The 141689-nt window shown below is 44.0% G+C and overlaps 14 protein-coding genes and 1 pseudogene across 19 annotated transcripts in view; 8 read left to right on the plus strand and 7 right to left on the minus strand.

The window, feature by feature from the left end:
- Positions 1 to 2306: 2306 nt before the first annotated feature.
- LOC133883968 (uncharacterized) lies at positions 2307 to 3860 on the minus strand. Its single transcript, XM_062323379.1, has one exon. The coding sequence runs from the start codon at positions 3560 to 3562 to the stop codon at positions 2672 to 2674; it is 891 nt and encodes a 296-aa protein (XP_062179363.1). The 5' UTR covers positions 3563 to 3860; the 3' UTR covers positions 2307 to 2671.
- Positions 3861 to 5830: 1970 nt separating this feature from the next.
- On the minus strand, positions 5831 to 11065 carry LOC133885128 (protein REDUCED WALL ACETYLATION 3-like). 2 transcript variants are annotated; one of them, XM_062324779.1, is made up of 16 exons: positions 10742 to 11065; positions 9957 to 10042; positions 9718 to 9846; positions 9574 to 9630; positions 9409 to 9481; positions 8920 to 9078; positions 8321 to 8470; positions 7961 to 8216; positions 7742 to 7863; positions 7484 to 7570; positions 7274 to 7362; positions 7117 to 7179; positions 6972 to 7028; positions 6604 to 6700; positions 6368 to 6526; positions 5831 to 6254 (listed from the first exon to the last, which is right to left on the minus strand). In XM_062324779.1, the coding sequence occupies exons 1-15, from the start codon at positions 10772 to 10774 to the stop codon at positions 6368 to 6370; spliced, it is 1617 nt and encodes a 538-aa protein (XP_062180763.1). In that variant the 5' UTR covers positions 10775 to 11065; the 3' UTR covers positions 5831 to 6254. The 2 variants fall into 2 exon arrangements, with proteins under 2 accessions (XP_062180763.1, XP_062180762.1); XM_062324778.1 differs by having other exon boundaries at positions 9951 to 10042.
- Positions 11066 to 19485: 8420 nt separating this feature from the next.
- Positions 19486 to 30226, plus strand: LOC133884192 (mitogen-activated protein kinase 10-like). Its single transcript, XM_062323538.1, has 16 exons — positions 19486 to 20279; positions 20386 to 20522; positions 21859 to 21986; positions 22074 to 22177; positions 22569 to 22696; positions 22780 to 23326; positions 25224 to 25576; positions 26252 to 26660; positions 26874 to 27001; positions 27077 to 27136; positions 27760 to 27909; positions 28005 to 28160; positions 28306 to 28517; positions 28633 to 28731; positions 29369 to 29532; positions 29620 to 30226. Exons 1-16 carry the CDS (start codon positions 20123 to 20125, stop codon positions 29997 to 29999), a joined length of 3312 nt encoding a protein of 1103 aa, XP_062179522.1. The 5' UTR covers positions 19486 to 20122; the 3' UTR covers positions 30000 to 30226.
- A 3482-nt stretch (positions 30227 to 33708) lies between these two features.
- Positions 33709 to 36121, plus strand: LOC133884939 (uncharacterized). Of its 2 annotated transcripts, none has more exons than XM_062324551.1 (2): positions 33709 to 33871; positions 34987 to 36121. In XM_062324551.1, exons 1-2 carry the CDS (start codon positions 33846 to 33848, stop codon positions 35873 to 35875), a joined length of 915 nt encoding a protein of 304 aa, XP_062180535.1. In that variant the 5' UTR covers positions 33709 to 33845; the 3' UTR covers positions 35876 to 36121. The 2 variants fall into 2 exon arrangements, with proteins under 2 accessions (XP_062180535.1, XP_062180536.1); XM_062324552.1 differs by having other exon boundaries at positions 33712 to 33871; positions 35079 to 36121.
- Positions 36122 to 37442: 1321 nt separating this feature from the next.
- LOC133884941 (uncharacterized) lies at positions 37443 to 44725 on the minus strand (annotated as a pseudogene).
- Positions 38663 to 40127, plus strand: LOC133884940 (serine carboxypeptidase-like 50). The gene has a single exon (XM_062324553.1). The coding sequence runs from the start codon at positions 38663 to 38665 to the stop codon at positions 39998 to 40000; it is 1338 nt and encodes a 445-aa protein (XP_062180537.1). The 3' UTR covers positions 40001 to 40127.
- A 100-nt stretch (positions 44726 to 44825) lies between the features above and the next one.
- LOC133884942 (WRKY transcription factor 23-like) lies at positions 44826 to 47081 on the minus strand. Its single transcript, XM_062324554.1, has 3 exons — positions 46380 to 47081; positions 45744 to 45890; positions 44826 to 45538 (listed from the first exon to the last, which is right to left on the minus strand). Exons 1-3 carry the CDS (start codon positions 46847 to 46849, stop codon positions 45190 to 45192), a joined length of 966 nt encoding a protein of 321 aa, XP_062180538.1. The 5' UTR covers positions 46850 to 47081; the 3' UTR covers positions 44826 to 45189.
- Positions 47082 to 51005: 3924 nt separating this feature from the next.
- LOC133884943 (uncharacterized) lies at positions 51006 to 58784 on the plus strand. Of its 4 annotated transcripts, none has more exons than XM_062324555.1 (15): positions 51006 to 51274; positions 51881 to 52286; positions 52382 to 52559; positions 52796 to 52935; positions 53006 to 54236; positions 54318 to 54418; positions 54540 to 54684; positions 55979 to 56047; positions 56129 to 56174; positions 56266 to 56633; positions 56795 to 56874; positions 56981 to 57116; positions 57307 to 57466; positions 57629 to 57711; positions 58240 to 58784. In XM_062324555.1, exons 1-15 carry the CDS (start codon positions 51157 to 51159, stop codon positions 58366 to 58368), a joined length of 3390 nt encoding a protein of 1129 aa, XP_062180539.1. In that variant the 5' UTR covers positions 51006 to 51156; the 3' UTR covers positions 58369 to 58784. The 4 variants fall into 4 exon arrangements, with proteins under 4 accessions (XP_062180539.1, XP_062180540.1, XP_062180541.1 ...); XM_062324556.1 differs by having other exon boundaries at positions 56275 to 56633; XM_062324557.1 differs by lacking the exon at positions 58240 to 58784 and adding an exon at positions 57785 to 58233.
- Positions 58785 to 61617: 2833 nt separating this feature from the next.
- Positions 61618 to 62753, plus strand: LOC133885578 (transcription repressor OFP8-like). The gene has a single exon (XM_062325307.1). The coding sequence runs from the start codon at positions 61643 to 61645 to the stop codon at positions 62582 to 62584; it is 942 nt and encodes a 313-aa protein (XP_062181291.1). The 5' UTR covers positions 61618 to 61642; the 3' UTR covers positions 62585 to 62753.
- A 3920-nt stretch (positions 62754 to 66673) lies between these two features.
- On the plus strand, positions 66674 to 68158 carry LOC133885424 (WRKY transcription factor 22-like). The gene is made up of 3 exons (XM_062325138.1): positions 66674 to 67187; positions 67279 to 67401; positions 67517 to 68158. Exons 1-3 carry the CDS (start codon positions 66688 to 66690, stop codon positions 67929 to 67931), a joined length of 1038 nt encoding a protein of 345 aa, XP_062181122.1. The 5' UTR covers positions 66674 to 66687; the 3' UTR covers positions 67932 to 68158.
- A 501-nt stretch (positions 68159 to 68659) lies between these two features.
- LOC133885425 (late embryogenesis abundant protein Lea14-A-like) lies at positions 68660 to 69678 on the minus strand. The gene is made up of 2 exons (XM_062325139.1): positions 69254 to 69678; positions 68660 to 69113 (listed from the first exon to the last, which is right to left on the minus strand). The coding sequence occupies exons 1-2, from the start codon at positions 69472 to 69474 to the stop codon at positions 68864 to 68866; spliced, it is 471 nt and encodes a 156-aa protein (XP_062181123.1). The 5' UTR covers positions 69475 to 69678; the 3' UTR covers positions 68660 to 68863.
- Positions 69679 to 73832: 4154 nt separating this feature from the next.
- Positions 73833 to 74882, plus strand: LOC133883897 (uncharacterized). Its single transcript, XM_062323293.1, has one exon. It carries the CDS (start codon positions 73892 to 73894, stop codon positions 74606 to 74608), a length of 717 nt encoding a protein of 238 aa, XP_062179277.1. The 5' UTR covers positions 73833 to 73891; the 3' UTR covers positions 74609 to 74882.
- A 6925-nt stretch (positions 74883 to 81807) lies between these two features.
- Positions 81808 to 83400, minus strand: LOC133885360 (membrane-associated kinase regulator 5-like). The gene is made up of 2 exons (XM_062325065.1): positions 82427 to 83400; positions 81808 to 82303 (listed from the first exon to the last, which is right to left on the minus strand). Exons 1-2 carry the CDS (start codon positions 83187 to 83189, stop codon positions 82233 to 82235), a joined length of 834 nt encoding a protein of 277 aa, XP_062181049.1. The 5' UTR covers positions 83190 to 83400; the 3' UTR covers positions 81808 to 82232.
- A 4651-nt stretch (positions 83401 to 88051) lies between these two features.
- LOC133885169 (peroxisomal ATPase PEX6-like) lies at positions 88052 to 93462 on the minus strand. Its single transcript, XM_062324835.1, has 16 exons — positions 93073 to 93462; positions 92484 to 92605; positions 92307 to 92395; positions 92184 to 92219; positions 91816 to 91909; positions 91561 to 91603; positions 91376 to 91473; positions 91006 to 91064; positions 90434 to 90930; positions 90231 to 90312; positions 90067 to 90153; positions 89344 to 89909; positions 89125 to 89263; positions 88955 to 89023; positions 88620 to 88823; positions 88052 to 88535 (listed from the first exon to the last, which is right to left on the minus strand). The coding sequence occupies exons 1-16, from the start codon at positions 93288 to 93290 to the stop codon at positions 88422 to 88424; spliced, it is 2517 nt and encodes an 838-aa protein (XP_062180819.1). The 5' UTR covers positions 93291 to 93462; the 3' UTR covers positions 88052 to 88421.
- Positions 93463 to 140335: 46873 nt separating this feature from the next.
- The window catches only part of LOC133885620 (S-type anion channel SLAH2-like), a 2378-nt gene continuing 1024 nt past the window's right edge, over positions 140336 to 141689 (plus strand). The window contains exon 1 of the mRNA XM_062325351.1: positions 140336 to 141689. This exon is cut by the window's right edge and continues 216 nt beyond it. Within this exon, the coding sequence (XP_062181335.1) occupies positions 140421 to 141689 (1269 nt within the window). The 5' untranslated portion in view covers positions 140336 to 140420.

Consider the following 141689-nt stretch of genomic DNA (forward strand, 5'->3'; position numbering starts at 1 on the left):
ATTCTTGACAAAAAAAACTCTATGGCTATCATCTCCAAAGTTTGGCACACCATGATTATATTTTTCCTATCACTTTCCAGCTTTATTAACCTCCAAAATCTCAATCATTAAGTATCTCTGAAAAATGTTTTGCATAAAAGAAGTTACTCTTTTCTTATAAAAAACAATATTATTACGGCGTAGTCAAATTATTCGAAAAAGAGCAACCACTCCAACCAATATTATTTTCTTTTTAGTGGCTCCTAAGTCACTACCCAAACACCCATAATATATTGGTAGCCGATAACGCAATAATGCCAATATATTAGTAGTCCTAAAAAATGCCAATATATGAGTAATTCTGTTGTCGGCCAAGAGAAAAGGCATGCCCATAAGCAAAGACTGGACCTGAACAGCACCAGCAAGGTAGTTGAGGAAGCGGTTGTTGGTTCTGGACAAGACTGCCGAGTTGGCCGCCGCACACGAGACGACAGCAATTGGAGTTAATCAGCAGCCCGAGGACTCAGCAATTCCTGCAGCGACACACCATGCTTGGGTTGGGACCCTGCTAGGCTGCTCTACATGTCATGTTGTGAGAGATTCGTTGCTTCCTCGGAGCTATGATTGTTCGTTGAAGATTCCTGAGCCACGAATTTTCTCGTGGCTGCCAGTCGTCCAGAGCAAGACGAGACGGGGAAATTGCACGGTGGTTTTTACAGGGTTCAGAGCAACTAGGAAGCAGCATTCAGAGATTTCACGTCTGGGGCTTAAAAAATCGACGGTCTTGAGATCCCGGCGCATCTCAGCATTATTGCATAGAAAGAAAAAAGGGGCATACGTGATGTCGAGCGAACGGTAAGCTCAGAACCACGGAGCACGTATGGTCATTTTTTAACAGATGGAGCAGAATCCATAACTAGTCATTCATGTTTGCTACTCATGCATGGAGTTGTAATAATTAATTGTTGGTTGTATGCATCATAGGATGAAAAAGCCGAATGTTTTATCCATTTTCTAAAAAATGTATGACTGCAATTTTACAGGGGGGGTGAACAGGGTTCCTTTTTTGGGAGCCACACTATCATCTACTCCCTAGTTTCTTGTGCATCTCTTTCTTGCTTGTGTTTAGTGCTTTGATTACCAATAATGCTGTTATTACTTACAGTGGTTTGCTTCAATGACAGTGTCCTTTTGTATTATTGATTGATGTTTTTTTAGGTATATTATTGATTGATGTTGTTTTTATAGGGTTCACAGCCGCTTTTGGAAGCAGTTTTCAGAGATTTCACGTAGAGAATTCCACATGTTACGTTCAGAAACATGGTCTTCCCAGTTTCTTGCACACCTCTTCCTTGTTTCAGTTTAAGCAATAAATTGGCTCTTATTTTCTCTTCCCACAAATAGTCAGTATTTGCTTTGATGTCGATGATGTCCTATTGTTGTTGTTTATGTTGTATCCAGATGGCGCATGACATGGAGCGATTGACCACGTTTATTGGAATGGTGTGAGCTGAAGCCTGAAGATACCAGAAGGGCAAGTTGCTGCATAAGAACTGAGAAAAAGGAGAACGAGCGAGCAAGAAGAACCCCTATGCATGTTTTTGAGCAAACTGCAGACTGCATGCTCCACACACAGACACCATTCTCAGATTCTCTTCCAAAAAAAAAAAAAAAAAAAAAACAAAGCAAAAGGAGGCATGTTTCACTGCTTGCTTTAGCCAGGGCCGTTGCATTAACGAAACAGTTGCTTGAGAATTGAACGCGATTATCTCGCAACAGTGAACATTATCTTCTGTGTTGTGATCCATCACGGTGTGGTTCAGCTTAACACACTTGCCGCAGCTTAATGAGGCTCAGAGCATCAGAGCGTGGTGACAAAAAGCAAACAGGGCCGTTGGCAAGCGACGGGAGATCAATGGCATTGTCCCCTACTTCTGGTGGCATATATGAAAGGAACACAATAGAAGAATTTTTTAAAACGAAGCAACAACGGCACTACACGTGGCAACGATGACGAGAGAAGAATTGCATAGAGGGAGCAGAGTGACGAATTAGAAAATTGGAAGCTTCCCGCCACCAAACCAGGATACTGCCGTAGGATTGCACTACATGTCGTCTGCATGGGCCATGCCATGAACGAGACAGAAGAAGCACTCAACTGACATCAACCGACTCCATTTCTCTTCTCTGCCGCTGCATTGCGACGGAAAGTATCATTTCGATCTTCACCCATAACCACGAGCCATTCATTAAGATATACGGGTTCTTTTGTAATAAATTATATCGTTATTTAATAATACTGTTTGATCATTTATGAAATCACTATATGTATAAAATTGATCATGATATATATGTAGAATACATCTGATTTCTCTTTTTAAAACTGAGTGTGACAACCAACAGTTACATTTTGTTTGGTCGTGAATCACAGAAAGGAGGACCTATAACCTTCCCTTCCCTAGATCATTACCAACCACCACATTCAACAAGAAAAAATCTACCATATAATCATAGCATCATTACAAACAAACCACAAGGCTTAAGCCATAATCTCGTATGAAATTACTCCTCCTGACAGCGACCGATCACTCACCTCCCACCACGATTAGGGCCACGGCTCTGTCCCACCCCTAATGGCGGATCAATATACAGGGGACGTGGGCGCACATGGACGTGTCCTTGCTTCCCGGCCTCACATTGCCACCATGGACCCACGGGCGGCGTCCGACGTGGACTCAGCCAGCGTGGCGGCGGGGTGGCCGTGGCCGGTCAGCGCTGTCGCAGCGTGGTAGGACGCGCAGGCGTGCCGGGCCGGCGCGCCGAGCGCGGCGTCCACGGCGGCGTCGCTCCACCGGTCCCTCATTGCGCGGTTCAGACGCGCAACGAACCCCTCGCGGCGCTGCTCGAGGTGCCTCAGGAACCGTGCCGACATGCACTGCTGCCCTTCCTCCTGCTCCGGCTGCGAAGTCATCGCCGCGTCGCCGGCCACGGAGAAGGCTAGGTACTCCACCATGGAGTCGGTCACGCGGGCCGGGGCGCCGCCGCGGCCGTCCCACAGCCACATGCGCGCGACGGCGCGGCGCACCGCGGCGTCGACGGCGTCAGCGGCCTTGTCGCTGCTGGACACGAGGCTGGGGGTCAGGGCAATGACGTACTCCCCGGGAGCTGCGGCGTCCAACGTGGCGTCCGCGGTGAGGTTGTGTCCGGCCATCTTGACGGTGACGCGGGTGACCCGCTTCCGGGGGAACGACGCGTCCGGGAAGAGCGCCCGCTCTACGCCGCGGTTGGCGTAGTGGAGGATGCGCTCGGCGCGGCCGTCGGACACGAAGAAGAGGTCGAAGCGCCGGCCGGCGACGGTGTCCCGGGGAGCATCGTTGACGACGTCGATGTGGAAGCCCTTGGAAGCCTCGTGCTGCGCGAACAGGGACGCACAAGCGACGACAAGTACGGCCACAACACGAAAGACGATGCTTTGGGTGGAAGGAGAGGACGCCGCAGGGGAGGCAGCTTCGACGGTGTCATCGATGTCGATGGACGATGAGGCGGCAGCGGTGCTAACGGGGAGGAGAAGAGGAGCCTCCATTGGTGGAGCACAGCACAGATAAACGATGTGAGCCTTGCCGGAGCTTGTGAGCCTTTCCGGAGCTTGTGAGCAAGGCGCCAACTGCCGAAGGTAGCTTGGAACTGGCTGCCACAATAATGCGAGCGGCAAGCGCTATTTATTGGCGATTTTTTGACGTCGAAATGGCCTAATCATGTTTAGTGTTAGGTGTGTTGCATGTCCTGTCAGCTTGACAGATTTTTTTTGGAGTGCGTCCAACAGACCATGCTAGAACCAGGCCAAAGCAGACAGCCAGGGAAAATGGTCATGCTGTATCTGCATTCAGGTTATTGCTGGCTTGATGTTCTAGAATGTTTCACTTTGAGATACACTACTGGAGAGTGGAGGCTGTGTGTAACTTGGTTTTGTCGTACTAGGCTTGAACCGTGTAGCTCAAGATCGCAGCGGAAGGTCATAGGGAAAGATACAGTCCGCAAACCGTGCAAATAATGGAGCGTGACCTTATAACCAAAACAAAAGTTAAACGATTGGAACAACAAAGAAAAATAAGAATAAGTGCCTGCAAAGCAAAATCTACATGAAAATAGAGCAACGAGACGATATAGTACCCAACGGATGAAAATATTGCTATGGTAGGCCTAGGTTCGAATTATGTCAATCAGGAGAGAGCACAATAGTGGCAGAAAGAAAAGGGGTGGTAAGTTAAAGCATAATTGATGATAAAGGCAGGATTATATAATGGTACATGCATAACTGGATTCTTCATACTAGCCGCGCAATTGCCCGGGCCACCTCGCTAATTATTAATATATACTCAATATATATGTGCTTATCGAATGTTGAGTATCCTGTAAAAGAAAAGCTTAGGTGTCCATACTTATTATATACGCCCACATATTGGTCGCCTATGATTCAAACTGCAGACCCTAAACGAAGATATTTACAATCACACGCTCAACCGAGTCTCCAATTCGTAAAGTGGTTTCCCACCTCTGTCAGATCTTGGCGGAGTTGCTACCCGCTGCAAAATATGTCAGGACTTGTTTGGGTGCTAATGCGGAAATACCATGTGTAATTAAATCACGATAGGGATTTTTTTCTGTGCAAATGAATTTCCCCTCAACCCCAAGGGACTTTCCCTGCTATCATTTGGGAGACGCGGGGGTGGGGAGGTGTTAATCTAGTTAATTCATGAAGAAGCAAAGAATTCAGAAAGTTAGAGAAAATTCAGAGACTTCACAGTAAGGAAAGGAAAATAAGAAGTACTTGTAACAATCACAAATTGTTTGAAGAAACTACTCTAATCTGCACTGATTCATGGGAACCACATTCATATACAAGCATCCAAGACATTTAACAATCTATAGCTCAACTACATGCTTCCGATCCGATTAATCTGTATAAATAATCATCCATTCACATCGTTAGCTAATTAACTCCTGCAAGCATCTTAATCCTCAAGTATAGAGAACGATTGAACTGTGAATCAAGCAACATCATGTCTGCATTATACAAGAATTGATATATCACTCACAAACTCTTCTGGATCTACAACAAATTGATAGATTTGGATAAGTCGCATGAACTCCTCCTCATCTTGTTCCTCGAAACATAGTGAATACTAGCAATAGAACCCTAGAGAAAGAGAGGAGAGGAGAGGGGAGGACGAAGAAGAGTTCGTACCATTACAGGAAGCCCTGACGTCGAGATGCCATGCTCAAGTGGTGATGACTCACCAGAGCTGAGATGCGTTGCCGAAGAGAGACGAGGTTGAGAGACCACTAGTGGCGAGGGAGAGCACGAGCAGGCAAACACCATCGGTGGTGACTCGCTCGCACGTGGCTGTGGAGGAGCTGCAAATAGCATCAGTCGGCGACGAGGATGATGAATCACGAGATCAAGTAGACCGAGCGAGAGAGCAACGGGAAAGAAAATCACGAGTTGAGCGGCGTTTATTTTTTTCCCGTGGAAGGACAGGTTTTGGGGCAGAAAGGCCCAGGAAACTTTTGGCCCGCGTGGTATTCAAATTGTGACCCGGGATTGAATGGGAGTCAAACCACGGGCCAGATTGTCTCCATAGAAATGGGCCGGAATCCCGACGGGGTTTGGATCAACCAAACAAACCCTCAAAGAGTTTCTTTCCACCTGGCCAATGCGAGACATATAGCAAAATCAACCGTATACATTATAGCCATAGTCGGTAGAACTTTCAACAAGCCCCTGATTTCTGAGCATTTTATCTGATTTAAATATCTGAGGCCACAATATATGAAACAACGACAGATCATAGAACCGAGAAAAGAGTGGGCTTGTCTTTATATTTTCTTTTACAGGAGGACAACCATTCTCGTTTTTGTGTCAATCTCTATGGTACAACAGGGTACAGTGCTCGGGGAGAGTTCTTACACGGTTGTATCAACTTGAGCCAGCTGCTACAACTTCCAATGAATGCACGGCTACGACTTTACCTAATTGTGTACAGTGTTTTTAAGAAGAAAAAAAATGAAAGGAAAAAGAAAAACAAAATTGGCCTTCTGTGTCTGCACCCTCTGGTAATTCAATATCCAACATGTACATATAAGCAGCTCCTTCAGGCAGTCCAACTATCTCCAACTGTAAAAGGGAGTTGAGGCCAGACCGGTACATCTTATTGAGCATAAATTTTGCAGAAGCAACCTTCTGTCGAGATCACTTACTTGGAATTTCTTCATCCCTGGAAATGCAATATGCTACCTGAGTTACATGAAACAAATAACTTGCGACAAAGAAAACAAGACATAGTAGGCATTGTAGCAACTTCAGCTATAAAAGGTTACATATGTTTACCTATACAATAGGAATTTTCAGAAGAATGAGTGAGCAGCAATAGACACAGACTGAGATGGCGATCCCAGCAATAAAATTTTGATATAGACGATTACTATCCCTACTGGGAATAAAAGCTCCCTTCAGTACGTTTGTGAGCTCAAACACCCGGTATGACAGCTGCAGTATAGATCACGAAATGAATATCTTTTTTATGATTCTGTTGAATGAAATGAGTTTGAAGTTGGTAAACTTACAAGAAGATAGATCGCTGTAGTAAGCATGAAGTTAAGCATAGGATAATCTGGTATGAAAGAAAGAAGCCATTTTGGCTGTCCATTTGGCATACTAGACCTGTAAAAGAAGCTCGGTCACAGTGTGAAAGAAAAATAGAAACTCACAAAAAGTATTTGAACAACTTTTTTGAATTCAGTCAAATACGCTACTGCTACATAAAGAAAAAAAGATCAATCGGATCACTTTTGATACCATTCTTAAGTCCCACCCTTATATCCAACATGCTACAGGATACTTGTTACAGGCTTACAGCACTGGTAAACTGGAAGTACCCTCAGTAATAAGGAAAAGAACAACATATGTAGGAACAACTTAGAGTCATTCATACCTGAGCCAAATGTGGATCTGAGAAATATAAGTCTCCAGTGTAATCTTGCCAAGCCATCTGTCAAAAATATAAATCAAATACTTAGAGATGGAGTAAGCGAAGCAAACACCTGAAGAATCTAGGTGCTACAAATTGAAATGCTTACGCGAAAAGAGCCAAAGAAGCACTCCTCAACTGCTGGGTGCAATTGCGTAGGCAGATATAAACACTGTAAGAAACACGGTTCTATGTCAACTGCAATGAAACAAATTGCCACATGCCATGTTGATTATGAATACATGTTAACATTTTCTTATACGTACGTTATAGGGATCCATGACGTGTAGGGATGGTACTTGTTGTATGTAATTTTATCTAGCTTGTAGATATATTCATACCACAGATAGCCAGCCTAGAAGAAGGAACAGACCACCTAGTTAGTACAGCATTTTCAAGTTAACACAGCAGTATTGACTTAAAATAAATTCAACCTAGTTGGCACAAAAACCAAGGTAACAGATGGTGGAACTTACCATCAACGAAATAGTCACAATGGTTCCCTTGATTGATAATCTAACCTTAGTCTCAGATTCTTCCAGCTTCTCCATCCATCTTTCAACCTGTTTAAGATTTTTTTGTTAGACTAACATGAGGTAGACAAAAGAAACGAATGCTTAAGGTATTGAGAAATTGCAGAAGAAACATATCAACGTAACCTGAATATCTACTGCTTATGGATGCAGTTTGAGAGGGAGAGAAGGGTAATATCGGTCCATATCTGAAATACTTACAGTAGGGTGGAAGTAAGCATAAATCATTCCAACAATCCATATGTATCGATCAAGGCCAGATCGAAAATGCCACTCATGTAACAGGGGTAAGTTTGCCTTAGAAGGCTCTGGATCTTTATAGCCTGAATAAAAAAAAAATTATGGTTGGTCCTGAACTCTCTGACCCATTACTGAAAAGGACAAAGGACAACACCATACAGAAATATAAGAATAACTTACCTAGCAGAAATGTAAAGGGGGCCCACAATATTTCAAATACCCCAGGAATTTCCCATATCAAAATTACAGACAAGAAGCAGCAAGCAATTTTGATAGCCATGATCGATGGTATCTCGTTGTATTTGTTAAACAGACCAAGTGATCCGTACACCATAAGAGTAAATAGGGTGTGCATTGGGCAGATATAATACAGCATGAGATCATTGTCAAGGACAATGCAACAGAACGCAACAAAGAAATTTAACCTCCACATCATCTGCACAAAAAGATAGTTATTGGTCCAGTGTTTGAAAGGTGGTAACAACAAATCACGGGGACATTCGAACATGGCAGAAGCCAAGATTGAGGTAGCTTAGGCACCTGAGCAAATCTTGCAATACTAAAATCTTTCTTGATATAGTAATATGAGAAATTCCCAAATCCAGTCATCCACACATAGCAAGCAATGAACACACGAATTGCATTGTATATTTCTGAGGCAGCAAAATAGTGGTACATCAGAAATAAGACCTGGAAATGCAGAATGAATAATCAGAACACTCTTGTCGCCAGAATAAACTAATACAGAACCCGTGTAAGAAAATAATGCAAAAATGCTACTGCAGTAATTGTACATTTCTGTGGCATTTATTTGTTGTAACATAAAAGAGAAGAAAACTACCGCTGTAGTTCTCACATCAAAATTTTTCCATCGATATAAAGTTATAAACTTGAAAGTGCAGTCTGGTCGTCTGGATACAGAAAACCAGATCGTGACTGACAAAGGATAGAAGGAAATGCGCAAGATGTAGATCCACTAAAGGAAAACCAGAAGACAAAGCATACATATAGTAGAAAGGATCAATGTCTAACGAGTGCATTTTAAATGTCATCTTACTCTGAATCTCTCAAATTTTCTAATGATAGAGATACCTAAAATTCACATCAAGAAACTAAAGAAGTGAAGTAATATCACTAACCTGCATCCACCCTTTCCATTCCTCAGTTTGGTGGCGATTAAGATAGAGTATGGACTTTCCTGAAAATGCTGATTTTTCATGGTGCTTCTTAAGGGAAGTAAGTGCTGATGCTATAATGAGAAGAATATACAGAAACAGAAACAGATCGCGGTTGTAGCTCTGTCAAAGACAAACAATGATTACCATGCAGGTATAAGAAATGAAGAACATGTAAGAAACAGGTTACAGTAGATCACAAAACTAGAAGTAACAAGGCAATCTTCAGCAATCAGAACCATTCATAATCACAATTTAGCTTTTTTTTGGGAACACGCTATACATTAGCATGCCATTCATTATAGGAGAAAAAGAATTGTCACATTACAATGACACAAATCACTGTCGCAGCTAGGAAACAAAGAGTAGCTAATCAACACCTGCTGCAGTTTGCATGTACCGCATGCTACAGTGCTGAGTGTCAAGAGCAACTAACCGGAGCACCAGTATTACCTTCTTGTTTTCTGAAAATATGTTTGTCCGGTCACAAATGTAATAATAAACCAGAACAATGCCAACTTCAGCCCTGCAAAATGGTTCAAGGACAGATTAGTACCAAAAGACGAGCATACAGCCAGAAGACCGAGAGGGGATGCCATTAATTCTAAATGATCTTACATGGCTCTCAATACAGCACGGTTTTCAAGCAGAAAAGACTCGTCCATTGTTATAAACCTACAGATCACAACCACAGAGACATCAATATTTCACAAGTGTATGTGTTGTAATCCCAATGCCTTGTGTTAGTCCATTAAACGGTACCGTATTAAGTTTGCTTTGGTAGACATGTTCCGGAACTTTGTAGATGGTGATTTTGACTGGCCTCCTTCAAGTAATACCACCTTGTCATCTTCCTTGATGGTTTCGTTATCCAAATTAGCATCCGAATGACTGCAGATGATAAAATAATGAAAGAACGGGGGACATCAGAACATTGATTCAGATCTGTGATCCTAAAGGTAATTAAAACCAGAGTTTCTGCAAAGAAATCTTACACTTTCCTGTGAGATAAAGATTTTTTGTACTCCAGGATTTCAGAATAGATCCATACAATGAGGACAGGGAATAGACCAAGCAAAAAAGACACCTGCGGGAAAGCAAAACATTGAGTGCCATAATTCCATGCCACCATCATGAATGAGCGTGAGCCTAGCTACCAGTTAGTTCATCAAAAGCATGAAACTAGGAAAACCAATAACATTTATTTTTCGTGTGTGTTGAGGTTGTAGTCACACTCACATCCAACTCCCCAAAAAAAATTTCTATATTTGATTGCTTTGGCTAGGGAAATGGATATGTAACGATGGTGCGCTTGTTCTAATGGTTTTCAGCAGACAACAAACTTCTTCTTTTTTCATATCGCAGCTTAACTCCACATACATTGATTGAAAACTTTATCCAACTATCTTCGGTGATCAATGCCAACCACGGTGATGAACAGTAACAAAATCTAGATTGCAATTTCCAATAGAAGACCACAACGGCACAGCAAGAAATTATGCTTCTCGTAAGTCATAAGAGAGTAAACAACTTGAATCCTACGAAACCTCCCAGGGAGCAGAAGCCCTCCCACCAAACTCCACCCTGGAGCTTCCTTAAACCATAGCAATAAAATCGCAACCATGTGGATCATGATACCCAGCACAGCTGCTTCATGCGACTGCTTGGCAAATTCGCTCGGCTGGAATTGAAATTGCACTCGCACAGCTACTGCCCAGAACATACCAAGGAACGAACCGGCCTAGATCTGACTCAGGTTAACGGACAGAATTTTGAGCGCGCGCACCTGTCCGGGCGTGACGGGGCCGAAGACCTCCATTCCGCCCGGCCGAGATCCCGACACCCCCAACACGGAGCAGCCTCACCGAAGCCACCGCCTGGAATCAGATCATAGCGTAACAGAGGCGGGCGCGGAGACGAGGCGAGGCGCGGGAGCGATGGTGATAGGGTTTATATATGCGTGCAATGGCGCGGGTTAGAGTATCTTGTCGGGCGGAGCTGGCGCTGGCGGTGGCTTCGGGTGGAAGAGGAGATCTGAAGCAAGCGCGGGAGGGAGAAATGATGGGGGGAAAGGAAAGGCTGTTGAATGTTGATTGACGGGCTGCCGGTGGTTGCGTTTGGTAACTAACAACCTTCCTTTTATAAATTTATTTTCAGAGATTAGACCCGTCGTCGTCGCAGAATGGCATCGAAGGGGATTGATTGATTGGTTTTTCGGCTGTTGGTACAGAAACTTTGGATGATTTGTGTCGGTATATTAAGAACCGGGGTTCCTGAATCTCGAGGCCAGATTAGTCATCCGCTACACGGCGTCATCCCGCGAGGTCCCTCCTGTGAGATGACAAAAGTTCAAGTCCCGGGAGAATGTGCTCGGGCCCACAGTCATTGGTCTCCGAGCACCCCAGTTCCCCGATGATCCATAGAGTCTAAGTACCGGGAAGAAAGTGCTCGGAAAGGTGCCCGGTCACCCCCGAGCGCCCTAGTCCCCCGACGATCAGAAGAGACAAGTTCCGGGAGAGAGTGCTCGGGACTGCGTGTGGCAGCTCCCGAGTGCTCGGTTTCCCGAGGATCCGCGTAAGAGTGCTCGGGAGAGAGTGCTTGGGGCTGCACGTGGCAGCCCCCGAGCACTCAGTTCCCCAAAAAATCGAGCAAGAGTGCTCGGGAGAGAGTGTTCGGGGTTGCACGTGGCAGCCCCCGAGCACTCAGTTCCCCGAAGGTTCGTGCAAGAGTACTCGGGGAGGTGAACAATACCCCCGAGCACCCGGTACCCCGAGGGCAAAGATAGGCATTCTCGGGAGAAAGTGCTCAGGGAGGTGAACAGTACCCTCGAGCACTCGGTGCCCCGACGACCCAGAAAGGCCCCCAAGGGACCCGCCGATGAGATGTCAATCAGTCAGAGGTCTGAGGCCGCATTTAATGAGCGTGCGTGGCCTGACATCCCCAACTGCTCCCGCCGCAGTGTCAGTTCCTGCCATATTTTGGCAGAGAGGCGTGAGGCTATTAACTGCACGGGTCCCGTCCCGTATCATCCGGCGTGTCTCGGGATAACATCGCAAGGATAAAGGCGTTCCGTCTGCCGCCCTGCTGTGGCAGAGAAACAAGACAGGGCGGGCACGCCGGGTTGCTCTGCGGCTGCCTGGTGGGTCCTCTCCATGGCGCCCATTGCCAGGGCGTTTATGGTGACAGGTGACCGAGCGTGCGGCGTTTTTTCCACCCCCGGTCACTTTACCCAGAAGAAATGATGACGCATTTCTCAGTCATGGCGTCTTGGAACTTGTGCCTCCCTCCTTCCCGTTCGGGGCATGTCGCAGCCGGCGAGTACTTAAAAGGACCGGCAACACAGAAGAGGAAAAGGAGGGCAACAATCCAAGGATCGAAGAGACAAGCACCTAAGCATCAAGAACCGAACCATAGACCAACACAAGGGACAGTTCCTGCCGAAGAACAAGGAGCCTCAAGCTCCTAGTTAGACAAATATTCTTGTAACCAGCAATATCCTTGAGGGACTTCTTCAGGACAGTTATTACATCCATACAGGAGTAGGGTATTACGCCCCCGTGCGACCCGAACCTGTCTAAATTCCGGTGCATTTACTTCTTTCTGCACTAGATCACCACCCCCACCACCGGCCGTTGCATTTACTCTCATTCATTTCTCCGACGAACTTATTCAGGATCATCCCCCGGCCGAATCTCTAAAAAGGGGTCTCTCGAGATCCCTGCGACAGGAGTTAATCCTCCGACAATTTGTTTTACAGGTTTTCTAAATTTTGCTATCTTCGTTTTTTACTTGTCGTTTAAAACATCGACACAATATTTAATAAATACATTTGATTATTATTTTTTGACAATTATCTCTTGATAAAAATTAGATGATGTTAAAGTATTTTTTATAACAAATTTATTACTATCATTTTAATGTGCCAAATCCTAATAATTTTATGTATATTAGTGGTTAAAAATTTTAAAGTTTGACTACATGTTCTAGGATAATATCTATTTCAGAACGGATGTAGTGTATATTTAAAATTTAGAAACAACGATCAGTTGATGGCGGCCGCCATGTACCCCATGACCGGTGAGGTTTAGGGTTCACAGAGCGGATTTTTAGGATCCCGAGCTAAGAGGGATGCCCGGGGAAGCAACCAGCTCGATGGAGGAGACGGACGTGGGGAGACAAGGATGTGGCTCGGCGAAGTCGAGTTTGCATGGCGGTGGGAGAATCGCCAAAAACGGTCAGAACAGGAGAGCGCTGCAAGAGCCGTTGCATGAGTTGGGGAAAGAAGATAGACGAGCGCACGTCCAATCGTGAATCGATGGTCGCCTGAGGAGCGTTTGATTTTCAGTTGCCTGATAAATAGCAACCACCTTTGTTTTATTATTGAGGATGATGGTGTTTGGTGAAGTAGTGATGCACTAGGAGGGTACATTGTTTTATTGCTTGCTTCATGGAAAGGGAAGAGGATAGCGCAGTGCTGGTTGGTTCTTGGGAGTTTAGATCATCTCTAACCATATTTTCTTCATTTTGTGTTCTTTTATGGTTACCTTTTTCGTTCTCATTCTCTTTATTTTGTTTCATCTTCAACAGTTTCACTTCTAGGAGAATTGCGAAGGGAAATGAGAAAGAATCCTGTCCTGAAGGGAATGACCTTGAGAATCCTTTCATGACGGTAACCGTGAAGGGAAACCGTTGGAGCACTGAAGAAAAATAAAAATCCCTTCACAATGAGATTTTCGTCCCCGAAAAAAAACCATTAGGAGTAGTCTTAGAATGAATCTTCCATGAGTAGTAATGTGATAGATGGAGAGAAAGTGACCTGATTTGCCTCCGATATTTTCGGAGCTAAGCAGGTAACTGGCGTTTGCTTGCAACATAGGTGCGTTCTATACCAAATGTTGTCGTGACTGAAAAGACATTTTTACTGGAAAATAAACTGAATAGACATACATAGTAGTAGCTCGATTGCTTTCAACGTGTCATGTGCCGTGGTCGTGTTGCTGTCCACGATGTTGTTGTGTTTGACGACCATTTTTTTTTAAAGAAGATATCCCTAATTCCCTACTGAGGGACGGATCTACAAATAATGGAGCCAGGCTCCATTGTTTGTCCAACATGTTGTTTGTGCTAGGCCCATGAAACAATGGAGGCAGCCAATGCAGTCGGAGCATGTCATGGCGGGCCCTGGAGTTGAATGTGCTTCTCGGAGAAGTAAATTTTATAAAATCCTGTTCAAAAAGTGATGTAATTTTCCTCGAATATTTTTGGAGCTAGCAGGTAACCGGCGTTTGCTCGCAACATAGGCGCATCCTATACCAAATGTTGCCATAACTGAAAAGACATTTCTTCTAGAAACTAATCTGAAGAGACATACATAGTAGTAGCTCGATTGCTTTCAATGTGTCATGTGTTGTGGTCGTGTTGCTGTCCACGGTGTTCTTGTGTTTGACGACAATTTGTTTAAGAAGATATCATAATTCCCTACTGATGGGCGGGTTTGTTGTCCACGATGTTGTTTGTGCTAGGCCCGTGAAACAATGGAAGCAGCCAATGCAGTCGGAGCCCGTCAAGGTAGGTCCTGTGCTGAACGTGCTTTCCATAGATCCATATCTTATTAGGTAAGTAAATTCTATAAGACACTATTTAAAAAAATTATCGTGAGATTTTATTTATATCATACTAGCGTATCAGTGCAGGTTAGAAAGTTAGCTTACGGCTGAATTGTAGATATTTGTATTATAATATTTGTATACTAAGATACATCAACTATTTATATTTAAATATTAGAATGTAAAATATAAATATAATTTTTGTTTATAATATTGGAATCATGTTTATTATTCGTGAATACATCTAATTTATAATTTTCATTTTATGTGTTATGCAAATTGATTTTTATTTGTTTCTTGATTTTTTGAAATTATTATTATTTTTAATGTCATCACCGTATCTCATATTATTTTTTTAAATACATTATAAATTCTTTGATATTATTTTTGTGTGATAATCCGTAATATGTTTGCGTTCTGTTGTTTTAATTTGTAATGTTTGATTATAATTGATTTGGAAAAGTGTGTTGATTGCTAACGTAACTGTCGGAGAGTGAACTCCTGTCGCAGGGATCCCGAGAGACCCCTTTTTAGAGATTCGGCCGGGGGGATGATCCTGGAAAAGCTTGTGTGGGAAATAAGCGGGAACGGAAATAAATGCGATGGCTAGTGGGAGACGATCACCTGTATGAGCGGGGGGTACGCCGGGTTTTAGACAGGTTCGGGCCGCACGGAGGCGTAACACCCTACTCCTGTATGAGCGCTATATTTATCCTTGAAGGGGATTCTTCAAGGAGGTATCTGGTTCTAAGGGGAGAACTGTTTACAAAGAGCTTGAGGCTCTTATGTTCTAGCTTAACTTGAGCTGGTTCGAGTGTCTGTCGATCTATCTTTGGCCTGGTTCGCCGGAGATTGTTGGTTGTCTGGTCTCTTGGTCGTCTTGTGGTCGGGGGCTGTTGCTCTCCTTTTTTTTAGTGTTCTCCATCCTTTCCTTTTATAGGCGCGTCGACCTCAACATATCCTGAATGGGAAAGGGGGGACGCGAATGCCAAGGTGCCACGGAGAAAAAGGCGTAATCATTTCATCTTGGCGAAGTGACAGGGGCGGTGGAGAAATGCGGCGCGCATTCGACCACCAGCCGCTGCGGAAGCCTCTGGGCGCCATAAAAGGGGCCCACCGGGCAGCCTCAGAGGTGCCCGGTGCGCCCACCCCGTCTTGTCCTTCTGACAGGGCGGGGTGGCTGACGGAGCGCTTTGATCCTGGCAACGTTATCCCGAGGCACCCGGATGAAACGGGACGGGACCCGTGCATTTAATGGACCCACGCCTCCCCCCCTGCCAGTACATGGCAGGGTCTGACACTGGGGCGTGGGCAGCTGAGAATGTCAGGATGTCAGGATGTCAGGCCGCGCGTGCCTATTAAATGCGGCATTGGGCCTTTGACTGGGTGACACCCTGACGACGGGACCCTTCGGGTCGTCGAATGATCTTGCGCGAACCTTCGGGGCACCGAGTCCTCGGGGGCCGCCACGTGCAGCCCCGAGCACTCTCTCCCGAGCACTTCGGTGGGACCTTCGGGGCACCGAGTCCTCGGGGGCCGCCACGTGCAGCCCCGAGCACTCTCTCCCGAGCACTTCGGTGGGACCTTCGGGGAACCGAGTCCTCGGGGGCTGGCACGTGCAGCCCCGAGCACTCTCTCCCGAGCACTTCGGTGGGACCTTCGGGGAACCGAGTCCTCGGGGGCTGGCGCGTGCAGCCCCGAGCACTCTCTCCCGAGCATCTGCGGATCATCGGGGAACTAGGGTGCTCGGGAACCAGAGGCGGCGGTCCCAAACACCTTCTCCCGGGACTTAGCGTCTTCCTACCTTGCAGGGTGGTGACATGTGGCGGATGGCCGGCCGGGTCTCGGGACTTAGGGACCCCTGGTTCTGAATACACCGACAGTAACTAAGTCGTAGTTTGCTAATGTAATCTTATTGGATAAATGATATCTACAATAAAAAAGAAAGGAAAGGTAAGGCAAGAAATAGTCTTGGGGCTGGACTCTATGATTTATTTTTTAATCTTTTATGTTGTTTTATCTAGTTGTTAATCTATGGTTACAGTTAATCAATCAATTAATTCGACGGTTGGATGTTTTGCTTTTTTATAAGAATTTCTAGGATTTTCTTAGAATTAACGTGGAGGTATCAAAAGGAGCCTCCAATTAGTAAATATAAGATATCTTGTAATCTAATATATAGGTTGAAGAGATGGAAGAGAAAATAAGCATATATCATTATAGAGAAAAGAGTATTTTATATAATATAATTTTATAGAATTTGCTTTCTCTTATTAACGGTCTGGGCGTCTCACGGCTGTTGAGGTGCTATGGCGTGGTCCTCAGACCTCAGTGATTTTGACTTGTGGGCACTCGATCGTATTGGGTCCTGATCACCCCTCGCGTGTCCTATATGTTGCTGCATTACCCACCTGGGCCTGCCGGCGACCTATAGCCTCGTATCCGTCGGTACCATCGCCACCACCACCCGATCCCGCGCTGCACCGACGGCCGTCTCTCTCGGCGAGTCCGGGCCGGCAGAATCACGCAAAAGCAGCCTCAGAGCCATCGATCTATACGCGCGCCACTGGTTTGGCTCTCGGCGGAAGATCCCGTATGTGTAGCAAGGTAGTAATGGGTGAGTTGCTCCTTTGCTTGGAGTTGGATCCACGTAATTCCTCGGATCTTGATGCAGATCCCGTTCTGAGCACCATGCAATCCTTGGCAGTGGCACTAGCTCTGAAAAATCTCATCTTGGGAGACCGACACATCGAGTCTGAGGCACGCACTGCAGCACGGTATCGGTATGTAGAATCCACTCAATTAGCCCATCAGGTCAGGGGAAATGGCCCCTTCTGCAGTTTGCACCCACTGAAACCGTCTGCATTTGCACTAAACCGATTCCAACAAGATTTTTCGTACTGCATGCAAAAAAATACTAGAAGCAATATGGGTGCACCACTACTGCTGCTCAGCGGCAGTGCACCACCACGACGACGACGATTCCATTTCCAGGCCGGTCAATTGGTAGTTCAGGCGAGGATCTGGTGGCATATGTCCGTCATCATCCTTTGCCCACGTCGGTCCTTTTCCCAGCACACGTTCAATTCGTTCGATCACGAGATCCCTCGGTCTGTTTTTCTTCCTTAGCTTGTGAGACCAGGGAACTGAACCCCATGATTTTGCAGCCGTTTGAGCTTGACGTTTCTGATTGTTCCACGGCTGTGAGACCACTTGTTTGTTTGCTCCAGCCGGCCACGACGTGGTTAAACCTGGTACATTAACGTGTGTCCCATATGTTCGTCTAGATATATTAAGGCACAAATGAAGCCGAACATCAGGCTACGTTGCATGAAACTTTGTTTCACTCTTGCAAGTTCTGACCACTATTAGAGAAAATATTTATACAGACCGTTCAAAAATTCTTTACAAAACATTTTTTCGAACTACTTATAAAAAAATCTGTACAAATTAGATTTATACATACGGATTTTAAACTATATGTATAAAAAATTTGTATATACAGCTCATAACTAGAGTCATCTGTACTAGTGGATATCACAGATGGCTCAAAGTTACGAGCCATCTATGTACTAGAAAGAGTACAAACGGCTTGTAGTTTAGAACCGTCTGTACTAACTAAAAAATACTAAAAAAATAAAATCAGCGCGCCGCCGTGACTGCTTGCTACACCGATGGGTGCTCATCAGCTTGGCTCTGCTCAGGTTGCTAATAAGTTGCCATATTACAAGCAGAACCACTACAATATTACAAGCAACCATTACACCTAATCCTTAGTAAAATTCACAGATCTAAAAGAGTATTATACATTTTTTATTGACACATCTGTATACAATATTACAAGCAATCATCATAATACTTAGTAGGCTGCCAAGGCACACCACGACATAGACACACGTGCACGATACGAAGGTCGACGCCACAAAACATGAGATCTCAATAGATCTGGTCTAGATCCGCTAAGATCTACACTTTAGATCGACGGAACTAGCAAGATCCGCCGGCCTTCTCTTCACATGCGGAGGGCCGCGCGAGACCTCTACAACCTTCTCCTTCGCCTCCGGCTACCAGAAGGCCAGGGAGACACAATGAGCTCAGCGACGGACTTCCCTGACCTGATCTAGGGCCCCGCCACTGAACTTCACGCTGCTCGACTCCGTGCCGTGGACCTCCAGTGGCGTAGGTGTTTGCTTATGTGGCGACATGGCATGGACCTCCAGCGGCGTAGTAGCCATTCCACGAGGGCGTGCCGCGGACCCCTTGCGACCCAGTAGTCGGTCCTTGCGACAGCGCGGCGCGGACCACAAGTGCTATCTCCACATGCTCAAGAGAAGGTTTTTGTTTGATTATTGTGTACTCTGTGAGGGATAGAGTTTGCTTTTACTGTATGGACTACTCGAAGTGATGGGTCAGTGTGCTTTGCTCTTGAGTACGTACCCTCGAGCATGTGCTCTCGATGTAGTTCCCGAATGGATGGATGGATTAGCTTTTGAGACCTGAATGGATGGACGGAATCGGTTTTTGAGTAACCACACATCTGAGTGCTCGATGCTGATTGGTTCAGACCTAGAGGTAGGGGTTGAAAATGTGGCACAACGAGCGCAGCGTCAATATATCCAGTTAATACAGACGGGTAGAAATACGTAGGACTTTGCGTATCATGAAGTTTGAGTGTAAAGTGGGACACTCAGTTGGTATAGATGATTCTTTTTAAGTCATATGTGATATTTATTTTTATTATAGATCACTCTAAATATGAGCCATCTGTATTCATAATACAGACAGTTCTAAATGTAAATCGTCTATACTAAAAAAGTTCTACCATTTTTGAGCGCATCTTGACATCATTACATACGGTTATTTTTTAAACCGTTTATGATTATCTTTACACAGACAGCTCCACAAAATTATCTAAATAAAAATATCCTACTAAATATTTCTATAGTAATGAACAATACGTTAAACTTGTATGGTTCACAAACATCCATCTTCTAGGTCTATCCGTGATCATGGGGTTGAGTGCGTCATCTCTCTATTTGACATAATTTATCGAGTCCAGACACTGGGAGTTAGCAACCTATAGCAAGTTTGGCGAGCTGCACTAAGAACAAGACAAAGAAAGTAGACTAACAAAAAGCAGTCAGAGTCATGCAATTACAGTGTTTTTAAGGGACCGCAGTGCAAAATGTGGCAACACAGTTCTCACTACTCGTCCAAACCAATTGAGCTCACACGCTGCTTTGCTCCCAGCTCACACAAGCTCCTCAATTCTATGGCCCTCGTGGCTACACAAATCCCCCTTTCTCCTCCGCACGCTCCATATTTAAATCCTCCGCACCGCAGCCTCCGTCCCTCCATCCGGAGCTTCCAACTCCACCTACCAAGGAGAGAGAGAGAAAAAAAATTCTCACCCACCAAATTGATTCGCACACGAAACCAATCACAATCAAATATCATCTGAGGTCTCGGCTCTTGGGGGGTTCAAAGATTTTGGCATCCGTGGTTCGTGGGAGCTCCAACTCCAAGTGGTTTAGCTTGATTTCTTGGTCTCTTTGTGCAACATGTTGTCTCTGAGCTGCCCATGGGTGTCCATGAGCAAGAAGGCGTTCGATTTGGGGCAGCTGGCCTCCTGCCGGTGCCGCTGGGCCGGCACGCGGGCGGCGCCGAGACGGCGACGCGCGCCATGTGTTTGCTTCGTTGCCTCACCCACCCAGCCAGGTTTGTGTCTCATGTCTCCACTGGTTCACTTATTGTATCCAAGTGCTTTAGCTTGATTTCAGTACAAGTGGTGGAGTGAGGCCGAGTAACTTACGTGTTTGCGCAGGCCTTGCTGCAATCGATGTGACCGGAGAAACGATTTCTAGTGCGACGACAGCAAGCGTCCCTGAACGCATTTCTGTTTCTTCACTACTGGAGGTTGTCTCGGACGACTTACTCAAGCTCAACAACAATCTGAAATCGGTGAGCTTATTCTAAAGAAAGGCACATCTTTAAGAGTCTTTTTCTTCCAAAAAGGGCATTTTTAGGTTATACATACATGGTTGAGTAGTTTCTCTTTTTGTGAGTGCAATTGAGAACCTTATGAGGAAGGCTAGTAATGCATATTCACATTCTACATGTTCACATCCAATGGTAGCACATATTTCATTCAGTTTTGTATAGAAAGTGCTCCCAAAAATATATCGGTATATAATTTGCTGGTGCTGGCTATATCATCCGAAATTGCCTGTCTACTTTCAAAAAAAGGAAATTGCCTCTGTCTCTGACATGTTCCCCAAGGTTGCGGGTAGCAAAAGCAAAATCGCTCAGCATATATTTGACTAGTGTGTGTGGGGGGGGGGGGGGGGAATCCGCCCTAAGCTCATGGAATTTCGTTAAGGCGAATATGCAATGAAGCTCTGAAGGAAAATAAGTAGCCATCATATGCTACCCGCAAGTGTGCATTGCTGCTCCTGTTGTTTGAAAGCGGCCTGCAAAATGACAGGAATATAGAGATGATTGAAGACTCCAACAGTTGCTGCATCCCTTTCAAAGTGTCATGTATTTCTTCATTTACTGGCCCCATATTTTGGTGACTTGGAGCTTAGCACACCATGAACGGGTCGATGAATTTTGCAGTTTTTCTGGCTCTTAATTGTCATTTTTGCGGCTTCCATAACTTCTTCCACTGCCTTGTTTGTCCTTTTCTGCAAACTTTAGTTCATTTCTAGAATTTTGACATGACTTCCAAATCACAATCTCGTGGTAGCCAAATGTTACGATATTGACTTGAAGTGGGCCACAATTGTTATTCATTATTATTCCTAAAATTGTGATGGTCAAGTCTCTTTGGCTTTGCCTTAAGAGAGGGGAGTACTAAACCTTTTAGGGAGGTACTCACATGACTGGCAAGCGCCCGGGTTCAAGCCCAGGTGGATGGCCTCTCAAGTGGAGGCTCTACCAACCGAGCTTTTGCTCGGTTCTCTTCGTAACATATTAAGTTTCATGCACAAAGTAGGTCTCCCAAAAGCTTAAGTTTTGGGGGAAAAGTGAGTAATATACGCATACTAACATTTTTGGTTATCCACAATACAATATATCTTACTTAAAAGAACCACAGCATGACAGCTTTACAGTCCTTCATCCATAGATCATATAATTAAGGCATAAAATTTTAGAGCATTAAAATAAAATATGCATGCCTTCACTAATTTGCAATATGTGGAAATTATACGTGGTTGTTGAAGATTTTTCTTTCGTAGTTCATGTTTAGTGAGCTTTTATCTGCCTCAGTAACTAACTGATGTAACTTCAATAGCTTGTTGGTGCAGAAAATCCAGTTTTGGTTTCTGCAGCAGAACAAATTTTTGGTGCTGGTGGAAAGAGATTAAGACCCGCATTAGTTTTTCTGGTGTCCAGAGCAACTGCTGAATTAGCTAGTTTGTCGTAAGTTTCTTTTGCTGGTGCAGCTTAACCATTTTCTCATGGGATTTTTGAAATCATGCACTCAGATGTTTTGGTTTTGCAATCCAGGGAGCTAACAACAGAACATCAACGCTTGGCAGAGATCATAGAGATGATTCATACTGCAAGTTTAATACATGATGATGTCATAGATGATAGTGGGATGAGAAGAGGTAGCATAATGTTTTTATGAACAAGTCAGCCATATTGTCAACAAAACCATTATTATCCCTGCCATTCCTTGTATTTTTAGTTTATAGCCTCTTGGAAACATTTTTTTTCATGTGGCATGGCAGTGCATGATATGCCCATCCTTTTTTTTTTTAGAACATGCCATCTTGTTTTTTTTTTCTTAGACACTTCTACTTTGGAGACATAGATTACTTTGGAAATCAAGATTTCTTTTTACGTCTCTCTTTGCTAATTTTCCTTGTCGCATTCTTGATATGGGAAGCTTCATGTTTGTTTCATTTACACTCAGTGTTATTCATCGTAATGTAATGGTTTGGTGAAGGGATGAGCAAGTTGAGCAATTTATTCTAAATTAGATCTGATTGTTTGTAGGAAAAGAAACGATCCATCAGGTCTATGGAACACGGGTGGCTGTGCTTGCTGGTGATTTTATGTTTGCCCAATCTTCTTGGTTTCTTGCAAACCTAGAAAACATTGAAGTTATTAAGCTCATCAGCCAGGTACCACATGACTTGAGCAGTTCTTTATCTCTTCTTTAAAATCATACATGCTCTTTTGTATTAAAAAATTGGTGTGCTAACAGGTAATCAAGGATTTTGCCACTGGTGAGATAAAACAAGCATCTACTCTTTTTGACTGCGACGTCACCCTTGATGATTATCTGCTCAAGAGCTATTATAAAACCGCTTCTCTTGTCGCAGCAAGCACAAGGTCTGCTGCCATATTCAGTGGTGTCGGTACCACTATATGTGAACAAATGTACGAATATGGCAGGAATCTTGGGCTCTCTTTCCAGGTAGTAGATGATATTCTTGATTTCACCCAATCAGCCGAGCAACTTGGCAAACCAGCAGGCAGCGACCTGGCAAAGGGAAACCTGACAGCTCCAGTCATTTTCGCCTTGCAAGATGAGCCCCAGCTAAGGGAGATAATCGATTCGGAGTTCAGTGAACCTGGTTCCTTGGCTACTGCAATAGAGTTAGTTCATCGAAGCGATGGAATAAGAAGGGCTCAGGAGCTTGCAAAGGAGAAAGGCGACTTGGCTATACAGAACCTGCAGTGCCTCCCGAGGAGCGAGCTCAGAAGCACCCTTGAGAAGGTGGTGAAGTATAATCTCCAGAGGATTGACTAGATAGCCTCACTCGGTTTCTCTACAAGATCCGGTACAGCCGTACAGGCCTCCATGTGGATTTAGAGTAGCTCCCTGCAGGATACATCTTTTTTAGTAGTACGATGTTGGTTCCGGGAGATAATTGATGCTGCAGCATCACACGCAACCGACATTGCCGCGTACCCACCAACCTCGTAGGAGCATTTGTCTTAGTATTTTATTTTATTTTGCAGCTCATGTAACCTCAAGGTAAATAAGTTAAAGAAGCATACTGTATAGTTAAAATTCCATTTCTTTTGATACCTGTAGCAGCAGTTTCTTTGGGGGCAGTGATGAAATTATTCTGGACGATGTACTACGCAATTTATGCGTTAATATGCACAAAGGCAACACATTCTGGATTGCTGAGATATGCATGAGTACGTTGATCAGTTCATGATTCTGTGGTGCCCATTGTCTCCTTAGTCTATTACCCTCCTGTGGTGCTGTGCAAACTAGCAGGCACCACTGAACTTGTGGTGGCGTTTCTTTTTTCGTGATCGGTGGCGGGCAAGCGATTGTTTTCTTTGTGAACTTGTGAAAGCCATTTTGACGCGACATCCAACAGATTCTGTGATGGTCAGTCACGGCCGTCCTCTCTTTGCATACGCCAGAATTACGAGCTGCTAGTAAATCTTTGCGAGTCCCCGGTGTCGATTATTAATCGCTAATAAGAGCAGAGATGGTACTGCTACGACTTGTGATGGGATAAAATACGAATCGACTGTGAAATCTAAATGCCAAATAATCAATGACGAGATGGACACTGATCAGGACATATCCTGCTGCGAGAACGCGTTTCTACCTGCTAGCTATGGCAGGTGCTGCACAGCGCTCGCAGTAAGATGCATGCCATGCCCATTCGTAGCTGTTGCATTCTGCGTACGCAGAGACATGTTCGCACGAAGCAGCTAGGTTTTGGCAGGTTTTTCCTCTTGCAGCGTTTGGGTTTTCCTTGTGCGTTACAAGAGATTGATGGCCAAAGTGTGATTGATTTGAAGGCAAGGTTATTAGTTGGCATTTCAATTCCATCACGGGTGCCCGCCACCTAAACCACGGTACTCGTGTTGAAGAGCCTTACGAGAACAACCCCAACCAACATCGATCGCAGCAGATGCAAATGCCATGAGCCGACGCTAACGCACTAGAGCCAATCAACCCGAGCTAACTGCTACCAGCCTACCATGACCAAAGAGAACAGAAAAGTTACGACAATAGCTCAACTTTGTGGTTGCTATGTTGTGCTGTGGCGTACCGTATTTTTCGACGTGATTTACAGTAGTTAGTTTGGTGAACAACCTCTAATTTCATAAGGATTTTGTTGCTACGCCTCCATTTAATACTATATCCCTACTATAAAATACGAGTTGGTTTTAATATCGTATCTTTTCACTACTCTCCTCTCATCTAATAATAACTCTAAAATTCGAATAATTTACACATTTTTACAGTTTTACCATCTATCCTCATCCTCCAGCCTCTATATCTCGTTACCGACTACAGATACAAGACTCATTTTACTAATAAAAAAAATTAATATATAATCTTCTCTTTTTCAGATCCTATCTGAAATCAAACTATAACATCGCTATCGACGTATTCGTTCGTCAGTACTCTCATATCACATCCACTTCTTCGTATTTTGAGTTTTTACTTATCTAGTATTTATGTTTTCCTTGCAACGCAGACACACTTAGTATTTTTTAGCTGACTGTTAAATCTAGAATGAAAAACGGACAATGTGCTTTCGAATGCCACTTGGCCGTGGTAAACTAAGGGGTTAGATGGATGAGCGGGTGGATGACACAAAGATGCAGATCGGACGGTGGACAGACACCCACTAAGTGCACCCACTGCCTCCATATAACGGCAACAAGCCACCAACACAAGAAAGAAATCTCCTTCCCTTTCCTTTCCTTCCCTTCCCCCCTCCGATTCGCTTCTCCTCTTCTCGAGCGCTGCACGCGGTGACGCGGCGAGATCGGGAGGAGGCCGCCGAGGTCGCAGCCCTAGACCTCGCCGTGCGCCGGTGCTTCTCCGCTGTTGTTGCGGTCGCTCGCCGCCAGCCTCCGCGGCGCGGCCCGCGACGTCCCCGATCCCGCGGCCTTTTGTGGGGAGCAGCGAGTGCCGTGTGCCTGCGCATAGGCTCTGCTGGAGGCGGAGGCGTGGTGTTTGGCAGCGGTTTGGTGGGAGATCCGCGGGCGGGATGCAGCAGGAGCAGCGGAAGAAGGTGGGTTTCGGTTCCAGCGATCTCCGCTCCTCCTCGCGCGCTCTCTCTCTGTGGCTATGGGCGTCGTTGTCTCGTTGATGGGTGGTTATTGATAGTATTGTTTTGGTGGTTTTACGGTGTTGCTGCTTGCTGTTGATTTCAGTTCTTAAACCGCAAATAAATTTGAATAGTCGATTTCTACTTTTCAAACAAAGTTTGAAAATTTTCTGTCTGTTATACAAGTTTTAGTGAGAATGTTTCGTGTTTATATCCTTCGTAGAGTCTAAATTTGATCTGGCTATTGCTGTCAAATAAAGGGTCAAATGCCGTGTGCACCTAATGGTGAGTTACAAACAGCTCATGCTCCACATGCAAAAGTTTGACCATTTTCGAGATGCCATCTGTCCCAAATTAAACAAAATGGCAAGCTGTTGCTTTGTCCTGTCGGTGCGCAAAGTTGTTCCCTTTGCTTGTTGTGTTCTTTGGACATGCCCACGAGGAAACGATTTCGTTAGTAAAACTGTTGATTTTTTTAGTCTACGGTAACTGCTGAATGACGGGTTCTGTTGCATTGTGTCCATTCCGAACCTATGCCTATATGCAATGGTTTGCAGCCCCAAATTGACCATGAAGTTCTCTGTAATGGAGATTTGTTCAAATAGTTCGTTGATTCAGGGTGTGCAATTCGTTTTGCAGAGTTCTGCAGAGGCCGAGTTTTTCACAGAGTATGGGGATGCAAACCGGTACAAGATCCAAGAAGTCATTGGTAAGGGAAGCTATGGGGTTGTGTGTTCTGCCATTGATTTGCACACTCGACAGAGAGTGGCGATCAAGAAGATACACAATATCTTTGAGCACGTCTCTGATGCCGCAAGGATCCTCCGTGAGATCAAGCTTCTGAGGCTCCTAAGGCATCCTGACATTGTTGAGATCAAGCATATTATGTTACCTCTTTCAAGAAAAGACTTCAAAGATATTTATGTTGTTTTCGAGCTTATGGAGTCCGATCTCCACCAAGTTATAAAGGCCAATGATGACTTGACAAAAGAGCATTACCAGTTCTTTCTCTATCAATTACTCCGGGCCCTCAAATACATTCATACTGGTACAAAACCATTCCCTTTATATATTTGCTTGCAAACTGTTCCCTGAATCCCCCAACTGGGGGTAGTCATTATATACCGGATATGTATGATTGGTCACATTACTTTTCATCTCCTTTTACATTGCAACTAACGGTGAACATTTAATTGCATACTGTACTTTTACATTTGTGTAACCATCATTTATGCTGATACTAGTACTTATATAACTGCAGCTAGTGTTTATCACCGAGACCTGAAGCCCAAGAATATTTTAGCAAATTCTAACTGCAAATTGAAAATATGTGACTTTGGACTAGCACGAGTTGCATTCAACGATACCCCAACAACAGTCTTCTGGACGGTATGTAAGAAACAAAAAATCAGTTATTTTTCGATTGGATTGAAGTATCATGGATATCATACGTATGCCCTGCAGGATTATGTTGCAACAAGATGGTACAGAGCTCCAGAGCTCTGTGGATCCTTCTTCTTGAAGGTGAGCTTTTATAATTGATTCATATCATTTATACTGACAGAAATATGATTCAATTTGAGCTGTGAGTTCTGACAAGCCATGGTCGATGATCCCCATAGTATGTGTAACCAATTTTGATTATATGAGCATATAATTAACTTCCAATTTCTTTGACAATATGTTCTATGGTATCATACTATCTCCCACTCATGGAGAGATGCTTTTGTTTGCATTTCCTTATGAATAAATTTTGCTATGGTTCTGTCCAAATAATTTGGACATGAAAATAAAATTTGTGCTAAGATTTCTCAAAGTTATTTCACATGTGAGAGATATGTTTTAATAAACTATTTGTCCTTTTTAGGTAGAGACCTAAGTTTCTATTCCTTGTTTCATATGCCATTTTTATTACATGATTCATTTTCATGCATGGATCAATTTGATTTCCTTTTCTGTTCACTCTGTACTATACATGAATTAGAACCAATGACATGTTGAATAACAACTTCTACAATAATCAGATGAGTTTTTCTTACTATTCTGAATGATGAAAGCATTTTACTATTATGTAAATCGTTGCCAGGATTTTTGTTTTACTTATTAAATTAATGTGTACTATATTATTCGTCCCCTAAAAAATGCAGTATACACCAGCTATTGACATTTGGAGCATCGGATGCATCTTTGCTGAGGTACTGACAGGGAAACCTTTATTTCCTGGAAAAAATGTTGTCCATCAGTTAGACTTGATGACTGATCTTCTAGGCACACCATCAATGGATACAATTTCTCGGGTATGGTACTATAACCATGGAAGACTTTTTTTTATATGTCTTGAACAACTTCAGTGACTCAAAAATTAAAATTTATTGTTTGTCTTCCTTCCCAGGTCCGGAACGAGAAAGCCAGAAGGTACTTGACCAGCATGAGAAAGAAAGAGCCGGTTCCATTTTCTCAAAAGTTTCCCAGTGCAGATCCTTTGGCACTAAAACTCTTGGAAAAGCTTTTAGCATTTGATCCAAAGGACCGTCCGACTGCAGAAGAGGTGTCTTTCATGCTCTTTTTCCTTAATCAGTATGGTGTCTCAGTTCATTTTCCTCTGTTGAACTAGGCCTGTGATGTTGCCTGCAAACCTAACTTGTTCATCTTGAGTAAGTTATGACCTTTTTTCAATACTTATGTTTTGTTAGGCACTGAGGGATCCATACTTTAAAGGCCTTGCCAGGGCTGAAAGAGAACCATCCTGTCAACCAATCAGAAAAGTGGAATTTGACTTTGACCACAGAAGAATGTCAAAGGAAGAGATAAGGGAGCTGATATTCCGGGAGATATTGGAATATCATCCACAATTGCTAAATAGCTACATAAACGGCAAAGAGAAGACAACCTTTCTCTACCCAAGGTTTTAGCTTTTCTGTGTTTGCACATGTATGGTGCTTTGCGCATGCATGTATTCAATCATGTTTTCCTTTGTTTTAACTCTTTGACGGCAATATTTTCTGGCTGTGTTTATCCAGTGCTGTCGATCAATTTAAGAAGCAGTTTTCTCATCTTGAAGAAAGCGGTTGTAATGGCACATCAGTTCCAATGGAGAGAAAACACGCATCCCTTCCCAGGTAATATGGCATCATATTCTAGTAATGGGTTCATTTTCTCCTTCCATATTAGCTTCACAGGTATAAACTGATCTAGGTGCACTTTCAAGTACATCTCAGTTATTCTCCATATTAAGGTACTCCCCCCCTGTGGCCTGGGGGTTGAATGATGGAAGAATCTTGTTCTGGGTTGGGTAAGAGTTCATCCCCAGGATGGTGAAGTGAGCTATATAAAATTGAGAGTGAAGTGGCTGAGGCTAGATGGTCATGGGAGTTCAAGATACAATCGTTGTAGTCCTAGAGATTTTTTTAAGTTGTACTGTACATGGTATTGGACGCAGGATAATACCAAATGTGTTTCTAGGAATATGCGGTTGTGCCAATGCTGTAGAGTTGGGTTGCACATAATTGATCGTCAACTTGCTATAGGATAATACCGGAGGTTCTCGAATTCTCTGGTCAACTTGTTGTCCAATGTTTCAGTCACCAATTGCTAGTCAGGGCTCTATTCTGAAATCAAATTAAGAGTTGATTAGTATGCATTTGGAATATTCAATACACAGTCGCTCCATATTTATGTTCTCCTGGCCTTTTGTCAATATGACTTAATTCAGGGAAAGCATGTGTCTTTTGCTAATCTGCAACTTCATTTGTGCAGGACTACTGTTGTCCACTCAGATCCAATTCCTGCCAAGGAACCTCTTGTTGCCTCATCAAGGGCTAGACCAGTCACCGATGATTCATGTAAAAATACTTGGGAGAAAGAAAGACTTCCTGGAAATGTTCCCAGGGCTTCTCAGGCCCCACAAGGGCTGCCATCAGGTGAATTTATGTTCACGTATTGCGCATGATTTGCTGATTCTTTTAACTTATGGTGACCCATTTCTGAGATTATTTCCTATTTGCCAGTGGGATCGGGAAGAACTGATGGTTCAGTGATGAATCCAGGGTATCCTCCTCATCAACAAATCCCACAAGCATATGGTTATCGTCAAATGCCTGCACGTGTGGGCACACAGGCCATGGGGGGTTATACACTGCACTCGCAGGCCTATGCTTGTGCAAACAGCAAAGCCACGCCTGATGTTGCTGTAAACATGAGAGTACCCCCGTTCCATGTTCCAGCTGGCCCCAAGAATAACCCATTAGATAGAATAGCATCAGAGACCGACATATACACAAGATCTCTTAACGGCATTGTTGCTGCTACCGCAGTATCAGTAGGCACTGCTACTGGTACTCACAGGAATGTCGGTGCTGTGACCTCTGGCATGTCAAGGATGTATTAGCTGCTGAAACGATGGCACGTGTTAGATTTCTGGCGGCAGCTTCTCCTGGATTAGCCTGGAAGAAGCGGCGGACGGTGGTCACATAAATATAAGCAAGCAGTCCGGAAGAGGTGGTCTCAGAGTCTTGGCCTCTTTCATATGTTGTTTGTACGCCATCTATTCAGGCGGAAATTGTGCTATTTCTTGCACAAACAAATGATTAATTAATTGATTTATTTCAATGGAAATTACTCTGGTGGTTTGAGATTGCTAAGGCTAACACCTAAAGCAGCTAGAAGAGAACTCGATAGTGCTATGATTTACATCTGGTGGATCATCTGTACAAAGCGAAATTTGACGTATCTTTCAAAACAACGTAAAACATCCGGGAGAAATTGCAACTTTGACTGTCGATGACATCAAGCAGAGACGTCGAGCGCAGGCTATGGGCCAACGGGGACGTGAGGTAGTTTGTATTTTTTTCTTGCTTTTTCTTGCTCTGGTCGGCACTTTTTGTAGATCTGTTTCTTTTAACTCTACCTTCTAATTGAATTAAGTTTTAACTCTGCCTTCTAATTGAATTAAAGACTAGACTAACGCATGCACGTGCACTCTAATGAGGAAACTATACTTGATTAGATGCTTTCCTAATCAGGCCACCACTCATATTAGGCACCTGCATGTGGAAGTATGCACATGCAGATTAATCCAGTGCTAATAGGCATTCACGTGCATGCATTAATCACACCATATTATTATATCACCAAGGGAGAAGAAAATATATAAGAAAAAACAATTGATCATATATGGAGTACACAAGAATAAGCAAATCTACGAAAGCTCGCAGAGGTGGATCATAAAAAGGACTTGTAGCAGCAAAAATGTGCAGCCTTGAGAGCAATTCGGTTGTACCACTAGGAACGAATTAGCACAAACTCGGAAAAACACAAAAATCAATTAACATGCTGTGCATATTCAAAATGGAAAGTCATATCAATACAAACTTATAAGCAAAATTCTGCAACAAGAAGCAAATTAGTACAACCTTAAAAGGCAAGTTGCAGCGCTGCTCCCCTCAACACCTAAAAAGACACCCTCTTACTGAGAGTTGCCCAAATTGACGTCCTCGTAGGGGATCAATTGAACTACACACTACCCTAATCGAGCAAATCGGGCTCCTCTTCGTTGGGATGATCTCATCCGCCCCGGGTCGAGCTCCTTGTCATTAGGGATGAGCTCCTTTAGGCCTGGTCAAGCTCCTCGTCGTCGACTTGCTCATGTGCATATTCAAAACAAAAAAAAGTCATCAAAACAAATTTAAAAGCAAATATTGTAACCATGTAAATAAATCAGAACAACGTTAGAGGCAACTTGCAGCACTGCTCCAAACTATACCCAAATCGGCATCCTCCTGTCGGGAATGTGTACCTCACTAGCCAAATTTACGCCCTCCTGAGGGGATCGAGCTTCTCGCCGCTCGAACTGACGTCTTACCATCAGGACCTAACTCCTTAACATGGGATTGAGCTTCTCACTAGCAAAGGTAAAATCCACACCACCAATATCGAGCAGATTGAGCTCCTTGTCCTTCCTTGCCTTCCCTCCGCACCACATCAGGATAAACTAGTGAATAAATCAACAAAATTGAATAACCAAGGAACTGCCACAAAACCTAAAGCAAATAAATGTTCATACAAAAGTAGGTTTGTAAAACCTTCTACACAAATTGGTACAAACCCAAAAGCAAATCAACCACCTATTGTCTCACCGAGGTCACCATCGGAGCAAAAATTGGCGTGAAGTTACTGTAGCAGTACTGTATCGCTGAAATCCTAACCATCCGTTCGTGATTTGATGGACGAGAGAGAGCAAACTGCTGGTTAAGCAAAGGCAGATGATGATGTGTAGAGAGAGATTTGTGGTGGTGGAAGAGGAGAGGGATCGTGCGGCCGCAGATCAGTATCCTCTGATTTTGCCCGAGTAAGGTCGGAGACTCTACAGTAATTCGTGTGGAAGGTACAATGTTCGTGCAGTTTTTCAGTGTAGAACTAATACGGTAGAGAAACACTGTAGCACATGTACTGCAGTGCTCGGTCCTGTCCATCCGCTCACGATCTGACACCCGAGAGCTGACCAAAACCATGTTACTGTAGTGTCCCTGATTTTGCTTGAGTAAAGTAAGAGGATACATCCTGATGGGAGAGTGTAGGGATCACTAAGTTGCAGCAAGCATGCGGCGGCCATGAACTTTTGCTCGCACTTCTGAGATCCTCGGGCGACGAGAACAGCATGCTCACCTGCGCCAGCGGCGGCGGAGCATGGACTCATGCTCAGAAAAAACAACAACAACCCAATTTGTGCCTGTGGGAACCCAATTGAAGCAGCGAGTCTCTGTTCTGCTAAAAGCAATGGAAGAAGTTGGGTTCCGTAGGAAGAAACGAAGAGAGAGGTGGAGGAGCGTCTGGAACACGAGGATGGAAGAGATAAGGCTGGGTGTTGTGGACCCAGCTGCGGAGTGGACGAGTGTGTCGGTGCCATGTGAACACATATGCGTGTTTGAAGTTAGGGTCTCTTTGTCACATCTTCTAAGTAGATTTTTAGCTTTTAGTTTTCTGATTAAAATTTATAAAATTAGAAGTTAGAGTAAAAACTAGTTTCTCCTTATTTATTTTTCGTACAGAATCACTTCCTCCATATATTTTATTTTAAAGAATTAATTTTAGCTATAAAATCATTTTATCCAGAGAATCACTCTAAATAAATTTAAATCAGATAGAACTATAATAAACAGGCTCTAAGTATTCATGAGCCATATCAAATTGATAGATGTACAGCGGACGGTCGATCGAGGGAGCATGTGGTGTGACTGACATTCACACGTTTGGAAAGAAGTCTTTGACTTGAATTAAAAAAGAACTACTACTGGTTTTTGCAAATAATAATAATAATAATAACAAAACAAATAGAAGGGAACAAAAGATTGCACCTAGTACAGACCACATAATCATACTGCATCTATCTTACTAATTACAGAGTAGTTGAGCCTGTTCTTCCAATATAAGATGTAAACAAATAAAACATCTACAACTCCCGCTTATGTATAGATCATGTTCACCAAGATTTGAACAAGTTTGATTCACACTTATTTTCGCTTAACTAGTCCAAACTCCAAACCACCTTGTGGCGTGCTTGAAAAATTTCGGTTGTAATGGTGTTTTATTGGCTAAAAAATATTACTACTACTAACCAAACTTGGGCTCGGCCTCCGTATTGTCGTACTCGAACCGAACTCAAATTCCTTTTTCTTTTTAAGAAAGGACTCGAACCTGCTTGAATTGAGAATTAATTTTATTTTTTAATATTTGCAAAAATACATATCAATTTTAAAATATTACACATCTAGACTGTCATCACCGAGACAATACCTTTAAAAAAATAAAGATATCACACTTGCAACGGGTAACAACTTAAAAAAGCAAAAAAAAAAAATACACTGCATTTCATTGTTTTCAAAATTCAAAATACTATCAAAATAGTCATGATTTTTTTGAAAAAAGTATTTTATAGAGAATGCTATAATATATCTCTTTAAAAATTAAATTAAAACAGGCTACAACAGCCTAGATATATAATATTTTAAATGGGCATGTATTTTTTAAATATTGAAAAATAATAAAATAAAATCGTTGAATTGAAGCTGTCAGCCCGAGCGTCTCCCTCGGCCCAATTCCACAAGCCGAATAAATTGCCCACAGCCCAACCAGCAAGTCCCCTCGTCCCTCTCCCGTACCCTAACCCTAGCCACCAGACGCCGGCTCCTGACCGCAACCGAGCGATCCCCTCTCCCACCCCGCCGCCTTGATCCAGATGAACACGCCTCCGTCCAGATCCAGGTATGCTCGGACCGCATCAGCACCTCTCTTCCTTCCTCCGACGAGTTCATCCCTCTTTTGTTGCTTAGATGCTGATTGGCGTGATTGCTCCTTTGTTCTGCCGTAGAATCTCTCTTTGATGTGAGCCCTGGAATCCTAATGATTTGTTTCCGGGACGCGGGCCAATCCATCCAGTTTGTTGAGGATTGGATTTGTTTGCTGCGTGGAGTAGGTAGCAATTAATGAATTAATTTCGGTGGTTTGGTTTGTCCGTCGGAATTTCTGGGTTCTTCCGATCCCTCTTGCCCCACGGCAAATCCGCCGGTGGCGGTGATCCAAACAGCTGTATGTGCCTCACCAATTTAGATAAAGGCCTGGTGCTTGGTGGGAATCTAGGCTGTTAATTTGACACACCCTCTAATTAAATCGCTCGGAAAGTATTGGGCTCCGAAAGAGTATCGTATGATCAATGCTGAATAAATTTGCTGTCTGCCATGTTAATTAATTAGCAGAATCTGATTCCTTTTTATAACAAAATATCGGAGTAGGGTGCTCCTTGTATATATTTGTTGCCGTTGTGATTCTGTGTGCTAGGTTGCCGTATTGATCCCTGAATAAGTTTTATCATGATAATCTGAATTCTAACCATCCCATCCATCTGTGGTCAAGCAGAAGAGTGTTTCACCTTCTAATTTAGGTTTTGATACATGACTCAAATCTTATCTATGGGGTGATGTTTCACCTTTTTAGTTTAAACTGTAGAACTCTGTCTATGTGCATGCATCTTCATTATGTCCACCTGTACTGGATGTAAAACCATCAAATATCATCATCGTAGGAAATTTAGGTAGAGTCAAAATCATTATTTCGATGCACTGAAACATACCATTTTATGTGTTTGAAAAAAAAACTCCTGCCATAGCATGATAATTGCTTTTACTCATATGTTGGGCTTAAGTTTCACTGTGCTAAACTAAAGCTGCAGCCTGTTTGCTTATCAACCTTGCTATCTACTCTATATTATTTCTTTTCTGCACAGTTATCTTTATATTTGGGTTATTTTGTGAAATCGGGATTGAGAGATGGGGGGTTATTCTCCTTTCTTTTCTCTTTTTGGGACTCTGGATTATCTGAAGGGCAATGATGGGAGGCTGGGGGGTTTCGGATGGGTACGAGGGAGGATCAAAGAGGCCACGAATGATGATGGAATCGAATCCCTACTTCGCAGTGAACGCAGGGAGTCCGTTGGATGTCTCAAAGAGGGCCAGGATGATGGAACCAGGTCCTTCCTATTTCGGAGCAATGGGCAGCAATGCTGGCGGTGCCAGCGGCGGCTTCTACCAGCCCTTCAGCGGCAACTTAGCTGGTGCAGGGGTTAGCACTGGCATCCAAAACTTTCCAGGTGTCCGACTACGAGGGCTCCCTTTTGATTGCAATGACATTGACATCTGTAAGTTCTTTGTGGGGCTGGATATAGTGGACTGCCTTCTGGTTCACAAGAATGGCCGCTTTACTGGCGAAGCTTTTGTCGTCTTCCCAACAGCCATGCAAGCTGAATTTGCTCTGCATCGCAACAGGCAGAACATGGGTAGGAGGTATGTTGAGGTATTCAGATGCAAGAAGCAGGAGTACTACAGCGCAATAGCTAATGAGGTGAACCAGGGTGGGTTCTTTGACTCGGAGTACCGTCACTCCCCACCACCTCCGAGGCCCAAGAAGCCGGCTGAAGACAAGGCCAGCATGGAGTACACTGAGGTGCTTAAGCTCCGTGGCCTTCCGTACTCTGCCACCACAGAAGACATTATCAGGTTCTTCGCGGAGTACGAGCTGACAGAGGAGAATGTGCACATCGCGTACCGCATGGATGGGAAGGCTACTGGTGAAGCCTTTGTTGAATTCCCAACAGCTGAAGTTGCAAAGACTGCCATGTGCAAGGATAAGATGACCATCGGGACAAGGTATGTGGAGCTGTTCCCGTCGACCCCGGAGGAGGCCAGCAGGGCGAAATCCCGAGGCAGGCAATGAAGAAATGACAGTACTCTGCGGTTGTATGCAGCTGCGTTCGAGTTTAGCTTTTACTCTGCATGCTAAAGTGTATCGCTGTTAGGATTCCCAAAGAAAAGACTATCGCAGTTGGGTGGTGTTAGTCTGCGTCCTGTTGCTACTGCTCGTATGGTGACTTCTTATGTGTGAACCGAATTGTAACAGTTTTCCTTCGTTGGTTGCACTTGCATGGCATAATCATTGATACCTTTACTTTATTTGAGTTTATCCTTGTCCTGTTTCTTTTTTTTTTTGTGATTTTGTGGTCGCACTGAAAAAGTTTGGTGAGCTTGCCCGGTCGCACAAGCTGGTGGTAATTGTATTGCCCATGCACAGAAAGGGAAACAAAATGTATCGCTGCTACATTGTATGGGAACCAAATGTGTGGAGATTTTGTATTAACATCATTCTAAGTGCTCCATGCTATCTATGCTCGGGGTGAGGCTTCTTTTTCGCCACCACCTCGCCCTTGTCTACTCCGGAGTGCATGGCCTCAACCCCTTAGGGCGTGTGTGGATGGCCTGCTGAGCGCATGCATGCACCGGCGGATGCAGCATCGTGCGTATAAATTGATAGAGCGCGGTGTTTGGTTGCCGTGACGCTCGTGCTCCGTTTGCACCCGCTTGTGCGCGTATACGGTCGGATGCTGCATGCGCCCATGCGACCAAATCAGCCGTAGCTTGCGTCCTGGCTCGCCAGATGCAACGGTTTGACGCTGGGTCCACTCGTCAGCGACAGCGAACTTTCTCACGCAGCCTCAGATTCAGCCTATCAAACACAAACTCAAATTCTATTTGCATCCGTTCATTCAACCAACCAAACACACTTTTTTTCCAGAATACGAATCCCCTCAGCCTGCTTCCACTCATCCAAGATATACGATGCAGCTCTATAAAACCTTATGCGAACAACCAAACACACCCTTAAGAAACCGATACACTCATGCATGCTACCGTGCCGCATGGGCCATGGGTCGTAAGCTGAGGAGCTTAACAAGTCATGGCAAGATGGGTTTGGAGCGTCGCGAACTATGATCACATACAAAACATTACATATAGAAAAAATAATTGTATAAAATTTTAGATGTACATCTACACCTATGTCTTTGAGTAGCTCGCCCCTGCCACTCCGAGTATGCGGTCGTCGTGGTGGTGGCCAGTCCACGGCGAGGCCGGTTGGCGGTGTGGTCCGACCTGCTCTGCGCTCTCCGGGCAAGCGGAAGCGTGACCAAGACGCTGCTTCTTCTCATCGTCGTCTGCGGCAACGGCGGTGGTGATATGGGCCGCCCAGATTGTTTGCGGGAGCTCGCGGTTCATGAGAGGGTGATCACGAGATGGATACTGCAGCAGTGTTGCGAGGACCAATGCAGCAAGGTAACAAAATAGAACAGAACTGGATGATTCCTTTCCTTCTCTTTTCTTCTGTGATTATGTCTGTAACGGGATGGATGTCCCCTGGCTCGCAATTTTTTTATTTTTATTTTTTGTGAAGAGGAATACAGTAGGGCTGTATCCTACTGTTGATTTTATTAAACCACGGTAAACAGAAATGATGAGTACAACCAAGTAAGAACAAACACTCGTACAGGTAAGAGGAGCTATACAACAGAACTAATCCAAGTAAAGATCGAAGAGCTAATGGAGCTGTTCGTTCTGTTTAGATGTAGAAAAACATTATTTACAAAAATAAGTTTTCCTAGAGCTGAAAGGAGAAACATTTTGGAAAAAAAAAATCATATTCCTCTACTTCCAAATTTCCTAGGCTGCAAATTTAGCTGTGCGCGAAAGAAAAGGCACCTCAATGGCAACCGGGCCACCTCTCCTATCGCTCTGCAAGCCAGCTCCTGCCTGGTCTGCTCCATTCCATTTGCCACGAGGTGCCCCTCGACCCTCCTCGTAGCCATGGAGCCTCGCCTGCGGCGTGGAGCGGTCCCCACGCAGCCATCGCAGGAAAAACTCTCGCTTCCGCCAGCGATCCACCGAGCCTGTGACTAGAACTCAGGGAATGAGGCCACCGCTGGAATTGGTCCACAAACTAGATGGAAATCCTAGCCCAATCGGCTTTCCAGACGAGGAAACGTCGTATCCATTTTTCCTCTCTCGTCAGCCTCCTGTCGCCTGACCATGTCTCTCTCGCCCATATGATCTCCAATCCGCCATCCTCATCGGTCATCAATCCTAGTCCCTGACTTGCCGCGCGCTCCCGTCCCGGTCTCTCGGTGGTGCGCCGTGCGCGGCATCGGCTCTCCTCCGTTTACCACGCCCAGGAGACGTCATTTTCTCGATCCGGTCAGTGCTTACAACACAACGCCATGCCATCACGATCGCAACGTCAACGTTGGCGAGTTCTAGAGCTGGCATCTTCGTCTACCCTTGTCACTCCTATCCGGCAGGGAGGAGCACAGCATCTTCGTCCACCGTTGTCCTATCCGCCGGCAGGAGTCAGCCTGCCAGGTGGGCCACGGACACAATATTAAAATATTCTAATAAACAAATAAAATTTTTAGGACCGAGTTATAGAAAAGATAACACGTACCTTCTTTCTCTGTTACCTTCAACCTAGTTATTAAATAAAAAATATATAACTACATCAAAATCTTATAAAAAATCTTTATAAAAAGATACTATAAAATTTGTTTCGCTCCGATAACCCCTAGTCGTCGTCGTTCTCTAGCAGTTTGGCTCTATGCACACACACTGACACTGACACGCTCCTAATCCGATCCAATCCCATCCGGGCTAGCTCAGCTCAGCTCAGCTAGCTAGTCCCATGGCTCCGCCGCTCCCTCTCCACGTCCTCGCCGTTATCCTCCTCGCCACCACTGTCTCACTCTCAGCTGCGGCGGTGGCGGTGGCAGTGGTGTTCCCCAAGGAAGCGCTCCCGACCAAGTCGGGCTACCTCCCCATCCCGCCCGCCAACGCTTCCCTCTTCTTCGCCTTCTACGAGGCCACCCACCCGCTCACGCCACCAGCCTCCACGCCGCTCCTCCTCTGGCTGCAGGGCGGGCCCGGCTGCTCCGGCCTCATGGGCAACTTCTTCGAGCTCGGCCCGTACTTCGTCAACCCCGACGCCGCGACCCTCGCGCCCAACCCCTTCGCCTGGAACCGCCGCTTCGGGCTGCTCTTCATCGACAGCCCGCTCGGCACCGGCTTCAGCGCCGCGCCGTCCCCCGCCGTCATCCCCACCAACCAATCCGTCATCGCCGCGCACATCCTTGCTGCGCTGCAGTCGTTCTTCGCCCTCGAGCCCAGCTTCCGCGCACGCCCCTTCTTCCTCACCGGCGAGAGCTACGCCGGCAAGTACATCCCCGCGGCGGGGTCGCATATCCTGGACGTGAGTCACACGCTACCAAAGGCGCTGCGTGTCAACCTGCGCGGCGTGGCCATCGGCAACGGGCTGACGCACCCCGTCGCGCAGGTGGCCACGCACGCGGACTCGGCCTACTTCACGGGGCTCATCAACGCCAGGCAGAAGCGGGAGCTCGAGGCGCTGCAGGCGGAGGCGGTAAAACTGACCAACGCGCGCCGGTGGCGCGAGGCGGCGGACGCGCGTGGGCGGGTGCTGTCGCGGCTGCAGAACATGACTGGCTTGGCCACGCTGTACGACGCGGCGAAGCAGCGGCCGTACCAGACGGGGCCTGTGGGCGCGTTCCTGAATCGGGCGGAGGCCAAGGCGGCGCTCGGCGCGCGCGGAGACGTGGGGTGGGAGGAGTGCAGTCACGCGGTGGGCGCGGCGATGCACGAGGACGTGATGAAGAGCGTGAGGCCGGAGGTGGAGTCGCTGCTGCGGCGCACGCGCGTGCTGCTGTACCAGGGCATCCGTGACCTCAGGGACGGCGTCGTGTCCACGGAGGCCTGGCTGAGCGAGGTGGACTGGGACGGGCTGTGCGCGTTCGTCGACGCCGACCGCGCCGTGTGGCGGGACGCCGACGGGGAGCTCGCGGGCTATGTGCAGCGCTCGGGCTCTCTCTCGCACGCGGTGGTGTACGGGGCCGGGCACCTCGTGCCGGCGGACAACGGCCGCGCCGCGCAGGAGATGATCGAGAACTGGGTGCTGCAGGCCGGGCTGTTCAAGCGCGCTGGCAACGGCATGAGACGCGCCGCCTGATGCCGCCCGTCCGCGCGGGTGGAGCACCCGGATGAAGCACGGACGAGTTTGACGTGATTGTTCAATAAGGAATTTTGTTCTCGGGGTTCCGATAGATTCAATCGTCGGGAATATAAGCATTTGAATATTCGGTTGCTTCTTTATTTTCAGGTGATTCAGTGCTCTCCCTATAGGAGCAAAATGTGCATCTTCGAAAACCCTTCAAAGTTATGTTGATTCCTGATTCAAAATCCAAAGCTCAATTGATGACCTTTCGACTTGATAGGGTTGGATGAGCAGAATTGGATTAAAAAAAAAATCATGTTTCAGACTTTAGTTTCTGTACAAACTACACAGTTCTGCAAAAACAAACAAAAAAAAAAAATCGAATACATATCATAATATCATCGCAGTGACTATGGCTTATGCCGTGCTACCTGTAAATGCTAATATACCATGAATACTGTGTGTTGATGCTAGCCTATACCTACTAACTCAGGAATGGCCTGAATCCAGTATGAAGGAATTAAAAAATGGAGGTTTTGAAATGGACGATGGGTCAAACTTCACCAGCTGGCTGCTTTATATAATCTGATCCTGTTGAGGTTTGTCGTTGAAGGTCTTTGAGATTATTGGCCTAACATCCTCTGCATCAACGAGGGTCGCTAGGAAAGGAAGTAGTTCCACCAACTCAAGATCTGCGGGATCATCAAACCAGCTCTTTATCGGTATACCGTTATCAACCTGCAGTTGGTTAGCCTTGCAAGGTCAACAACCAGCAAAAAAATCGCTTCAGAAAAATCAGGTAAACGAAAGAGTGTTCATGTTTGTAATAGTTCATGTAGAACACGGACAAAAGGAATGGAAAAGAACATCAAGAGAAAATACAACTGGCATGGACGTGCGCACATGAAGAACAGAAACTTTAGGTCTAATGAAATTAGTTTTTAACCTAGAATTCATGATTGAGGCAAATAACTAGATCCATCCTACAAGATGGTGGACTTCAGGATTTAATTGAAATCTATATTCACATTGGTGACGAAATATAAATTCAACATCTGATAATGGAGTACTACCTGTGGAGTATTGTCGATTATTGCAACTTTTGCCAAGCCAACTCCAAAAATTGTTTGGTCCTTTGTATAGCTACCATCAGAAAACGTACAAGATTCACCGTAAAAACGGCGTGAAAACAGTTTCTGGTCTGGATCAAGTTTATCTAGTAGAGGCTCACCATAAACTCTCTCACTAGCTGTGAAAATGACAACCTCAAACATCTGAGCAACCTGGCGAAGGAACATCTCGAGATGAGGCCTCCACCTCACATATACTGTATGATCTTCCATATTAAAGAGAACTTGAAGTGTGAAGTCAAAATTATCGCAGGGATTCAGTTTTGAGTGCACTAGAGTTTCTACAAAAGATAAGAGACTATATTACACCAGCTGTAGCTAATAAATAAAAGACCACATCCAGGAATAGAGTTTCTTTTTTAGGACAAGAAATATCACTGAAGTATTGTTCAACTGAGAGAAAAACTTTAGCGAAGTGAGGGGACAGCTAATAAAGTGAAAGGGCAACTTTTGCCAAGTGAGAGGTCACACATTCAATCCCTGATGCAAAATATTCATAAAGCTATATCCTATTCTCTAGCTCAAAATGTCAAAAAGAAAAGGGAAAATTAGTAAAATGCAAGCAAGTGTAACAAGTCCTGTGATACTATAGAATCATTGGACAATCTTCCTCAAAAAAACAAAAACTGTGAGACAGTCTCAAAGCGTTTTTAACTTGAAGATTCCAGAAATTAGAAAGAAGTCACCTTACCATCCAAATCCAGCACAAGTACGATGTTTGTTTTCGCTAATGGTCTGGGTAAGCCACTCGAATTACATGGTGAACCAATATCCATTAAATCCAGTAGACCTGCAGATTGTGCTTGGTTATCAATACATTCATTTCCAATCACAATGCAAGAGGCAGAGCTGTATTCATTGTGCGCATCTGATGGCTTATTTCGAAGGTAAAAGCTGGTGTAATCAACTGGAGCCCCGCAACTCTGTATCTTCTGCGTCCATTGTTTTATCGATAGATGGTGGAGAAATGTTCCTCTCTGCCATATCAACAGCATCCACACACTCATAATAAGAAGTACACTCATCGTTTGCCAAACCCATCGAAGTATTGAATTGCATAGAAGAAAAGCTTTCTGGGAAATACAAGTCCAAAACATCCCAAATTTGGAGTTCACTTGAACTGTACTCTTCATACGTGCCACTAAAAACCAGCTGAAGGAAGTCGGTGTTGTCTTCTGTTGCTGCAATGACAAAAACAAAATATTGACTGATCTTTTGACCTATGAAACAGACTATGGTCAGACAAAAACTTGACTAACAGAATCAACATGAATGGATAAATTTTGATTTTAGAGGTCTAGCAACCTGCATTAATGTCTTTTTGACTGAAGATCATTCTGCTTATTATTAGGTGAGAAGACAGTTTCAGGGTCCGACGAGCATGGTGCTGGCGCTGGGATCTGAAAATATTCAAATGGTTTTAGTAGTGTATACTTAAAGAAGTAAAGAAAAAAAGGAAGGAGGAGATGGCTAATTTCTACATGAAATAGCTAATGACAAGCCTGTCTTGAGATCTGAGGACGCTGGCACTAAATTATTGGAATCATGAGGGGAAAACGTTAGCAATACCATAAAATGGCATGAAAATCGAAAAGGATTAATTACCATTGATCCATAAGCACATGATAAAAGTGGATGTAAACAGGGCTTTGCTGCATTAGATTCATCCTCAATTCCAAAATTCTGTTTTGATGCTTCATGAGTGGAACATCCTGCAGACAGCATCAATGTAGCTTGTGAAAATAAGGAACAAATATTACTGATGTAGAATAGCACTAGTATATTAGATATACTTGATTTCTGTTGTATGGCCAAGCTGCTTCAAACTAATTAGATTCCCAATGGGCCTAGTTCTAAGAACAAACAATGAACTTGATCTTCTCAATGCAAATTTAGGAACATACCCAGACCGGAGCGCTCTTACTACTGCACAGACCTACTTGTGTAGGAAAGTGTATATTTTGGCACAGCCACAATACATAATACTAGTATAAGTTCTGTTGCAATATGGTAATGATTCAGATGTACTCCAAGAAGAATTTTGAGGGTTGAAAAACATCTACCTGAGCCTAGCACAGTACATATATGCTGACTTACCATATTGGCGGTTCAGTAATGCTAACACCCTTGATGTTTGATCAAATGTGGTCTCTTGAGAATGTGGGTCTTTCAAAGTTCCTGTGGATGTAGAAACTGAATGGGGTTCCTGCGTTCCTAAACAGTCCATTCTTAACATTTCATTCTTCCTTAATGTACAATCGCAAAGGCATGTTGAAAGTACTGCAGTTCCAGTAGGAGAAAGACCAACTGTTGAACATAAACATCACTTGAAAATCAGTCCAAACCAGTAAACTATCTATGGATCATAGGCTAATGAGGTACTAGAGAGAACTTACTTAACTTATATCTTTTTTAAGAAATTTATTATAAAAAAATAACTTGTAGCATTCACAATAATTTTGATAGTGGCCTCCTTCCAATCAACACCAAATAGCTAATAGCTCCAAAATCTGAAGTACCATACTATTTCCATCTTCGCAGCACTAATATTGCAGGAAATTAGGTTGCATGGTGCACGAAATACTTGATGAGCAAAATTAAAAGGAAGTGACCAGGCCATTCTTTTCAGCACATATCTCGGAAAAGAAAAGGAAAAGGAAAGATAGAAAGGTCAAGCATATATATACCGAAGAACTATCAATCAATCTATGTTTCTATCCCTCGTCTGCTCCACCTACAGTCAGATAGTGAATGTAAAACATGGTGACAAAATAATCCTCCATGGGTTGGTGGTGGTGCGCGGTGCACCACACCTGGATGTGACCAAAGCCCCTAAAGGCCACCAAACAACCAAGCAATAACCAAGCAGCAGCAGCAGCAGCAACTCAATCACCATGAAAATGAGCTTCTTCCCCTTACAGGCACCCATCGATTTGTCATGTTGAATTCGTTCTGCTAACTCTAGAGGATAAGGAATTCAGAGCAGAAGCTACGCAAATTCGCAGGAGAACACCTTGCAGGTTGTAACAACCACCTCACGAAGATCGCGTCAAAACGCGCAATTTTCTATCGCATTCCAAGTCCAACTACTTGGTCTCCGGAAACAGCAAGACCTCCCGTCAAAAAAATAAAATATATGAAAGAGGAAGACCTGGTCAGGGCAGCCCCAAATGCTCTTCCTTTCCCCATCCCCCCGGCACTCAAACCACAAATCATCCAAAGTTCAAAATTTGACATCAAGCAGAAAACCAATCTAATAGCCCGTAACAATTCGAATCGTCGTTTGATACGCTCGCAAAATGGATTAGGAGGTTCACGGATGCGAAGTAAGTCCTAGAAATACATACACAGAGGTGCAAATCCGGATCCTAAATTCCTAATTCAGCAGGGACAAGAAGAGAAACGGAAGCAGCAGTGAATTGAGCAGAGGTCGCTCCGAGGCTAGGAAGGAGAGAGATGCTCTCACCAAACAACTCGCGCTTGGGTTGGCTGTGACCATCGGCTCGCCTCTCATTCGTGGCTGTCAAGGCAGTAGGCGTCAGGTAGAGAGGTAGGTGGAAGGGAGGCGAGCGCGGAGACTGTAGAATCTATACGGTCTTCGGAGTCCAAAGCTTGGAAGGAGGATTCCTGGTCCCACATGGAAGCGAGTAGCTGACTTGATTCAGCTCCAGGATTTCCACTTGAAACATTTTATAAATTCCCACAGAATATGGAGAGAGAAAAAGTTTCACATTTCGAAGTGCAACTGAATACATTCATAGATTACCTAAACAATTTATGTGTTCAAGAGCAAACGTAGTTACGTAGGGTATAATTGGTTGCATATATAGTAACTGTCAAGAATTCCTACTCGATTATCTGTACACCTGCAACTGAACACGCGGCAGAGCACCGAGTCCGAACTCTACGATCGCACAGTTCGGGCATGCGGCGTCACGGACGCAGTAGCATCGGTCCCGCGTGAGCCATATCATATAATATGCATGTCGCGCCACGATCAAAGCAAAGCCATGTAAGAATCGAAGATCGTTGGTGCTTATAACGTGAAGATCGTTGAGGCGAATCTGCTCGTGGTCAATGCCATTGCCCATCGCGGAAGGCCGGAACGAAGTCCCGCACGCCGCCGTGCGTAGCCAGCTGCGGAGAAGCGCGGTGCTCCTGAAGAAGAAGGTGCATCGGCGGGCGCAGGCCAGCTGCAGGTAAGCTAGACCTGCGCGCGTAGTCGATCTGGCTCGTCATCGCGCGGCCGGCGAGGTCGAGCTGCAGCGGCGAGCGGCCACCGGCCGCCCTGATGATGACGCTCGCGGGGCTCGGGTGCGTGTGCTGCCCTTCGTACGTGGTGATCACCGAGGACGGGTCCTGCTGCGATCGCTCCACCTGCTTCTTCACCCCGCACCGCGCCGCCGTGCACCGGTAGTAGCTCCTGCGATCAGTCACACGGACACATATCGATCAGATCAGCTCCAGTCCCGGCCGCTTTCTGAACTGATCGAGCACATGCATGAATGGTTCGTAAGCTGTCGCCGTGCATGGTGCATATTCATGTCAGGTCACTATGATACGATGTTGGATTACAGACGTACGTATGGATGCAAGAGTGATAGAGAAGGGTGTACGGGTGCAGGCACCTTGGGTACGAGCTGTTCTTGACGGCCTTCTGGCCGTACTTGCGCCACCGGTAGCCGTCCTCCAGATGGTCGACCTCGCTCTTGGTCCTGAACGCCACGCGGGGCTCCCGCGCCTTCTTCTCGCCTCTCTTCTTTTTCTCTTTGTTCCTGAATTAAACATGGCCGGTTACATATCAAGAAAGAATTTAGTATCTCGTGAAGTTATGGTGATTTGATCGTTGGGGTCCTCAATAACCAATAAATTTTGATCACTAGCTACTGTCTGCAAAATTATCAGCATGGATATTCATGAAAGAAAAGAAATGAAAACTAGTAAACAATTAAGAGGGGATCGGAAGTGCAGTTTTCTCAAACTAATCTGATCGTGTTTTTTTAATGGAATTGAATATGTAGATCAAGAGTAAGCTTTGTTTGTCGGTCAAGCTAGGTAGCAAACCCTAATTTATTGAGTTCGCATACTGGTGTACAGATCGAGGATCTTTTTGTTCAGATAAATGAAGATCTAGCTAGCACTTGAAAAAAAAACTATTCTCCCTTAGCTTGATGTCCAGATCTGATTAACTGTGCCTGTGATAGCCAATAAGAAACTCTACAACGAAATTAGCGCATGTAGTTGCACCAAAATTGTACACTTACTTGCAATTCCGCTCGGCTGCGGATCCCTCGTCATCACCAACCTCCTCCTCTTTCTCCTCCGGCCTACCCTTCTTGCACCGCCGCCTCGGCTCTTCCTCACCTGCGTCGCTGGACGACGAGTTAGGCGTGACCGGCGCGCCACCGCCGGCGGCACCCCCGCCCTGACCGTCGACGTGGCCGCTCGCTTGCACCACAATTTCTTGCTTCACAGCGTCATCGCGCAGGGGGCCTGACGCATCCGAGTGCCTCGCCATCCCCGCGGGGCCCAGGAAGCCTTGCAGGTAGTCGTTGATGCTGGAGTAGCAGGCCGTGAGCCCATCGCTGCCTCCTTCGCCGGCGCACGGCGATCTCTGGAAGAAGCTGTCCACGTCGACGTGGTCGAAGGAGATGAAGTCAGCAGCAGGATCACCGTAGAGGCCACGATCTACTCCTCCTGCTCCTGCTCCAGCTCCAGCTCCAGCTCCAGACATAGCTAGTGGCCACTGAGACGAGCTCGAGTCTGCAACCTAGTCAAGTGCGTGCAATGGAGTTGGGGCTATGCATGGGAGACAGGGAGAAGCGTTGAACTTGAGCAAGTCGTTGCCGAGAGGGAGAGAGAGAGCCTTTTGGATTTTTATATGAAACAACTTGTACGCGCGTCCGTGTTATATTAAATTATACCGGAGAGGTAATTGATTACTGATGTGTGCAGCATGTTCTGGCCTCTTCTTCTTGGGATCAATTCTTAATCCTGCTGTATTAGGCGCTACTTGATATAAAATATTGAGATATTATTTTCATTTCAACTTTGGTTTCGCGTGTCGTGCGTCCATGCCACGTCTCCAGCTACGCATTTCGCCATGTGAAATGTGAATGCTTCTGGGCTGTGCATGCACCGGCGCATCTTCCTTCAGCCACACGTATGTGGGGATGCGGCGGTACACACCTTGTCGATCTGCCGCCGAACTTGATCTTGTGTTTGTGTGTGTGAAGGACAGATACAATTTCCTTGCTGTGATCGTATATTAGACAGCTGGTTTAACTTTGAGGAATTACAATGCACGCGCAATTGCAAGAAGATTCCATCTGTGCTAGTGAGAAAATATATGCCAAACTTCGCCTGATCGATCCGGTGGCCACCAAAAGTTTGGCACAAGTCAAAGAGCGTGCGCACACCATCCACGCCGTTCAACCGATATCCACGTCGGCGCTGCAGCTAGCCACGTACGGTACTGGGAATTGGAAGAAGACACGCGCCCGCCGGCGTGATTGCTGACGGTGAGCTGCTCTGGCACTTGGCACGCGTCGGGCGCTGGCGGTGGCGCACTGCGCGTACCGGGCATGTTGATGCAAAAAAAATTATATGAGATCGGTTCTTACAGAAAAATTCTTTCTTATATGTTACATGTATTTTTTCTTCTTCTCGTCTACATGTGCTAGCGGTGGGATCCGGCAATTACTCACGCGCGGCAGAATCTTTTTCAGACCAAGATCAAGTCCTCTTCGCTAATCATTCGGATTACGATCTGACATGTTTGGCACATAAGTGAGCGGCCAAGTTTACCGAACGCTGAACGAAAAGTAGGAAAAATGAAGAGGAGTTCAATTTAATAAGCTCTTGGATATGTACCAGGATTGGTCATAATCTTCGAGTGATGTTTATTCTTGGACTTCCATAGCTTCACCAAAACTTGGGAATCGGTCTCAACAATGACATGCGATTGATCCAATTCCGTGATAAGATGTAGACCGTTATTATTGATCTTTAGGACACCCGGTGGAGGGAGAGCACGATTACGAGGGACATCTTGTGGGATGGGTAACATGCGTCATTTTTCCAAAAAAAAAAAAAAAATTGCATCAGGTGGATAGTTGTATCCATGGCCCACTCAATGGCCTTCAGGGACAGGGATGTCAGTCTTGCCATGTCGACTATCATTACGCGAGCTCCACCGCGACTACATTCCACACAAATTTAGACATGTCTTCTCCTTGCTGCACAAACTTTATCAAGAAAATCAGTGGATCATGTCCGAGGATGAAGTGTAAGCTCTTTCAATATAGAACCGAAATATACGATTAGAGTAGGTGAATAGATGTCTTATAATTTTTTTAAAAATAGACGATCTACTTCTTATTTAACCAATGTTACTTAAAAATACACAAATAGAAACATAAACTTTAGACGGATAAAACGAGAAATAAAGTTTCAAGCTAATATGACCTCATGGATGAAATATGAATTATTGGCTCTATTCAAGACTATTTCATATATCCTTGTGCATAACAACTTGAAACTTGAATGAATAACAAAGCAAAAAGACAGTCACTAAAAAAACAACTCTTCAAAAATGATGGTCTAGAGGTAAGTGGATTCAAAAACCTCTCAAATATATGAGTATATAAATGTTTATACCTCTAGCAACGAGAATAACAACTTTCTAAGGTTGAAAAATCGCAGCTCAAAAATAAAAACGAAAATCAACCAAAAAAATAACTAAAAAAAAGAAAAACTTACAAACTTGTAAGGGAACAAATAGAGAGTCTAAAATGAGGAGAATTCAAGTATATGAAAAACATAAACTTAATCATGCAATGAGAGATCAACTCTATTTTAAACGGATTATAAGAAATTTTCTCTCAAAAATTCTCACATATTACATGAGCTAAGCACTCATATTCCTCTTCTCTAAAACCTTATTAGTAGGCTCTTAAATGGGTGACATAATAGGCTCAAGTGGCTGGTTCAAACTTTCTCATAGCATTACTCCTCTATTTATAGATCTAGAAAACTTGATTTTCAAGTGGTTGATTCAAACTTTCTTATAAAACTACTCCTCTATTTATAGATATAGAAAAGTCGATCACTAAGTTTCCTAACTTGTTACCAAAATACTTCTCTCTTATATTACACTTCTACCTATCATTGTGGGTATTTTGATCCATTTATTTATCTGTCTATCGAACAGACACGGCGCCTTTATGACTTAGTTTCGTCTCGACACAAGTTTCACAATGGTGTCATATACCTCTTCAATCCTCCTATGATTTTGGGGCTCAATCATGAAACTCTCTGTATGCTTCTTAAAACGTGACTTGTCACTTGCTTACACCTTAAGCAAGTGCTCTGATGGCGATACGTGTATTATGTCTTGCGATCCTAACCATCGGTAAGTCCCTCCCGATCTCAATCTCTCAGACCGCATCCATTTAACTTGACTTTGTCAACACGCTATCTTCATCCTTCGTTTCTTACTTTGCTTGACCTTCACGTGTACATCTAGGATCACTCTTAATTCCGCTCGACTTTCTTATTATCCGACACCAAACACCTGCTTAGCCCTGATCACCCACCGTCGACCATCAAATTGCATCCATCACCTACACACTACTGAGATAAACAAACATATTTCTCCAACTATAACTTCAATTAATCCATAATCAAAATACTCCAACCAAACTTAAATAATCTAAAACTCAATCAATAAAATCGATAATCTTATCAATCACTCATCACGTATAAACCACAAACGTTTTAACTTACTTTCTACCTTAGCTCCTAAGATTAGCTCACCCGCGGCAGAATCCGGTGAGTGTGAACATGCCCTGGAGTTTTTGGGCGCCGCGATACCGCGAATAGTACGATGACAACCGGGAACGGGACGATGCAGTGTTCGCGTCTGCACCTGTCAAGTGTCTTGTATCGAACCATCCTCCGTTGACAGAGAGAAAAAGAGAGAGAGAGAGAGAGAATACGACGTGACAATACGACGGCGGCAGCAGATCCGGCGCGTGATTCGCATTTTGTGCTGTGCTGGTTCAGGCCAGGGATGGACATGTCACATCTTTTGCATGGGAGATAGGGATGAGACAGGAATTTTGAGCATTAGTATCAGGCATTTTTCTTTGTCAACTCTGGTGTACTTCGAATAACAAAGTTGCAGTAGCACATTGATACCTTCTGATTCAACTCTGGTGTACTTCGACCAAAGCTTTTTTTTTATAAAAGGAATAGAACCTACAAAAAGGTAAATTCAATCGGCACACTGAAAAGCGGGCCAAAAATTTAACTGCGTCTTAGCGTTTTCTGCTCCAAAGCTGCACACACGTTGACTCTTGCACTAGAAATATAATAATTCAAAATTGGCAAACTTACTCGATGCTTTAAAACTGATCGTGATATTTTGTTCACAATTTTTTTTCAAATTTAGCAATTTTAGACGGCCATTTAAAAAAATAGCAACTATAGTTATCTGTTACCCAGTTTTTTTTCATTTGGGCTAGGCCTTCTTAACGGGCAACAGACGTCTATTCCTACTGTTTTTTCAAACAAAAGTCTAAAATTATTAAATTTGAAAATTTAAATATAAAAATAAAAAATTCTTTAGTCCACAAAGCCCAGCCCAAATGACAGGAAGCCTTTCCATGTTTGCGTCGTGTCTGGGCCTTGAGGTGAATCTTTTTTTTCTTTTTTTTTTTGCATGGTGCGGCAGCTTGGAGTGAATCGATGGGTTCCGGTAGGAATTAATCGGAGCCAGCTCACTTGGAACGGGCCCACCATGCAGGGATACTGTTCATTTTCGATTGATTCGAATGGCTTAAAAACCAAATCGAAAAAATAAAATGGAATAACGAAATAGGAAATGTTTCGGTTACCCGTGAACGTCCCCGAAAAAACCACCACCTCAGCGGCCGGCCGTACCCTCCCCGAAACAAAAACCAGGCCGGCCGCCTCTCCCACCGTTCGCCGCCGCTTGCCCCGCCAAACCTCGCCGTCGGCGTCGGGAGCCGCTCGGTGATGGCGACGACGGGCGGCGCGCTGAGGGCGCAGACGCTGCGGGACCTGGCGGAGGAGGGGAAGAAGCGGGCCGTCCTGCTCCTCGTCTTCGCCTTCGGGCTCGCTTTCCTCATGTCCCGTGAGTTCTCCAAAATCTTAATTTAGCAGTTACTAGTTGCTAGCTTCGCTGTCCAGTGGGATGCGTGCGCGTCGGCAATTTTGTCGACGCATTGCTCGGTCCCTAGTACCGTGATTAGGGCTTATATTGGTTGCCCATTGCGTAAATTCCCAATCGGACTTCGTGTTTTCGGCAATTTAGACTGCCCCGATACGCGAGTGCTAATTTGTGCATCGTTTTACCCATTTGCGTAGCTGCGTAGTTTTTGCATCCTGTGGTGTTGTAGTCTGTTACATTTGCGGAGCTGTGAAGTTAGGTCGTTTTCATGTTAGATGGTCGATCACTTATTTAGAGCATCAAGAATTTTGGTGCTATTTATCAGCGCTAGTCTGTTAATAATATGTGCACTGGTAGCTGAATCTTATTAAAGACTGCATGATAGAGTCTAGAGCCAAGGATGATAAACACGAAGCATGCCAGTGGATAGTGGATGCTCAAATAGGAAATGAAATGTAGTTCCTTAAAAGTTGCAGAAGGGCTACGTTTTGAGACAAATTTATATTGCAGACATATAAAATACTGCCCCTTGCTCATATTTCTGCTAAATGACCGATTTCCCCATTGCAGTGACAAGCTCTTCAGTATGGATTAACCTGCCAGTTGCCACAGCTCTGATTGTTTTATTTCGCTACATATCACTTGACTATGACCTCCGTAGAAAGAGCACAGCTACCACGGATCATGATGTTAGTCGTCCACTTGTTGAAACAAAAAGTACCGAATTAATGAAAATCCCTCTGACCGAAAAGGATGGAAAATCAGATTGGAGGAGCAAGGTGAACTCGCCTCCAGTTGAAGCAGCATTTGAACAGTTCACAAGGCACCTTGTCACAGAGTGGGTAACCGATTTGTGGTACTCCCGTGTAACACCTGACAAGGAAGGTCCAGAAGAACTCATCAACGTAGTTAATACTGTCCTTGGAGAGATTTCAGTTCGGGCAAGAAATGTTAACCTTATCAATCTGCTAACCAGGTAAAAATATTGTTTTACCACAATAAATACATTAACAATGTAACCTTTTCAGAACATTGGATGTCATGTGTTGAAACCTTCACTACCTTTTCCAGGGATCTGGTTGATCTTATATGCAATAATTTGGACCTTTATCATTTCTGTCAAGCCAAAATTGGGAAAGAGAAGATTGTTAACCTTCCGTCAGAACGTCGTGATGCTGAACTGAAACTGATCCTTATAGCTGAAAACAAGTTGCATCCTGCGTTGTTTTCAGCCAGTGCCGAATACAAGGTGAGACTGAGTGGATGTTGAACTTCTCAATTCTTGCTCTTAGTAGATTAATTTCTTGCCAAACATTCAGGATCAGGTGGGCAATTTGATGAACTACTATGTTTGGTGTTTCCGTTATGTTTCATTGCTACCGTGAACACTTCCCAGTTTCTAATTCATGTCTTAATTTTGTACTCACATAAGTTGGTTGGTGAGTTGAGCATTGTACTAATGTATGCTGCTTTTTTTTCTTCTAGATCTTACAAAGTCTTGCTGATGGGTTGATCCAAACCACAATGAAGCCTCAGGATTTACAGTGCTCTTTCTTCCGATGTACCGTGCGGGAACTTCTTGCATGTGCCGTTTTGAGACCTGTTGTGAACTTAGCAAATCCAAGGTAGTAAATCACCGCACCTGGTTCATATAATATTTTTGTATGTCGCCATATTGAGATGTAAATTTTGCAGGTTTATAAATGAACGGATTGAATCTTTAGCTCTTTCTCGTGCCAATAAGGCGGAGAAAGGAGTTGCAAAACCCTTGGAGAATGTTACAGTTGTTAAACAAAGGGAACCTCCTATGCCCTCTGTAGATGAATTTTCTGCTCCAATAGATCACTCAAGTTCAGGTGTTGAACTCGTTCGATTTCATCAGGGTCAGTCCAAAACTGCATCAGATATACAACCCAGTAAAAGTAAAAATCCATCTAGTCTGAAACTAGAACCCCCTAATACTTCTTTGATCAGTACTTCACATCCGCTTGATTCAACCAGTTTACCTTCCATTTCCCATGTTGCTTCGGATAATGGTTTTCCGTTACATCCCAAAAATAGTGACAGAGCAGCTACAGAGAGTCATGGGAGAGAGCGTGCACTGACCTTGGATATCAGCTCCCAACCGAAACATCGAGCTCTAGCACCTGAGCACCTCGAGGATATGTGGACAAAGGGGAAGAATTACAAATCAGAAAACACAAAACATGTTGCGAAAGTACTTGTCGGATCTGCTTCTCAAGGCACCATTTCAGTGCAGCAGTCAATTTGTCAACATCCTAGTATTCCTCAAAGGCAAACATCTTTCACTCATTCTGAGGACCAGCAACCAAGAAGACACTCAACTACACCTACATATTCAAATGGCACTGACCACCTGCCAAAAAGTCTACCTGCAGAAATGGCAGAACATGCCAGCCCAGAAGACATTGGAGTAGGGAGTGAGAGTTCATACACCACTGAGGATGACGAAAGCAATAATGTGACTGGCCTTGACTCTCCTGTTACCAGAGTTTGGGAAAGCAAAAGTAAAGGAGATCTCACCTCGTCACATATACATCACCCACTTGAATCTTCTGGTTTCCATAAAGCAAAGAAGAATATAAGTCATGTGGGAAAATTGAAAATGTCAAGAACTTCTTCAGGAAGAAAAAGGTCAAGGTCAAATGCTCAAAGGACTCCTGTCTGGCAAGAAGTGGAGAAATCCTCTTTCTTGGTTGGGGATGATTTAGACATACTAAATACATCTGCAAATGATTCAAGGACAGATGGACAGGTTGAGGATACTGAGGTGGAAAGTATGGCTAGGATGTTTAGTGATGCAAATGCTTCATCCTTGTCATTGACATCAACTAACTCTTCTTATTCATCAAATTATTGCGGTGCCAATGTGCTGGAAGACTCTTATTTAAAGTTAAGATGTGAGGTACCGTATTTTCATATTACAACTACCTCGATCCTGATAACTATTGGTGGTACATATCTTCAGTAGATTTTTCCTTTTCAGGTGGTAGGAGCTAGCATTGTGAAAAGTGGGTCTGGCATGTTTGCTGTGTATTCTATTTCCGTGACCGATGCCAATAGCAATAGTTGGTCCATCAAGAGGAGGTGAGTATGTTGAAGTTTTTCCTGCTTGATGAGCTGCTGTGGATATTTTTCAAACATGTCATTTTTCTTCACTTTCTAAGCGCATTATTTCTTCTCTGTGGTTGTTGTGCATTTTAATTAGGTTTCGTCATTTTGAAGAGCTACATCGGCGCCTGAAAGAATATACTCAGTACAATCTTCATTTGCCTCCAAAGCATTTCCTCTCATCTGGTTTAGAGGTTCCTGTTATTCGAGAGAGATGCAAGCTGCTTGACGTATATCTGAAGGTATATTTCTTGTGCTATTTGAAGACACTGTAATTAGTTTATTACTCTCTCCATATTTCGCTAAAGCATGAGTTTTAAGCACTGAGGTTTCTGGGCAAGAATTCGTTTCTTAGGCCTACTTAATTCAAGTCTTACTTTAAGAACAACTTCATTAGGGGCTAAAACGAGGCACACATCTTGCACGTGTTGACGTGTAAAGGTGACACGCCAAACACTGAGCACCTTGTGTGCAATATCCGACGAGCAGCTCCCAAGATATCCTGGTTGTGGTGCTGCGTCGTCAGACCTTCATCATCACCCATGCTCGGGAAGGACCCCGTCGGAGTGCGGGTGACCGACGGCTTGTCCTTAATCGTCGAGATCAAGAATGGGTAGCAATGTAGATGGGAAAAAGAACAGGACTACAAGAGCTAGGCAAAAGACGAAAGGTATTGTAAATTGTGCTTGATCGATCGGTTGATTCTCAATCGTACATGACCCTCTCATATTTAAAGGGCGGCATGTCTTAACCGTATAAGATCAGGACTCCTAGTACAAACTGAATAAAACTTACATATATGATTCAAGTATGCTTTCCGATCTTTAAACTTTCTATAACTAATATATTTTTCCTATTCAACCACGTAAATTCCCATATATCTACCCGAGTATCCTTTATTGTAGTTCGGCCTTCTTCGATTCGACTGCATTCTCAATTTGAACATCCGTCTGTGTCGCCTAGTCGCTAATCGGGGGTACTGTTCACTGATCGAATTAGAATACTCGTCTTGGAGATCAATTACATTAACCGGGAATGGTTGTTTATCCACTTGCATCTCCTTAAACTTCAATCGTCCTTCATTAACGGTCGATTGAATATGTCGATGAAAAATATTGCAATCGTTAGTAGTATGAGAATACAAATTATGCCATTTACAATAAGCTCGTCTCTTTAATTCTTCTAACGGCGGAATTAGATGACCATGAGATTGCTTAATTTGTACTTAGTTTTGGCTTTGGAGTATAAAGGGTGCTGCGCTTTTTAGAATTACGCAGGACATACATGAGGGCATAATGATTTTTTCTTTTTGTCATCTCATAACATGGACAGCTAATTGTCATCCTTATCTACATTGGCTTATTATATCTTTAGTAAAAACATTAGTGAGATTCCCATTCTGTTCTTCTGCTGCTATATGGTAGTCTAGCTTTGAAGTAATCATTTTCTTGTTTATCATGTTTGCTGTGCTTCCTGATCTGTGATATGGAACCTGCTTATGAAGTTCAGCTGTAACTCTACTTGTTAATTCTTCAGAATCTTCTTCAAATTCCTATTGTTTCAAGCTGTATAGAAGTCTGGGATTTTCTAAGTGTTGATTCACAGGTTAGTTTCCTTATTTAACTTTTATCAGCTCAATGTTTTTAAAACTGATATGTAATAAATTGAATTATGTCCTCATTGCAGACATACATATTCACAGACTCTCTCTCAGTTATCCAGACATTGTCAGGTGCGTTGGACTCTTGGAGTAGAGTGACTAGTTCTTTAGAAAATCCCTGCATTTTGGCACTATTTAATGCATAGTTTCTGATATCTCTCAGTCAGTTTAGATGAAAGATCAAATGAGAAGAATAGAAAGGCATTCAACTCTTCTGAAGCTTTGAATGTAAATTTATTCTCTGGAGGTCAATCGTTCCATGGACATAAAGATGATACTGTGCATAAGGACTGGGACTTCGCTGTCAGTGATGGATTGAGATTTAGGAAAGGGAATGGGGAAAAGAATTTAGGAAATAGTGTTAGCAACACAACTGCCAATCTTTATGAAGATAATTCTGGAAGTGACCCCGAGCAGAATGATTACTCATTTTCAATAAATTCAGGAAATCCTAAGAAACTGCATTCAAGTGAAACCGATGACACGTCTCAAGTTTTGGAGTCTGATGGATACTCGGTAGCTCCTAATGATGTAAGTTCAAATTATTTCTGTGATTTTCTTGCTATTAAGATTCCATGTTTGCTCTAGCTATATTCCCCGTATTTTTTAGCAATATATTGGTTCTCCTTTTTTTGTTGTTGCTTACTTTAGTAGCCTGCCTGCCTGATAACTTCAAACCTACATCATTGCAGTGGACGGGCCCAAATCTCAGTGTCCCCTTGTTTCATCTTGTTGATGTGGTTTTTCAGCTCCAAGATGGAGGCTGGATCAGGTGAGTTAACTCTACACCCATCATTATGATTTCCTAACATTTTACACCTGTAACTCTGATAGTTTGCACTTGTAGATTCAACTCTGAATTCCTGAATTTTTTTTAGGCGTCAAGCATTTTGGGTAGCAAAGCAAATACTGCAATTGGGAATGGGAGACACGTTTGATGACTGGCTTATTGACAAAATCCAGTTACTTAGGAAAGGGAGGATAGTTGCTTTCGCAGTAAAGCGTGTTGAACAAGTAAGTCTCAGATGATATCTTTAGCAAAGAAGGTGCTGATAATGAACATGTTACAAAGGGGCCTATATTCTTTGTGCAGTTAGGCAGTTTCACCGACTGCCTGTCTTCAACAGAACTTTGTGCAGAATTGCCTCCTAATTTAGTCTACCTTTTTTTTTCTCTCTCCGTCTCTCGTTTTCTCTGTGTACAGATTCTCTGGCCTGATGGAATTTTTATGACAAAACATCCAAAGAGAAAAGCAGCACCACCTCCTCCTAGTGCTCAGAACAATGGCATGACCAACTATCTGAGTGATGAACAACGGCTAGAAGCTGCTCATCGAGCAAATTTTGTCCGTGAATTAATAATAGGTGAACTTGATACTCTCTTTTTTTTTTTTTTGCTTCCATTGTTTGTTGATGTAATGCTTCCTTTCTACTAGACTTTTTGCCTGAAATCTGAATGATACATAACTAATGCCATCTTCGAGTTTTGTTAGCTTCTTTACCATCGTACTGTTTTTTTCTGTGCAGATAAAGCGCCATCTGCACTAGTGAGTCTGGTTGGTCGAAAGGAATATGAAAGATGTGCTCAGGATATTTACTTCTTTCTTCAGGTAAGTATTCTTGGAGAATTGAATTCATACTGAGTGCAAACCTACTCTTTTTTTTACTCAGCATTCTGTACAGTGTGGGTTCCACTATCATAGAAGCTGATTTATATTGGTGGTGCTAAGGTTCTCTGGCAGTAGACACTGCAAACCACACCATTTTCCATTATCATTGCTTAAGCAGCTAAGATAAACCACCCTCCCCTTTGGTCGCCTCAAATCATTGTTCCTGTAAGACTTTCCTTGTGTAATTGGGAAGCTGTGTATTAGCATGTTAAGCACTAATTCATGCAGCCTGAGCCCCTCGATGACAAACTCAACCAGCTGACACCTATTTAAGATCAGTTGATTCGACCTCCATGAACCCATTCTGAGTTCCTTCAAGCAATCAGATAGTCAAAACTAGTTCTCGAGTACTGTAGAAAGTAAGAGACTGCATTTGTGAAACCTTAGGTAACGGCTGTAAGAAAAATGAAACAGCAGTTACCATCTATCTGCTTTTTGACTTGTATTTATATTTGGTTTTCCATACAGTCCCCGATTTGCTTGAAGCAGCTAGCATTTGAACTCCTAGAGCTCCTTGTTCTAGCTGCATTTCCAGAGTTGGATGGCACAGTGAGGAATTATCATGAAGATAAGCAGCAGTTCAGCGCCCTAGAATGATTTTTAATGATGAATTGTTCCCGGAGCAGTGTTTGAAAATTGAAACACGTATTGTCTTCACAGAGTGCTGACCCATTTCTCTGTAAATAAGGTGATCTCGAAGTACTGCTGTTTGCCATATCAGTTTAAAGGAGGTGGCTTTGTGCAGTGTGAATACGATTAGATAGCAGAGTGTGAGAATGGTCCCTTTTTCCCCTGGACCATATCACCATACTAGGCCGGTTCTGTCATTTGTTCCTGATAGGCTGGTCTCCTTTATTTTTCCCCTCGGAGTTTGGTATACGCAACGCAGACTGTAATGAAAGAGAATGGTGCATTGTTTTTGCCGTAGCGTAGGATAGCTGTATACGATTTTTCTTTTTTGTTGAAACGCAACTTTTGTAACTCTGCCTAATGATCAATGAAGGTACGAAGTTTGATGAGGGGAGCATCTTTTTGATTTCTAATGACAGCAACTCTATCAGAAATCATGTACTGTGCTGAGAGCCATGTATTCATGTTGGCGCTGTCCATATTTTGATCTCTCTAGGGGCATGTTTGGTTTGTTAACCAAGCTAAATTTTGGTCGTGTCTAGGAAGTTGGCATTCGCTTGGTTTGAGGCTAAAATTTAGCCATGCTAGATTTTATTTTTATCACGGTTCATACACTAATTAAGCAAGTTGTGTCGGCAACGTTTGTGTTTTATAGACTGTTTGGGAGTTGGTGATGAACCATTTCATCTTAGCTTCGAACCTAACTCACTTGTTTACTTTTTTTTTTTAGCACCAGACCTCTTAAACCGAGGCTTACTTTAAAGACCAATTTGGAGCGTACAAGATGGGGGCCCTGAGCCCTTGCTGGTTCGGCATTCGCTTGGTGCCTTACCACCGGGCACCATGTCCGTTCGCAACTTGTTTAGTTATCACATGCTTTAATCTCTCTCAGAGGAAGTACACTAAGCAGCTCGTGTGCCAACGGCTCTCACAGGTGACGACTGGGCCTCTTATTCGTACGCTGTTACAGTAAGCAGGCAAGCAATCCATTTGATTTGCCGGAACGGGCGCTGCTTGAGAATAGTGTCACACAGTGAGCAGGGACACGGGAACCGCCTGACATCCCGCGCGGAATCCGCACCTGTTGGCCCTGAAAACCACGGACGAGAGGGCGGTATCTGCAAGTGCACCGGACCAGTCCGCGGATCACGCCGTCGGTTACCGATCAAGCACGAGCACCTGGCCTGGGCACGAACACAGCGCCAGCGTCCAAAACGCCATGGTCCTCGCGAGCGCTCCTACTGTCTGTGGTACATACGCTGCCATGCCATGCATGGCCCGTTTGGTTGGATTAGCTCATGCATTCGTGCGTGCGTGAGCCGTCGTCTCTGCCCGTCGGCACCAGCCGACGTCTCGCTCGGCACTGGATCTCTTGGCTCAGCGTGTACAGTGGATGGTACTACACTGTTCTGCATGCATGCACACGTACATGCATCACTGCCAGACGACGTCTGGCACGATGCAAGGCGATGGACAGCCCCAGGCTCAGCAGCTGCATCTGCATCTGCATGCCACCTCTCGCCTTCTTCCTCCCTGCGCCATCTGCCTGTATTGACACTGCGTGCTTAGTACTGTCCAGCCGGCACTTTGGGATTCTTCTGTAGCCGGGACACGGGAGGTCGCAACTGATCCAACAAGGAACGAGCCCCGTGAAGCGCGAGGTGACGCCAGCTCGCGTCACCCGATCGTCCTTGGCCACTGATTGGCACGTAACGTACACGCATGACATGACGCGTCCAAGTACGTACTTTTTGAATGTGAAGGAGATTGTTAATTATTTTTCTAAAAGGGACTGTGTAATGATTGCTTTCTTGGTGTTAGCTTTTGCGTCCTTGGATTTAGCTCTTGATGAACTTGCACAAATGACACACTAATAATGGAGTGCTTACAGCTTATTAATATCTGCCTCTTGCTGCATTGGAATTTGGAAGCTTGCAACGTTTGTATTGTATCCTGATCATGTGGTTACAAACTTTGAGATGGGACTCTAAAGGCTAGCTAGGCCGTTGTGTTATCTTTGCTCGTTCGAAATCAAACCGAGGGGTAACGGGGAGCAAGAAGTACGCGGATGTCTGTTTGTGTTTGATGTGATCTCCTCGGCTGAATCGGTGGAAACAAATTCAGGTCAGAGGATGAAAGATACTGTATCTGTACATGTAGATAAGTAGATGCCTGTGCTCTCGTGACAGAATAGCTTTCAAGTTGAATCGGCGAAGCTGGGCACAGAGTTTTGCACATACGCCAATGTTCATCGACCTGTTTGGTGCATGCCTTTGGAGTGTATGCTTTGGTTACAAAAACTCAAACATGCTCGTGTAAGGTCGATGCAACAGCAAAATAGTAGCATCAGAGACTTGGAGGGTTTTTTTTTTTAATAAACAAACCTTGCTGCTCTCGCTCCTTTCGAGCTTCTATATCTCGTTGAATTGAAGATTCTCTTGTCGTGCATTCTGTTCAATTTTCACACAATATTGATATTGCTCTCGACTCTTCTCCCGTTCTCTTTTGATGTGCTCGGTGGAGCAGTAAAAATCCGAATCATGGGCATCGGGATATGACAATGACATCGTTCAGGAATCAGGAGGGTGTCTGGGTGCGCGACGCCGCCGCGTATGCTCGCGCCTGCCGGCTGCGGCCCCTGCGCCCACAACCCGCTGCCTGCCGGGCGCATCATCACAGCGAGATCACGAGACCCGATCGCACACTTCGTGTTGCGCGGCAGCCGAAGCAGTCAACCCCACCAAAATTCAACACCTCAGCGAGTGACACTGAGCTCTGCTGTGCTGTGCTGTGCTGTGCGGCGACGTGATTATTCTCTTCCCTCGAGCACCAGCCGAGGCAATGCGGGAGTGCAGCCATGAGCAGCGGCTGCGAGAGAGACGCTGCAATGTCTCGGCAGCGCATTGCACGCACGCGCGCAACACGGGGAATCAGCAAGGCCGAGGCATCACTGCATTGCTGACCCCAGAGTGCATAAAGTCTAGCCTTTTTTTCATTTAAACGAGGTACCTGCTTATCTTTTGGATGCTTGTGTGAACCTACAAAATCAAGCGCTGCTTAAAAATAATGCAAAATCCAGGAACCGAACTGTTTATTGTGAAGCCTGTGCAAATTCCCCGCGTGACTGCTCGACACATGCAGCTGGTCCTGCCCACCTATCTGGCCAGACTATAGCGATCTCGTCGCCCAACTATTTTAAGCCCCTCGCCACGCCAACGTGAGGAGACCAAGACCACAAGACATGAACTCACCTGTACAGTCAAGTGCTCGCGAGTCCTACATGGACAAGAGCCGCCACGACAAAGCCGGCGGCGACGGCGACGGCGTCGGCGTGGGCATGGGCGCCCGGCTTAGGCAGCGGCTCGCGCAGATCCTCCTCAACTCGTCCTGCACCACCACCTCGGCCACCGCCTTCGTCGGCCTCGCCAACACCAATGCCGCGGCGGCCACCTCGCGCCAAGAACCACCTCCCGCAGGGCGCGCCCACGAGCCGCGGTCCAAGCTCAATGGCAGATGCCAACGTCGCCACCGCCGACGCAGCGTGCGGGCGCTTGTTCATGTGTCCATCGACTGCTCCGGCCACTCAATCGGCGCCGCGGCGCTCCTGCCTTCCCCGATGCCGGCGAATGGCGTCACGGCTGTGAAGAGCGGGACGCGCAAGGGCAGTAGCAATAACCTGCGCCCGCCGTCGTACAGTTGGTCGCCCTCCACCGACACCGACGAAGAGAGGCGCGAGGATGCCGACACGAGGTCGACCCTCTTCTCCTCCCTCAGCTTCTCCTCCGACTCCACCTCGGACTTCTACAACACCACCGGCGGTAGCACCAGACCAAAGCGCCACAAGAACCCGCCTCGCCGCGCACCGCCGAGGCGCGCGCCCAAGCCGCACGATGCGTCCCAGCCCCCGACGGATAAGCACGAGAAGGAAAATAAGATGGATGGCAAGGACAGAGGCGCCGTGGCCGCCGCGGGCAGCATGGCGGTGGTAAAGCGATCGCACAACCCATACGCCGACTTCCGGAGCTCGATGGTGGAGATGGTCGCCGGGCAGCGCATCTGCGGCGCCGACGCGTTGAGCGAGCTCTTGGTGTGGTACCTGTCACTGAACTCGCCGCGCCACCACCCGGCCATCCTCGCCGCCTTCGAGGACGTCTGGGACGCCGTGTTAGGCAGTGAGCCATGATCTTCAGCTTACGGTAGTGACTCGCGTCTTGCATGCCTGTGAGATGTGTATAGCTTGTTTATTTTATTTCCGTACGAACCTTCTGTGTGACGAGGAGTTCATTTGGTGTGGATTCTGTCAGTTAGCATTGGCACGTCTTGTTCACTTGATCGATGCAGTTCAAGCTTTATGAGCTCTTGCCATGGCATAAGCGAGGGCATGTTTGGAACGCAAGAATTTGACATGAGCTTTACAGGGAACCGACTATGAAAACTTCTTTTAGAAACATATATAAGGTGTGTCCACCGCTCCATTAAAGAAATGCCAATCGTCCATAGTATCATAGGGCCATGAACACTTAGTGTGAAGATATATATGGATGGGGTGAGCCGTCAGGTCTCTGGGATACTCCTCTTCTCTTCTTTCTCTTCCGTACCTAAAAATTGAAGAGTGACTCACGAGCTCCCTAGTGTGCCCGGGGTAGTGGGCTTGTTCCACCTCTGCCCCCACGGTGGATCCGCCCCCGGGGGTGAGGTTGGTGCGAGAAGGACACTTGACCAAACATGCAGAGCTCAATATATCGATCACTACTACTCTTAACTGACGTATCGATCTGGACGACTGCACATGTTAGAAATTTAGCTTACGGTTGAATTATACATATTTATATTAATAATAGTTATATGCTAAGATATATCAACTATTTATATTTAAATATTAGAATGTAAAATATAAATATAATTTTTGTTCATAATATTGGAATCATGTTTATTATTTGTGAATAAATCTAATTTATAATTTTCATTTTATGTGTTATGCAAATTGATTTTTATTTGTTTCTTGATTTTTTGAAATTATTATTATTAATGTCGTCACCGTATCTCATATTATTTTTTGAAATACATTATAAATTCTTTGATATTATTTTTATGTGATAATCCGTAATATGTTTGCGCTCTGTTGTTTTAATTTGTTAATGTTTGATTACACGCATATTTAATTGGTATATTTTAATTGATTTGAAAAAGTTTGTTGATTGCTAACGTAGCTAAATTGGAATTTGCTGACGTAACCTTGCTAGACAAACGGTATCTACAACCCAAAAAAATGAAGGAAAGGCATACAAAAAGTAGTTTTGGGGTTGAACTCTATGATTTGTTTTTTAATCTTCTATGTTGTTTTGTCTGTTTGTTGATCCACGGTTACAGTTAATCAATCAATTAATTCGACGGTTGAATGTTTTATTTTTTTATAAGAATTTCTATGATTTTTTTAGATTAATGTGAATGCACAAAAAGAGCCTTCAATTAATAAATATAAGATAAGATTAGCTGAATCCGTGTCAGGTCAGAACACCTGGTGATCGGTACGTAGGGCCGACCCTGGCCCTCTATATATAGCATGGATCGATCAGTACGAGCACGATATTGGCTAGTGGATAGTCGCTGCCTCCTGTAAGACACCATCATTGTTGCCACGACCTTGTACGCGTGTCCTCTTGAGATAACAGGTTCATTGCACGCAAGTAGCTGGCTGCCGAGATGCAGAAAACTCACCTACACCTTGCCACCTTGGTTGTAAAACTGTAAAGCATTTCACCGAGGAACAAATACTACCACCGTCCAAATTTCAAATTGAATATAATCCAGAGCAAATTTGGAGGGACACTGTCAAGTAACATGCAGGCTAGGTGGTGGCTACAGGTTCAGATGCAGCCATACACAATAGCATCGATCCTCAATGCAAGTTTCTGCTGCACAGGGCAGGGCAGGCAGAGGAGGAGCTGTTAAAAATTACAGTTACAGCGAGGATTCAGTGTAGCGGGTGGTAGCCCAAGTTGGCGCGGAGCTCGTGGAAGTTTCTGCTAACGACCTCTGAATTGATACGCGATCTATTATAATTAATACGGGGGTCAGTCAGCTAGTTGCCCAGGGACGACAAGCATAAGACGCCGGTAGGGCTCGTCAGTATCCGGAAAGCACATTTCAGATTCTCTCCTCCTTCCAACGCTGCCAAAGATGCTTCTTGCGTTTTTCTGAGTGAGATCTAGACTATGCGTGCATGGGTCACTTGCTCGATCGATAATCACGTCGAGCTACGCGTTTAATCGAGTCAGGTAGTAGCATCACCTGATCAACTTGACTGACTACTGCAGAGGTCAGGTAGTAGCAGTACAAGCTTTGCCGTTTGCTCTGTCAGTATAATCGGAGATCGAGATGATATGCTAATCCAATGGCCGTATACTTACGGCAGCTGCCCACGGAAATGCCGCCTTCTGTACGAAGGGGATCAGTTCTTGAAGCCTCAAGGCCCGCCTGAACATGTTTTTTATGTGCCCTCCGGCATGGGACCCGGTTGACCAGCTTGCGGCCCATCTAGGCCCTTTAACTTCGGCCTCGTTTCTCGGCCCAGCTAAAAGTCAATCCTCTGCCATCGACTAGCACGCGTTAAGGAAGTCAACGTTTTTTGCGTGTTAAAAACTTAAGATTGCTACTTGACCAGAATTCGTATACTAGAGACAAGGACGTGACCCAGTTGCACACAAGCAGTCATGTGTAAGGTTCTATTTATTTCAGTTTATAGATTATAAATTATGACCATAATCTGTAAATTAAAACAAACAGATAAATTGTATCTTTAAATTATAATAATTCAACAATCTATCAACCACTAGTTTAACTTTTACAATCCATAATTTGCACACTGATTTTCACAATCTCTAGCTAAAACTAATAGGCTCTAAACAATATGCATTGTGATCGAGTGATGTTCTTGGTTCAGCCTTTAATTTGGATCAGAAATCGACGTTCGGGAACTGGCACTGAAATCCAGCTACAGTTACCATGAGTGGCCTGGATTCGATCGTTGATAAACTAGATACTGGTCCAAGAATTCAAGTTGCATGGATGAAGATGACTCGTCCAGAACAAGCGCAACGCACGCATGAAATCTTAGCTAGCCACACTGCACAATCCGCAACGATGCAGACGTTCACGCCACGCGTGCGCCATCCCGGTCCCTGTGCTGTGCACCTTCAATTATTCGTGTTGACTACTCGATCCTGCTTGGTTACCACCGCCGGCCGACATGGAACTCAGCCATCCACTTTCCGGTCCGTCTCTAGCTAAATGCATGCACGCAGTTTAACAATCAGCAAACTACCTTCCACTAGTTTATCAATTTTTACAATCCACAATCTACACATTGATTTTCACAACCTCTAACTGAAACAAGAACGCCAGTGCGCTGACATTTGGGAAAGTTGTCAGCTTTAGCTTATGGTTGTTGCTTTAGCTTATGTTTCTCTCCCTCTCTTGGTTGACATTTGGGAAAGTCAAATGAAAAGCAAATGGATGCCAGATCCAATTAGTAGCGAGTACTAATTATTAACTCGTAGCTTGCATGTCAATGATGCTAATTTTCATGTATAAAAATCCACACAGGAAGCATGATTCCAGGTTTATTCTGTTCTCGATCCACCTTCCAGGTGTCGTACATGTTTTTTCGCTAGCTGTTTCTGGCCGGAGAGACTTCGTTCGAAGATCCAGGGCAGGATGGCATCTCTCCCTTTTGACATTCGGAGCAAAGTCAAATGACACACAACACGGCTGTTCAAGTGCCGATCAAGTGACAAGTGCAGCTGCCACACACATGGCATCTCACAAGATGATGTCACCTGTTGCGGCTGGTACATGAATACAACACGTGAAAACGGCTTGGATTAGGCCTGCTCGGGTGGCTGATTGCGTGCAAATCCCGACGTGATCGCGCTTTTTTATCGCTCGATCCGGCTCCGGCGAGTGCACTGATCAATCGGGTCCGCTTCTAGTGCCCACCGCTAGCGATCGCTACCATGAGCCGGTGTGTTTGACTTTTGTACTATTTAAGATTTTCAGAGCTAGTCAAAATCTAGTTCTAAATTTTAGATCTGAAACTATTGATACATCGAGGATATTTAATTGAGTTATCTGATTTTTATTTTAAATTAGAAATAAAATTTTAAATTATTTTATTTAATCATGCAAATTTCAGTATAAATTTAGAGTTGAAGCTACCAAGCATACCTTTCATAACTAGCTAGCTCCATTGCACCAAGCACTATATAAACACACACGCATACTGACATGCCCCATCTACAAAGTCACCAATCTCCTCTCCATATGAAACTCACCACCCCTCAGACACCATCTTCTCTCCCGACAAAGAACCGCCACGAATCGTTCATGGAGGACTCGAACGACTGGGATTTGCAGGCTGTCGTGAGGAGCTGCGGAACGGCTGTGTGCAGCAGCTCGGGAGCAGAGCCTCCGGCGGCGGCGCAGCCACGGCGCGTGGAAGCTCGCCGGGAAAGCAACGTCGTCGGCCGCGCGCTGGCCCCGGACCCGGAGTTTGTCGGGCAACCGGTGCGGCCGGCGGCCTCGTTGCGCGACCTGGACTACTTGGACTTGGATCACGAGCTCCCGCGGGCGCCGTTCAAGATTACGTCTTCCCGTGAGAGGGGGGCGCTCGACCACGAGGTGCTCATCTCTTTCCCGGTTGCCTCGACGTCCGGGCAGCAGCTGCTGCAGACGAGGAATCAGCCCAGCCGCAAACCGGGCGTGCGTACTCCTAGGCCTAAAAGAAGGTACAGATCCTATGCACTCCATGGCAGTATATATACCAGTAGTGCAGTGATTATCTGCTTGCTAACTGGTCTGCGGAAATATTTGGTGCAGCAAGAAGAGCCAGCTCAAGAAAGTGGTGTGCGAGGTGCCGGTGGCCGACGGCGGCGTCTCCACGGACCTGTGGGCGTGGCGCAAGTACGGCCAGAAGCCTATCAAGGGCTCACCGTATCCACGGTAATTAACCACGTACTAGCCTCCTCGTATAAGTTCATCGATGGCACAACACTGCACAGTACTGGCACGTATTTTGCATAGCTGGTTAGCGATGAATAATTTTGCACTTGAACAGGGGATACTACAAGTGCAGCAGCCTGAAGGCCTGCATGGCGCGGAAGCTGGTGGAGCGCAGCCCGGCGAAACCCGGGGTGCTCATCGTCACGTACATCGCCGAGCACTGCCACGCGGTACCGACGATGCTCAACGCGCTCGCCGGCACGACGCGGGACCGGGCGGCGTCCCCTGACGGACATCAGCCGTCCCATTCCCAGTCCCACGGCGCGTCGGACGAGGCGTCCGGCAAGCGCGAGGACAGCGCCGACGCGTCCTCCATGACCGTGGACGGCGGCGGCGCGGAGACGGCCGACGATGAGAACGCGCTATGGCTAGTGAACATGGCGCTGGATGATTTCTTGGGGCCGTTTGATGACGACTTGGAACATTTTTTCGAGGACGACGGCGTTCTAGGACGCCGGTTGTCGCTATAGTTGGGGACAACTGATTTGATCTATTGGATATTGACTGCAAATTGTCCATTTTATTCTTTCTCCTTCAGTTGCGAGAGGTTGGTGTCTTGGTGATGCAATGCAACTAGACGAGAATACATACTGCATACATTTTGGACTGTGTTCAATTTGATGTGTTTGGCAACATCTCTCTTGATGGAAGAAGAATTTTTACACGCCCGACGGCCATGATGTTTGAATTGTTTATCGGGGTTCATGTATATGACGACATGCTTACGGGAAATGCCTCGCGTATCACGTCCAGTCCTAAGACATTGTTGTTTGGATTTCTCGGAAATGACACAGATAACTAGGTCAATAGCAACATACAGTAGACTGAGCGCTTGCTCTTCCCATGGATGATCCCGTTGAGCACTCTTCTGTCTGGGCTCGAAGCCAGATGTCTACCTCCTCCTTTAAGCGAATGACAGATATTCTACAATTATATAAAAAAAACATGTACTCCGGTTTCATAAAAAAAAACACATACTCCGGTTTGAAATAGAAGGTGTGATTTGACTCGTATGAAAATACTTTCGAAGATAGATTCAATACTAATATTTTGTAATCACGAAAATCCACCGGCCGAGGGAGATGCTTTCCCTAGCCCCTATGTTTCAAACCGAGTTGAATAAGTTGAACCTTTTCTTATTGGGTTAATTTCATCTATGCCATTATGAAATTACCTTGGTCAAAAAAGGCACAATTAATTCCACACAGGACCTGAACATTCTGGCAATCAGGCCTAAAGCGCACTCATTATTGCAACCATTAGCCATGTATTCATAAACAGATGTCGAGTTCTGCTAATATGTAGCAGCAGCAGCAGTAGAACTGGAACAGAGCAGCAGGTGCCATTATTCGCAAGATACAGTCACCGGGATCAACCGATTACATTTTTGCTGCTTGCCAAATTAGAACATGTCCTTGAGGGTTGGGAGCTTCAACTCGCCGCTGGTGGAGAGCGGGATGGTGAAGTTGCCGACGATGGGGAGGTCGACGGTGAGCCCTACCTCCAGCACGTAGTCGATGTCCCAGTCCCTGCCCACGTCCTTCATCAGCGAGACGAGGAAGTCGTACGGCACCTTGGCCGGGATCTCCAGCTTCGTGGTGTCGCTCGCCGCGATCCAGCCCGGGTCGGGCATCGTGCCGGACGCCACAACCCTGCATCACGATTCAGCATCGATCCACCGCGGCGCGCCACAGGATGATCAGTTTATTTACCACCACATCCCGTGAATTGTTATGTTCCACCATGTAAGAAACTACATGACCGAAACGAAAGATGCAGTGAAGATACGTACTTGCCGGCGAGCTTGAGGGTGTAGGTGACGTCGCAGATGGGGAGGCGGTGGTCGTAGGGGTTGGAGACGTTGACGTTGCTGTGCAGGGTGATGCACTCGCGGCTCATGCTCTTGAAGGACACGCCGTCCAGCGACGCCTCCGGCTTGGGCAAGTGCGCGATCTTCTCCGCCACGAAACCCTTGGCCTTGTCCATCAGGCTCTGCTTCTGCTCGCTCGCCATGGCTCTGTAGCTGCGGCGTTCTCCTCGCTCTTGTTGTGCAGCTTTGCTTTGGGATCTTGGACGATGGTAGTGCAGGAAATATCGGGGGAAAGGGAAGAGGGTTGCGTGAATTTGATGTGCCGCAAGGGGAATTTGATAAAGCGGGGGAGACGCTTCGGCGTGGCGCGGATCCCTCGGAATGGGCGGTGCTGAATCGGCATCTCCGGCAGTTCTTATCTGCAGCGCAGCCGGCAGGTGGCGATGGCATCTGCCTACCAACACTGAACGAGTCAAATGATAACGATCATTTTCATCATTTCCCTCTGACTCCTTCGTTCATATACAGTCGTACTATTAATAATCATAAAAGGCAGGTTACCTTGCAATTGTCGTGCATTGTAAGTCGTACATCTGTTACGTGCCCTGCGAACGGGGTTGATTGATGAACATTGTCACACCAGAATTTTAAGAATAAATCAGATGTATTTCATATGCATGTTAGAATCAAGTTTTTATATATGCAATGGCATCATCAGTAATAAAATAATTATGTTATTAATTAACGAAAATATTCTTTACAAAAGAACCCGCATGTTTAAAAGAAAACACTAAGAAATCTTCCAGCGGCAGCAGAGCTTCCATACATCCACAGGCGTTGTCCGGAGGAGCGCCAGCCTATAACATGATCTTCAGAGCGACGTCTTCCTTCACCTAGAACTCAGTACCATCGTCCAGAAGGTCGTCGAAAACTTCGCCTTCTGAGCCGCAACCGAAAGTTGGGAGACGGCAAATGTGAGTATATAGAATACTCAGAAAGTGAGGGAAAACATGACATGTAGGCTTTATGACAAGGAAAAGCTTGACTCGGAATAACTACAACTATGCCAAACTAAATTAGGACTCAAAGGTATAGCAACCTATTTACTAGGTTATGACTTCAACAATAAATGAAACAACTCATCAGATTCCATTCGACTACCAGACTCACCAGATATCCCATATCTGACTACCAACTCATTGAGGGTTCCACCACCCGACTACCCAAACCAACCATTCAGAATCCCCACTGATTATGAAGAAGTCCAAACCCGCTCTTCGTGAGCACGACTAATCGATCAATTTTATTACTCTGCAAAGTTTGCGCACTTTACCCACGAGTCATGATTCTTGTTTTGCTTTACACTTCTGAGGTGTAGAGCTAGGGTCTCACTACAAGGCCGTTATAGAGCGCCTCCAAATCCATATGCACCCACTAAGGCTTCACTGCTAACAGGGATTCCATCCACTGCAGAGGCCCCCCTCTGGTGCCACTTAACCGTCCACTGGTACGTACAGAATATGAAAGGCAACTAATTATTTGGTCAGATCGTACCCATATAAACCTCGTGATTGTGCTGTTATGTTGGATAACAGACTTTATAAACCGGTCCTTAGGATCCCACACATAAATAAACACATCCCTAATATGCAGCTCAACCACAAACTAGCCATCCAAAATTGGGATCCCTATATAGTACTAGCACAGTTACCCATTATTTCCCATGACACTTCAATGGTTACAAGGAATGTCACACAAATTCTAGTAATACCCTAACCATGAGATTCCATATTAAACAAGCATGCATATAGGAAAAATAAAAGCTATATTATCCTACAATAGTGTCAAAGTGGTTAAGGATATTTGCCTTCGAATGCAGGTTGCTCAAAATCCTCGAATACCTAGTCCTGCAAGCTGACACATTGTTCGTCTCCTAAAGCAATTGCGCACACCGGAAAGCAAACAACACAACAGCTAAGTACAACACACAAAACAGAGGAAAATCACTCAAAAAAAGGTTACTAATGGATAGTATACGCTGCTACGATCGCGTGAGCGCAAGAATCGCTTAAATCGGAGCTCGTATGAAAAGGTTGTGATAGTTTTAATCTACAAGGGCTTTTTTGAAAAATTACAGGGACTAAATTGCAAAAATAGAAAGCTCTAGGGACATATATGTAAAATTTAGGGACCTATTTGAATTTATACAAAAGTTCAAGGGGCTAAAAGTAAACTACAGAACTAATAGGGACATATTTATGAAAACAGAAAAGTTTGGGGGCTTAGATATAAAATTACCTATTTTTAGGGAATAAGGGAATTATTTCTGTACTGGAAAAACTATTTATTACGTCAGCAGGCTGACTGGGCTCGGTGGGCTGACGTGGCAGATTACGCGGCTGTTGACTCAGCTCAGATGCTGATGTGGCACCTACGAGGCTGCTGACCGTGACGGTGGACCAGTACCATAGACTGGGTCCACGGGTCTATGGTGGACTGAAAGGGTACGGGCTCGGTTTAACTAATCTGGACTGTTGGTGGGAGATCCTACGACTCTCGGCGTTTGGAGAGGGAGGGCTGGCGGACGGCGCCGCCGCCGCGGGTTTCGTCGGAGAAGCTAGATCTAGCGATGTAGGCTACCAAACTCGACGATTTTTGGCGCAAACGAACGAGACGGCGACAGGGAGTCTCACCTGGGGGTTCTTGACGGTCAGCGGGGTCTCTGCGGTAGTCGGCGATGGAGATCGGAGCTCGGAGAAAACACGGCTACGGCGACGAAGGAGCGAAACCGAGGGCCCGGGAAGCTTCCTGGGGAACATATGATGCCGGAAAGGGGGTCAATTTGCTGCGGAGTGCTTCGGTTAGAGTTATTGACAGCGAGGTGGCGGCGGGTCTTACTGGTGCTCGGTGAAACGATGGTTCCGGCGGCGGAGAGGCATCGACACGTGGTGAAATGGGACCCTCGTGCTTCGGCGAAGCTGACGGCGGTCTCAGGTGTGCCGGGGAAGGCTCGGACGCGGCCGAACGGTGCTCGGCAAACTCGGCAACGGCAACAATGGCGGCTCGGTTTCTCGGCGAAAGGATGCGCGAGATGGATGGGGCAGTGGCTAACTGCAGAGGCGGTTAAGTAGGCGTGCACGCGCGTGCGGTTGCGAATTTCGTGGGCGTGGAATCGGGGACGTGCGCCAGCGAATTCGGGTGAGCTGCGAGCGGCAGTTGCGGGCGCGAGTGCGACACTAACGCGAGGTAGATGCCGACATGCGGAGTCCGACTATCCATGAGAGAAAGAGGGAGAGATGGACCGAGCTACGCTAAAGTAATGAGCGGGACCACGCAAAAATTCGGTCGTCACAAACATATGAAAAACAAAGCTTTTGGGTTGAGTTCCTTTCCTTGGTATAGTACGGTATTCTTCTTCTTTAGAGGATTGGGTTCAGAGGCGGAGTTTCATTGAGGCTAAGTGGACCGTGACCCCATTGACTCAATAAAAAAGCTCCAATTCACTATTAAAATGGCTACATCTCAGAATTTAATCTTATTATGGTCCCTGCTAACGGGCCAGTCTTTAGCCCATGCTACGGCACAATCACTTTTTCCCTCTGCTAAGTTTTGGTCCAAACTTCGCCACTTAGAAGGTCCATTTTGCGAGCAAACACCACCCACTGAATAAAGTCAGAATTGAGGACTAAGTTTCTCCTTAAAAAATTGTTCTTTGAGAAGGACGATCTCCAAACGCAGGACCTTATACAAGTCAAACTGGCAGTGCCACGTAAAAGAGCTTGATCGTCTCTGAGATTGCGACATGACATGACTGTCCTCTAATATGGGCTTACTTCATGTTGTTTTTTGCCGACATCCCATACTTGAGACACCTGCTCTCTTTTTTTTCAGCGATGTCCTCAGACAGTGATCCGATCTCTATGGGATGGCGTCGCATTCTTCTCCAACCTCTCACTCTCTCACATACATAGTCTCACCGCATCATCCTTTCAACCTCCACATGCTCGCCCTGTCCTCTACCCGTCTCGACCCACCCTAACACCACCCATTCGATCGTCCTCCGCCATTCATGGCCAACAGGGCCCCTACCTCCTCCATCGAGCCGCCATATCGCTCGCCGACCTTTCTCTGAGTTTAATAGCAGGCAAATTTCTAAAAAAAATCGTCACCGACAGCCCTAAAGCCCTAACCACACGGCCATCGCGCATTGTTTATCTGGTCGCACATATAAAAATTAGAAAGCGTGTAATATAAGACCATGGACTATTCCAGCCCAACACCCTTTACTTTACAAAGGAGAGGAAGGGGGCAGATTAAAAGATCCAGGCCGTGTAATTAGAAGCATCTGGGCTTTGGTTACTCCAATGAGCATCTGGGCCTTGGAGGAGCAGAGCAGTTGCGGACCAACTGAACAAGCTCTCTGACCGAAGTTAATCCCCGCGGATGGAAACAGCGTTCAGAGTGCGACGTCCAACTCCCCAACCACCAAAATTGGCGCCAAATTAGTTTGCTATGCACCGTGTTCGACAGCTACCCGCCTTAAACCTCCCAACGCCCAACGACACCTCTTGCTCAGCAATTACCAATGCCGACGACTCCCCCTGCCAAACACCTCAACACATGGCCGACGCCAAGCCCAACAAACACAAAGGCTCTACGCCCCTCGTCTTCGACGCCGCCAAAGCCGTTGATGCCTACGCCAACGAGGAACGCCATGCCGCGGTGCCACCAGCCGAGCACGGCCGTCAAAGCCGCTTGCTGCAGTGGGCGTGCTGCGGCCTGGCCGTGATCGGCGCGCTGGCCGCCGTGGTGATGCTGGTCCTGTCGCTCACCGTGCTCAAGGTGAGGGACCCGACGCTGTCCATGGACTCCGTCACGGTCAAGTGGTTCAGCGTGCACTTCGACCCGAAGGCGGCCAGTCCGCTGCGCATGAACGTGACGCTGGTGGGGAGCATCGTCATCCGGAACCCGAACTACGAGTCCATGCGGTTCGGCGCGAGCGCCACGGAAATCTTCGTCGACGGCGTGCCGGAGTACGTCGGGGTGGGCCGCGCGCTGCCGGGGGAGGTGCCGGCGCGGAGCGCGAGCCACGTGCGCTTGGACCTGGACGTGTTCGTGGACAGGGTCAGCCCGGCCGTGGTGGGCGAGGTGCTGTTCGGCAGCGGCGAGGTGCGCCTCGCCAGCCACACGGCCGTGGACGGCAGGATCAGCGTGCTCGGGGGCCTCTACGGGCGGCGCACGGTGCGAGTGGCGATGCGGTGCCGCGTTGTGCTGCGCGTGTCGGCGCAGGTCGTCGTCGCCGGCAACCCCGCGTGCGTGGCCGATTTCGGGCGCTGACTCACGCCGGGGACGCGAGGGCCGAATGTTGCTTGCTCTGCTTGTGCGTGACTCCGTGTGTGTGCCGGTATTGTCCTTTCTCCTTACCGGCGATGACCGGCGTATTCAGTTACAGCGGCGACTAAGATAGAACCGTCGGTTGCTCTCTCCCTTGTCACGGAATTCCGGCTGTTCACTTCACCTCCTTTTCTAGTTTTCGTGTCACAACGTAACGTGTACTTGTTCATTCTAACTAGCTGCTGATCAATAAAGACGAAATCCTTGGAGCGATGCATATAGTGATGTACAATTTGCTGAACTGAGGCTTATCCCCTTTTATTTGAGGGAAATTAATGATATAATATTGCACTTTAAAAGAGCAGTATGGATGGCTTGTGCAACCAGCTCCCTCCTCCCTCCCACTGGATCTCGCTGCCAATGGAGCTCAGGGACAGAGATCGATAGAGAGAAGCAAGCTGCAGACGATATGAGAGGGCGAAGGCTGACGATGGCGCCGGCGCCAGATGACACGCCGTTGGTAGCTCGGGCCGTGTGGGATCCGGTGCTACATAGCGTTGGAACGAGTTTTCGTCGCCATTCTCATGGTGAATCAGATCCGTTGTTTGATCGCCGACGACCAGGTTCGAGTTCCAAATTTTGGTTGCTGGCAGATGGAGATGGATCGGATGAGTCCAGAGAGGAGGTTGCAACGCCATCCACGAATGAGTTGGTTCACGGTGGCGGACATGGGGGAAGCGGAGGCACAACTGACGCGGGAAGATGCTTCGGCGGAGGTAAAGAAGTCTCGTTCTGTTGCAGGATTAAGCCATCGATGCTCGCTTGCCAAGCGTATCTATCATCGATGCAGTAGTGAAGGACAGACAAGAACCATGGCGTGGACCTCTACCTGCACCGCGCGTGTCACCTCCGAGAAACCAAAAGGCAAGATGATCAGCTCCGGTGGGATTGAGGTTTCAGATGGGCCTCTTTGGTGGAAGCCGGTCGACAGTTCTTCAGGCGGCGGCGACCCCGACGCCGGCGCTGATGGAGACGGTAACGGCACCAACTGACGTTTGAAATTCGAATCCGGGTGGCTCGGCTCGGGCCTCATCTACGGGCGATGAGAGGTCTAGGCGTTTGTGCCGACAAAAAAAATGGAAACGAGCTGGGTTCTTCCAGCGAGCTGCTTCGACGTTTGAGCTGAGAGTCGGAAGAAACTGTATTGGCTCGATCAAAAATCTTGGTTAATCCGGCTAAGCTGAATTTGATCAGCGCGGGCCACATTATTTTGGGGCCGAGAGAGGCAGTTGCTGCAAAACGGAGTGCATCGGGTGTTCTACAGCCCACCGGTGGGTTTAGAGCTCTTGTTCGATCGCACCGGCACAAACCATAAACCTTCTCGTGCGGCTGCTCGTCGTTCCTGTGCGCCTGCTCGCCGTTCCTGCGTCGATGTTGTCCGGCTTGGGAGCATCGGGAGTCTAGGCAATCAGGATAAAACTGAGATGTCGCACGGAGGAAGAGGAGGACAGGGAACACCTGCGCACTTTGGAGGTCGCGGTTCCAATGGCGGAGGAGACGGCCAGCCACAATTATTATCTTGATACGGTACAATAATACTTACCAACTATTGTTGTTCTTACTTTTCACAAATGCAAAGGTTAACGATAGCATTTAGTTGTTCCCATCAATCCTAATAGTAGTTAATATCTATTTCTTGTACATGCTAGTAAGAAAAGTATCGTCTATGCAGATGAAGCCGATAATATCAAAAGTTTTGATACATGGTCATAATACGAAGAAACATCATTTCAGTATATACTAGCCAGGATAGGATAATAATAGGTATTTATCAATATCGTAATATGCCATCGGTTTCCTTTGCATTGTAGGTCTCAAATCTCATCTAAATTGCATTCCTCTTCGCCCTCCATACCTTATTGTAGTTGATAGTGTATTTGTATTCCTCAAATTTCCTGATTATGGATTCTAGTTCGTAGTTTAGGTTGTTCATAATTTGGACGTACATCATATTAGTGATAAAGGCTAAGGTGATATTCCTGTGGCTGAACTCAAGTTCGTTCATCGTGCAAGTCTAATCCACCACAATCGGCACCTCCTAATACTCAACCTACTTCTAAGTCGTGCACCTGTCACGAACAATCCTCCTTCACACACTTGATATCATAGTTCTTCTCGTTTAACTTGATAACATAAAATTATCATCAAAGCGATGTTGGCCATCGAGTTACATCATCCTTTATGGTCTGACTCCTAGGCACCTGATTCACCTCATTTACAAACAAGGTTATTAAAATTGGGATTATTCCAGTCTACGGGAACATGAGCATTATCCTCACCATCCGACATGTCATACTTATGAAATTCATCAGCCTCAAGATCATCCTGTTCTATCTATTTAATTAGAGAAGAAATTTGTTCCCTCTCGTCTGTCTCACTGGTCGATTCAGTCAGATAATTCGATGAATATGCAGCATCCAGATCGATATCATCATTATCGTCATCCTCATCATACTCTTCCTCCTCCGCGTACCCCCCACCCTGCATTTCCTGAACTGTCTCATTATTCTTCCATTGCACAAGCAACATAGATGGCCAATCTCTTTACACAACATCCTGTAGGTACATCATCTAGACTTGATCTTTTCTGAGCAAATATACCTCTCAGTACACACTATTTCTTATATGGTTGCCCATAATGCTAATGATCATCTCTTAAACCTCATGGTCTATTTTGGAATCCGGCATTAACCACGTGTACAAGCGTTCAACACTGTTCTGCATAGTTCTAGAGATACCCTTATTCATTGACTTAAATATGAATAGTACTACCTCTTCTGGACTATATAATATTTCAATATCCCCATATAAAATCTAAACTACCCCTTATTCGACATACCTGCCAACAATTGACAAAAAAATCCTAACATTATTGCGCTAGAACATAAAAAAATACGTAAAACTAAATTTGCAATAATGCAGCATTCATAAAAACATGTCCCAACAATGAATATCTCCGAATCGTTACATCAAATACCTCTAAATTCTACATCTATTATCTAAGTTATACCTACACTATATCTAAATCCTACATCTAATATCTAACATATGTCTAAATACTACACCTAATTGCTAAAATACGCGTACAAACATAATCTAATTGCTAAACATCTAACCTTAATTCTAAACCTAGACCTACATTCTAACCTACATCTAGTGGCTATCATACTGGATTTGTAAAAAAATTCTAGATCTAACCTCTAACCAATGTCAAAACCTAGCACTAATGGCTATTCTACCAGGTTTATAAAAAAAGATAAAAAACGTATATTATTCCTCCGGCATGGTTTCGCCTCCAATTTCTCCTCTCTCCACTCCCCTGTCCTCTCCTCCCCCCTCTCTCTCTTGGCTGGGTTGGAAATAAATGACATGTTGACGTCGGCAAGGTCGGTGTGGCTGGTTTTTATACCTAAAAGATCTCAACTGAACAGTAGGCAACACATTTCGGTGGGCCCGACAGGCGTCGTTGTGAGGAAGGTCTTGCCCATTTAGTGGACGAGAGTAAAGTCTCGCCCGATGAATGAGCGAGACCCTATGACACCGTAATTTTTAATTTCTGACTAGCTAGGTCCATAAGGTGCCGCTCGTTTATGGGGCGTCTGTTCATGGGGCGAGACTTTTATCTCGTCCGATGAATGAGCGACGATAGTCTATTGTTATAATTTTTTTTAAACGATCGTGAATTTTACAAATATTGAAAAAAATATTTTTAAGAACTCCTTCTAGACAGCTCACAAAGGTCGACCGAGCAGGAGTACCGTAGCTAGAGGTGAAAATGGGCTGGATTTTTCACATCCGATCCGATTTATATGCTAATTGAATCTTGGATGTCAGATATCAGAAAGAAATCTCGGATATTGGATCGAATCTCGGATAGTTGTATTGATATTGGATTAGGATATAGGGAGTCAGTTATCTGTCGGATATCGTATGTCTGAGAATAAAATCAGATATATCCGAATACTATCTGATCATATCTTTCGAACCTTGTAACTTTTTCATACGGAGTCAGATGGAGATGATATTTATATCAAAATTATAGCTCTCGATGATATCTATAAGTTTTTAGTTGATACTTTTTTTTCATGTGAAGTTATTAATACAATTAAATAATTAATATAAAACTTTAGCCAGTATATTGTGCACTCATAACTTCTTTAATTTCGCTTTAACATAACTCCTTCCATAAAAATCTATTATTAATTTGTTTGTTAGACCTCTAATGTAGTTGAGTTTTGGATATATAGAATAAATTTATAATCATAACATATGCGATATATATGATTGTTACTTTTACTCAATATCCGAATAAATATTTATGACCGATATTGTTTGCATCGAACTCGTCGCATATTTGATCTGTATCTGGGACCAACAGTACCTATATCTATAACTACATTTGATACTATTCGTATCAACACCAAACCTAAAGAAAAAATATAAATAGATTATAAGATAATCGGTATCCGTCCGTATCCTACTTGCTTTTACCCCTAACCGTAGCATCAAACATGTCACACAGCCTGGGACCGATTGTGCTGAGTCATCCCAGCCCAACTGCCCCCGGCCCGACGCTCCAACTGTCCTGAGTCTTGCGATTTTCGTTCGCCCAGGGCAGAGAGGCCCACACGACCCAGCACCAACCACGTCACTACCGGACGGCCAGCCACGCGCCAGAACGAGCACCGGACACAGTTTCAAGGACTCATGATCAACTGCAGTATATATTCCTCTAAAAGAACAGCGACTATTATATATTCATACGGCAAAGTAAACAAATACATTGTGCTCGCGTTGGGAGTTGAGAAGAGCAGTGGTACAAGTAAAAAAAATTGTTACAAAAACGCTACAAACATAACTCTCAACCGCTAGATTTATTCGAGGGGAAGTTAAGCAAAATCAGGATTGAATCACGATCTGACACGTCATCGTTTGTAAAACATTTGTAAGAAAAAATTAAGTACTTATACCATTTCCCTAGAAGAAATGGCATAACGATTAGTCTGTCAGCACCACACCATCAAACGATAAGCAAGTTTCAAAAACCATGATGAGCGCGTGGAGTTCATAGATATCAGAACCAGTAGTTTCTTTTCTTTGCATCAGACAAGCGTATCCACAGGATGCCCAAATAATTGGCTGAAATCCCAATGGGCAATCGCTCCAACATGATTCATGTACCAGACTAGTAAGGAATGATGGAGATCGCCGGTGGAGTCAGCTGAGACCGAGGATACAAACTTTGTGGAACTGCAGCTGTGCATGTTCAGCAGTTGACCCCCTCCGGTGGACAAAGCGAACACCATTGTTCACTGTAGCACACTCCCAGATGCAAAAGAAGTGAGCAAGCATGCAATGCATGCTGCCTTTCTCCACGGATAAAGGATAGACTCGTGGAAAAATAACAGTGCACTTTGGGAAAGCAAAAGCAAGGGGAAAAAACACTCTTTTTTTCATGGGGGCAAAGGTCAGAAACTGAAAATGCTTCACCTTGCTCTCGCATGTGGAGACTCTGAGACACATCGTTGCTGACTTGGGAAGGTATCCAATGCATCTGACTACCATGGAGTTCATGTCCTGGATGAACTCCGGGAGTTCAGAACAATCTCTCGGCTCCGGAGAGATTAGAACCTCTAATCACCTCGTGCCCGGCTGTGTCCCTAACTGTCGACATGCATGGGATCTGCAACGTTCTCTCGGCTCCTCTCCTCGCCGTTGTTCATGCATGCACCTCTGAACCCTCAAAACTGGAAGAAAAACAAAGGATCTAAACTGAACGCACAAAGCCGTACCCGATCGAGGAGATTGCTTGTGGTTTTGCAAACAAGTTGCTAGGTTCCCATGCCTGCAGCAACTACCGTGTCCTCCGGCCGCTGTCAAGAACCAGTGATCCAATTCAGTGCACCCAAGCGAACAGTGTTAAAAATAACTCTGCCTGGATCCAACAGCGAGGAAACTGCCTCGAGATTCTTGGAGTTCCGGTAGCTCTGCCGCCCTGATAACAACTAGCCATTAATGCAGAAGTGTGACAGTATACAATGTTCAGGTAGTATTTTCTCTATCCGGTTGCAACGACCGGATTTCACATTGCAGAATCCAGATTTTTACAGTCAAACCTGATAACTGAAGTACTGCTCTGCTTTTCAGAGGAGGCTCACACTCGCAGGAGTCTCAGGAGACTGACCTAGTGCTCTGTTGCTCATCATTGCACTCGCGAGATTCTGCGGTGGAATGCAGTTTTGTCATCGGTAAAAGGAAAGAACTGAAGCATACTCCATTTCAGAAGGCACGCAATGATCGTTCTCAACCTACCTGACTGACCAGTGACCACTACCACCAGCAGCATTGGCCCATTCCACTGCAGCCAGGGCATCACAATCAGTCAATCACTGCACTGTAATCGCAATCAAACCTAAAAACCCTCGGTCTCGGTGAAAATTTGACAGTGCTGACGGCGAGGCAGAGCACGTAGCCCACGTATACGTTTCGCTAGCTTTGCATACGCCGTGTCTTTCCGGCAGAATTAGGCCTAAAGAAGTGCAAAGCAAAGGGAGGCGAAAGGTCAGACTAAACAAAGGCTTTTTTGCAGCTCTTTCCCTGGCGTCGTCAAAGCTTTGGGCACTGCACGCACCCTGCAAAAGCAGGGACGAGATGTAAACGAAAGGAACCCATGCAACGGCGACGGAAAGACGCGGCACGCGACCCGTTTCCCCCGGCGCGACGGAGGAGGAGGAGGAAGTCACGGAGCAGTGAAAAGCAAAGGCTGCCGCGGCTGCCGGCCTCTCTCTGCCAGAGAGATAAACAAGGGAAAAGAAATGGCGCGGCGCGGTTCCCGAGGCTCATCAGAATCACGCACAGATCTTTGTCTTCTCCTCGGCTCGCCACCCGCATCGTACGAACGCGCGCCGTGCTTTTCCTCTCGTCGTCATCATGGCGCGACGCCATGAAGGCCCCTCCAAGCTTTTCCCCACTACCCATGTCTTGGTTCTTCAATTTTGCAGAAAAGACATGAGATGAGCCTCGTGACTGAATGTGCTCACGCACACGATCTAGCTAGATTTAATTAGCAGGATGCATATCGAATTAATGAGGTCAGACAATTCTGGATGAGAGAACTGAAGAAGGGACATATGAAAGCCATCACTGGTCAAAGCTCAAAGTTCAAAAATGGACGTACTTACAAGTCACTTGTACAAACAAAACTAGTAAAGGATGAGAAAGAGCACACAAACTCACAAAGGAGACAAGAGAAAACTGCAAAAGACGTGGCTACAATCCACGCTTCTACATGAGGGATAAAGAAAGCCTAAAAATAGCTCTTTTCCCACGATTCCAACAAAAAAAAAAACCTTAAACTAAATCGAAGGACGTGAAACACACACACCCATGAACAAATAGGGATGAAAGATCTCTAGCTAGCTTAACAGCGGCATGTTCTGACACTTTAATATTTTCTGTACTTTTTCTTCTTCACTGAATTTTGGCGAGAAGCTCAAGCTTGCATGTTCAACCTCCATTTTGGTCGGGATTTTCAGAACGGAGGTGGTGACCTTCAGTCAACTTCAAGCTATGCAGCTTCACATTTTCCAGGATCACTCCGTGACCGTAACAGCGACGAGTCGCACTCTGACGTGGAAGCTGCAGGACAGATGGAAATTGTTGACGATTTTTAGTCGCTGAATTGATGAAGAACCGGGTTAATTCAGAAAAGGTGCATAATTAACTGCAAGGCTCTGCAGCTTAATTCAGAAATGTACGCACCTCGGTGGAGCGACTCCTTGCAGTGCGCGATGGCACTGGCGATGCCGTCCTGCTGCTCTATAAGCGAGTCGTCGCGGCGGGACGGTAGCAGCGACCGGGACGCCGCCAGCGTCACGGCCGCCGACGCCGACCGGCTCTTCCGCAGGCGACGGAGCCCTCTTGCCTCGCCGGCGGCGCGGGGGCGCACACTCCGGAATCGCCTCGAGATCTTGGTCAGGTACCTCCTGAAGACGTCCCCCGACGGCGCTCGCCTGGACTCGGTGACCTCCTCATCCTCGCCCGCCGGTGACTCCATGAAGAGCCTCAACGTGCGCGCGCTGCTGGAGCTCAGTGCGAAGCTGGGGCGGCCGCCGTAGAACGCGGCCTTCTTGGTCCCGAAGCTAAGCCTCCGAAGGTTGCTCCCGCGCTTGCCGCCATACTGCGCCTGTAGGCTGGCCTTGCTGCTGAGCTCGGACGCGCAGAACTTGAGCGGCTGTGGGTGGCCGCCGAAGAAGAGGGTCTCGTAGGACGGCGAGGCGGAGCGGCTCCGCTGCAGTGAGATGATGAAGTCGAGCTCCGTGCACGCGTCGTCGGACTCGGACCCCGACGCGGCGCCGGAGCTGGAGGAGGCCCGGACGGAGGAGAAGTCAAGGTCGAAGAACGGGCCCTCGTCCTCCTCCGCCTCGCTGTCCGGGATCTCGGACATCTGCGGCGCCACAGCAGCGGTGATGGTTGACACGGAGCGGCGCGGCCTCCGCGCTGCCAGGAGGCGGAGGACGTGCATGGCGTGGCGAGCGCGAGACAGGGACGTGAGCGGTGTCCGGGGTTGGGTGGGTGTGGGCGGCCTTTTAAACTGGTTCGAAAGGAGAGACCGCGGCGCGAGGAGATGTGATCCGAGGCGTCGCGCGCGGGGTGGCGGGGCGGTGGCAAGTGTTGGGCCGGCTGGGGAATTGGTGGGCGTTTCGCCGCCACTGGGGTTGGGGATTGGACAGTGATGGCAGTTGGATTGGGGGAACACTGATCTCTATGCTTGTGGTTTCCTGACAGCCACTTTGAATTGTGTAATCTGTTATTTGCAATTTCAGATCACAAATTATTTTTTTATTGTGATTCATAATATGTAAGCTGAAGCAAGTACAGCCAGCTGAATTGTGTAGACTGCTATTTGCAATCTCATGTTCTGTTTGTGGATTGCGATTTATAATATATAAACTGAAATAAATAGTCTAGGTTAGTGGTTTTATGATAGCCAGTTGAATTGTGTAGTCTGCTATTTATAATCTTGGGTCATACCTGTGGATTGCGATTCACAATAGGTAAGCTGAAACAAATACTGTAGGTTGGTGGTTTCGTGACAGCCATCTTAATTGTGTAGTCTGATAGTTACAATCTTAGATCTTATTTGTGGATTATGATTCAAGATGAAATAAATACTCTATATCGGTTGCTAGATCACAATCCCAGATTACAACAATCTAGCTTTCAGATTGTAACAATCAAGTAATGTAGATCTCAGATTATAAACTATTTTTTATAATTTATAACTGAAACAAACCACTTACGTGCCCGTGCCCGTGCCATGCGTGGAGAAAAAGAGGGATTAGTCGCCCAGGGGCCAGGGCCCAAACCCAAACAAGAAACCGAAGCTTCAAAAAAGACGGGAAAACGAGCGAGAAAAAGAGGCTTTGTCGCAGAGAAAGTGCCTAAGCAGGCATGGGCGGCAGGAGAAGGCATTTCAGTGCTACGTCGAGTAATTGAGTGAAGACTGAAGACCAGAGTGGTGTGCTTCAGTGCAATGCAGTGCAGTGAATGATTCCCAGATGCAGAATTACAGAGACCCTGCGTGCCTGCGTCGCACTTGATGGTCCAACTCCATGCTGCAAGCTTTTACAGCTTTTCTTTTTCTTGGTTACAACTCCATGCGTGCGTTCATCTGCTCGATCCCGTTCTGTTCCAGAGTTATTCCAGGTCCAATTTGCCCACAGTGCTCTGGACCCGAGTCAGTACTGCAATTATTTGGGCTGGAAAATGCCAGTCATAGGAAGACCAGATTTAGTAGCCAGTCTTTGAAGGTGCATCTCCCAACCTACAATTTTCGCACTCTTTACTGCCCAGAAACCAAGATTAGTTGAGCTTTAGTTTTGCCAATGATGAGCTCGTGTAAGCATTTTGCTTCACGAAATATCATTCTGACACAATCGACAAACATACCGGCGTAAACATCCACTTTTTTTGCTTGAAGAATGTGTCTAAGCATCCACTTGAAGATGTGAAAGAAAAGAGATGGAAAAGGGTCGGGACAGGCTGTACCCTTCTTGGGTTCGTGAGTTTCAGAGACATGATCAGTCTGACTGTACAAATACTTGACTGCCGCTCATGACGTTTCTTTCTTCGTATGATTCCGACATATGATCAGTGTAAGACTATCTCCAACTATTTTCTCTTTATTTCATTCCCTTCTCGATTCCTTTCCCCGTTCCCATTTCCTTTATTTCCTCTCATCTCCAACAGCTTCCCTTCGAGGGGAATCGCGAAGGGAACGGAGAGAGAATCCCGTCCTGAAGGGAATGACCATGAGAATCCCGTCGTGAAGGGAACCGTGAAGGGAAACCGTTAGGAGCGCTGAAGGGAACGGGAATCCCTTCACGACGGGAATCTGCCCGTGAAGGGAGTCCCTTGGGTTTGGTCTAATGGTACAAACATTTGATTCCGGCAAAAAAGAAATGGTACAAACATTTGATTCCGGCAAAAAAGAAATGGTACAAACATTTGACTGCCGTTCTACGGGTGCTTCGCTTTCTTTTTCAGACGTGCACGCTGTCGCCGAGTCATGACCACACGAACAAGGCAGATGTTAGTTTGCAGGTATGAATCTTTTCAGTGCGGCAGGTAACAGTAAAGTGAATAGCAAACGCCTGTGACGCAGGAACAAGTGACCAACGAGGAGCTGTGACCGTTCAACGCTCGTATCCAGCCAGCATTAACTGTAGGATATTAGTTTTGGTAGGGGAGTACACAGTACAGTCGATTACAATGTTAGCTGCAGATCCATTATTTTCAGAGAACTGTTCATGCTTGTTGAAATTTGTTATGTTCTTGTTAATTATGGTGCTGATTCAGAAACCAAATCCAAAACGCTGGCTAAAGTGTTCTGTGTTCAGTATTAAACTGACGCATTTTAGACAAAAGTATAAGAGAAGAGCTGGAGGCAGGAATGACGCCAAGCGTCCCCAGCGGCCACCACTTCAGTTCAGTCGAGGCCTTGGGATAATGACCTCGCCCCACCTGCGAAATAGAGACAGCATCCTAAGCCACGGAACAGCACTTTATTCGCCAAGAACTTGGCTATCTCTCACCCAATCGCACGAGCGGTGGGTTGCTTTGTGGACGTTTACACTGCAGACAGTGCAAACATAACAGAAAGATTTGACTAACAGCTTCACGAATCAAAACCAGAAACTTGCTAATGATAGTGCTTGCTATTCATTCAAAAAAGATGATAGTGTTTCCTGAAGGCCAAGGAAGCAAGGTGGTTCTCAGTGGAGTTAGGCAGGAATGCAGTAAAGCTTTGTGGAAACAACAAAAGGTTCCAACTCTGTTCAAACAACGTTTGTGTCTGACCAACGTCTGTTCGCCAAGTGGTTATGCATGATTCCCGTAATGAATTATTGTGCATACTAATTAATCGAGCAACTTAAGTACATCGGCGTTTGCACAAGACGAGAGCACGGCGCGGTCGTCTGTTCAGAATGAAGCGCATGGCAAAGCTGCGGAACCGGCAAGAGACTGTAGTTGAAACGCCAGGGCGAGGTGACCGGTGCCTGAAACGCCGACGAGCTTTTTTGGCTCTCGAGCAGGCCGGCCGGACCGAGGAGGCAGTTTCGGCTGTCAGTCTTGCTGACCTTCCGAGTAGGGGGGACGACGAAACGAAGCATCGGCAGCACCGTAGAACTGGTAGGTCGTAGTAGCAAACTGCAGCCTCTTTTGGTGAGCCGTCCAATCGCGGTGACGCCCGTTGTCTCCCTCCTCCGTTCAGTCACCGGAGAAAAGAAGGCACACAAGTGATCATTGCGCGGTAGCAGGCTTAGCCATAGCTGCGCGCGCGTGCCGTGCTTTGCTTCGGGAACTTGCTGTGGAAGAGCCGAAAAGGACGGCGCGTCGTCCTCTGCCATTGGCAGCGTGACACGGGCAAACGCGGCCTCTCCGTTGCATCAGCTTGTCCGGCACGCGAGGCTTCCCATCGGGAGAGGAAAACTTCCGCGAACTTTTATTTTTCGGTTTTAAATCAAAAAATTACAGAGCTGAAATTTGTTAAAAAGCTAACACAACATATTTTTTCAGAATTTTTAATGACTATTTCAATAATATTTTGAATTTTGAGAGCGTTAAGACACGATGTTTTTTTATTTTAGATCTTCCCTTCCTTGGAATGCCCAAAATGAGTCTGGATTTGTAATTTTTAAAAATAGATGCATATATTTGCAAGTTTTTATTAAAAAATAACTTCCGGCTCATCTGCATGGGCCGAGCTGTTTGCCCTTCTTGGGCCGAGATTTCCTCAAAACCACGCCGAGTCGTCAGTTAAATTGAGCTCGTAGTTCGCGCAAGACAGCCCAAGTGGATCCAACAATGGAGTTCGGCTCCAACTCCTCGTCCATTTATACCACTCAACTCCGCTGCCCTAGAACTCCATGCGCCTCCGCCTCCGCCGCCGCCGCCTGCTTCTTCGTCCTGCTTGATCTTTTGCTGGAACCCTTCTTTGCGCTACTGTTTTTCTGTGTCTTTTTGTCCTGTGTTTTCCCCATGGTAGGGTGCAATGAAGAGCTGTATGGCTTGATCGATCATCTCCGATGGTGATATGATGCTACATTTACCTCTGGTTCGTATTCGCTGAGCATCCCTTCTTGTTCTTGATCATGTTTCGCTTCCTCGACTCCGTTTCGTTTAGTTTGGTTACGAGGGACCTGGGGACGAACTGCTTTACCTCGGTGTGGTATCATCCAGTTTTACCCCTCGGACACCATCCGCAGATGCGTCCCAAGTTCTTGCCAGACTCTACACTGTTTGCGATATCGGGACTCATCTGCCACATTCTCCGCAAAAATCGAAAATTTATCGGTTCAGGCGAAGATCCCAGCAGAGAGTGTTAAGGCATCCCTAACAACCATAATCTTCGCATAGAAACGAGAGGGTCCGTGGATTCGTGGATGTGTGATCAGTTTCGGTTCCATTACATCTGTTTTCCGACGGCTGCGGCTTCAAACTGCTGCAACGAGTGATTGCTTGTGGCTTTTCAAGAGCAAACGAGGGACCTAGGGATGAACAGCTCTTTGCCCGTGCTATATCGTCCAAGTTTGCCCTCGGATAGGATAAGCAACTCGGTCCCAAAATCTTGCACAACTCGTTTGCGTTTGTGAGATGGCAGTACCATTTGCGACATTACAAAAAAGAAAACGATCGTGAACTCTGGATTGCAATCTTTGCTGCTTCATTTTTTTCTCGCCATTCGTGAATTGCTGTTCGGATGGAGATCCACAAGGTGATGTTCCTGCCTTCGGTTGCAGTTGCAAGAACACGAACCTGCTGCTCGTTCACCAAGTCAGGACTCTGATGAACTGAATTGACAGTAGCAGAATAATTACCCACTGAACATATGGAATTGTACTCGCTGTGCTTTACTACATTATAGCAGCCGATGAGAAGCTGGAATGACACCGTCTAATACAAGAAACTGTTGAATCCAAATGTACATATGCAAACTAACAAACGAAGGAAATTGCAATCTAGAATTGTACATATACAAATGTATGTAAAAGAATTGTACATGATGACCTGTTTATACTGAACTATTGAACTCATGGAACCATCGTTCTCACGGAAACTCAAGCTACCGAGTGAACTCAAACTGAGATTCATTTGCCACGACCCAATTCCTGCTCTGTTCCTCGAAGATCCTCTCCTCAAATCCAGGCGTTTTTTTGGGCAAATATCACCAAATGATCAAGGATGCATTTTATTATAAGAAGTATGTCAGCTGCTGTTTCTTCCTGGAGCCCCCTTCGCCGTAGAGTTCATTCCATTGTTTCAGCTCGTTCATCACAGCACCCTCGGTGGCGAAGCTCGCAGCAACCTGCGTCATGGGACAATGGTTCAGTGACAAGTGATATGTCGATTTTACTCTGTTAGTATGCAAATCAGGGCGTTGGCAACTCACTTGATTTTTTGCCTGCCTCAAGTCTTCCATCGTCAGTGGCCTAAGGTCAACGGTCGCTTCCTTGGCACCTTCAGCCTTTGCCTCTGAGCTATCCGCCTTGTTTTCTGAATTCTCTTCTTTGTTTTCTGCATCTTCCTTGCTCTTCGGAGTTTCTGAATTCTCTGCCGTAGCCGCCTTCTCTTTTACCTCCTTTTCCCTTCTTTCCTGAAGCATCGGATCATCGGACAAGTATTACACGATCAGCAGAAGGTGTTTTTTCATAATTGGCTAGCATCCATTTTAGCTCGTCGCATATTCAGCTAAGTATTTAAGCACGAGGCAGTTAGAACTCTCACCAGTTCCTTTTCTCGTTCTTTCTTCAGGAGCTCCCTAACAGGGCGGTAAGCAGCTGTGACGCAAAGATTCTGGAACATAAAAGAAAAGAAGAGCTTTCAGTTATCTAACCAGATAGTCAGATGCGCGATACTACCTTTGTGTATACTTTGTTTCAAGGCAGTGCACATACCTTAAGATCACTGCCACTGTATCCTTCGGTCATGGTTGCAAGCTCCTTGAAATCAATATTTTCATCAACTTTCTCTTTTGACAACACCGTCCTCAAAATCAGCTCTCTGCTCTCTTGAGTTGGAAGCCCAACCATGATTCTGTTCAGTGTAACAAAAAAAAAAATCAGACTAACATGTCTACATCTATTCTCTCCCAAGAACATGGCATTTGAACGGACCTGCGCTCGAATCTCCTGATGATGGCTTCGTCAAGGTCAAACGGTCTATTTGTTGCCGCAAGAACAAGAATCCTTTCACCTGACTTTGACAAGAGACCATCCCAGTGACTCATGAACTCGTTTTTGATCTTCCGCATCGCCTCATGTTCACCACACCGGGAACGCTGCCCCAACATACTGTCTACCTCATCCACAAAAATAATTGTAGGAGCTACCTTGGCAGCCAAACTAAACAGTGCCCGGACATTTTTCTCATCCTCCCCAAACCATTTCGATGTTATGGTGGATATTGATACATTGATGAAGCTGGCACCGGCATCATTTGCTATAGCCTTTGCTAGCATTGTCTTCCCGGTTCCAGGTGGCCCAAACAGCAAAATTCCTCGACAGGGCTTCAGAAGTCCTCCTTTGAAAAGATCGGGCCGCCGAAGAGGAAGCATAACCAGCTCCTGAAGCGACTCTTTGATATCAGCCAAGGCTCCAATGTCATCAAATGTCACTCCTATTTCACTCGCTGGTATGACCTCTGGCCTGATGCGCTTCTCGAACTCGTTGTCTGGAATTTCCTGCTCAGTAAGTAAAAATATCGATAACAAAATTCAATATTACCAATGTCCACAAAGATGAACTAGGGTACTTGTTTGACATCGAGTGAGCTACTAGACATATAATAGGCTACCGGAGTTGTAGGACAAGGGGCACAAGCAACTGAGTAGGACTTACAGGTTTTGGTGGTGGCGATGAACCATCTCCATCTTTAACTGGAGATGTGGTTGACTTCTTAGATCCAGTGGCACCTTTCATATCACCCTTTGCCACGGTATGTTGAAGTTAGCGTCAATACATCGGTACACTATTTTAGATAGCTGTACAAGACAGTTGCGTACCTTTGTTTCATCACTTGCTTCCAATTTCAGAGTGTCTTTCCCACCATGGCCATCTTGGAAAATGCTTAACCCATGGGACAAACTGCAAAGTAATTTTATGTTATGGAAACCGAAAGAAAAGCTTAATTGTGAATTAAACATCAGGAATACAGGATCAATGGTATTTGTCAAAAAAAAAAAAAAATCAGAATCAACGGTCAAACCTTTTAGAAGATAGAATGAGCTTCCCATTTTTGTATTCAGGATCCTTGTTGTGAATCAAGTGGTAAGAGACTGCTGAGACAACGATTTCCTCTATGTAATTGCTGAGAACCATAGTATCTGCTGCGCAGATTGAGCTCAAGTCATCACAGTCTAAGTCATTTGCTGAGAGTACCTCTATGATATGGTTTCTATTATCTTTAATTTGGATTTTCTTTGTGTCCTCTTCGATTTGGCTTTTCCAACAATCAAGATGGGTCTCCTCCTCAGGAGGTTTAATATCAACATGATAAGGAAACAAGGTATTAATTCTCTCATCGGCATCCCCAATATCACCATCAGAATTGAGTAGTCGAGAACCAAGTATCAACACTTGACCAGATAATTTGCCCAACATTTTCTGGAACATAGAGTAAGTCCTTTGCGATCTCCAAAGGAAATGGTCGACATCTCTTATGTAAAGAATAATTGGATCGTTTTCAGCTACAGAAACCATGACCTACAAAAGTAGTTGCCATATAAGTACATCATACCTAAACAGAGTGAATCAAGTTCAGTCAAGAAGTATATTCACCTTATAGAGTGACTGTATCAGAACTTTCTCATCGAAGCACCAGCTAACGGTTCGCCTTACTGAAATTTGCATCAGCAGAAAAAGTTAAGAGCTGTAAGAAACTTCTGCAATATATTGGTCTGTAGTTCTACTGTAGCACATGTCTAATGTACATGCAATTTTTCTAAAAGATAACATAGAGTCCATTTATACGTCAGAAATAATATGACACATGTACACAATTTTACCAGAAAATGCGGACACCGCACAGTCTGAAACTGGTGGAGACTAGTAAGTGTGATCTAGGAGCTGTCTACACTAAATTCTGCACATGTGTGAAATCAAAATAACTGAAAAAAACAAAGAAAGAAAAACAGAACAAAAAGTTCACCTGGATGTCCAGAGCATTGTGAGGCAAGATCACTCATGTCAGATGATACAGAAGTATTTTTTCGAAGTGAAGGTGTGCTGCTAGAACCATCAGAACCTCTGAAGAAAACAAAGGATGTATAAATAACATGGAAAATAGAATATTGCGCATCTCAGGTTTGATAAACAGCACAAGAAGTATATTACCTAGTCCTCAAATCTGCATTGCTTGTCTGCCGATGCAATGATTCTGCACAACAGAACAAGAACAAATCAAAATCTACAAAATTTGGGCAACCGCATTTGAAGAAATGGAACTTGGTATGCGAAAACAGTGATAAGATCACAGTGCACATCACGGGCAGTTTATCCAGAGTTGCATACAAGAGAAATATTCAAATTGCTCTTTTCAAAAGAAATCGAAACAACATATCTAACAGAGAAATTGTAGTGCTTTGGTACCTCTTGGCTCATCTTTCTTAGGAAATGTCATAAAAGAACCAAAGAGATCAGACACCCTCCCAAAAGTGGTCTCAGCTTTGGACTGATTATGAACCTGCAGGAGCAAATCAAACAAGAAATCCATCAATATGGGTTGACAAAAACGACAAATGTTACAAGTGTTGCTGGATCTATTTTACAGAAACTAGATGTTGCAAATGCTTTTATTTAGGGGAAGTTTTATGATCATGATCATGATCTCTACATATATTTTTTAATACAAAACTGTAGACAAACACGATCACACAGGAACCATTTTGTCAAAAGAAAAGGCAATCAGGAACATTTTTTCATTATTTAGTAAAAAATCCTTGGGGACTGTAACTCACCATGGCTTTGCTGGAGCCCCCATATTTGCTTTGGATCTGCATAAATATTCAGCAACAACGAGTTTAGAAAACAGGATGACAATGACAAGTCAAAATTACATATCTTAACAGTTTCCAGCTGACCCGAAGCGAGAAGTCGGTGATGTCCAGAATTAACAACCGCGCTTTGAAGTAGTGGGACAGAGCTCCCGCTAGGGACTGCAGATATGGCTCTGCACAAGCAGCAGTTAACAAAACTAACACCATTGAGAAAGGACACCTAGCTCTCCAAGCAAAAGGATTTTTGCGGCGAGGACGAACCTGTGGGGCCAGAGAGCAGTATAGCGCGACTTGCAGCGGAGAGGTTCCGGATGTGCTTGGACAGCTCCGCTTTCTTCAGGTGCACGAAAGCTGCGCTGATGAGCACTTCCTTCGTCTGCTCGCTGCAGAATTCACACTAGCAGCTCAGACGCTATCCATGCTACTATGCCAGTGACACAGCAAGTTCGTAACTGAACTGAAGTACTGAACACAGCAAGTTCGTAACTGAACTGAAGTACTGAACGGAACTAGAAATCTTATTCCTAAATTAGCAAAGTTAAAAGTCAAGTGCTGCAATTTGTGTGAATGAAGTAACCCCTTTTGCTTTTGTTTCCCTTCTTTCTAAAACACGACTCCTTACCATGCCACCATTTGAAAAAACTTGCAAGCATACTACGCATAAGGCATGATCTGCTAGAGCCTAGAGCAGAGTAACTACTCCAGTGAGGTGTGAAAGGATCAAATTCTTCGGAAGCATCCTATCCGACCCAACCCAAAACGATCGCTCTCAGCTATCCAAATCGGATCGCACAGCGCACCAGCCAATCGGATCCTCCTCGAATCCCATCAACCAAGCAACCTCTATTACCTGAGGTAGTAATGGAACTCGTCGAAGGTGACGTCGCTCTCGCGGCCGTCCAGCACCAGCCGCCGCAGCTCCGCCTCCACCTCCGCGACCCCGGCACCTGATCCAACGCCACCGCTTCCCTCGCCGTGTGCGGGGGCAGCCCACCTCGCCGACGCGAGCCCCAGCCCCACGCCGACGCCGACGCTCAGGGCCGACACGATCAGGTTCCTCTGCTCCATGGCCGCTCGATCGATCAGGTCCGCCTCGCAAAACCCTAGCCCGCTCGCTCGCACGCGCGGTCTCGAACTCGAAGCAGGCGGAGAGTGTAGAGGAGGAGAGCGGCGAAATGCCAAGTGAGGGGGAATGGGCAATGGCGGAGCGGGTTGGGTGGTTTATATAGGGGCGGGAGAGAAGGGGGAGGAGGAGGAGGTGGCGTGGCGGCGAGCGAACATGGGTTTTGGTGTGGGGGAAAGCAGCTTTTCAGCCTTGCCGAGTTCATTTTGTTTCAACCCAACTCACCATATTTGTTGTATACCGATCTTACCGAATGAATGCTGACGAGTTTAAAAGATGGATTAGACTTTGAGGTTTTAGGTTCAGTGACAACCCTAGGGGGTTAGAGGAGGGCTGAGGTGGTGGTGGGCTATGTCGTGGCGGGGCAGCGAGTGGTAGCGCGGGTGGTAGGCGGGGTTGACGGCGGGGTGATGAAAATAGAGCAGTTAGCACAGCGACAAGTGGTCACTACCATAAAATCAGTGAAAATAGATGGTGTGTCACATACGATTTTTTTTAAGATCCGTCACTGATAAAATACATTTAGACGATTGATAAGCTATACGTGTCTGTAACAAGACTGTCATTTGGGTGTGTCTAAAATCACATATAACTTTTATAAATTCATCTATTTCTATCATACAGACGTATACATCATTTAGAAAACTCATACGTGATATTTTTACATATAGTTTCGTAAGGTCTATCTGCGTCTGTATAATATACACAATCGGATTTTATAAAAACATGTATGTATTTAAAGACCCACAAATTGTTTCAAATTTGACCGCTTGTTTCCCCCGACTCTTTTGGTTTCCCACACAGAGCCTGCTCATCTCCCCTGGGTCTTTGACTTCACCCACATAGAACTCGCTCATCTCCCCTGTATATAAAAATTCAGGTCATATTCATTTTCCTCGCTCGTCATCCTAGTGTTCATATATTCTTCAAACCCAATGACTATAAATTTCCGCATCGGAGAAGTGATGTCTAGGGCCCGAATCCCTTTCGCTACACTGGGGGTGAGTATCATAGGGTTCTCATCGCGATTTAGTTAGGGTTTGATGGATTTTTCTTTGACCTGTGTAACCGAGGGTAATATCTTGTTTCTATCGTATATTTATAATGGCTCAGTTCATATCAATCAGATGGTGGCAGGATGAGATTGTCCTTATAGCTGCTTCCACCGCGCAAAAGCTTGGCATCAACTTTAGCTAGGTAGAGTTTATGTTCTTTACTGCTATGTAGGGCACCTTCGTGGACCCTCTTTTTACTGTGTATCACGTGCTTCATTCCATTCTTGCAGATGGAAATGTATCTATTATTGTTCATCATAATAAAGATATTTTTATGAACTGTAAGACTAGGTTGAACGCACATTTCTTGCTCAACCATATATGACTGACGGTTTGGCAGCAACGTAGTCTGTTTTTGACAAATGTGTGAGATAGTCAAGATGGAGCCCGATCCATATGATTGCGAGAAGTTCATTGAAGATGATGTTTGGGTTGACGTTATGCTAAAACGTAGGAGGCTAAAATGATATTAATCATTTCATCTTTTTAGAAGACGATGTCGATCAACTAATGATGTTGATCATGTCATCTTTCTAGAAGATGGTGTCGTCATTATGTCTATTATCTCGTCCTTTGGAAATACAACATTGCCATAGATGTATAGCTTGTGATTGTGTTTAGCTAGCTAAGATTATATGTTCTGAACAATGTGTAATGTTCTTAACATTTGTGATATGTAAATCCTATGTTTCGTGTTCTGAATAATATGTGATCAATGTTATGGACAATGTGGGATCGAGGTTCTGAATAATATGTGTCAATGTTTTATTTAATTTATGAATCATGAAGTATGTATGCCATATCATAAGGGCAATCAATAAGCAAAATTGCTCGTAGAGGGAAAATGATCATATATACGGTTTTTTTTTAAAACTCAGCATGTGACAATTAACACAGACGAGTTTTAAAAAAACCGTTTGTGGCTCTAAATACTTATAGGCGGGTTTTAACAAAACTTGTATGTGATCCTTACTATTTACATATGGTTTTTCAAAAAAATATGTATTTGTGTAACTTTATTATAGACGGAGCTGACACTGTCTGTAACAAGGTCGATATCACATACTTTTGCAAAGACAGAACCTAGATCTATCTGTGATATGATTTAAAATCTGTTTGTAATAACTATTTTAAGGTAGTGGGTGACAATGGATCCAACGACAGAATTGTCGATGGAGACTAGTGAAGGAGCACACGAGACGCCGATGCAGTGAGAAAGATATGCGAGACAAAGATGGCCAGAGGTTGAAGATCCATATGGGCTGTTGGATCTCCATCCGACTACCGACACAACTAAAAGGAAAAAACATGCGTCTGAAATATAGCATCACCGAAAAAAAGAGGGCTTTGTATATTTTTCACACTTGCAAGAAAAATATAGGTATACATATATTGATTTGGAGAGCAACTGATTTTGTCAATATTGGTGAAGATAGTCTGTTAGCTTTCAGACGCTAAACTGGAGATCTAAATGACAACCCTTCTTGCGTGCCTGAGCTAGAAGATTCATCCATGTATTTTAAGAGTCACAGTTCCAGTGGTGTCCATAGCATGTATGAGAGCTGTCCTGCGTGGAGTACATGCATCTGTCTACTCTAACTCGGTAACATCTTTAATACGTCCTTCGTCTCAAAATAGATATGTTTTAAGTTAAGCATAAATATAAAAATAAATAATAAAATAATCAGCTTATCATCTTTTAATACCATTTATTACGTGAGAAATGAGTCTGATATCAGAGTAAGTTACTTAATAAAGAAGATAAGATTATAAAATTTAGAATAAAGTTATCTTGAATTCATAGAACATCATGTATTTTAAATATTATAGAAAAATCTAAAACATTATCTAATTTAAAACGAAGAGGACTTATATTAAGCTGCGTGTATCCCAACGGATGCCTGCCTTTTAATGTCTTGCCAATGCTTTACAAAAGTAGCAGCATGACTTATCTGGTTACTTTGATCTGTAGCATAACTTTGGTATTAACCCACCATAATTATTTTCATTTTGAAAAATGAATAAATTGGGTCCAACCCCGGTCCCGTTGCTTGGAAACAGTTTTGATTTGTGCTTTTGGCAGTATTGTTGTTAAGTACTATTAATTGTGTTTTGCATTGACATGCATTTTTCTCTAGTTTATCACATATATCCTGATCACAGCCATATATACTAGTAATATATATTACCACACCTAGTACGGATGTAGACGAGACAAGTAGAGAGGGCTTATTAATTCACCTCTCTCTCTCTTCTTCTTCATCTTCCTTTTTCTTTTCCTTAATTTTATTTTTTTACAAAGAAAAAACGTTTCAGCCTTTTGCATCTGAGGATGCATACATTACTTGTTGGATTATTACATCAATCGCAACCTATTGCTAAAAGTGAAGCGAAAAGGAAAACATATTTTAGAGAGGTTACATGATATTATCCGGCACATATATAACATATGACTACACCGTCAGTTATTCTTGGCAAAGCTCCATTGCCGTCACCTTCAAATTCTAACAAGTCAATATGATCTCTTTCCTTTGATCCTCCTTTTATAGCAGTCTCCAAAATCTGAACCAATATGTGCCCCTAAAGAGTGCTGCAAAAAAGATGTTGTTGCTACTTTATTATAGACCATATAATTGCGACATAGCTAAATCATCCAAAATAGAGCAGCTACACCAATTAGTATCAGATTTTTTATTAACATCCATGTCACGTAACCAATCACCTATAATATAGTTCACGTTCTTTGGCATGGTAATACCAATCGACTTAGCAAAGTGATACTTGAAAAATAAGTGTTCAATGCTCTCATTGCGGTTATAGAAGTAGCATTTGAGGTTCCCATTCTATTTTCTTTTGGCCAGATTATCTTTAGTCAAAAGTACTCCTCTAGCTAAATACCATAAGAAAATTTTAATTTTGAGCGGTATCTTAAGCTTCCAAAGCAAACGTGACTGAAAGGAAACAAGTCGATGAATCATCCTAATGTACATTAACTGTACCGGAAAAAGTCCATTGGCATGTAGGCCCCATTGAAACTTATATGCTTCATTTGTTAATTCAACAGGAATTATTTTAGCCACTAACCTATACCAGACAATTAATCTGTCACCAATAATAGGTCTGCAGAAAGAAATATTTAGAGGTATTGAACTCATTATATTTGCTATAGTGTCTTGCTTCCTCCTTACTATTATACAGTGAGGAAAATTATTCGCTAAGTTGTTTTGTGCTCAACCACGTGTATTTTTAGAATCTTGTTTGTGTTGCATCCTGTATTTGGAAAGAACCTAACTTAAGAAAATCACCCTTAACTTTCATCAACCAAGACCAAAAATGAGAGTCTCCTGTTTTCCTTCTACTTGGATGAGAGATTTGCTACCAAGGTATTTATTCCTTAGTAAACGTTACCAAATCCCATCCTCATTTAGTAATTTAATAAGTCACTTACTAAGGAGGCAAATGTTTTTGATCTTAAGATTAGTAATACCTAGTCCACCTTGGTCACGGGGCTGGCAGTGGATGTCCCATCTAGCAAGTTTGTACTTCTTTTTATGATTGTCCCATTGCTAGAAGAACCTCGACCATATATAATCGAGTCTTTTTAGGATACCTCTGGGTATTTCAAAGAAAAACCTCATGAAAACTGTTGCTTCGTGTATAATTAATGAGCACTAATCTGCCCCCTGTAGACATAAGATTACCCTTCCAGCTACTCAGTTTTTTCTCAAAGCACTTTTCCACCCTTCTTCAATCACTATTCCGAAGTTTACGTTGGATCATAGGAATGCCTAGATATTTGAAAGGTGAAATACCAATATCGCACCCAAATAACCGTGCATATTGATCTTCGCATTGTTTAGCATTGCCATAGCAGAATAGTTCATTTTTATGAAAGTTAATTTTTAGTCCGAAAAGTTGTTTGAAGACACATAAAAGGAGCTTCATATTCATTGCTTGCTCCAGATTATGGTCTAAGAATATTATCATGTCATCTGTATATTACATAATTGATAGTCCATCCTCCACCAGATGTGGAACAACTCCCAAAATTTGTTCATCGTTCTTAGCCCTTGATATCAATACCGCTAGCATATCTGCAACAATATTGAACAATATGGGTGAGAGAGGATCTCTTTGTCTAAGTCTTTTTTGTGTCTGGAAAAAGGGGCCAATCTCATCATTGACTTTTATGCCAACATAACCCCCAGATACAAAAATTTAAATCCACTGACACCAATGTGTCAAGAATCCTTTCATTCTTAAAACTTGTTACAAGAAAGATCATTTTACTTTGTCGTATGCTTTTTCGAAATCAATTTTCAAGATCACACCATTTAGCTTTTTTCTATGAAGCTCATGTATGGTCGCGTGGAGAATAATGATCCCTTCCATAATGTTACGACCAGGCATGAAAGCCGTTTAACTCGGGCGTACCACCTTATTAGCAATAGTCCCAATTCTGTTTGTTGCCAAGCTGACATTAAGTAAGCAAATTGGACAGTACTCCTAAATTTTGAGTGCATTGCACTTTTTTGGAATGAGTTTAATGACACCAATGTTGAGACTATAAATGGATAACCTCCCTTGGTCAAAATCTGCAAAGAGTTCCAAGAGGCCCCTTTTAATAACTTCCCAAAAAACTGGTAAAATTTAGCTGGAAAGCCGTCTGAACCGGGAGTTTTATTATGTTCCATCTGAAAAATGGCATGCCTCACCTCCTTTTCATCAAAAGGTGCGGTTAAAAATCTCATTTTCACTTTCGCTGACTTGCGGAATATTTGCCAAGATAGTTTTATCCATTGAAAAGTTATTATTTTTGGGCTTACCAAATAAACCTTTGTAGTATTTTGTGATATACCGCTTAAGGTTGGCCTCCCCAATCAAGGTTTATTCCTCTTGCTCCAATTTGTATATCTTTTTCTTTCAATGTTTGCCACTAACCACCAAGTGAAAGTATTTAGTATTGCTATCTCCCTCGAGAAGGTTTTTAACTTTAGCACGTTAGTACCATTTGAGCTCTTCTTCTCGTAACAAGTTTGCAATCCTCTCATTGAGGTATTGCTTGAGAGCCACCTCACGAGATGTCAAGGGAGTTGATTTGGCTTTTTAATCTAACTCATCCACTTTCATATTGAGTTGTTCTTTTCCTTTTTGAGGGCTTCAGATGTATGTTTGGCTCAACCCTTTAGGTATTGTCACAAGGTTCTAATATTATTTTTCCATCTTTCGATTGCGTTTACCGATGTTCTTTCTGCCATATGTCATTGACCATCTCATAGAATCCATTACGGATCAACCAACCAAGCTCAAATTTGAACAAAGCATGTTTTCCGTAGTGAAAAGCCACTCCCGTATTAAGCAACAAAGGGGTACAATATGATCTTCCTCTATTGAGGGCCTCCACCGTGACTCTAGGATACTTTGTTTTCCATTCTATACTCATAAGGACTCTATCTAATTTCTCATACTTTAGAGGGTCTAGGTCGCTTGCCCATGCATATTGGTGACCATGAAGCTCAATCTCCCATAGATCCAATGCATCTATTATCGCATTGAAAATGCGAGGCCACCGAGGATCGAAGTTATCATTACTTTTTTCCTCCGGATGTCTCAAAATGTTGAAATCCCCCTTGATCAATATTGTGTTGGTTTCAATGTTGCAGGAATGAGCAAGCTCTGTCAGAAATTCAGACTTGTTCTCTTCTTGGGCCGATCCGTACATCGCATATAAAGCCCAAGTAAAACCATCTTCCTTGTTCTTTAATTGGAATTTTGTGTAGTAATCCCCTTCAACAATAGAGCCAATATGAAACACCGCCTCGTTTACTCCAATAAGCATGCCACCTGATCGCCCTCTAGGTGCCATACTATGTCATAAGTACTCCTGACCGCCACAAAGGTGTCCAAGAATAGAAGGAAGAAAATTGCTTCTGCCCGTTTCCATAATGGCAAGAAAATATAATTGTTGTTCTTTTACCGTGTCGAAAATAAAATTATGTTTAGCCAAGTCTCTCAGACATCTGCTATTAAAAAAATTCCTTTCATTTAAGAAACAATTTGGACATGGTATTTGGCTTCTTGGGAGTGCGGTTAATCTTGCCCTTATAGTTCCTTGAATTGGATTTTTTTTCTTTCTTGGAACTGCATTTAGATCATGACAAATATGATCTAAACCCTCATCATCGAGGACCTCAGTTAAATCACGACATAGGTGACTGAGGGTCACATCAAAATATCTCGATTCATCATAATCCTCAGAAGAAAAAGGATCTATTGGTCTACTGGCCTGTTTCTTGCCCTCTCTAGTATTAGGAGTTTTCGCAATGACAGTTAATCTATCTACCTCAATGTTTTTTTAATGAAATAACATATTGAGTAATAGTTCTATCATCGCCATGGAAACCTCTAAGTTATTAATGTTGGAGGTAATACGTTCAGAAGGTAAAGAGAGAAAAGACTTAGTAGAATAGTTGTACATACCTTCATCCAAATTCCTCCTTGCTGTAAGTCGCTTTGCTTTTGACAAATCATCCTCATCGTCTTGAGCCACCAAATTCCTCCTCTCATGAATTTTAAAGGCCAAACGATCTGAACTCCCATCTATAAAGTCCTCAATTACTGCATTCTGGGAGGTAATGCACATTTGGCTCACTGCCTTGAGCAGTGTATCGGCATAGGAAAACATAGTTATTCCAGGCTTGTCAGCACAAGCATCCACAAAACCTGGAAGCCCAGGATTAGAGCTCTTCATTAGCTGAATCATCAGCCCCTCAGAGATCGTTGTAGCCCCTCCAACATTGATTGGGCTGAGAATATTGGCCAACGCCCTGCCCAGCAAAGCACCATCTGAGCAATAGCCTCCAGAGTCAAATGTGTCCACCCCCAAGCATCACCAGTTGGCGCACCCTTCTCATGGGCCAAACGCACCGGAGACGGCTCGGGGGCCAGTGCAACGGCCGAAAGCGTAGTCGATGCAGGATTGGCAGACCCCGCAGTGCCCTCAAGCAAGCGAGGATCGGCAATAGCCATCGACGCCAACGCACACACAACGCGCGACTGGGCCAAGGCCGCGGCCTCCACAAATGAATCGACATGATCAAGAACCAGTAGCATAGGCGGCGAAGAGTTGCTATCACTGATGTGCACCGGTAAAGGCATAAGGTCTTTCACAGTTGTAGATTGAGGTGATTTGGCTGCAGTAGAAGCCTCCATGCACTCGGTCGCCATGTCCACAACACCACCCACGCGCACCATGCCCGGAACCTCCTAAGCATCGTCTCCCAGACTGTCCAGTCTCCGAGAAGAATCTCCGGATGCTTGAACCACAACAACAATTTTACCTTGCATGATCTAGTTAGTGAGTAATGTATTCTCCATAATCACCAAGTCTAAGTCCCTCGAAAGGTCATCATCTTCCGCAAGCACCTGATCAGCCACCTGTAGGAGAAGAAACTCTACTGCAGTTGTGATTGACTCATCAATAAGTGAGTCCATGTACTCTATATCCGAGACTAAGGAAACAACCCCCGCAATAGGCACCAATGGCTGTAAATTTATATCAACATCCTGCATTGTACTCTCCGTGTGAGTAATCTCACGAACACATACAGTTGTGTCCAAGACATCCATCGGTTGCAAATATTGTTCCTCTTCTTGCATAGCATCTTCCTTGTGCGTAAGCTCATGTGTCTCTAATGAGCCCTCCTTTTCAGAGGTTTTAGGGCGTTTAGGATCTCTATCAGAATCCTTAAAGTTCCCCTTGTCTTTCAGGTCTTCCATGTCATCATCTCCATCATAAGAATCTAGGTTAGCAGCCTTGCCACCAACACTGATAACCGATTCGACCTTAAAGAAAATCTTGTAAATGCCATCATCAACCACAATATCAGTATCATCTGGGATATGCTTAGCATCCAATATTGCAACCAGGAGACGCACCACACCAGTGTTTCTAGTGGTACCATATCAACCTTTTGGGTAGCCTCAAGAATGATGCCAACAACCCACAAAGGTAAGAAAGAGCGAATTTGAAAAGGTACTCCATATACCTTGACCCAAACCTTCTACAGATACTCCACAGGCTCAATCTTTTGTTCCCATTCCTCAACTTTGCATGGGAAAGGCACCGCATACATATTTTTACCATGTTTCTGAACATGCCATTGCCACTTAACAGGAATAAGCCGATCCAACTCGGCCTTGACCAAATCAGCAGGTACCACCCCTTCCATGATGCGAATCAAAGCCGTGGCTGAGTCCCTTTTAGGTATTTTTGCTGCACCTTTGTACGGTATTTGGAAGAAGCTCAATCCATCCCCAGCGAAACCACATAAAGTTGCTGTTGGTTTTGGACCATGCAGCAAAGGGCAAGTTGGAGTAAAATGTTCATCTTCACATATCTCGCAGCAGATCACAAGCTTCTTCTTCTTGCCCTTGTTGCCCTGATCAAAGTTACCTCTAAATCTAGATAGTGCATCCATACTAGACCCTTCACCTTTGTCATAACGAACAACATCTCGCTTCCCTTCTGGTCGCCGGAAGCTCCTGCCATGGACACACTGTCGGCGTTGTCACGAACATCAACATGACTCCTGCCATCACCATCACGATGGACATTGCCATCGCATCAGACATCATCACAATGGTCCATGCCATCACAACGGCCATCACCCGGATCCCTGCCATTGCCGCGGCTATCTCCACGGTCCGTGCCTTCACCACGACAGGCACTGCGGTCCTTGCCATCATCTCGGTCATTGCAACAGTCTCTGCCATCACCATAGCCATCACCACGGCCATAATTAATCTCGGCCGCTCTCCTTAGGAAGAAAAGGGCACCCATCCCTATTGCGACGATCGTCACCACGGCCACCGCGACGATCCTCTTATTCATAGCAAAAAATTATTAAAGGGCTCAAGAAGGATTACATTGGCTGCAAAAATACTCACCCCTTGATCCGCCCCTGATCACATCTTACATGGTAAGGTGATGTGGTACTTGCAGGTAATCGTAGTTGTTTGTTTCACTCATCACTCGAGCATGCGCTCTGTATGGAAAGCTGGAGATGACTCAGGGGCAAAGACTGGAAGTGTGTCGGCGTCGTGTTCGTGGGGGTTGACGTGCCCGGGTCGGTCTTTGACGTGGATCCGACTCGATCGGCGGTCGGCTGGTCCACCAAATTTTGCCACACCTTCAGTTTTGTACTGGCTCGAGGTCGACCCCAGGTTCGGTCGGTCGTGTTGCCATCGATTGGCACATCACGCTGCATCAGTACAACGAATTTCTCTTCGACAAAGCTAGGAACATTCATGCATGCATGTGTTGTGCAGATTAATAAAGTTGGCCGCCACGAGGGAGCCTCCTAACCCTTCATGTAACCATCGACCAGGCGGGCCCACATCGAACTAGCATTCCAAAGTATAAGTTGCTACTGATTCTTCGTTTTCTTTTAGCAGTCCGTTCAGACAACTCTCATTGCAAATGTGTTAGAGCAATGTCTATCTTATTTCATCTCACACAAACATTAGTGAAGAAATTATCTTTGTAATATAATGTTTCTTTTATATCTTAAAATACGTGTCCACATCTAAGTTCTAATTGTTCCACATTTATTTGCTTGCTTCATACAACACATGAACATAGGCATTGAGCACCCCAATATATTTTTAGCTTGTTTCTTATGTTGAATATTATGCCTAACTTATATCTTATGAAAGACACTACTTCATCCTCCCTCCTCTTTAATTTTTTGCCGCATCATAAAAAAATTATGTGACATGATCATTTAATATAAAAAATAAATCAAAGTGGAGCATTAGAAGTGACAGTGGACTCGGCGGAGTCAACCAATGGCGCAACCTAATTGGCCACCATGTTAGGTCTCGTGCTTTATAAAATGGCGCCCTTGTCCGAAAGTGCAATTGCCACGTACCCAAGTCTCAAGACTCAGGTACAGATTGTTATATTCTCTGCATATTATTCTACAAAAAGTAGTACGTCTCTGATTCATTTCCAACATAACGTCCCCGTTGGATGCGTCAATGAGTCAGTGACATCTCATTATTGGCTCCTCCAGTTTTGTGCTTTGTACATAATACCAACAATGAAATAACACATCATGTACGTGTGTGATTGGTACCTTAACTAATTTATAAATTATGCTATATGTTATTTGATATATACTTGGTTCGTCGAAAAAAATGTAGCAATATACTTACTCCATCTAGGAAAAGAAGTCAAAAGTAATAAGAGTTCCAGAATCAGAATCAGTGCTGCAAACACACTGTTTCGTGGAAAAGGACGGTGCGAAAACCATTTGCACATGATATGATACTTATAAAAGATGTTGATGTGTTGGACTCAAATAAAGTTGGTAAAAGTTGTGAATGTGCTAAAGGCACAAGGCAAACACAATGAAAGGCTAAATTAAACGCACGGTTGGATCCAACTCTCTGTCCTTAAAAGGCCAACTAGCTAGCTTAGTGGAGTACTCAATAGCTTAGTGGAATACTTAAAACGCACGGTGGTGCACGGTCAGATTTTGACTGTTGCTATTATTGGAATCTGTAGAAACCACATCAAACTTTCGTTGTTATAGCTTCAAGAAAGATACTACTTGCAAACATATATGGTAAAATTAAATTATACCTGCTTAGATGCCACTTATAATGTATTCCTCAAAACAATAATACCATGATCACAGAAAAGTACTTTCAAATATGAGTCTAATAATGATACCGAAGATCGAGATAATCAGCACAAGATTAGTGCTAGTTTAGTCCTAGTATGCATCTAGCTAGGTGAATGGCTTAAAGTTAGATCAAGTAAGTGATTCACACTTATTACTCTTGGTGGTTGCTAACATCTAGATGGTTTAGCGGTGTTTGTGTCTTGCGAGACCCTCCGAAAAAGTTGTGGAGCAACTGCAAACTTTGTGAGCGATTGGAGTGCACCGTGTCGGAGTGGCAAATCACTACCTTAGTAGAGACGACGATGAGCTTTCGGGAGAGGCTTAGTAGGACATCCACCAGCATGTGAGGAGCTCTAACAGCTATCCACAAAGTTAGCTGACTGGGGGAGCTTGTCCCTTGTGAGGGGCTCCAACATGGATTAAGGGTGAGCAACAACTCACCGATACCATGAAAAAAGTTATCATACCGAGTTTGCATTCCCTCTTCCCTTCATTCCACATTACTTCTTGCAACGTTTTACCTTCCGCATTTACCTTTTTTAGAATTATCATGTGTAGTTTGTAGGATTAGTTTGTAAGGTGCAAATATGTATTGGTATAAATATTAGATAAAACTAGAACATATTTAGATATAAATTGATTTAGATTTATGTTGTTAAATTTAAGCCACTATTTTTAGAATCCCTAATTCACCCTCCCTCTTAGAGCATCACTGATGCTTACAAAAGCATTACACTACTCCTAATGTGTGGTATGATGCACATTTATTAGGTGTCACATAGAATTCTTTTATCACATCGCATGGCGTTAAAAAGAAGGGAGAGAAGAAAATGGTATCTTGCACAAGATACAGCTTGGGCACAAAATCCTAGACTAGAAAACCGTATGGAGATGCATTGTCACATAACTGCTCACACTACGTAAAAAAGGTCTAACAGTGCCAATTGAAAAACGGTTTTACTACCAATTTTTCAACTAACACAAAATACCTGGCACTGATAGTTGGAACTATCAGTGTCGGTTACCCACCCGATATTATTGATATTTTCAGACAATAAAAAGGAGGAAATTGGTGGCAATAGGAGCGACATCCGAGTCGGCTCGGATGACGCTACTCCTGTTGCCGCCGCCGTCGGCACTGCCGGGCACACCTGTAAATACGACTGCTCCTCTGCGGTGGCCACTCTGCCGCCGCTCGTCCACCGCTCGGCCGCTGCTCGTGCTCGGCTACCGCTTGCGCTCGGACGCCGCTCGGCCGACGATCCCGCTCGACCGTCACTCGCCCTGAATCCGACGAGAGAGAGAGAGAGAGAGAGAGAGAGAGAGAGAGAGAGAGAGAGAGAGAGGAGTCGCAAGGGGAGGAGGTCGGTGGGGAGGGGAGGAGGTCGATGGTGGGAGGGAGAAGGAGATGGTGAGGGGAGGAGCGAGAGAGAGAATGGGGAGAGAGCCGGACGTGACGTGAAGAGATAAGGACGGAGAGAGTCGCAGACGATGGACGCGATGAGCCAAAACCCAATTGAAATAATTTTTTGGATCCAGACATGGCATCAGTGCCGATTAGTATTAAGTTGGCACTAATACTATCAGTGCTGATTTTTAATACTAACCGGTACTGAAAAAGTGCCAATTTTTATCTAAACGGACGCGTGGATGTCTGATTTTGGTATGAACCGATCAGTGTCGGTTTTAGCTAAACCGACACTAATGAGCCGTCACTTATAATTAGTTTTGTAGTAGTGTCACAAGATATATATTGTAAAAATTAAATGCCTTAGAAAGCCTAGAAAACAATAATAAGATATCATGCATTGGTGATGTTGTATCAATAAATCTATTTATTGCTTTCTTGCTAATATGACACACTAGGAATTAGCAATGTGATACAATGGATTGGGAGTAGTCCGGCGAGGCTTTGCACTAAAATACAAGTAGTACTACTACTACTCCACAAAGATTTGTGCCATCAGTTGGTTGGAAAAGTATGAGCACCGGAAAACTTTGTGCCGGCTAGTGTCTGTGTGTCTTTAGTTCTTTACCACGAATGCAAAATCAACATGTTCTTAACCAAGAGGCAACTGATTATTGGGGCAGCGACTACTGGTGCCTCCGATGTGGTGTCATCTTTGCAACTTTTTGACGAGCTAAACAAACTCCAGCTTGGAGGTTGTGAAAGTGAGAGTATGAAGAAAGGTGCATGCATTACTAGTTATTAGTTCATGCAATAGTTCAACTTTTATTTTTGCAAATGTGCTGTTGGGTTCATTAAAAACCAAGTCTCCTAAGTGTGCCGCTTGGTGCATGCATCTTTTATTTTTGCATGTGTCACAGTCTCTCTCCTGCTTTTTGGTCACCGTTTTGTTTTCTACTCAAACTTTTCTATGTGTTACTTTCAGTGTGGCACCTTGAACGCTGCACAAATATTCTTTACTTGAAGCTAGCTCGCAACTCGCTTGAACTTATTTACTGCAGGTGCACGCAAGCTCTTTGCTTGGGGAGAAAGGCTCTCTTCGTGCATGTTAGAATATATGAGTTTAGCCTATCGTATTTATATAATTCTAAATAAATCTTAAAGGTCTAACCATACGAGGCCTATGCGTTTTTTATCACACATTGCTAATTGAGATAGATGGAGACTAACTTAAAAAGTTTTCTCTTCTCCACCTACTTAGCATGTATGGATGAGAGGATTAGAAGAACACACGCTCGCTCGCTCGCCTCGCCTCGCCTCTTCTCGTCGGGCCGTGGCGGGGGCGGAGGGCGCAGGCACGCGGCACCTGCGTGGATGTTTCACTGAAATCAGTTTCAGTTGCTGACGCAGGTGCGGTTTCCTTTTGCTGTTTTATTCTTTTTGTTGCGTGGACAAATGCATAAATATATAGAAATCATGTCGGTCAAGACTCCGATCGTGACGGTGTAACCGTCTCCGAGCATGGTGCATCTCAACCACGCTTCTCTCCCTCTATATATATCTGTCAGTTGCCGTACAAAGGTGAGACACGAGTTGTATATTCGTAATTAGAGTTTTGTTGATTTCTCTTACTGTGTCATCGCACGTAGACTACATCCTGCTACGCTGATGTGCACCGACGAACAGAAGAGTAGGTCTTCGAAATCTATTGCTCTTGAGATCCTGCACCAGGAGATGATGAATAAGATTTTTAGGAAGCGCTAATCGCGACTGCTCTCGCGCAAACAAGCAAAGTAGAAGCAAGACAAGGAAGCGAAGCTGTCATAGAAGCTGTAGCTTCCCCCGACAATATACAATACAACAGTAGCGACCATGAATAAAAAAGCCCCTAGTTTAACGAGTTCGCAGCCTTTCTTTCGGAGGTGCTGACCCGCTGCGCAATTATATAGTTAGAAAGAACATCACGAAAATATATTCTCAGTTTAAATCAAGGGATGATTTGCTTTCTCTACATCATTGTGTGCTACTTCGTCTATATCGCCATCGTTGTCGCCGTCTGCTACATCGAGATTAACTTCGACTACTTCATCTTCGTCATTGCCTATTGCATCGATATGACAGAGTCTTCTGCATCTCATATCGCCATCGGGTACATACACTGCAATCCTACTCGAGTGTTTAATCGAGTGAACTAATCGATATACTACTTGAGTGTTTTAGTCGATATATTTCTCGAGTGAGCTAGTCAAGATCCTCCTCGAGTATTTAATCGATGCTGATTGGGGTTAGTAGAATTCTAGTCAATTTTACTTGAATCTTGTCGGGCTACTTCTACACCTGATATATCGTATAACTCAAAAATTGAATTAAATTAAATTTAAAAGTGCTATTAGTTTCAACAGTGCACTTTGACTTAATACATGCGTGGTCCATGGATGTAGTTTTGGTTGGATGCAAGCAATACATATGTTCCGTGTGCCTTAGTCTTTCTGGTAGAAGTAGAACACGCACATGAATGCATCATATATGCATACACATATGATAATGCATGTATAGTAGCAAGTTGTTAAGTTTTTATAGATAACTTAGTTATTTTACAAAGTTTTTACGAAGGTATATAATAAGCTTGGGTTGATACTTGCAAGTTGGATCGATCGCTCAGCACCCATGCGATCTCGCTGAATAATTCCATGGGCGTTCGAGTCAGAATTGGAGGCTGATGTGATGGCATTGGATTCATGTTTTCGCCTTACACGGCAGCTGACAAACAACTTTTGCAGATGAGCTGTCTGAATCTTTGTCCGTCAATTTTCTCTCTCCAACGTACGGCTGAGAAATTCCGTAGCCTGACGTGTCGATGAACCAGTTCGCGTCCACTGGCGCCGCTGTTGGTCATCAGTTCATTTGTCCACTGGCGCCGCTGTTCCCGTCCACTCCCTTATAAAGTTATAAATACTTGTCACTGAGTTTTCACTATATTTAATTTTTAAAAAAAAAATACTCGGTCAAATTGCAATTGTAAAAATCAGTGACAAGTATGTATAAATGGAGTGAGCAGCATTATGTACAACATCCTGTTCCACATGTCAGTATAGTAGTTCTCATATGTGAGGATAAGATTGATCTTGCGTGGCATACTGGCATGGATATCATGCATGCTGGGAATATTCTCGTGCAAGGCATCCCCACATACATGCACCACGTTCTTGTCTGCCTTGCTACTGCTACTGCATCTGAATCTGCGTGCACTACTGCTTGCTCCAACATGCTAGCAGCAGCAGATTTGCAAAAAAGATATTCTCTAGTCCATCTAGCTAAGCTATGCCTAAGACTATGCCTATTCAGTCATCTGTACTCTCTATAGCCTATACGCCGCGTTGCTCTAAATTTAACATGTACGATGAACTGATGTACTACTATATACATCGGGTAGCATGCATGCACTATCTCCAACAAGTACGTTAGTGGACTTGTTAGGTTCGTCTGAGTATTCTATGAATCCGTACATTCTCTGTTAATTTTTGATGACCTTGAAAGAGACCAAATAATACTAGCTAGCTAGCAGCACAAAAAAAAAATTGTTGGTGACTAAGCAACATGCCAACATGGTCGGTGTAGTAGTAAGTAGTGATGGCATGTAGAATATAGATGTCCCGATTATTGGCGCAGTGCATAGCACTCCTGTATATCCTCCAGTTTCTTACAGTACTAATTTATTCTCTATTTAACTTCTCGTGAAAAATGAAAAATGAAGTGTATATGCATGCGTTCTACAGGATTACACGATCGAGCAGTATATATCCTGCCTGTTTGGAATGGTACGTAAAATGTTGCGGGAAAGGGTGCAATTCGATGAGTGGGCCGGGATCCAGACTAATGCTATGGAACACCCAGAATTAGGTCAGAGGCAACAGGACCATTGAGGTGAGGGTGGTATTACAACAAGAAGTACTGCTACTAGTAGCTAGTTACCATTGAGGTGAGGGTGGTATTCCATGGAAGCTCGATCGAAAGCTTTTCAACCCCTGCCCTTGAAGAAACTAGAGGAGCGGTGAGAATCTAAAGACAAGGGACGGCGGGGAGTAGTCTCCATTTATCGGATCAACACGTACCAGTCCCAGCCATTGGCACGATCTCGATCGATCCATGTATGAAGCTAACTGGGTATACTAGTTGGTGTCCTATTTGGCCACAACGCATAAAGGCCCTTTCGCCACCCTGGACACTACTGCAGGTGACCGGCCGAAGCCTAGCTGATGTGCAACAATCGGGAATCCCAGTAAGATCCAACTGATTAAGTATGTCATGTCAAGGACCAGGATCGTGTCGTGTCAAAAGATGCTATACATATTTATTCGTGAGTTGATTATTCCTGATATATATACTGCTTGACCACAATCTCCTTCAATTCAATCCACTGATTATTTAGGTTACCTTTTCTCTCTAGAAAGCATGTAGGACTACTGGCGCGCAACCTGCACTACTCTTTGCTCCGACGTTCGTGCGTGTCGCCCTCCATGGAAAAAGGTCAGTTGGGGCCAGTTCTCATTGGGGAACATGCATGGCATCCAGGCATAATTTAGCATGAATATTAATAGTCATCATCAGGGACAATACTCTAAGTAACGCTACTCACTTTGATCCTAAATATAAGTCCATTTAGATTTGTAAATCTTATTAACTTTTATCATCAATAACTAAAAAACATATATATTCACAACTTACGCACTACTACAGAAACTTTCTTCATTGCCGGCTCCAAAACCCCTTTCAATGCCGGTTTTAGAGCCGTCATTGGGTAACAGACAGTGATAGTCGAGAACTATCACTGCCGGCTCGATGGACCGATAGTGAAGGTGGTTATTACTGCCAGCTAAAGCCTTCGGTCGGTAGTGATTCGCTGGAATCACTATTAGCTGAAGCCTTCGACCGGCAGTGATTCGTTGGAATCATTGTTGGCTGAAGATTTCAGCCAATAGTGTTTTCCTTCTCCTCCCTCCAAAAAGCCCTTCCTCTCTCTGTCCTCTCTGTACTCCTTCTCTCTCCTCGATCTCTCCATCTCTCTCTCAATACATGCATACAATGATACATATATTTACTGTAAATCAATAATAAAAGCATCATCATTAGTACATAGTAATGAACATATATTACAAGTCAGTCATCGACAAACACACATATATACATAATAGTTCTCACAGGTCACCCCTTGAAAAGCCAGTCGAGTTGAGCCAGTCCAGTATCCTTCTACCTCTCCCGCGATGAAGACCGCGTCTCCACACTGACGACTGATGGCATGTGTACATCTGGGGACACCGGAGGGCCGATGGTGGTGGAGCAGAGGACCTAGCCACGCTTGATCGACCACAGTGTCGCCTATGCTCCAGCTCACCGGTGTATCAAAGACATCGAAGTCTGATGCCTGAACGTCTCTATGGTTTGAGCCTTCAGCCTCCTCCACAGCACACTAACAGGCCACCCTCTCGTCCTCCTCCTCCTGGACACGCTAACAGGACGCTGCTTCTTACTCCTTCACAGTGCAGAGCTGACGGGCCAACCTCTCATCCACCTCCTCCTGGGCACGCTTACGGGACGTTGCTTCTTTACTCCTCCTTCACATCATCATTAGAAGGCCATTCTGTCGAAAAGTCATTCGATACCAACTTCGCATCATACATAGCAATTCATATCATTCATTAATAAATAGAAATTAATGTCATTCATTAATATTGTGTCAATCGATGAAATATAATATGTTGTCAAGCCCCTTGGTAGCCTTCCTCCTTGTCGCATACTCTCTACTAGAAGGTAGAGTGTCATCTAAAGGTCTCTCACGTGTGGATGGCACGATCGGTTCGTGAAACTCGCTGTTTGGATTGATAACATGTTCTAAGAAGAACCCGACCATCTGTTCTTGAGCATGTATTTCTGCAAGTTGTAACACACTTGTACGTAGTTTGAAGCGACGCGTTTGAAGAATCGAAAGAATTAGTCCTCGAACACGTGTAGAAATTGAGAAGAAGGCATCAATATGTTATTCATATCTCAAGATCATTGAGCCTAATAGCGTTTCCATCCGGACTGAATGCGTGCATGAAAGTAAGAACATAAAACACACAAAGATTGTTACCTGGTGGCTACCTCATACACTTCAAGAGGAAATGATTCGTCAGTGGAACGACTTGAACCTTTTTATTCAGTCTTTACACAGAAGACTTGCATAACATCATTTGCAAGTACAAACGGTTCTTCTCTGTATCCAACAAGTTTTTAGTCCACTGTAGTCATATCGTCCTTGTCGATCTTCATACCCCTTGTGAGTCTGACCCATTGGCACCAGAAAACAGGAACCTTTAACACTCCATAGTCGAGCTACTTGATCTCCTCTACGAATCCATAGTAGGTCTCCCTATTTCTGTTGCAATCGTAGACATTTAAGCGGACACCGCTATTTTATTTGGTGCTCTTATTATCCTGAGCTCTCGTATAAAATGTATAGCCATTTATGTCATATCCTTGGAATATGAGGATTGTAGTTGATGGTCCGTGAGCCAACATAGTCAACTGAGCACACTTTATCTGCTTATGCATCATCTGTTTATGTAACTAGACGCCAAAATGATCTCGGTGCTCTCGTGCGATCCAAACATCGGACTTTCTTGGGTTTCTAGCGCGTAGCATCTTCTAGTATTCTTCAACATATGGGTTTACTATAATTAATTAGTGTAGAACTGTGAAATGTGCTTGCGTGAATGAAACAAGGTCGTTAATGCAGAAGGAGTTTGCACCTATCGTCTTTTTTCCCTGTAGCATCCCCTCACTGCGAGATACATGCACACCAATCGATTTGAGATTCATGTAGTTGATGTAGAAATCAATGACCTCTTCGGTTCCCCAGCACTCGGTCATGCAGCCTTCCAGCCGATTTCGGTTACAAACATATTTCTTCAGAACTCCCATAAAACTCTCGAAAGGACACATCAGATGTAGAATCATAGGAGCAAGAATCTGTATCTCTTTCACAATGTGAACAATGAGATGCACCATGATATCAAGAAATGATGGAGGGAACAACGTCTCAAGCCAAGATAAAGTCTCGACCACGTCTTTCTGCAACTTATCTAGCTTAGTCAAATCGATGGCCTTCTATGATATCACATTGAAGAACGAACACAACTTTATAATTAGGTTTCAGACCATCAGCATCAGAATACCTCTAATTGCAATTAGAAACATGTGTGTCAGCATCACATAACAATCATCAGACTTCATAACCGTTAGTTTCAAATCTTTCATGTTTACTAGTCTCTTTATATTGATGGAGTAACCGGATGGAACATTGATTCCATGCAAGCACTTACACATTTCAATTTTCTCTGCCTTGCTCAGACTGTAGCTAGCGGGACCAAGATATTTGTCGCCTTCTTCCATATCTTCAGGATGTAGATCCTGTCTGAGTTTCAAACATTTCAGGTCCTTCCGTGGTTGGAGTGTATCCTTTGTTTTGCCAGGTATGTCTAGTAACATACCAATCAAGCTATCACATACGTTCTTCTCAATGTGCATGACATCGATTGCGTGTCGAACCACCAAATTTGACCAATAATCTTAGTCATAAAAACAGATTTTTTTTAACATAAGAGCTGTAAGATTAGATTTCGAAACTACTGTACTCTCGCGTCCCTTTTCAAGGATAACCCTAAGTCTCTTTACCATCTCAATACCTATCTTCCAGTGCTATGATTAGGAGGTGATTGAGTCTCAACTTTCCCATCAAAAGCTCTCCTATTGCTGTGGTATGAGTGATCCTTCCGAACAAATTTACGATGATCTAGGTACACCATGTTTCGGCTATTATTCAGCCACAAGCTCTCTGTTTCATTCAAAAAATACACACATACACAATAGCCTTTGATAGTCTGGCCCGATAGGTTGCCAAGGGTTGGCTAATCCTAGATTTTTATGAACAGCATTGCACGTAAGGTGAAGTTCTCTTATTTGTATGCATCTCATACCTGCACACCATCGTTCCACAGTATTATAAGATATAGTCATAGGCCAAGTACTATGACTACTACTCATGTTGTCGAATGGATTCATTCTATCTGTACTCAACCCAAATCTTATATTCCTCACATCTTCTGTAAATGGCTCCTTGTATTTTCTATCGATGTTTCTCCACTGCGTAGAATCAGTGAGGTGTCTTAGCATTCCATCATCCTTGCTCCTCAGCGTGCCACCACATCAGTTCGGCATGCATTTTATTTGCGAATAAACACTCCAAACTGATGACTATAGAAAAATATCACATCACCTTGATGGGAGGCTTATTGTTCTTTCCTTCACCATCGATATCATCACGGTCATGCTTCTATCGTGATGCACCACAAACGAGACACGTTTCTAAGTCTTCAAGCTCTTCATGATACAACATGCAATCGTTTGGAAATGCATGTATTTTTTACACTTCCAACCCTAATTGGCATACAACCAACTTAATCTGGTACATGTTTTCTGGTAGCACATTTTCTTTTGGAAGCAATTTCTATAAGAACAGTAACAAGTCTATGAAGCTTATATCAGATCACATGTTGCTTGCCTTCAATTGTAGCAGTGAAAGTATGGTACATAACTTTGTGTGCTACTTCTCGCAGCCCGGGAACAACGGTGTTTTAGAGTCCTCTACCATACATTGGAAACTTTTGAAACTCTCTTTCATTTGTGAAGTTCCCCTCCCCATCACGCAATATCTACTCCAGATCATCGGCGTCGGCGTCGGCCAACATCTCCTATAGATCATCATCAACCAACGTATCTCCGACATGCGGCATATCGGTGTTTTCGTCAGCCGGCATATCGGTGCACAAGTCTTCATCTTCTCTCCTAATGTATTGTCCTTCCTGTATAATCTCAATTTCACCATGCTTGGTCCAACGAGTATAGCCAGGCATAAAGCTCCTTGGTATAAAGTGGGAATGTATCTGCTGGGTGATGAAAAATTGCTTCTTGTTCTCACAATCGACACATGGATAACATATATATTGAAACTATGTATTTGACTTATACGTCGTGGCTTGTACCAGGAAACAATCCACACTATTCTTATACTCTGCGCTCACACGGCTCATATAGTATATCCATCTTCTATCTCTCTACAATTATATCATTATTGTAAATCCAAATTCATAACATGTAGAATATTTTGCGATCACCAACAAATAAATTACCTCGTCATCTCCTACCGGCAATTGGCCCTGTTGAAGGAGCCGTCTTTTGCATACTTTCACGTCCGCTTCTGATTAGTATTTGTTGGTGCCATCCCTGAAAATTTTCTTTATTATTCAACCCCTTATCTATGACTCATTAAGGAAACATGAAAAATAAATACACTCATACATAAAGTTTCTATATTGGAGCTTACTAATTAAATAAAATATCAAAAACTACATACCTAAATATCATGGGGAAATTTTCTAATTCATTAAAAAACAAAATAAGGGATAAGATCAACTTTGGTTTTTAAGATAACATTTTGAGTTAAAATTCTAAATATAGGATTTAACTTGAGGATTTCAACTTACTCGAGCTCAAGAGGCTCCTAGAAGCTTGGTTGCTGTTTGGGAAGAATCTAGGGTTCACTTGCCTAAAAAATGAAGAAAAGGTAAATGAGCAAATGGAGAGTAAAGAAGTGATTTTGTTTGGATAGTTAGAGAGAGCTCATCTAGACTTTCTTCTTGACAAAAATGAGCTTGAGTTGTGGGGGAATCAAAGGGGGGAAAGGAATGAAGTGGGTGCTGCCATGTGAGAGTTTGTGAGGAGTGAAGAAAGTTCTGATCGAACTATCTGTAAGCTCAAGCTTGGATTAAGCTGGTAGTGATGAGAGAGCAGGTCATAACTGCCGGGTAAATCCATCGACCAATAGTGATAGCATTTATCATTGTCAGTTTATAAGCCACGATGGTTGATTCTTCTCGCGCGGCTTACGAACCGGTAGTGCTGTCACATCACTGATGGGCTATTAGGAACCGGTAGTGATAAGCTGGTATATAAGTCTGGTATTGTAGTAGTGATGGTTGATATTACTAGATTCATCATGCAAATATTTTTATAATACATAACTCTTTATATTTGAAATAATGCATTTTTATAGGTATTATTAGTAAAAATGTCATATTAGAGATGGTGCGGATGCCCTAATAGACTTATAACTAGCCAGATGACCCACATTAATAGCATGACTAGCATGTAATATTTTGTCATGATAATATTTGATTAAAAATTAGTCTATTTAGTTTTTATGAGGTTAATATCATTTAGTTATAAAACACATACAAATAGAAGAAGAAATAAAATTATGTTAGTGTAAAATAGAATTATTTATGCTCCAAACTTATACGCAAATCGTATACACGTATTGATTCAATTCGTATATGTTTTGATCAAGTGTCAAAATCGTGCATAGGTTTACCTTGCCTGTTGTTTTCTTGATGTGACGACCTTGAGCTATACATTGCTTTTTAATCTATTATCTTAGTAAGAATTTTGAAAAAAAATTTATTATTTTTCATTATAATTTTAGCTATTGATTAATTGTATTTTACATGTGTTCTTTATTTAGGTATTAGATTTTTATAATAATTTGATTTTTTTATCTAACTGTATTTGATATGCATCCTTAATTTTCTATTCTAACCCCATTTTTTAATTATTACTAATTGTATTATATTTATACTCTTTATTTAGATATTTTGGTTCCCAAACCGTATGAAAATCAAACTGCTAATTTTCTATAATTTTGAATTTTGGTACTCCCTCTGTCTCAAAATAGATGATGTTTTAGAGTTAACGATAAGTATTAAGGTGAAAGATAAAATGAACTTCTTATTCTCTTTTAATATCATTCATTTCATGGAAAATAAGACTTGTATTGGAAATAAAATTACTTAATAGAAGAGTAGACTGAGCAATTTAGACTAAAGTTCTCTCAAAATTGTAGAACATTATCTATTTTGAATATTGTAAAATAGACTAAAACATAATATATTTTGAGACGGTTGTAGTAGAGACTAAAACATTATCTATTTTGAGGCGAAGGGAATATTTATTAATTATATTTGATATGGATTCTTTGATTCATAAATTTAGCTATTTATTAATCGTATTTGATACGAGCTCTGTTCATAATAATGAGTGTCTAGGTTCTTTTCTTTTTTCTAATTAATGTGATAATTTTGTGATATTGAGAATGAATGGGTTTTTTTTCCCTCTCAAATAAAAGTATTTAGGATCGGAGGGGGCAGTAAATCTTGGAGGGAATTAGGCCATGACGCAATTAGCAAATCAACACAGAGCCCGTACGATCTGGTTCGATTAGAGTGTACGTGTCAGTAACCTAATTATGGGAGCCATGCTGGATTTCGTTGTTGTGTGTTTGATCGATATATGTATTTGGTTGCAGAAGAAATTAATAAACTTTGTTTATGCCGGCCTGTTGGATCGATCGCAGCAAGTTGAAGGGTGTGCACATGGTTTGTGCTCGGCGGTCCGGCCAATGGCGACTTAGAGCGGCGGCCGCAGTGGCTCCCGTAGTCCCATGCATGCATTCATTTATAAACAGTGTCTCGCCGTTGCAACTTGCCGGTAGCGAGATAAGCTACAAAATTAACTTTTGGCATGGCTGGGCCTCGCAATACTGGATCGATATGAATATATGATCCATCCATCATCATTCATGCGGTTAGGGTTGGGTGGTCCTCGATCTACGCGCACTTAGCTATGTTGGGGCCAAGCCATGCATGCAACTTGTTGAGTAATTCCCTTGTGAGTCATCAACTGATCGATAGTGACCGGAATAATCACCGCCAAGCTCCCATGCATGATCCCTCTTCAGCCTGTCCGTGCAGAAGCAGCAGCATGTGAGAACCTGTGGTGTGTTTGGTTCCCGGGCCAGGTTTGGTAGAGTTTTATGGAATAAGCATGCGAGAGGAAGCAGTTTGAGCGAAGTTATTTATTAAAAAAAAAATTGTTTGGTTGATTGTATATATCTGGACAGGCTGAGCTGAGTTTTTTATTTGGTTGGTTGAATCTGGGATCGCATGTGAAGATAACATAGTTAAGATTACGATTAGTTACTCGTATAAAAATAATTTTGTGATATTGACAAGTGAGTCCGTCTGCATGAGCAGATACAGAGCCTGCATTCGCTGGGCCAGGTTGTGGAGTGAAGCTCGCACTCTCGAGCTAGGATGATGTTGTATTTTTGCACCCGTCAGGCTAGGTTTGAACAAAAGATACAAGCAACTGAATGGGGTTCTTTTTTAGATTTTACGTATTCGCTATACCAAGATGAGAAAGATGCGAGGAACCAAATATACACTAAGATTATCTCTAACCATTTCCCGTCAGGACTTAGAATCCCTTAACGAAGAGATTTTCGTTCCTTTCAGCACTCCAACGGTTTTCCTTCACGGTTACCGTCACGAAAAAATTTCTAAGGTCATTCCCTTCAGAATATGATTCTCTCTTCTTTTCTTTTACGAATCCATATTCGAAGTGAAACTGTTGAAGATGAGAGAAAATAAAAGGAATGGCAATGGGAAAAGAAATTGAGAAGGGAATAAAATGAAAGGAATATGATTGGTGATGGTTGTACTTTCAGTTTATGCACAGTGAACTGGTCCTCTGTTTGTGTATCGCCCGAAATGTGTATTGGCTAGCCCATCGCCGTCCTGCATGTGAGCTTGGCAAAGTACATGCACGGCCCTACACGATACCGGCCGGTTCAATCATCGATCAACCGGCGACATGAGAGAATGAGATGCACGCAACATCCATGCAAGAACAAGATGGGAAAAAGGCTGTTGCGACGATTTGGGCCCGTTTGAAACACATGAATAATTTCAGCAGTGAAAACTGCGAAACAGCAGTAGTAGTGAAAACTGCGAGACAGCCCAGTTTCTAAGCTGATAGCCACAGCACAATAAGGAAAGGCCTACAAGGCGTCGCATCTCGTGCGTTTTGGCCCAACTATGCCGAAATCTGGCCAGCCCAGTTTCTGCTTGTGTGCTAAAATCCGCAAACGACCCAGTCCGCCTCGTCCTCTCAAATAAAAGAAGGAAAGAATACACCTCTCTCTTTCAAAAAGAAGAGGAAGGAAAAGAAAAACATATGATAAAATTCGTCATGGGTAGACCCATTCCTGTGGTAACATTTTTTTAAGATAAAGAAAGCTTTAGTCCACAATGAAAATAAAGTTCCGACTGAAGGGAATTCCCACCCCGTTTTTCGAGAAACTTGACAATGAGTACGAATAGAAGGAAATTTTATAAGCTCCTTCGTCGAAAGGCTCCTACGAGATTCTGATCTATATCATCTTTTTCTAATCCAACGACTGTTACATACAACTGAAAGAATGAAGAAAGACATATAACATACATAAAAAAAAATCTTTCTATAAAACTACATCTTATAAAATTTCTTTCCAGCTATTGAATAAAAACCATCACCGTACGTGCGATTCCTGCATTGATCGTTCCCCGTGTGAACTCCAGAAGTTTGTCGCACGCGCGAACGCTCGTACCTTCCTCGCAGTCCGATTGGTCGAAGCGCACACGTACGAACACCACGAACGTACGTGCATGCATGTGCAGGTGCACCCACCGTATCTGGGACTATTTTTTCCTTTTGTTTGAAAACGTCGTCGAATTGTCCAATTAAGTGGCAGTGATATTTTTTTGGCCGCTCCCTTGCACAAGATCGAGGCAACAAGAATAGACCCGAGCCAGGGAGCCGCCGGCCGGGCAGTCGCCGTACCACAGTTAGTCTATAATGGATTACAAGCCGCATGCAAGCTTTTATACCAACTTGTGGTTCTGCAGCTGAACCAACCGCGCGCGCAAACGATTCACCTGGTCAGTGGTCCTCTTAGAATAAAAATGCTGTGACTTTGACCGGCAGATCATACGAAGTTAGTATAAAGTGTTTATAAAGTTGACAATTTTCAAATAAAAATCATCTTTATTTATGATCATATAAAAATTATGATTTTTTTAAATATCATCAGCGGGACATAGGACCCGTCGATTATTGGTGTGCTGACAGATCCCTAATGAATCACGTACGGTTATCCGATTAACGATAAGGCACTAGTGAAAGGATCGGTGACATCCTAAGAGTAGATAATGAATTAGAATACTTAAAAACCTAACTGACTCCATAAACCTCACAAAATAAACCTATATCAATTTATATGTAAATGTGCACTAGATTTATCTAGTGTGTCTATTCTATCGCTCAAAAGGTTTACAACTTATAGCCAATCCTAGCAAACTACTCTGAAAAAATAAATGCACAAAGGTAGATTGCAAGAATGAAAATGCGAAAGCGTAAAGACGGTAGAGAAAATAAACTCGTTACAAGGGATTTTTATCATGTGGTATCGATGGTATAAATACCACCTCTATTCCATGTTGAAGCTCCACTAAGGATATGCTCCTGATCGCCCAGACTCTTCCAGTCACAGCTCTTAAGTCACTAAATCACAAGGATAAGGTCTCAACCTGGATGAGCCACTAAGCCACAACGACAAGTTCTCACCGCTAGCCTCTCTCCTGATCACTTGTCGTCATCTTCACATTAGAGCTTGAGCCACCAAGGCAAAGGTCTCTGTATCCCCGTACACGTGTCTTGCCGCTGTTGCACACCAAGTCAGAGAGTCAACAGGCTTGAGCAACTCCGATTCAAGGTGCCGATAAGTCACCAAAACTTCAAGACGTTGGCGTACCATCCAGTACAAGCTAGGATCAATTCTTGATCCAATCTCTAGGCAGTAATCACCTAACAACACTCTTTCTAGGCCTTAAGCACTAATTACCTACTAATCTTGTGCTTAATTACCTTAGGTGATCACTTTAAACAATTTGGTGGCTTGAATGTCTTTTCAAGTGTCTATATATTTCTCTGGACTCCATCTTATTTAAATAACTAAGTGGAGTGGTATTTATAGCCTCAAACCCATCAACTAACCGTTTTTCTAATAGCTCAGAAAAGCTGTTAACACTGGATGATCTTGTGCTTCTTCTTGATCTTCTTCTTAACTTACTTGAATTGGATGGATTTGTACCTTTCTTGATGGTACTTGAAATATGTCATGATGGACCTCTCCATAAGCTTCTTCACTATAATGGTATGTTTATCTTGAGCAGGTTGGATATGGTTTTTGCCATTTAATATTGTCAAGTACTTCTTGAGCGTTTTCACTTCTTGTTTAAGCTCATTATTTTCTTGTACAATGAATTTATTAGATTATTCTACAACAATATTCTTAATGCATGTCTCATTGCAAATGGATGAACTAGATAAATCGATTAAATCATCACAAAAAAATTAAAGAGAAAGCTAGATTGCTTCAAAGGAATCTTAATTTGAGATTTAATACACTCAAATTTAGTCTTAAACTCTTCTTCTAAAGTACAAGTTGATAGTGCTCTAAGTCAAGTGCTCGGCAAGATCGTCACCCGTGAAATGACAATGAACATTGGGTGGAAGAATCTTTCTCATTCGATATCAAGAATCTTGCTTTCATAAGCAAACAAGCTCAATGTCAATACATGAAGGCAAGGATAAGGAGGCAAGAGCAAGAGTCAAGTTCAAACGAAGATAATGATGATCAAGATGAAGATAGAAATAAAGAGGATGATCAAAGCACATCAAGAGCTCCACCAAGTATATACTTCTGGTCGTCAAGACTCTTCCGGTCATGACTCTTGAGTCACCAAGTCACAAAGATGAGATTTCAACCCGGATAAGCCACCAAGCTATAAAGTTAAGGTCTCATCACTAGCCTCTCTTCCGGTCACTTGTCGTCGTTTTTACTTCGAAGCTTGAACCACTAGGCAAAGGTCTTCGTGTCCCCGTACACGTGTCTTGCTATCACTCCACACTAAATCGGAGGATCAACAAACTTAAGCAACTTCACTCACAACAAGTCACCAAGACTCTAAGGTGCTAGCGTACCACCCGATACAAGTTAGAATCACTTCTAGATCTACTCTTTAGACAGCAATTAACTAGCAACACTTTCTCTATACCTATAAGTACTAATCACTTATTAATCTTGTATTTTACTGCTTTGGATGATCATTTAAATATTTTGGTGGCTTAAATATCTTTTCAAATGTCTACGTGTTTCTCCGACAGTACGTGTGAACGTCGGAGGCATCGGTCTTGACCTTTGTTCCTCGCACGTGCCTACGTTGGCCGGGTTCTTCCTCGCGATCCGATTGACCTTTTCGTTTTGTTTCGCCGCGCCCTTTGCTTCCTCCATACGCGAAGAATGTGCGGTTTCGTTGAATAGATCGGAGCCAAATTAAACCAAGGGGCCGGCGGCGCGGATCAGCCAAGGAGAAAATGCATGGAAATCTGGGGACGGCGGCGAAAGTTCACACTTCACGGGCCGGGGAATTCCAATTCCTTGCATTGCTGTCTGCGGATGCGGGACGCATATCAAAGCGTTAATCCACTCACTCCTAGTCAAATCGCCCGGCCGGCGAGCGCACCACAATATGTTCCAGCTTACTCGTTCTCGATCGAGCATTTTGTGGACGACGGAGAAATTCATCAAGTGCTCGCCTTCGCCTGCCGCTGCCGGGCAGTGGGAGACTTGACGGAGTTGCATTGGACCCGGTTGAGGTCTTTCACGAGTCCGGGGTCCGACCCAGACAGCGGCACAACTGAAATTATCGCCGTCTAATGGTGACCTGACCTTGTCAGAAACATCTCTGGATATATATGTATATGTATATATGTATATGTATAACTACTATTTAATGTTAAATAAGAAATTTAGTGCGTGGCCAATCGCCGCACATCCAACCTAGTCAGCAACCGATGAGTCCACCCAGCCATGCACACAGCAGTGCGGACTGGAAAATACATGTTGCCTAACCGGAAAATGTCCAAGTATGCGCCGAAAGCCGAAAATAGCCTTTCCTATGTTATAATTTATGTTTTACTATTTTATGACTTGTATTTTTTGGCTCTCCTGTTTTATAATGTTTGCTTTTTGGATTTTCGGATTCTTAACAAGTATTTTCTAGTTTCTTTATAGACTTTGATCTGGCTAGCCTTTAAATAGCGGTTGCTTTCTCCCCCCCCCCCACACCCCATAAACCACTGTAGATCTTTATATCTATATTTGTAGCCAATGCTAGTTGGGTGATTTGAAAGGTGAATATCTCGATCTCGCTGTGCTCCCTCCTCGACGTTCAATAACGAGCCAAGACGTCGTCCATCATCTCCAACACATTCGACATACTCGGCAGCGGCAGCGTGGCGGGTGTGTGCACTGCTCGGCTGTACCAACGCTAAAATCTAAAATCTTTTCGAGTATCAATAGAGATCTGGTGAATCATATATTGTAATATGTTTTTTATTTTTGTTCGATTCTGTTAGCAGACAAAGAATCCATGTATGTGAGTGTATGTAATCTCCTTATTTAGATGATTATTTTCTTGATTAGCTAGAGATTGTTTTCTAATTATGTGATTAGTTTTTTATTTAGAGAGAAAATCGTACATACTGTTATTATCAACCAAATTAGCTAGAGATTATTTCCTTATCAGCTCGGGATTGCTCATTCGATTACGCGATTAGTTTCCTTATTTAGAGAGAAAATCTCGCATCATGTTATTGCTTTTGTACTTCACATATGGTGCAATATTGTCAAATAAATTAACAACTCCGAATTTTTTATTTCCTTCTTTGTAATCTACCATTTATGTCTTATTTGACAACTCATTACTGCTTTATTATATTGGTTTTCTTAAATCGTCATTATCCAAGCCATGTACACATGTATACAATACCGTTATAGAAAGAACTAACAGAAAACTCTTATATATAATAATGTAAACAATCAACAAAGAAACACGTAGAGAGCTCTCACAGTAGTAAATGTACTGTAAATATGTTTCAAATAAACATGAAAAGCTCATATACAATACCGTAAAGAGTTAACAAAGAACAAATAAAGAGCCACATAACATTCCAGACACAAAGGGACCAAATTTACTGTTTTTCTAGTAACACCATTTTCGTTTTTTAATACGTGTATTCCAATTTTTTAATAGGTTGTTTCCTGTTTTTCCTACTCGCGGATATGTTTGGTTACTCCGATGAAGTTGGATGGGACTGGACGCTAGGATTAAAATGTGTGGCCCTATGTATGTACGTAGGTACGTACGTACGTGTGGGTATATATACACACATAATGCACGCGGTGCATGCATGTCAAGGTGCACGGACCGACCGACCGGACAAAGTGTGAAATTCTTTACTCTCTTTTGAAAACGTCCAAGGTCCACATGCCATAGACCCGAGAGGGAGGGGCCGGCCGGGCAGTCATCGATTTATCTGTACGTGCGACGACGACGGAAAGATGCATGGAAAAATGGAGCTAGGGTGAAAGTTCGCCGGGACGCATGCAGCATTGCAGCCCGGGAAATCAACGGGGAATTCCTTGCCGTCTGCGCAGCGAATGCGCGGGAGGAGAGGGCTCGTTGGCAGCCAAGTCGCCCGGTGAGCTAGCGCACCGGGCCCTTTTGTGGCGATCTCAATCTCTCACGGCAAAATTGCTGGCCTGCTACTACCCTACTGCTGGGCACAAAGACAAGACTTGACGGCTGCCATCGAGCGCTGAATCGGGCCCTCGATCGGCTCCTTAGTCGCGCGTTATTTGTAAAGAAAGCAATGGGCGTATTCCTATAGCCTCAACAAGACAATCACTACCACGTGTCACCCTATAACAGATAGTTTTTAGCACATATCATAGACAGAGAACAAAACCGTCCATATGAAAGTATATATGATATTGAGTACTTTATTACAGACACTATCTATTTGTAATATGACATAAGTATAGACGGTTTTTAATAAAAACTGTTTGTGAAATAATATTTTCAACATAGGGAAAAATGTTACAACCGACATTGAACCCATGACCTCATACATCGCGTGTAGCTTCCTTAACATCTCACATATATATTATTGCTAGTAGTAATATGATATTATATCCTTTTGACCTTTGTTGTCTAAAATTTTAGACAATTATTTGGGCATATAAATAACTTCAAATGAAAAGGTTATAAAATACAAAGTTGTAGATCTGGTTGAAAAATACAATTTTCATATAAAAAGTTTCTTCAGCCAACTTCGTATAATTTTTTTATGAATTTTTAAATATATAATACATACAGATATTTATAAAACTCGCCTGTGTTAGATAATAACACAAACTGTTTGTGTTAACATAGGCGGATATTTATAAAAAAAAACGTTTATATCTAGAAGAGTAAGACCATACAGACGGTTTTACTAAACAACGTCTGTGTGTAGATGGTTACTAGATACAGAAGGTTTTTCATTAGGAGTCATCAGTGTCGTTCAACAACACATATGCGATTTTTGAGGAAAATCGTCTATGTCTAGGAGCCATCAACACACATACAGTCTAAATCATCTATGTGTTCTCGCTTTCACAGACAGTTGGGAATTTTACAATCACTGTTTTCTATCAACTGTCTATGTGTAATTTATCAATGATGGTTTTTATGTAACGTATATGTCGTTGTGTCTGTTATTGCTGTTTCTGTGGTAGTGAATACGAGTGCAATCTGTCGTGTTTGGTTTCCTTGCTCACTGCAAAGTCTCACGGTATTGTTGTGCTTTCCCTGATGCAGATCTAGTAAGAGCATGTATAATGGAATGCTTAACGGAGGTGTTTATGGGGAAAACATTTTTTTTTCAACTGCACTAGCACAGGTGTTTAGACGGTGACTAAGCTTCTTATTTAAGCATCACTGCTAGTAGTAGGGCTAGCAAGATAATTAACCATGTCTAAGCACTTATAGTATTTGTTTACATTGAAAATTGCAATTTTTTATGTAGGTGTTTAAAACTCTCTTTCCATAAACACCTAACTATAAGCCTCTAACATTGTTCATGCCCTGACTATCGCCATGTAATGGTGGCTTAATTTAGCACCTTAATTATCTTGTAAGAAACATGCGATGTGTATTCGAAGGCGTCAGAGAAAAGGCACGAGTAGGAACAGGAAGGGCGATAGAAAAGAAGAACAAGTGCTGCATGGATATATGCAGATGGACAACATCGATCTATCGCGCGTGTACCAGCTCCTCCGTTCCACTACGTACGTACGCTTTTTGACTGGCTCTGATATGCATGGATCAAAGCATGCTTGAATTGATTCAGCATTTTGAAAAGGAAATCAAACCTTGGTGCCTGCTTCGCCGCGACCCATGCGCGCGGGTTAGACCACGATCACGACCTGACATGGAGCCTGCCCGAGCTCGAGTCAGTCATGGCATGCTCGATCTCTCTCCGGCTTTGGCCATGGCCATGTAATAATATCATACTCCGTGACCGTAATTGCTTTCCAAGGTACGCCGCCATAAGTTGAGCGGGTCCAGACGTCACAACCAATGACCGGTCGGCTCATTCAGTCATTCGAGAACTCGTACGTGAATCCACCATCGCCTTGGAAAGTTTGGAATACCGCATAACAAATCTATATCTATATTTCTATGAAATATATTAGTTATAATAGATTCAATCCCTCCTCACCGTCCACCAAAATTGTTCGAACGCTAGTACCTTCCTCGCAGTCTGATTGGTCGAAGCGCACACGTACGAACACCATGGCCGTACGTGCATGCATGTCCAGGTGCACCCACAGTATCTGGGACTATTTTTTCCTTTTGTTTGAAAACGTCGTCGAATTGTCCAATTAAGTGGCAGTGATATTTTTTTGGCCGCTCCTTGCACACGATCGAGGCGAAGAATAGACCTGAGCCAGGGGGCCTTCGGCCGGGTAGTCGTCGTACGTGCGACGACGAGCAGGTGGTGTAGATCCATAGAAAATCGACCGAGGGTTTCGTTTCGGACGGGACGTCGAAAGTTCGCAAAAGCAAGCAGCCGGGGAACTCCGGGTCGCTCTCGAGCGTTTCGTGGACGGACGACCACCTCACGGAGAGATATTGAAGTGGTGGTCCGAGCCTGACAGCAGCAATTGCGTTTGTTGGGCCGGACCAGGGTCGTCCCGCTGATCTCACTTACTTAGCCGCCTATACGCGTACTTTAGAAAATTTAGCCTTCCTCTCTCAGGGCATCTCCAACAATACAATACAAAATCAGCTAGCTATAAGAGTATATATCAATATTTATCCTACTACTAACTACGAGTTTATATATAGCGGATTACAAGACGCATATAAGCTAAATTTATACCAACTTGTACTTCTGCAGCTGTGAACCAAACCGCGCAAACGATTCACCTGGTCGGTGGTCCTCTCATAACAGAAAGACCGTGACATTAACCGGCAGATTGCCAACTTCCTAGAAAGTGGAAATTAACAATCCTTAGCAATGAACTCGAGCGAATAAAAAATAAACAGAAACACCACCGTGCATGTCAGTACTTGTGCACTGAACAGTGAACACGTCATTCTCCGACCGTTTGTGTGAACGTCGGAGGCATCGGTCTTGACCTTTGTTCCTCGCATGTGCCTACGTTGGTCGGGTTCTTCCTCGCGATCCGATTGACCTTTTCGTTTTGTTTCGCCGCGCCCTTTGCTTCCTCCATAAGCGAAGAATGTGCGACGACGGCGGAAAAATGCATGGAAAATGGAGCTAGGGTGAAAGTCCGCTGGCACGCATGCAGCGTTAATTCCTTGCCGCGTGCGCAGCGAATGCGCGGGAGGAGAGGACTCGCTGGTAGCCAAGTCTCCCGGTGAGCTAGCGCACCGGGCCCTTTTGTGGACGATCTCAATCTCTCATGGCAAAACTGATGCTCGCCTGCTACTACTGCTCAGACTATTTCTAACAATTTTTCCTATATTTCATTCTTTTTCTGGTTCTTTTTTCGTTCGCATTTACTTTATTTTCATCCATCTCTAATAACTTCTCTTCGAGAGAAATCGTAAAGGAAAATTAGAGAATCTTATCTTAAAACTAATGAATTTAAAAGTCACTTTATGATCTAAATTGTAAAAAAAATTATTAGATCGCTGAAAGAAACAAAAATACAATGGTGAAAAGGTTATAGCCCCTGAAGAGAAACATAGTGTGAACTGCTGGGCGCACAGACAAGACTTCGACGGCTGCCATCGAACTCGCGCGGAATCGGACCCCTCGATCGACGAATTAGCCTACGCAGGTTTTCTGGTGCGCGTTACTTGTAAAAAAGACAATGAGCGTAGCCTCAACAAGACAATGTACGTGTCAGTGCCAGAGAGTATTAACTTGGGATGCAAACGGCGGTCGTGTTTGGTTTCTCTGTTCACTGCGAAGTCACGCGATATTGCTGTGCTTTCTGCATCGGTGGAACGTGTAAGATCTAGTAACTATCGCCATCTAATGGTGGCTTACTTTAATTAGCAACTTAATTATCTTGTAAGAAACATGCGACGCGTATACGAATGCGTCAGAGAAAAGGCACGAGTGAGGAACACTGACGTATTACTAGCCTCAACAAGACAATGTGCGTGTCAGTGCCAGAGAGTATTAACTTGGGATGCAATCGGCCGTGTTTGGTTTCCCTGTTCACTGCGAAGTCTCGCGATATTGCTGTGCTTTCTGCATCGGTGGAACGTGTAAGATCTAGTAACTATTGCCTTCTAATGGTGGCTTAATTTAATTAGCACATTAGTTATCTAAGTACTCCCTCTGTCTCAAAATAATGGTATTTTAGTCTCTTTTCATTAAGTAGAAAAATAATTTATACAGACGGTTTGAAAAATCCCATACAAAATACTTTTTTAACTGTATGTAGACAAAATTCTATACAAATCAGATTCAAACAGATGACTAGTTATTAGAACTTTTTTACTTATTTTTCTAGAGCTAAAAAATTTAAAAATATATTTTTCCTATCTATACCATTCCCCTATATTATTATATAGGGACAGTCGTAAGTCACAAAATTTTCATGCGAAATACCATGAGTGTGTTTCTAAGAGTCGAATCAGCAATCTCTAACCTTGCACGAACATTCCATACCATCTCACATGTCGTTCATTGCTGGTCATTATACGAAAATAATCTATATAAGATATTTACTTAAAATGAGTGAAACACTATTAGTACAGACAGTTCTAGTACAGACGGTTATAGTTTGTAATCTTCTGTACTGTAGCGTCTCGCTTTGTTGCAACAGCTTGTTACTATTTTCTCAAACGATTCTAGTTTGGAACTATCTATGGTACCATTTGTACATGCGGCTCTATAGATCCGTTTGTATAGGATGTCCCACTAAATAAATTTTATAGTAGTATTTATAATATATAAAATAGACGATATTCTATAATTTTGAGGTAATTTTAGTCCAAATTTTTAATCTTACTCTCTCTATTAAGTAACTTTCTTCCAATATAAATCTCATTTTTTATGTAATCAATAATATTTTAAAAAATAATATGATTATTTTATTTTTTTTATTTTAATACTTATATTTAACTTTAAAACACCATCTATTTTAAGACGGAGGGAGCAAGAAACATGCATTGAGTATTTGAAGGCGTCGCAGAAAAGGCTTAGAAAAGAGAAACAAGTGCTGCATGCATGCAGATGGACCACATCGATCTATGGCGCATGCATGCACCAGCAAGACGAGGCGTGTTTTTCCTTCCCCTACACTTCGCCTATTGAATTATGACATTTAAAAATTAAGTTAAATTGGTTCTAAAAGTTTTATAAGATAAATTTATATTAAATTTTATTTAAATATACTCTAGTTTTATCTTAGTGCGTTTATTTTACCGTTCAAAAGGTATGCAATCTATAATTAATTATAGCAAACTATATAGGAAAGTAAAAACACAAAGATAGAATACAAGAATGTAAATACGGGAGCAGAAAGATAGTTAAAAAAACAAATAAATTAGACATAAAAGATCTTTATACCGTGGTATTGATAGCATGAATGTCACTCATAGTCCACGCTATAGCTTTACCAAGAATATGTTTCTAGTCGTCAAGGCTTTTTCGGTCACGGCTCTTAGATCATCAAGTCATAAAGATAAGATCTCAACTCGGATGAATCACTAAGCCACAAAGATAAAATCTCACCATTAGCATCTCTCCCAGTCACTTATCATCGTCTTCACTTCGAAGCTTCAGCCACCAAGTCAAAGGTCTCTGTGTCCCTATACACGTATCTTGCCATCGCTCCATACCAAGTCGAAGGGTCAACAAGGTTAAGCAACTTCTGCTCAAGATATCGGCGAGTCATCAAGACTCTAAGACGCTAACGTACCACCCGATACAAGTTACGATCACTCTTTAATCTACTCTCTAAACAACAATCACCTAGCAACACTCTCTCTAGGCATATAAGCACTAATCACTTACTAAATATGTGCTTAATTGTCTTAAATAATCACGTTAAATGCTTTAGTGGCTTGAATGTCTTCTCAAGTGTCTCTGTTTTTCTCTAGACTAGCAATATACCATACCTTCAAATGACTAAGTGAAGAGATATTTATTGCTTCAAACCCGCCAACTAACTATTTTTTCAATAGCTTAAACTAGTGAAAGGATATTAGTATATATTTTATCTCTATCATCAAACTATCTGATAAGTTATCTTAAACCAAATTATACCACTTCTTCTCTATGCAAAACACTGTAACACTAAATTTTACCGATTTACCGATTCCGTTAAAGTTGATCTTAGCGACCAAAACCGCGAGCCTGAGCTAGCTCACCGACGGTCAAAAAGAGAATTAGAGCTAGCCTGCATAGAACGTCGTGCACATCCAGAAGTCACCAGAGTCCTGGGTGATTCCAGCTCCATCGCCGAAACATAGGACCCTTCAGAATTATATATTTCCATACTCTGATCTAGCAACTGAACAAGCAAATTAATTAAATAGGTTAGATTATGCATGTACCTTACGTACGTACGTAGCATCATGAACTACAATTATCTGTTTAGTTTGTAGTAAAACTTTAAAAATTTAAAAATAGTGTGTAACTTATGCGAATGAGGAAGTCTTGGGTCAATCTGATGACCCCAGTTGTACGTGCAAATGCAAAAGTACAGCGCAAGCCAGCAACCAGATTTTTACATTGATCTTTTTAAAATATATTCTACCAATAGACTCATGTAAAAACAACTTCTGAAAATAGAATCATGACGTCAATTGTTAGGATGTTATGCTATTCAATCACAACGTCAAATTTGTTATAAAAAAGTCTATTTTTTGATATTGTTTCTCATAGATCATGCGTAGAAAAAGTTTTTAAAAAGACCAAATTCTAAAAAATCGTGGCTCATCCGTTCCAGTACGTACGTACGCTTTTTGACTGACTGCTATGCACGCATGAATTGATTCAGCATTTTGAAAAGGAAATCAAACCTTTGGTGCCTTACTTCGCCGCGATCATATCGGCCCGTGCGCGCAGGTTAGGCCACGATCACGACCTGACATGGAGCCTGCCTGAGCTCGAGTCAGTCATGACATGCTCTCTCTCCGGCCATGGCCATGTAATAATACCCTACTCCATAATTGCTTTCCAACGTACGCCATAAGCTGGGCCGGTCCAGACGTCACGACCGATGATTACGTAAATCCATCCACGCCTTGGAAGCTTGGTATGATATAAGAGAAAATCTACGATTCGTCACTGAATAACTACTGATTCTATAATCTGCTATCGAATAAATTCTGTTTACTTCTATACCATCGAATAAATATTTCAGTTTCTTATATGCCATCGACTTCTGATACTGCCATCCGTTATACTGTTCATAAACAGTACCCGAGAATAAAAAAAGTCACAAAAAATATGTCGATTTTTGTGCATGCTCTATAATTTATAATCAACCTATTTTAATTGTATTCACCTAAAAATACTGTGTAAAATTCAAACTAAAATTTCCCAAAATGAGCTACTTTTGTAATACTGTGCATTACAAAGAACTAATTTTTTCACCGCGGGAGATAATTTTAGAAATTATTGCATCACATTAGAGGAATATTAGTAAATTTTCTCAGATTTTTTGTAAATTTTTATGAGGCTTAAAAATTGCAAGAAGTTACAAAAGTAGTACATTTTGAAGAATTTTAGTTTGAATTTTATACAGTATTTTTAGATGAATACAATTAAAACAGGTTGATTATGAATTATAGAGCGTGCACAAAAATCGACATATTTTTTGTGACTTTTTTATTCACGGGTACTGTTCATACTGTTCATGAACAGTGCAGCGAAGCGTAGTATCGGAAGCAGATGACATATAAGGAACCGAAACATTTATTCGATGTTTACAGAAGTAAACAGAATTTATTCGATGACGGATTGTAGAATCAGTAGTTATTCGATGATAAATCGTATATTTTCTCATAATATAAATAAGAGTCTTTTTAAATAGAGTACTATAGAATTTGTTTGTTTAGACAGTGAGCGCAGAGACAAGACTTGATTGACTGCATGGCTGCCATCCAACGCGGAATCGGACCCTAGCTCGATCGACGAATTAGCCTGCGCAGGTTTTCTAGTGCGCGTTACTTGTAAAGAAAACAGTGGCGTATCACTAGCCTCAACAAGATAATATGCGTGCCAGAGCCAGATAATATTAAGACCTGTTTGTTTCAGTTAGAGATTTTGAAAAACAGTTTATAGAAGTTGAATTGTGAAAAACTGAATTGTAAAAAGTTGAATTATAAAAAGTTTTTAGGTTGTAGATTCTTAAAAACTTTGATGGATAGTTAGTAAAATGGGCTTTCATAATCTATCAAAAACTGAGAAAAATCAGCTTCTCAGATTTTTATAATCCAACCAGCAGATTTTAAAAGCTATAACCAAAAGCTGTCTATTTGTTTCAGCTTCGAATTATAAAAGCTGAAAGCTACCGTTCGAAACTGAAACAAATAGGACCTAACTTGCGATGCAATCGGTCGTGTTTGGTTTCTCTGTTCACTGCGAAGTCTCTCGCGATATTGCTGTGCTTTCTGCATCGGTGGAACCTGTTAGATCTAGTAACTATCGCCATCGCATGGTGGCTTACTTTAATTAGCAACTTAATTATCTTGTAAGAAACATGGACGCGTATTCGAATGCGTCAGAGAAAAGGCACGGACAGTAATTGTTGGCCTTCGAGTGAGGAACAAGAACGGCGATAGAAAAGAGGAACAAGTGCTGCATGCATGCAGACGGACCACATCGATCTATTGCGCATGCACCAGCTCCACGACGACTCGACGACGCATGATTTTCCTTCTCCTAAGCTACAGTTATCTATTGCCTTGGCAATGATATCGATACTGCATGGAAATGGCTGCATAGCGACAGACGATGCGACGACATATATTCCATCGATTCATTTGGTTATTTTCCATGGAAAAACCTTGAAGCATCTTTTAAGTTGTGCGGACATGAATCAAGTATTTTGCACTTGGCTCCTACTCTCATGAGCAACAGACCAATAGTATAAAGCAGGTGCTATTTATCAGGCGTATAAAAATAGGCTTTTCTTCAGACGACGGATCTGTGCAGAGATGCCTTCAATCTCCAACGTGTCTGGCGACGCTTCTGCCATTAGATTTATGGGCACCACCCGCTGCCGCACTAATTTGGTGTCATCAGATCTCATCTTTACATCCTCTGCTCCGGCACTGGCCCATCTAACGATCCTTTACCATTTGCGGTCAGTGGCGTCCTTGCCATCTCACCCTCACACCCGCTTCCCCTGTCGGACTATTTGTCGACCTCCCTCTAAACCTGACAGAAGATAAATTCTTATCGGTAAGCTACCATCGATAACCCCACCATATGTCACATATTATGTTCACACAATCAACTATTGGGTCGCAAACTTCAGACATGAAATTTAGGAGGAACTGCTAATATAAACTCTACGGAATCCTCACATGCAGTTGCAATGTGTCTCGATAGGATCCACGTCAGGTACAACGAGTACCCTCGTTAATTGCATGCTGCCTCGGGCACACCGACCATCCATAGGACACCTACTACTGTAAGAGCCTCTTTAGAACGTGGGATTTTAAAAATAATAATAATAACGTAGGATTGGAATGTCAAGCATCTTTAATCCTCTGCAATAGAGAAATAAAAAAACTGTATGAATAGCCATTTGGATAAAACGTAGGAAAACACAGGAATAAGATGGGAGAGATAGAAATTTTCTAGGAGGTTGGATCTCATGCTACAATCTCTTCAAAATCCCTATGAAAAAAGTCATTCCATAAGGTTTTCATAGGAATTTGATAAGCCCATTTCTTTGTTCCAAATGACCTTTTTAGGAAAAATTCCTAAGGATTAAAATCCTGAAAATCCTATGAAAATCCTACCTCCAAAGGAGGCCTAAGCCTACCTAATAAAGGACTCGCCGATGCATCAATCCGCCACTTGAACGTGCTCGAAACTCTAAATTAAGCAACCGCAAATTCAGAATTATTTCCATACTCTGAACTAGCAACTGAATAAGCAAATTAAATGGGTTAACTTATACATGTACCTTTCGTACGTACGTAGCATCGTGAACTACAATTACCTGTTTTGTGTGTAGTAGATTTTTTAAAAACTTAAAAACAGTGTCTAACTTATGCGAATGAGGAAGTCTGGGTCAATCCGATGACCCCAGTTGTACGTGCAAATGCAAAAGGACAGCGCAGCTGCAAGCCAGCAACTAGCTCCTCCTTTCCAAAGCATGCATGAATTGATTCAGAATGTGAAAAGGAAATCAAACCTTGGTGCCTGCTTCGCCGCGACCCGTGTGCACGGGTTAGACCATGATCACGACCTGACATGGAGCCTGCCCCAGCTCGAGTCGGTCATGGCATGCTCTCTCTCTCTCTCCGGCCATGGCCATGGCAATGTAATAATATTGTACTCCGTAATTGCTTTCCAACGTGCGCGATAAGTTGGGCCGGTCCAGACGTCACGACCGATGACCGGTCGCCTCATTCGAGAACTCGTACGCCAATCAATCCATCGCCTTGGAAAGTTTGCCGGGCAAATCAAAGGCAAGCGTAACCAGTATTCAAATCAAACCCTGGAGAGACGAACAAAACGCTCGCTCCATGTTGGACCTACCATACAGTACGATGTATACCACAGGCTAATCATCAACGCCTTAATTTTCAATGTAGACTGTTGGACCCCCCCCCCCCCCCATATTCTTCACCAACAAACAGTCTTCAAAGGTTCAGATTCAAAGGTTTCAGTAAACGGCTTCAAATGTTCAGATTCAATCCGATGGTCCTGAAACGTGTGGAATGTCCTAGGAAACATGAAACATGTGCATTGCACCCAGTAACCAACCTCTACTTGCGAGTTTGTACGTACTCCTACCTTGAAGTCGATCCAGCTCACTGTATACATGGGTACTTTTGTCCACAAGTATGTACGTACAAGTGTACGCATCGTGCATTGCCGACCGACCGGCCGGGTGGAAGCTGGCACGCACTGAACCGATGGAAACACGCACGACTACGTATGCTTCCTCTTCATCACAAGTCCTAGTTGATCGAGCTCCATCTACATCGTCGCACCTAGTTAAGTACTACTCCATCAAACCCTAAATATAAGTACATTAGAATATTGATACGATCTCTAATATGTAATTTTGACTAGAAATATCTAAAAAATAATATTATTTTAACTAGAAAGAGCTATATATTAAGATAGTATTCTTTATAATAAATCTAGTAGTATCAACCTTATGTTATCAATCTATATGATTTTTTTTTCTATCCATGATCAAAGTTAAACTGGTTTGATTTAGGACAAACTAAAAAAACTTACACATACTAAACATGCATGCATGTGAAGCTCTGAATAATTTATGTAGTTAATTAATGTCCATGCAAAAATGTGCCACGGTTCGCGACGCAGTAGAAAACTGCATCAGTACATCTTACTAATTACTCCTAGTTTGGCATTGTAGAATTATAGTTTTCTTGATTAAAAAAAGGATTATACGACTTTACGAGTAAGTAAGAGTTGACCAGTGCTTAATTGGTGGCCACCGACGCACGTACGGATGCTGCGTGCACATGTACGGACGTATCTGTACCTCAACTTCCAATGCTACCGGCTGACGATGATGCATGGATCCGAGCCATTGACATTCTGAGCTGAGTGCTCACTGCACATGCAGACCCATGACAGCATCGTATCTGGATTGTTCTGATCAGGCTGCACGCCACTATACTATTCACCAAGATCGATTAGTCCGGGCATGCAAATCGTGTCTGCATTTCCGGCTGCTACTGTGGTTCAGTGTGTCTGTGTGTGTCCGTGTGTCTGCATTTCCGGCTGCTGCTCCGGTTCAGTGTATTTTCACGCCGGCTGAACACGCGCGCCGCGATTATTCGTGGTAAGCGGCAGCGGCAGCCGGCTCCGTCCCCGGTGTCAAACCTATCACGCCGTGGTTTGGATTGTAGTGGCCAAGACCAACTCGTAACTTACTCGGCCAAAAAACGATAAAGAATTCGATCAACGTCGACTTGTATCAAAGTCCAAGCAAGTCCGTGAACTGAAGCATGCATCAACAAGTATCAGCCCGACCATGCAGGCAGAGATGGGAGGAGCAGTTCTGTATGTATGAGTGTCCATGGAGTACGCAGCTGATCTCGCAGGAGCCGTGCATGCAGAGACAAAAACACGAAGTGCTAACGATTAATGAGGTGCTCCTACTAATTAAGCTGGGTCAATATATTAAGTTGGACAATCGCGGAGAAAAAGCAAAGGTAGCTGGGATTCAGATCCTCTGATGGGAACAGTAACCCGTCGGGAGTGAAGCTGCAGTAACTTGCAGTCGAAACAGTGCTGCTGCATTAGACTTCGGATTCCACTCTTGCCGTTTCCAAGAGTAGCTTGTTCTGCTCCACATCGCTTCTCTTCTTTTCTACTACTACTCTCTCGTTTCCCAAGGCTCACATCACAGCCTCTCTCTCTCTCTCTCTCTCTCTCCTTTATTTTATTTGCCCGCCCCGTTCCATCTCCAAGCCTTCTCGCGTAAGAAAATGCTCGATCTACTCGATCCAACGCCGACCTGCTGGCGTCTATATATATATACCTCCATGGAGCAGCTCGTGATAGATGTGCCGAGTTGGCGAGTGCTCTGAGCTTGTGCTTCCTTCGCCACAAGCAATAGCTTCTAGCTGCCTTCATTATCTCCCACCTGTCATCCGCCTTGAGCCCCATCGACCACTGCAGTCGTCTTCAGGACGCCGGAGCTAGCGCCACGCGCGCCGTCTATTTAGCAGACAGGTTACTGATCGAAGAAAGCAGGTACGATACCGATGCGTATAGTTGCATTGACTAGCTTAAGCAGGGTTGGAATTGACTACTTATGTGGCTCTGTCTTTCCGTTGCTTCTTCCAGCACGTCTAAATTCGCTCGTATCGACGTTGATGATATATAGGATAGTTTGTAAAGTATTCTTCGGTCTTCAGGGCTTTCCTAAGTTGATTTAATTTCTTGTGGGGGGAAATATGTTTCTTTCGAAGTCCGTCTTTGCTTTCTCTCTCTCTCTCTCTCTTTGAAAGAACTCGTCTTTGCTTTCTCAACTTTGTTGTTGCTCATGATAGGAAGTGTGCAATAGATAAAGGTACCCGGTATTCCCTCCTGCCATAAATACTTACTGATTTAAACAACGACGTTGTCTCCAAAACGTATTTTATTTCCTACTGAAATATATGTTTAAAAAATCTAATGAACTTATGATATTACGAAAGTGTGTTTCAAGACCAACCTTAATATATGATTTTTCATGTTTGCGGTGTTGAATGATATTAAAAGTCAAAGTTTTAAAAATTTGGCCAAAAACATGTCCAAAACGTTATGCTTTCGTGATTGCTGGATGGAGTACTTAACACGATTATTTCTTTCACTGTTTGGGAAAGTACCGTTTGCTTCAATTGGCTTTGTACTTCTGCGTAACCATCACAACTACGGCCGGGCTGCGTACATATGTTTACCTTAGGTTGATGGTATTATGTAGGGGAGGTGCTAATTCATTTGGTGATGCAGTATATCAAACTAAAGGATGCTGCCAGATTAACTTGATAGCTTCCTGATGGGTTATAGTTTATAAAATGCTACTGGTGCTATGGACAGCAACATTTTGTGTATGGTAGCTAGTAATACTTTTATATAGTTGGGAGAAGACTTCCTATTGTTTAAGGTTACTTTCTCTCTCGAGTCTCAAAACAAGTCAGTTTGAGAGTGGTTTATTGAAGTAGTGGGACTGTAATCGTTTTATATCCCAGATCTCCTCAATCGGGTAAGCAGATCTTTTTCACAAAAGATTCATGCCTCACTTGGAACAAATAAATATGGAGAAATTTCTTAGGCTTGAATCCTAGAGGAAAACTTTCTTTGGAGGCCTTTGGAACAAAGAATCTGAACCTCTAGAATTCATATGGAATGGATTGTCCCATGCGAATTTGGAAGATTTCTAACCTGATCGAGGCCCAACCCCATTGAATAATTTGCTCTCTTCTGATTCCTATATTTTCCTATGCTCCATCCAAACAGCTATTCCTCTATTTTTCTTGTGTTTTGTGACCCTCCATTTTTACTTGCATACTATCGAAATCCTTCGCTTTTCCTCTTTCTATGTTTTCTTATCTCTAAGTTCTAGACGTAACTTAAATTACAGAAGAGATGCACAAACCTTCGTCTTTCTTGAACAATATGTGTGCGATCACACTTCTTACATTTCTGCGAACGAGCATGTTCTGACATGTACTACATCGTTTTTTTAATAACCTTTTCCGAATACGCAAAACTACAAAGTAAGAATAAAAAACGCAACTGAAAAATTAGCATGTAGTTGTACGCAAATTTTTACTTGGCCCCAACTGGATCATACTTCTAGTAATAAATCGTAACAAATCTGAAATATCGGTGTATAGAAACTAGGAAAGGAGGGAAATAGTATTTGGAGCCTGACCGATCAGATTCTACACGAGTCTGTGCTAAGACCCCAGCGTCCATGGAAGGAAATTCTATATGATTATTTACAGAAAGATTATTTCAAAATTCTGATGTATACTATTTTTTTCTGATCTAACGATTAACACGTACAGAAGAGAAAATGATGAAAACACGTGTGTTGTGTTGGGAGATAAGATCTTATAAAAAATCTGGTCTATAGAATTTCATTCTAACGCCGCCGACGGTCCTGCACGACCCGTTCTGTCATCGGCTTCAATCCACGGGGTCAACACAGTTACATCCACCCTCCTTTTTCCGCAAAAACTTAACCACCACGGCGCAGGTCAAAACCCGGCCTGCACTTCTCATTGGACCCGTATCATGGTGGTCGCATCAGTCCCTTTCGGTCTTCCATCCCAAGTCCAACCCAAGCCAGGCAGCATCTCCACAAGTTTTCAGCAGCATCGTATGATTCCATGGGCTCTGAGCTCGCAGAAAAGCTCAAAGCAATTTCACCCAAGGATCCACTATTCCCAAACGCTCAAAGGATTTTATGTGTGACACATAAGTAAGTAATTCTCTAAAAATCGACTACCGATATGGTCTGAGCTACGCTTATTCAGTCCAAGGAGAGAAAAAAGAGCGAGTTTTGTTTCCTTTTTTAGAAAAAGAAAATAAAATAAAACGAGCTTTGGGGACGCGTGCAGCGAACCTTCCTGATGTGTACACGTGCCAGCTTCGACGTCCGCGTCACTGACCGCGTTCTACAGTAGAACCAGCTGCTAGCATCTTCCTTCCTTCCCGGCGTTCCCGTTGTGTCATCTAGCTCTGTCTCCCTATAAATATGCCTTGCCGACTCCAGGAGCTGCACATCGACACACTGTTTGATATATGCAGGCAGTTTCAGCTCAGCTGTCACGAGAGCGTTGAACTGCCATGGCGACCAGCGACAGTATCCAAATGGCAGGAGTGGACGGCGGCAGGGGACGTCCATCGCCGGAGCCTCTCCAGGTTCCCGTGGCGTCGTCGCGGGCCGGCTTCGTCGATGGTGCCGGTCACGGCGCGGCGGACACTTCGCCCGTGGCTGGGCAGGAGGCTGCTGAAGTTGGCTGGAAGGAGGAGGACTCGGTGACGATCAGCGTGCTGTCGGCGCAACGTGGTCGCGCTCACGTGCAGGAGATGGAGGTACCGTACTCCGTGGCGTTCAGCGTGCCGGCCTCGCCGTCGGGGATCCACCTCGCGCAGCTGGGCGCGTGCGCGTCCATCCGCAGCGACGGCGACGCCGTCCGCGTGACGCCGTCGACCGAGGTGAAGCTAGACGCGCACCACCCAGGCGCCGAGCCAGAGCTGCTGAAGCAGGCACGGTACCACTCGCAGCCGACGCTGACGATCAGGACCGAGGAGCCGCCGCTGCAGCGGCAGCGCACGGTGTCGCGCAGCGACAGCACGCGGGACCGGCGGTTCGACCACTTCAAGACCTTCTCCGGGCGCCTCGAGCGGCAGCTCTCCAACCTCCGCGGGATGGCGAACGAGCCCACCGAAATCGAGCCCGCCGACTCCAAGATCTCCGAGGAGGAAAGCGACGACGATGAGGTCCCCACCGCCGACCGCTACTTTGCCGCCCTTGAAGGCCCCGAGCTCGAGACTCTCAGAGCGACGGAGGTGCCGGTGCTGCCCAAGGACGAGAAGTGGCCGTTCCTGCTACGGTTCCCGATCAGCGCGTTCGGGATGTGCATGGGCGTGAGCAGCCAGGCGATGCTGTGGAAGACGCTGGCGTCGGAGCCCGCCACGGCGTTCCTGCACGTGAGCCCGGACGTCAACCATGTGCTCTGGTGGGTCTCCGTGGCGCTCATGGGCCTCATCTCCTTCATCTACCTGCTCAAGATCATCTTCTACTTCGAGGCCGTCCGCCGCGAGTTCCATCACCCCATCCGCGTCAACTTCTTCTTCGCGCCGTGGATCGCGTGCCTCTTCCTCGTGAAGGGCCTGCCGCAGCCGGTGTGGACGCTCCACCACGTGGTGTGGTACCTGCTGATGGCGCCCATCTTCTGCCTGGACCTCAAGATCTATGGGCAGTGGATGTCTGGCGGCGACCGGCGCCTGTCCAAGGTGGCCAGCCCGACGAACCACCTGGCCGTCGTCGGCAACTTCGTCGGCGCGCTGCTGGGCGCCCGGATGGGGCTCCGCGAGGTCCCCATCTTCTTC

This window comes from Phragmites australis, chromosome 11 (genome assembly GCF_958298935.1).
Source record: "Phragmites australis chromosome 11, lpPhrAust1.1, whole genome shotgun sequence".
In the NCBI taxonomy this organism is placed as follows: Eukaryota; Viridiplantae; Streptophyta; class Magnoliopsida; order Poales; family Poaceae; genus Phragmites; species Phragmites australis.

Coding starts and splice junctions, on each gene's coding strand:
- LOC133883968 (XM_062323379.1), bottom strand. CDS start 3,562: ATGGAGGCTCCTCTTCTCCTCCCCGTTAGCACCGCTGCCGCCTCATCG.
- LOC133884940 (XM_062324553.1), top strand. CDS start 38,663: ATGGCTCCGCCGCTCCCTCTCCACGTCCTCGCCGTTATCCTCCTCGCC.
- LOC133884943 (XM_062324555.1), top strand. CDS start 51,157: ATGGCGACGACGGGCGGCGCGCTGAGGGCGCAGACGCTGCGGGACCTG. Junction 56,634..56,794: donor ACTCGGTAGCTCCTAATGAT/GTAAGTTCAAAT, acceptor ACATCATTGCAG/TGGACGGGCCCAAATCTCAG. Junction 57,712..58,239: donor ATATTTACTTCTTTCTTCAG/GTAAGTATTCTT, acceptor TTTTCCATACAG/TCCCCGATTTGCTTGAAGCA.
- LOC133885169 (XM_062324835.1), bottom strand. CDS start 93,290: ATGGAGCAGAGGAACCTGATCGTGTCGGCCCTGAGCGTCGGCGTCGGC. Junction 89,910..90,066: donor CATCGCCACCACCAAAACCT/GTAAGTCCTACT, acceptor CTTACTGAGCAG/GAAATTCCAGACAACGAGTT. Junction 88,536..88,619: donor TGAGGCAGGCAAAAAATCAA/GTGAGTTGCCAA, acceptor CCCATGACGCAG/GTTGCTGCGAGCTTCGCCAC.
- LOC133885425 (XM_062325139.1), bottom strand. CDS start 69,474: ATGGCGAGCGAGCAGAAGCAGAGCCTGATGGACAAGGCCAAGGGTTTC. Junction 69,114..69,253: donor ACCCTCAAGCTCGCCGGCAA/GTACGTATCTTC, acceptor ATCGTGATGCAG/GGTTGTGGCGTCCGGCACGA.
- LOC133885128 (XM_062324778.1), bottom strand. CDS start 10,774: ATGGAGGTCTTCGGCCCCGTCACGCCCGGACAG. Junction 8,471..8,919: donor AATGGAAAGGGTGGATGCAG/GTTAGTGATATT, acceptor CTGCATTTCCAG/GTCTTATTTCTGATGTACCA. Junction 6,701..6,971: donor CAGATCCACATTTGGCTCAG/GTATGAATGACT, acceptor CTTCTTTTACAG/GTCTAGTATGCCAAATGGAC.
- LOC133884942 (XM_062324554.1), bottom strand. CDS start 46,849: ATGTCTGGAGCTGGAGCTGGAGCTGGAGCAGGAGCAGGAGGAGTAGAT. Junction 45,891..46,379: donor GCAGCCGAGCGGAATTGCAA/GTAAGTGTACAA, acceptor TGTTTAATTCAG/GAACAAAGAGAAAAAGAAGA. Junction 45,539..45,743: donor AAGAACAGCTCGTACCCAAG/GTGCCTGCACCC, acceptor GACTGATCGCAG/GAGCTACTACCGGTGCACGG.
- LOC133885360 (XM_062325065.1), bottom strand. CDS start 83,189: ATGCACGTCCTCCGCCTCCTGGCAGCGCGGAGGCCGCGCCGCTCCGTG. Junction 82,304..82,426: donor CAAGGAGTCGCTCCACCGAG/GTGCGTACATTT, acceptor TCTGTCCTGCAG/CTTCCACGTCAGAGTGCGAC.
- LOC133884939 (XM_062324551.1), top strand. CDS start 33,846: ATGAACACGCCTCCGTCCAGATCCAG. Junction 33,872..34,986: donor ACGCCTCCGTCCAGATCCAG/GTATGCTCGGAC, acceptor GATTATCTGAAG/GGCAATGATGGGAGGCTGGG.
- LOC133885578 (XM_062325307.1), top strand. CDS start 61,643: ATGAACTCACCTGTACAGTCAAGTGCTCGCGAGTCCTACATGGACAAG.
- LOC133884192 (XM_062323538.1), top strand. CDS start 20,123: ATGTTGTCTCTGAGCTGCCCATGGGTGTCCATGAGCAAGAAGGCGTTC. Junction 20,523..21,858: donor TCAACAACAATCTGAAATCG/GTGAGCTTATTC, acceptor TAACTTCAATAG/CTTGTTGGTGCAGAAAATCC. Junction 28,518..28,632: donor ACAACCTTTCTCTACCCAAG/GTTTTAGCTTTT, acceptor GTGTTTATCCAG/TGCTGTCGATCAATTTAAGA.
- LOC133883897 (XM_062323293.1), top strand. CDS start 73,892: ATGGCCGACGCCAAGCCCAACAAACACAAAGGCTCTACGCCCCTCGTC.
- LOC133885424 (XM_062325138.1), top strand. CDS start 66,688: ATGCCCCATCTACAAAGTCACCAATCTCCTCTCCATATGAAACTCACC. Junction 67,188..67,278: donor ACTCCTAGGCCTAAAAGAAG/GTACAGATCCTA, acceptor TATTTGGTGCAG/CAAGAAGAGCCAGCTCAAGA. Junction 67,402..67,516: donor AAGGGCTCACCGTATCCACG/GTAATTAACCAC, acceptor GCACTTGAACAG/GGGATACTACAAGTGCAGCA.